This window comes from Onychomys torridus, chromosome 19 (genome assembly GCF_903995425.1).
Source record: "Onychomys torridus chromosome 19, mOncTor1.1, whole genome shotgun sequence".
Classification (NCBI taxonomy): Eukaryota; Metazoa; Chordata; class Mammalia; order Rodentia; family Cricetidae; genus Onychomys; species Onychomys torridus.
Genome location: NC_050461.1, coordinates 30228822 through 30360730, shown reverse-complemented (window position 1 = coordinate 30360730; position 131909 = coordinate 30228822). Strand labels below are relative to the sequence as shown.

Here is a 131909-nt window from a genome sequence, read left to right as displayed (position 1 = left end):
GACTGATTTCTGTTGTCTGGGGGCTCTGGCATCTTTGGGGTAACCTGAGAAAATTCAGGATGCTGGTTAAGTCTTGGCTGGAGTATTCTGTGAGACTGGATCATCTCAGCCAGCAGTATTGAAGTTGCTCTGGACGCAGAACTCTTAGGAATGCAACAGAGACATTTTGAGATGTTCATCACCTGAGCCACTCTTTATTGGTGTCTTGTCCCCTTGTTCTAAAAATACATGACGTTTTCATTGTAGCATGCACATCTGCATTAATACAAGTATTAACTGTGCATTGTACACAAGTCAGTCAAAAATAATTTTTTGTTTTATGTTTGAGAAGGTAAAATATACATCATGTGTCTTGTAGTTCTTCTAGGTTTATTTCTTTATGTCTGTAGTCAGGATTTTCAGGGAGTCTTCCTTGATCAAACCTGATCATCTTTAACCTTGAAGCAATCCACAGTTTTTTGGTTCTGTGGGAACAAAAACAGATCCTCTTCCCCAAAGTAACACATCTTTTGACTTCCATTTGGAATTCAAGAAATTTTAAAACTGTATAGGTTGGTTTAATCCAGCATGTCTCAGCAGCTATCACTTGTTCATCAGCAACCAAAAAATTTAAAGACATCACAATAACATACAGGATCCAGACCCCCTGAATATTTCCCATCTTTACGTGGTTTGTTATTTTTTATTCTTTTTTAAGGACTTTATTATTTTTAAGCTGTTTTTTAATCTATAACTGTGTATACCCTTTTTCTTTTTTCTTCCAAGCCTACGTATATTTTTAAACATACTGTAACCTGTTTAGAGGTTTCTTTTGTTTGGATCTGTCTTTATTGAGTATCTGTATTGTTTTTTGATCCCATTAAATGAATCTGAAACTGCTATGTCAGCTGCTGGCACTGCTCAGGTTAGCACATGGCAGCTGGTGGCTGGTTCCATCCCATAGGCAGCTGCTGGGAGACACATCTCTGTTCTGTGGCAGGTATGAGACTGTGAGACTAGGAAGCCATGCTTGGCTACATTTTTTGTGTGTTTGGAACCTTTTTTTCTTTTTTTAAGCTTTCTCAGGTTTCATGTGGAAGTAGGTGCTGAATGTTTGGGTGACATTTATCAAAAGAAGTTTCTGTGTCTGCTAATTAGCTCTGTCCTGACAGATGCTCCCAATAAACCATACAGAGACTTAGTATTGATTATAAATGATTGGACAATAGCTTAGGCTTGTTTTTAGCCAGCTGTTATAACTTAAACTAACCCATTTCTATTAATCTACGTGCTGGTCTAAGGCTCATTTATCTAATCTATAAACTGCCCATGCTGCTTCTTCAATATCTCATGGTGTCTCCTCAGACTCTTACTTTCTTCTTCCCAGTGTCTTCCTAGTCTGGCTCTCCCACCCACTCTCTTCCTGCCTAGCTATAGGCCAGTAAGTTCTTTATTAACCAATGAGAGAAATACATATTTATAGTGTACAAAGATTGTTTTATGGCAATTTTGAAAAATCTTAGTTGGTATAACTTTGTTGGTGATCCAATCTTTTTCAATACCCAGAATTCTAGAGATAACTATTACTGCAGAGGTCACTATATCCAAGAAATGAAGGGACTTTGAAGGCTTTTATGTCATTGATGGTAATGAATAATAAATGTGAACCACCAAGCCACAAACTTTGTGCTGGGACTTAGCAGGTGTAAGAATGTTAAGCTTCTTAATTTACTTTAAAGAGCTTTAATATGAAGAAACAAACAGTGTAGGCTATAGTATAGTGTGGTGTGTGCTGTGCAAGTGGTGTTGATGTACCAAGGGAACAAAGGAAGAAGTACATTTTTCTAAGAAAAGGAATTCATAGAAATAATTGTGTTCCTTTTCAATCTGCCAATATAAAAAAATCAGTATCTGTCTTTCTGCCTATGTATGTATGTATGTATGTATGTATGTATGTATCTATCTATCTATCTATCTATCTATCTATCTATCTATCCTTCTATCTTTGTATCCGTCTGTGTAGCTGGAGAGCTTCTCTCCCGGTGCCACAAAGCCCCCATGGTCCCACCTCCCACATATAAAATAATCACTCAGATGCTTATATTACTTATAAACTGTATGGCCATGGCAGGCTTCTTGTTATCTACTCCTTCTATTTTAAATTAACCCATTTCTATTACTCTATAACTTGCCACGTGGCTTACCTGTACCTTATATCTCGCTTGTCATAGAGGTGGCTGGCAGCTCTCTCTGCCTCCGCCTTCCACTTCCTAGAATTCTCTTCTCTGCTTATCCCACCTATACTTCCTGCCTGGCTATTGGCCAATCAGTGTTTTATTTTAACCAATCAGAGCAACACACTTGACATACTTAAACATCTCACAGCACATCTGCTTGAATATATACATATATAATACATATAAATAGGGTGATAGAAACTCTGCACACATTGAAAGCTGAAAACACAGACCTATTGCTCTATTTGGAAGCAAAGATTTGACAGCCTTCAGAATGTTATACACCTACTCACACTCTTACACTGAAGGTGTCTGTTCTGCTTACTCAGACTTGCCAAAGAAGGAAGCCTAGAATGCTCAACCTTGGGAATTTCCCAAGACAGCATGCCTCAAGCCACCCCATATTGGTGTTTAAAGTCAGTCCAACTATCACCTCAGAGTTTCTGAGTAGCTCTTTCTGTCTCTACATTCAATCATGAACACAAAGGAAGAATTTCTAGGCAGCTGAAGAAAGATAATAACAATCAAGTTAAGGTAACAAGGAATATACAAGGAATGGAGGGAATTAAAAACTATCACTAAAGTGATATATACCTGTAATCCCAGCACTATGGAAGATGAGGCAGGAGGATCCCAAGTTAGAGGCCAGCTTAAGTTACATAGTAAGATATATATTAGTAAAATAAAATACAGTCTAAAATTGCACTAATGGCTGCAGAATTCAGTGAACATATGAAGAGTCAATGAATTCTAGGCTGGGAATGTAACTTAGCTGATAGAGTGCTGGCCTAGCACTTAGCTTACCATGCACTTAGCCCTGAGTTCAATGCTCAATACCACATAAACAGGGCGTGGTACTGCAAACCACAATCTATCACCAGGAATGTAAAGGCAAAACAACCAAGAGTTCAAGATAATCTTCAGCTACAAGTTGAATTTGAGGCCAAGTTTGGCTGTGTGATACCCTGTCAGGAAGAAAGCAAGGAAGGAAGGGAGGAAAGAAGGAAGGAAGGAAGGAAGGAACAAAGGAACGAAGGAACGAAGGAAGGAACGAAGGAAGGAAGGGAGGGAGGGAGGGAGGAAGGAAAAAACAGAAGGAAGAAAAAGAAAGAAAGAGACTATAAAACAAGTACAAGGAGAACTTTGAGAGAAAAACAAATTTACTACATTTTAGATACTTGGTGCACTAAATTACTTTTTTTTTTTCTGCTGTGATAAAACACTGACCAGGAGCAACTCAAACAAGAGCTTGAAGCAGAAACAGTAGAGCATCACTGCTTATTGGGTTGTTCTTCACAGCTCGCTCAGCTTGCTTTCTTATACAACCCAGGCCCACTTGCTCAGGGATGGCACTGCCCACAGTGGGCTGGGCTTTCCTACATCAATTGTTAAGCAAGAAAACGCCCCCACTGACATGTAGAGGGCAACCTGGTGGAGGTGACTCTTCAATTGAGTGTCCCTCTTCCTTGGTGACTCAAGTTTGTGTCCAGTTGATAAAAACTAACCAGCACATATGGTGACAGATACCGAAATTTTAACGTAGAGAATTTTGCCTCTATCAAATAATAAAAGTTGAAGTGAGACAGAAGTGAAAAGGAGAAGGGAAAATCACCCACAAAATAGTTGAGGAAATTTTGCTAGAACCAAAAGAAATGTGTTTTATGGCTTAGAGGGCCACTGCATGACTAGTGAATGAATAAAATACAGACATCTATCAAAAATCTCTGTAGTGATGGTTGGATCTCCTAAGCTTCAGGCAAGAGAAAAGTAGGTACCTGTAATGTCTCTAGAATCAAAACAGTTTAAGATTTCCCAATAGCCATGATAAAGAGAGAGGACAGTAGAGTAATGCCTTCTAAAAAACAATCTTCAACCTATAGTTCCACATACAGCCCACACTCACATTCAAGAGGAAAATACAAGAAGAACATTTTAAGACAAGCATTTTTTTTTTTGCTCCACACCCTTGTTTTCACCAAAACAAGATAGTACACTATAGAACAAGGAGACCCCAATTACAGGAAGCTGGTGGTCTGACATTAGATCAAAGCAGAACAGCCCAGAACTTAAACAGAAGGAAAACAAGGAGAAATACAGCACAACAGATGTGCAGGGACAAAGGAAGAAACCAGTTCAGACTGGTAGAGAGTGACCCAAGAGTCTGGTGGTGTGGCCAGCTGTCCATGGAGAGTGGACTTTTTGCTTTGAGTAACCCTGCTTTGCCAGGTTCTTAGGAAACTCTCCCTTATCTCTGGCAGTCTCACTCTTTAAGTAAGAGAAGGACAGACATTGCATTTCATGGCACAGGAAAATTGTCTCTGAGATCTAGAGATAGCTGTGTAAGATTAGAAACTGGGAAACACATCATTGCTCACTCTAATGCCTGTATTCACACTAACTATCCAATAGGCAGTGTGGGACACCCAGAGTGCTATGTACTCTGTGTTGCCCAAGTCTCTCTCTCTCTCTCTCTCTCTCTCTCTCTCTCTCTCTCTCTCTCTCTCTCTCTCTCTCTCTCCTGACTTTTCCCAGAAGGGAAACCACCATGACAAACCTCTGAGAAACTAAAGTCAGGCTGTGGCTGAGACACTCTGCCCAGCTTATGTTTTCCTGGGAGATTTTATTAGCAATAGTCACATAGTCCTTACTTTGTACCTCACTTTCCCCCTTGCTACTCACCTTTGGCAAATGAAGATACATATATTAGAGAAGGAAAATATAAAGACAGTGGAGGGAATGACCAGCCTCTAAAAGTCAGGACAGTGTTGCCTCTGGGAGGAGGAAGGAGATGCTACTAAAAAGTGGCACACTAGGGTGTTGACAATGTTCCTCTTTTCATCCAGTGAAGGCACACTAGATATTTCCCCCAAATATTTTCTTTATTGTTACTACTGCTATTATTACTTTATTTGAAAGAGACAGGCTAGCCTCAAATTCCTTATGCACCTGAGGATGACTGAACTTTTTGGTCCTTCTGTTCACACCTCCTGACACAGTATTACAGGAGTGTACCACCATGTGCAGGTTCTGCAGGGCTGGGGAATTGAGCCCAGGGCTTTGTGCATGCTAAACAAACACTCTCCCAGCTGAACTCTATCTCCCACCCTCCATTAAAGAATGTTAATAGGCCTTAGATCTGGTTAAATTATTTTTAATTGTGCATATGTCTCATATTTTCTTCCTTATGGATGACTGATTTCATTGTTGAAAATATAATAATCCTAAAAGATAATGTTCGTCCCTGAAGCTAAGACATAAAATAACCAATTTGAGTCCTTAAAAAGTGTCCCTGACAAGAGCTACCTCTGCCCACCACCAGCTGCAACATTCAAGAGAGCAGGCCCTGTACCTCACCTGGGCAGCACAATAGAACCAATCCTGTTGGCAGAGATGTGGGTGAGCCAGCCCTGACACTGTGAGCATGGGAGAGCTGTCTCCATTGCTTGTTATGCCCACATCATGAACCCCCAAGAGACCACCAGGAGTCTGAGGTCATGCAAAAGCAAAGAGCGCTTATTGCAAGCTCGAGCTTGGGCATCCCGTCCGTTCCAACACAGCAGCTGGATCAGGGAAGGCCTCGAGCTCCGTGGAGGCAGGGTTTTTTAAGGAGTAAAGGATGGGGGGTGGGGGAATTCCGGATTCAGATGGGGGTTGAACTCCTGATTGGGCAGAAGTCTTATCAAACAGGGATTGGTACAGGCATTGCTGCAAGGAAATTGGCAACTTATATACAAGTGATGTAAGCTATCCTTTATGTTCTAGAGCATCTAGTACTTATTTGTCTCAATTCTGATTGGCCTCCCACAGGGTACAGTTTGTAGTTTTTCCTGGTTATTGTAGTGGTGAGGGCCAGCCCCAGCATTGTTAGTCTGCAGCCTGTCATGGCTGCACTAATATTAAGGAAGGCCTCTTCATTCCTGCCTCTACAAGTAACTAGAGAGGACACAATCATGGGTCCTGTGTGTCCAGGGGGTCTTGGGGATGATATTGAGACCGGAGGACCATGAGTTGGACTGTGTTGACTATTTCCCACACAAAGGCTGTCAGTCTGTCAATCAAGCAGGGTCCTAAGGCCAGTAAGAGGATGAAGATTAGAAGTGGTCTGCCTAGTGCTAAGAGTAGGTTGGTTAGCCAAGGGGACCAATTAAAAAGACCCTCATACCATCTGGACTGTTTCTGGATCTCCCATTCTCTGTCTTTAATTTTTTTCTTAGTTTAGCCATTGAGTCATGTATGATCCCTGAGAGACTGACATAAAAACAACATTCTTCCCTAAGTGCAGTACAGAGCCCTCTTTGCTATATAAAAAAGAAATCCAGGCCCTGTCTGTTCTGTAGGGCTATTTCATCTAGAGACCTTTCTAGTTTGCCAATTGAGTCCTCAATATGAGCCAAGTCTGAATTTATGGCTGATTGTAAAGTCTTGTAATTTTGTCTTGTAATATCAATGATAAGGTCCCTGTACCTGTGGCCCCTGCTAACCCAAGTCTGACCAAACTGGAGAGCATTATTGCAGCTACCCTTATGACTCTCTTAGGTTTGAAGTATGGAGACAGGGCTAATTTCATCTGAGTCTCTTCATAGTATTTTATGTTGGGGAAGAGCTGGATCATCATACAGTATCCCCTTTCTGCATTTAGGACCATATCATGAATGTATGGGGTCAACCCAGTGTTGTAGGCCCATCATCCAGATGGGGCACCATAATGAGTTTTATTCTACATGGTCAAGGTTTTACTTTTGCTCGACTATCCCAGAATTATTGACATATAAGCAACAGGTTTGCTTATATGTCAAAGGGAATTTGCCTTTGACTTAGCATTTTCATCCTGTTAAGGGGACAGGGATGATGTACTCTCTTCTCTAGCTGCTTCCAGCTAAAATTGGGGTGTCAGATTTCAGGGCCCAGGAAAGCTGAAAGGATAGTCAAAGGCTGGGCAATGGGGCATTTATCAGGAGCATCTGATTAGCTGTTCCAGGTGAAGGGACAGGGAACAATCACATCAGCTGGATTTGTTTACATCAGCTTTCAACAAGTCCAGAGCTCAGCAGTTTGCAGTCCATAGATGCTCCCTGGATGGTTTCTGTCAAATATGCTGAGACAAATAGACTAAGACAAAAGTTAAAACCTAGGAAGTTAAAAAAAAAAAAAGCTTATATTTGGAATTTTTACTTATCTAGAGTTCATTTGACCTGTGACAGGTGGATTTAAGCTTTACAGCTGTTTTTGACTCTGCAACAAGTGTCTGTAAAACAGCTGGAACAGATTTACATCTTGGAGACACAGCAAAAACTATGGCTTTGGGTTAGCCTGATGAAAAACATCTTTAATTCTATAAAGGAAATTTAAAATCTGGAGCTTATGGCTGAATGGTGAGTACCCAGTGCTCTATCTGTCTTTCTGAACTCCTTTTATTAATGTTAAAACTCTAAACCTTTGACATCTCAGTGTAACGATTTACTTTTAGTCAAGTTTACAAGACATACAGGGTGTATAAGATTAATGTCCAAGACCAATTGTCCTGTCAGGCTTGCATGGTTTTTTTGACTATTAAGGGAACACATAGAGAAATATAATATGGCACTTGTAAGAAAGGCAAACTTGTTTGCCTTTTTAAAGTAGGAGACCTAATATCTTTAATTAATTAATGAACTGGCTAATGAACAAACAAGATAGTAGCAGCCTTGAGGGAAGGAGCTGATCTCCTGCTGTTGTCTAGATGACAAAGCTACAGTTAGCTTAGCTGTCGGTGTCAGAGATCTGAGAAGGATTAGCCAAAATGACAGAGGCTGGTTTATAGTCTTTACCTAGACAGATATCCCAGGCCCCTACCAACTCTTTGGCAAAGAGGGCAGAGTTAGCAGGACAGCCATCTTGGCTGCCAGGCCTAGAGGATGAGAGGCTTTCCTGTGGAGGAGGAATACGGGGTGATTGGCCTCACCTTGTCTAGGCAAAGTGGAGCATCAACTCTCTAGTGTCCCACTTGTCCACAGTTTGGACTGAGCCTTGGCAGAAGGTGAGCCATTGTCTGTCTTCTTGGAGCCTTTGGGAGTCACTGCTAAGATCTGCGAGTCTCTGTCTGTCATGTAAGTTTAAACACCTTAAATGCCATCTTCAGCAAATCTCTGGCAGTTTGATGTCTTGAGCCAAATAACCCCTGTCTGTTTTTAGCTATTTGGTTTAGGCTATACCTTGAAAATATAAAAGAGGCTAGATAAAATTTTCTTGTACTTGATTGCATTAGTCCTTAGCATGACTTATAAGTGCTGTGGATATCACTCTGTATAAATAAAGTGCTGATTGGCTAGTAGCCAGGCAGGAAGGATAGGGTAGGCAGGACAAGGAAGACACTGGTAAGCCACAAGCCACATGGCAAAGTATATATTAATAGAAAAAGGTTCATTTAAGATAGAAGAAGTAGATAACAAGAAGCTTGCCACAGCCATACAGTTTGTAAGTAATATAAGTTTCTGTGTGTTTACTTGGTTGGCTCTGAGCATCTATGGGTCTGGTGGGTGAGAGAGATTTGTACTGACTGTGGGCCAGGCAGGAAAAATCTAACTACAAATGGCGCCCAACATGTTGGCAAGAGTTTCCCCCTAAAACCTGAGAAAAAAGATTCTAAAACGGAGCTAAAAACAGCTTCCTAGTTGTCTCTCTCAAGTTAGCGGCAGCCTGCCGGTTTGAGCTACTATGGCGGGTTCCTGGCGTGTCTGTCTGACCTGCAGTGCAGCAGGAATGAGGAATCTACAAGCAGCATGTTACTCTTTGCTAGTTTAAAAAAAAAAAAAAAAGTTTCTGGGCTATGCACTGCTTTGATAGAACTGCTTCTGATAGTTGATGGTACACATGGCTCCAGACCCAGAGCTGGCGGTAAACTGTACCACGGCCATGTTGAGAAGCTAAGGTAGGTGGAGCCAGCAGCCACAGCGGCATTTCAGTCTTACAAAGATGGATATTACACAGAGAATCTGGGTTATGTTGTGTTTGGGATTTTTAACTGCAAAAAAAGATTTGATTGTAAAAGCTGTTGAGTTAAACAAATATATAAATTTTAAAGGTACCTTGACTTCAAAATTTGGATATAAGGATATGTTGTTTTGGAAAAGAGTCTCTGCTTTTGTTTCCACAGAAAGCCAGAGGCTATGGATTTGTTCCAGATTAAGATACATCAGGTTTGATCAGCCAAGACCACCTGAAAGGTCTCTGATGACATCATGGCTCAGATGATCCAACATCCAGAATGGTTTCAAGGCAACTGGCTCAGAGGTTTATACTCACTGACTACTTCATAATCCTAAAATTTTCTTTATGTCCCCATAAGATACAGCGCCCCCCTCCAGCAGGAAGTAGTAAGAGAAACTATGCCCAATTTCCCAAAATTATTTAGCTGGCTTTGGAGATGGAATTAGCTCACTCCTTCTCTAAATCCAGACATATTGCTAAAAGAAAAGGTTAAGATATTCTTGTGTCCCAAATCAGAAGAGCCCTCTGGTGTGGGACAGAAAAAAAAAAAACAATATTTTTATTTAAAACAGGTTGATTATAAATATGATCTCTTTCTAAAAAAAAGGGCATATGATATACATATAATAGGATGAAAGGGTAAATTAATGAACTTACTTTTAAAGAACAACAACTTGTTTAAAATGTTTTACATTGGTATAAATTTTAGTCTATTGATATAGTTAATTTTGTTATACTGTGTGTATATTTCTACTCTTGTTTAAGGTATTATGTTTGTACAGCTCATTTAAAATTGTAATGGATATTAAAAATATATTAATAACTGGTCATCTATGATAATCATACTCATAGCTATGTTAGTTAAGTCTTCTAGGTATACACAGAGATATCAGATAGACAGGTAATCTTCAAACACTTCAAAGGTCTACAGAATATGACATTTAAAATACTTTTAAAATTTAGACTTTCTGGACAGTGAGACATGTCTGATCCTGGCAGCACCAATTTACTTCAGAGAGGAGGATGGGCATTAAAGATGCTTCATATGGAGTTTATCTTCACCTTGGCAAAAATAGCCATTTGGGCAAGAAACTGTTCTTGCCTGGACTGCTTGATCGACTGGATGTGCAGGACCCATAGAAAGGTGACCACTGAACTTTACTTGACAAAATGGTCCTTCAGGTTCCTGCTTCACAGAGGAAATTGCCAGACATTCTACAGGACACTAAAAAAAGTGACCAAGAGACTCTAGCCCTGTGGGCTGAAGACAAATGCCCCAACTTTACACAGGAACATTAGGTGACAGTCCAGGCTGCCAGCTGTCTCTGTCTACCCTGTAAGATTCCCAAAAGTTGCTTGCATCCTTCTCCTGGTTCTCAGGTAATATTATATCCTTCTGAAGCCTTTGATATGGTTGAAGACTAGATAGTTATAATTTCCTCAGTTATGATACAAGATAAGTTAGATATAAAACTTTAGACTCACAAATATAAGATAGATAGGATATCTTCTTTAATATTGTAACTATAATCCTTGCTTGATAATTGTTTTGTTATCTGTAATTTTACTATGTAAAAGTAAACCCTCCTTTTTTAACAAAAAAGAAAAGGGGAAGTGCTGTGGATATCACTCTGTATAAATAAAGTGCTGATTGGCTAGTAGCTAGGCAGGAAGGATAGGATAGGTGGGACAAGGAAGAGGAGAAGGCTGGGAACAGGAAGGCTGGGAGGAGACACTGCCAGCCGCTGCCAGGAGAAGCAACATGTAAAGACACTGGTAAGCCACAAGCCATGTGGCAGTGTAGACTAACAGAAATGGGCTAAATATAAGAGTAAGAGCTAGACAATGGTAGGCCTGAGCTAATGGCCAAGCAGTTTAAATAATATAAGTGTCTGTATGATTATTTTATACGTGAGTTGTGGGACCACAGGGGCTTGGTGGAACCTGGAGAAAAGCTTTCCAACTACATATAAGTATAGTTCTGAACATCTTAAGGCTTAATCATCTCCAACAGTTTATAATAAAAATAACAATTTTTTAATTAAAGCTCTTTTTAGTATCAAGACAAGACTTTTAATTTGTAAACATAAGCTACAAACAGACTGGGAACCTTACATAGTGTACCATTATAGAAAAGTAACAGTTTCTTATATGACTCAATTTACCAAAATAGCCATAACCTAACAATGTCAGCAAAAACAAAGAGGTTAGACATATATCTTTAAACCAGTTTTTGTAAACTTGAATAACTCTTAAGAGAGGCATTCTTTAAGTCAGTGGTTTTTAACTTTTTGTGGGTCACTGTTATGCAAACGTTTTATATGCAGTTGACCCTAGGCTACTCCTGTAAAAAGGTCTTTTGCCTCCCAGGGTCTTGATGTTAAAAAATTGTTCCAAGTTCTTTGTCAGATAATTTAAGGTCATTGTCTTATTGCATCACAAGATAGAAATATCCCAATTTTTGGTGCTCAGTAGTTGTGGCCCTAACTTTAGTTGGCCAGTGACATATATTGGGTGTATGGGATTTCAGTGTAGTATTGAGCCTTTCTCAGGGTAAGCCTTTAAACATAAAAACCATGTTCTGGGGTTGACACATTTCAGTTGACAAAACCAGTTAGTCAGAAGCAGAACTAAAGGGGTTAAAAAGCAAGGTTAGCACATTTGAATATTTGCCCAGAACTATAGACATTGATGGATTAGATCTTTGTTTTAAGGCTACCTATGTAGCCTTCTGATTATTAACTCTGTGTTAACGTTTTTTTTTTTTTTTTTTTTTTTTTTTTATTCCCGAGACTGGGTTTCCCTGTGCAGCTTTGCACCTTTCCTGGAACTCACTTGGTAGCCCAGGCTGGCCTCAAACTCACAGAGATCCGCCTGGCTCTGCCTCCCAAATGCTGGGATTACAGGCATGCGCCACCACCGCCTGGTGTTAAAGTTTTGAGTTAACTTTTTGTTATAAATATCATAGATTTTAACTCTGTCTAATACATTTATAAACCAATACTTTTTTGGTTGTTCTGCTCTGGTGTTTTGTCTGCCAATTTTTGACCTCAGACATAGGGACTTTAAAAGCAAATCTGTGTCTGAAAAATAGGAGGCCATAACCCAATTTCGGATCCAGCTTTTTAATAAAACAGAACAATACAAAACAATTTTTATACAGAGTGTAGTTCTAGTGGCCAGAATGCCCAGAGATAAATTCTGAGCCCAGGTGGCTGGCTGTAACACTAACAGCTGAGCTGCAACCAAGACATACAGAACATAGTAAACACACACATCTAGCATCAATAGTGTAGCAGAAATCAGAGGCCTTGAACCATACCAATGACTCTTTGTAAGGAATACTTGCAAGTAAATCTATAAGGATAAAAAGGTTTACTGTGTGACTCACTGTGTCACACTACAGCTTCCATGACAAGATTGAGTTTTTCCTTCTTTTTTTCCGCCCTCTCTTTCTTCTTTTTTTTTTGTAAATTGTATTTTATTTTTATTTTGGAGGGGGAGGTTGCAAGGGCAGAGGGTGAATATGAAGGGACGGGGAAATGAATGGGATGGAGATATATGATGTAAAAGACATAAGGAAAAAAAAGTAAGTTTTTTAAAATGTTCCCTTAGGCCGGGCAGTAGGGGCACACGCCTGTAATCCCAGCACTCGGGAGGCAGAGCCAGGCAGATCTCTGAGTTTGAGGCCAGCCTGGTCTACAGAGCAAGATTCAGTACAGGCACCAAAACTACACAGAAAAACCCTGTCTCAAAACTAATAAACAAGTTCATTGACAGAAGTCATACCCTGCCTTTAGCTGTACACGACAGATTTCACTACCTTGTTTTTGTGCAATTGTGTGTTAAGATACCGTCTGACTGTGTAGCCCCAGCTAGCCTGGAGTTTGCCATCTTACTATCTCTACCTCCTGAGGGCCAGAATTATAGACGTGTACTGCTGTGCCCAGCTTGCTGCCGTGAGCTGTTTTTCACATAAAAATGTCTGCCTGAAGGATGGTAGATGGGAGAATCCTGCTGTCTGGTCTCTTTGAGTGTAACAGAGAGGGTGCCGTTATCACTAAACAATCTACATTTGACTCTCAGGGGACTCAGTGGAAATGGTGAGCGGTAAGTGGACTCCTAAATAAAACATATGGCAAATTGTAGTTTCCTAGGCAAAGTCAACATTCTTTTACACACATTGTAATTAATAAAAACTAAAACTAAAAAAGAATATAGCTGATTTCTAGAAGTCTAATGTCTATGGATCCAGTAAAATCTCAGAATATTTAAGTAGGACATGGCACTGAAACATGAAGTATGCGATTTTATATTAAAGAGAAATTTTCAGTGACGCCAATGAATCTTTGCCACAAAAGGCAATAGAGATTTAAATGCAATTGGATTCTAGCACAGTTTCAAATAAAGTTATGGCCATAACACCTGTGACAGTGCATAGTATGTATTAAACACACACACACACACACACACACACACACACACACACACACACAGAGAGAGAGAGCGGGGGGGAGAATACAAATAACATGTTGAGTAGATTTGACTGAATGCTCGAATGCTTTCTGGTGTCCATTGAAGAGACTAGAACGGGGCAATGAATCAACTCAGAATGAGAACACTAACATATTCTGAAAAACCACCAGAGAGAACATTATACGTGATGTTTTGCCCAACTTTCCTTAAAGTACATGTTTGTAGGTAAAATAAAATTATACAGCTTTTACCATTTAAATGACTGTAAGGAAATATACTAGTAACCCTCACAAATTCATAGGAAGTTCCAAACTGCTTTTATGGGGAAAGAAAGAAAGGAAGAAATAGACATAAAAGGAAGGGGGAATGAGAAAAGGAAGGAAAGAAAGCAGGGAGGGGAGAGAAAAGTAAGATGCATAGTTCAACAAAGGCTTTCTTTTTTATAGATAAAGGAAGGAGGAGAGAGGGGATGAAGAAGGAGGGAGGAAGGGCCTAAGGGAGAAAGAGTAGGGTGAAGGAGGGGGGAGCAAGAGGAAGAGAAAAAATGTAAACACAAACATTAAGCCAACCAAGCTCCAACCCTGACCTTCTGAGTTGTCCCCCCTCCCCCCAACTCAGAACCCATATGGCAGAAAGAGAGAACTGGCTCCTGCCAAGTGTCCTACACCACTACATGTGTACTGTGGCGTGTATGCAAACACACAGACACGCACTAAACAACGTCAGAATTTATTGAATAACAATATGTTCACAAGGTGTAGTGGTTTTAATGGAAGCACTTTTTCCAAAGGTCCTACCTACCTTGATAATCTGACCAGGGTCAATGAAGCTGCTTTTATGCTAATCTTAATTAGTAATATTAACTCTTATAACACATACCACTCAGGAAATATAGATATATGGATGGGTAGGAATTAATTAATGTGAGTTACACAATGAATACAAGCTAAAGAAGTTGCAACAGAATTCGAGAGGGATGGGTACATTTTCTGTATTGATAAGATAATGAACCCAAATCTGCTGGAGGAAGGAGCGTGCTGCAGAGACAGAAGGGCAGAACTGGGTTCAGAGCAGGAACTGTAGGTCCAGGTCCAAATGGGTGAGCAGATAAGCCGCAGACAGACTTCTAGTCTGTCAAAAGAGGGACAGAGCTGAGCTGAAACATCAGCATAATTAAGAGTTCTATTAGTCCCTGACACACACTTACCTGGTATCAGATGGGTGTGAGGCCATTGATAACCTTGCTAGTTGTTCACCAGTTTATGGAGCCCAGATGAAGAAGTTACACCCTTTCCTTGGTCCAGCATGTCAGATAAGTTTTGGGGCCTGGTATCTCTGATATGATTGTAATATGCCCATATGCCCCTACAATCTCAGTTCAATATGAGAAATTTATAGGGTGGCACCCTTTCTACTTACAAGAACAAGTCATTTATCAGCCGATGATATGTGGATGGTGCTGGATTGATTGTGTTGTTTCCGCAACAACCCTGATGTACAATCATCCTTCAACGTCAAAATGGAGTTCAATGCTGCCTGTAAAGTGGAGTCCCTTGGGGCAAGGCACAGTCTGAAAAGTCATTGTTTTATAGAAGGTAGAAAAACTTAGCATATAGCATAGCCTAAGCTCAATGAAGACAAGGAATTTTCTGCTACTGATATTGCAAATGGCCATGGATCAAAGCAACACAAATTTATTACTTTATAGTTCTGATTATTATAAGTCCAGTATTAATCACTCTAGGCAAAAGTCCAGTTATCAAGATGCCTGGAGCCCTTTGTGGACTTACTAGGGAAGAGTTTGTATTATGACCTTTCTGGCTTTATTGGAAGCACACACTCTTTAACTAATAGTTTCCTTTCTCCACCTTCAAGTCTAGAAACTTCCCAGATTTTTTTTAAACGCCCCCACACACACCCTTAAGGAACTTCAGTAGCATATGACTTCAACCAGTGATTTTCCTCATGAATTAAAGAAAGTTGATCCTCCAAAAGACCTAAGAGATAAAAAGGAAAGCATTTTACAAATCTCCACATCTATTAACAATAAATTCTCAGTAATAAACTCAGGGGTGGCGATGCAAGTCTGTAATCTCAGCATTCAGAAGGCTGAGGCAGGAGGATTAAGAGTTTGGGACTAGCTTGGGCTACCATGTCTGTCAAAGCAGAGCAGCTTCAGCTGCCAGCATGAACCCCACATGTGGGCTGGGGGTATGTCTTGGTTGGTAGACTATGTATCTAGCAAGCAGGAAGCCCTGAGTTCAATCCTTAGCACCACATAAACCAGGTGCAGCAGCACAAATTTATAATCTCAGCATTCAGGAGGCAGAGACAGTGTGGTAAGTGCATTCTTTTAACTAAGGGCTGGCAATGTGGCATAATTAATACCTATGAGGGTGTTCATGATTCTGCCATAACCCTGTATGTTTCCCAGGAGACAAAGGGGGATAGAATGCCAAGGGGAACTAAGGAAGCCTGTATAAAGCTATACACTGCTGCTGTGTTAGGGGCTCAACCTTTGGATGTAAATCCTCTGAGCTAGTGCTGGCACAAACAAAACACTGCTTCCTGGCAGCAAGTCTCAGCGGTCTCCCATCTCTCTGCATGAGAATCCCACAATAATAGAAGGATTAAACCTTCAAGACGGTTCTCTCCTACATGGTGAGTTCATGGTCATCTTGGACTAAAAATACTCTGTCTCAAAACTATAAAATAAAATAAAGACCCCCCCACAGAAACTCTAGGCAGTCTTTACAAGATCCCCAGAAATACCCTCTATTCCCCCAACATGGTATTATAAGTAAGTAATTTATTGGGGGGTACTCTCTAGTGGTACCTCTTTTTATAAGTCATCCATGCTTGAAGTAGGAGTTCCCAGTGATGAAGCTGCCCAAGTCGCCATTCTGCCATAAATAACTATAATAAACTCAGCAGTTCACCAAGCTAGGCTTAAATGGAATTCTTTCTTCAATCTGCCAATGCCCTCTGTTTAAAGTTTGTAAACATTTATTTACATGTCCCCCAGGAAAAAAATCACGTGATAATTTATCACCAGCCAGGGAAGATAATTAAAAAAAAAAAAAAAACATGGACTTAAATATCAATGCTAAAACGATAAAGTTTCTGGAAGAAAACATTGACGGATAGCATCATGGCCTTAGAAAAGATGAAAATTTCTTGATACTAAGATAACAACAACAACAACACATTTAAAGTATTCATTAAAATTAATCTACAGTGAAAGAAACTTTTATAAAATAAGAAAACATTCTAGCACTCAGGTGATTGGGGCAGGATTGTGAGTGAGTTCAAGGCCAACCTAGGGTGTATAGTGATCTCCAGGTTGAAAAGCAGGAGAGGAGGAGACAGGAGGAAAGAAGGTGAAAAAGGAGGGGAGGGGACGGGAGTGGGGAAGAGAGAAAAAGAGGAGGGGAGAGAAGTGGGGGTGGGAGAGAGCAAGCTAAGGCAAGGAAAATTGTTGGCTATATAAGATGAAAAACTTGAATACAGAATGTGTTAGAACCACAAATAGGCTTATGAAAAACTGTCTGGTTGATTGTACACAGAAGATGTAAACAATCCTATCATAAATATCAAGGACATGAAAAACTAATAGTAGTAAAAATAAAGAGCCAGTGCTTTCTGGTTGTAGGGCAGTGTGGCTGAGCAGCTGGCTGCATAGGATGTCAGAAATTTTTCAGGGCAATGAAAAATAGTCTGTTTTTAAATCATATGCTTAACACCGCCACTCAGTTGCAAATTAAAAAAAAATAAAGCTTTTAGCCAGGCGGTGGTGGTGCACGCCTTTAATCCCAGCACTCGGGAGGCAGAGCCAGGCAGATTTCTGTGAGTTAGAGGACAGCCTGGTGTATAGAGTGAGATCCAGGACAGGCATCAAAACTACACAGAGAAACCCTGTCTTCAAAACAAAACAAAACAAAAAGCGTTTGCCTTCTTCTTCTTCTCCTCCTCCTCCTCCTCCTCCTCCTCCTCTCCTCTCCTCCTCCTCCTCCCCTCCCCTCCCCTCCTCCTCCCCCTCCTCCTCCCTCCTCCTCCTCCTCCTCCTGTTTTAAAGGTGGTGACGTGCCCGCGTACCAGCAACTGAGGCTACCATAGAGAAGATATAGTCCATGTGGGCAAGAATAAAGTGATGTCAGCTGTTTCAGAAGATCAGTCCTTGACAGACACCCACTTGGTTGGGCTGTAAGCGAACCCCAGACGTGACGCAGCTCCGGCTCCAGCCAGGAGGTGGTGACCTGCAGTCTAAGGCGACAACTCCCGTATCACCCGGCGGCGCTTATCAGCTTGCCGGCCACCTCAGCGCGCGGAACCATCGGCCAGGGCTACAGACATCTGGGGGGTTGGGGGGGAGTTGTAACGAGAAAGCACCGGGCCCTTCCGAACTTCCGGGCGGGCTCTGTTTCGTAGCGGACCTCTGCAGGAAGCGGCAGAGAGAGCAGGTTCCTGTGGTTCCACCCCTTGGCTCCGTTCTTCCCGGACCTAGGGGCTTCCCCGCGCCTTGCCGGGCACCCCGGGAGCCCGGGACTCGATGGTACCGATGGAGACGCAACTGCAGAGCATTTTCGAGGAGGTGGTGGTGAGTGCAACTGTCCGTAACTCAGGCGGAGGGAGCGGGGAGGAGAAGACGGCGGGCCCCGGCTCTGGGCCTGACCAGGCCCCTTTCCCGCCCCCTTTGTTTTGACATAGGAATCTATACTAGTGTTGGCGGTCCCCAGTCGGCTGTCAGATTCAAAGAAGGCATTGCTAGTTCCCGCGCGTTCCCGATAAAAGTGACGTGACCTATATTGCCATAGAATATTTCTTTAGGGGATACCTCCCACCCCCTCTTTATTATTCAGATCCTTTACTTTTTTTTTTTTTTCCTTTGCTTGTTTGCAGAAAACAGAAATTATAGAAGAGGCTTTCCCAGGGTGAGTATGTGTTAGGGTTTTCTGGGTGGGGTGGGGTGGAGTTGGAGATTTATCTTTGTAAGGTTTTACTTATGTTGGTTTGGGGGGGAGTTACAAGATCTGCCTTGCTGTCTGTGTATCCTTTTAAAACTAGTAGCAAGTAATGTGATGTTTTTTGTTTTTCAGCATGTTTATGGATACCCCTGAGGATGAAAAAACAAAATTAATCAGCTGTTTGGCAGCCTTTCGACAGTTTTGGAATGGGCTTTCTCAGGTGAAACATTTCACGTGTAACATCCAGTTGATAACTTTTGCTTCCTTCTTTTTACTTTTTATATCTACATTGATCTTTTGCTTAAGGTCGTTTAGGAAAGGGAAAAATAAAATTGCCATCATTTTACATTCATATGTAAACTGGAGAACCTGCCTTGAAAGTTCAGTGTAATAAGATCGCAGTGGGAGATGGTTTTAAAATTTTCATCCATGTTAGATTATATAAGGTTATTTTGTCCTATTTTGCTATATTTTGTTTCCACATGGAAGCAGATAATGTTAAACATTTCTTGTAAAAGAGAAATGTCACTATTCAAAAAATTTCCCAGTGTTTATGAGTATGTACCCTCATAAAGGTACTATTATAGAATCCCTGTTAGAATAGTACATTATTTTCTCCTGGTGCACTATTGTAGGGAAATGAGCTACTGAGCTCCCTTTGCCTGTGAGCCAGTGATAATATTGCCCCCCAAGTGTGGGTCCTAAAGACAATATGTGCTTTTTTTTTTTTTTTTTTTTAAATACTTAAGGTAATACTTCAGTGTGAATCAGAAATACATAAGGCAGAAGAGCAGCTCCAAAGGCTAGCCTTCTTCCTTTCCTACCTTAGCCACCCACCCTCTGGTCTGAAGCCAGAGTCCCGGTTGGTGTTCCCTGAACTGTTTATCTACAAGACTGGGTCTCTCTGTATCACCCTGCCTTTGTCTCCTGAGTTCTGGGATTACAAAGTCATCTGCCATCATCTTGTTTTTCTCTTTTAACAGTGCTGGGGCTTGAGCACAGGACTTCTTCACACATGCTAGGAGCACATTCACCTCTGAACTATGTCCCACGTGAGGCACACACTCATTGCCGAACTGTATACCCAGCCTCAGAATTTTTTTTTTTTTTTTTTGGTTTTTCGAGACAGGGTTTCTCTGTAGCTTTGGAGCCTGTCCTGGACTGCTCTGTAGACCAGGCTGGCCTTGAACTCCCGGAGATCCACCTGCCACTGCCTCCTGAGTGCTGGGATTACAGGCGTGTGCCACCGCCCGGCCAGAATTATATTTTTATTTTTATTGAATCACCATATACCATTTGTTGTGTTCAGCACTTAGCTCCTTACTTTTCTCTCCCTTTGTAGTCAATTGGGAAGGTAATGTCAGGTAATTTTAAGAGTTTCTTTTCCTTTCTTATGTCTTACAGCAGTGTAATATATGGTTTTATGGCTCTTCCGCCTTTATTAATTAACCACATACTTTCAAATTTTTCTGGTTTGCTCCCCGCTCCCCTAGAGTTTTGCTATATAGCCGAGGCTAGCCTTGAACTTTCAGTTGTACCCCTTCCTCTGCTTCCTGGGGTTATAGGCATGGACAACCAGGCTTAGCTAGATGTTTCTCTTACCATTTCTACCCTAAACAGTGTGATAGTGAATAATACTTTTGATCGGACATAGGATCAGTTACTGGACATAATATTGCTGAGTCAAAAGATAGACTTTTTTCCCCTTAGTTATGGAGGGGGTGTTGTATAACACATATGATATAGTCTCTATATAATCCAGACTTGCTTGGAACTGGAACTAGATATGTGGTCCAGATTGGCCTTGATCTAGAGACCCTCCTGTCTCTACCTCCTAAGTACTGGGATATAAGCATGCATAGCCATCCCCAGCAATATTTATAATTTTATGGAAATTACCTAATGATTTCTTATGTGTTATCTAGTTTACACTCCCAAAACCAACACATGAGAGTTTATTCCTTAAAGGTATACAATAGAAAGCTAATAATTTCTTACCCTGTGTATCAAGCACTGAGAAATTTCATCTTGATAAAACTTTACTTTTTCTTTCAATAATTAGCATCTTTCATGCATTCTTAATTTTTAAATTTTTGTTGCACTTTTTTTTTTTTTAATTTTGCTTGTGTATGTGTCACAGAACTTGTGTAGAGGACAGAGGACAAATTACAAGAGTGAGTTCTCTCTATGCCACGTGGGTACTGGGGATTGAACTCAAGAGGCTAGCCTTGGCAGCAAAGCAGCAAACACCTTTGCCTGGTGGGCAGCTCACCAGGCAGTTTTTAAAGTGATAACCTAGGCATTCAGGTAGTTAAGATGCGACCCTTCAAGAAGTTTATAAACTAAGAGGGAAAGCTAAAAATAAAACGAGCAGTTCTGGATCCCAGGAGGGTCAGTGATGGTGTGGAAGAGCAAGGCATAGAGAACCTTCTGGGGTGTCCTGGAAGGCAGACTTTGTATGAGCATGACTTTTAATGTTAGGTTTAAAAAACCTAGACGTTTGATTTGTCATTGGAATCATGGCGGGCTCTGATTTGTGTTTATGGGGATTGGATTCATTCAAATTTTGATGAGACTGAGGTGCCCACCCACATTAGGATTTTTCCTCCAGCAAATGGACTATTCCTATCACCCTATAAAGATACTGCTTACAGTAACTTAAGTGAATTTTCCATTGGCCATGAATTTGTTAATATATTCGTAACTACTTTTGGAGGTCTCATGGTAGGAGTTTAATCTATTTAATTGAAAGATTTAAAAATTAATATAACAAACACTAAATTTTATTTATTTATTTATTTGTTTGTTTGGGGGGCAAGGTCTTGCTAGATACAGCTCAGGCTGACATAGAACTTGATATGCAACCCAGAATGGCTTCATACATGCCTTATCCCCTCAAGTACTAGGTTTACAGGCATTTACTACCATGCCCATGGTTGACTCTGACTTGAATCTTGCTCTTTTAGGGATTATTTTAATTTGCTGATATTCACAGTGAAATATTTCATTTACAGTACTGACACATTCCCAAGTATGATATTAGCCATTTGGGTTAGTTAGAAGATGTAACTTCAGGCCTAAAATAAAAGCATTTTCTAATTTTTAGGATTCTCATGAACAGTGCATCCAGTGGATTGTTAAATTTATTCATGGCCAACACAGCCCCAAAAGAATTTCTTTCCTCTACGACTGTTTAGCAATGGCAGTTGAGACCGGTCTCCTTCCACCCAGGTATGTTTGGGTGGGGATGAGCGATACAAAGACCTTTTATTGTAGAGAGGCAGAGTTGATTTGAGGTTGTTATAGAAAGATAAAGGATGGAAAAGGGGAATGGGCTCATAAGAGGCAGGTATTTTGGGTTTTAAATTGATTTTGTTTTTTTTATGTATCTGCATCTTGTGTTAGTAATTGCCACATATATACATCGGTATCCCTGAGGATGCTGAAGAGGGTGTCGGATCCCTTGGAGCTAAAGTTAACAGGTGATAGGAGCCACCTGGCATGGGTTCTGGGAACAGGACTCGGGGCTTCTGCAGGAGCAGTGTGAGCTCTGAACTGCCGAATCGTCTCTCCAGCCATTTTTGTTTAATTTTCATAGTGCTTCATAATTACAGCCCAGTGTAGCGAGGGGCGAAGTCCTAAAAAAAGCTTTCTACACTCATTCATTTACTGGGATCTGTATTGGGGCTATCATTCAGGGACTACAGGTATCGTCTGTTGTGAGCTGGGCTTTCTCATAGCTTGGCAGAGTTCAAAGTTTGCAAAAGAATACAGTCAAGAAGTAGCCTGGCATCCTTGCTGTCTCTCTAAACCTGCCCAGACAACACAGACCATCCCTCTAGTTCTCCCAGAGGTGTGTATCAGTGTCATATTTCATAGACACATAAGGAAATGAAAATGTAATGTGGTCACCTTGAAAAAAATAATTTGCCACCACCTGGTAGATGACAAATATTTAACCAAAAGCTGTTGACAGTTTTTTTTTTTCTTCTCTAGTGAAAATATAGCATAGTGAATATCATTTAGTTCTACTTAATGCTTTCTTCTAAGTAACAACTGGGAAGTGTTACATATACCTGGAACACTTTAACAGAGTAGTTTTAGAAAGCATGCTTGGCATGCACATACGATACCCAGCATCACAGACCATAGCCATTAGAGATTTTTTTAGGGTTCTGTCTTATAACTGGAATATTCTTTTTTCCTTAGGATGGTTTGTGAATCTTTGATAAACTCTGACACTCTTGAATGGGAAAGAACACAGCTTTGGGCCTTAACATTTAAGCTGGTTCGGAAAATTATTGGAGGAGTGGATTACAAGGTATTATTTCCTCGTGGTAAAGAGTGATGCTTTAAGACATGATTATTTTTTACAGTATGTGTATCTTATTTCATGTGAGAAACAAAGTAGAGAATATTCATAACTTGACTTTTGTGCATCTGTGCTGAATGGATTTAAAATTACTCTGTTTACAGTTTCTTTCCTCCCAACATTTTAAAGCATACACAGGACTAGTATGTTTTTATGACAAAATGGGAAGTCTCAAGGCAGAATCCATATTTGATGCCAGAAGTCTTTTATTGCTTGATGAAAAGAAGAACACAGAGGAGGGATTTGGGGACCGAAAACGCTACCCTGATCCGTTTAGAATTGTGTCCTTCCTTACCACGTGCCTTCAGGGTTCTGCTCCTGACCAGAAGCAGCAGCGTTGTCTCTGTCTTTCACCGTCCAGCTCAGGAGCCTCAGCTGCAGCAATCATTCAACTTCTCCGGCTTTTGTTACTGTCCTTTGTCAAGGAGCTGCCGGGCATGGCCTTGTGCTTCATGTCTGTGTGTTCTTCACTCTGAAACGATCCAGTAACGGCCAAGTGGATAGTTACTGTGAAACTAGAGCGTACCCTAAATACCCTAAGATTAACCACAGATGACTTCTCAGATTCTTTTCTCTTTACTCAACTGAGTATTGCTACCCAGGTTTCCAGAGTGTTGTTCACATGCATCTCTGTTCATAGCAAAGCTGTGCTTTTTTTTTTTTTTTTTGGTTTTTCGAGACAGGGTTTCTCTGTGTAGCTTTGTACCTTTCCTGGAACTCACTTTGGAGACCAGGCTGGCCTTGAACTCACAGAAATCTGCCTGCCTCTGCCTCCCAAGTGCTGGGATTAAAGGCGTTCGCCACCACCGCCCAGCTAACTGTGCTTTTTTTTTTTTAACCTTTTAACAGTAGGAACCCTTCAGGTGTGCTGAGGGCCAGAAAAGATTGGCAGGGTATAGAAAGTCCCATTTTTATTAAGTGATTTTCATTTTCCATTACAAGATGTTCTGTGGAATTCTGTCCTATTATGGAGCATTATTCTGTTCTTCTCAGGTCCGTGTTAGGATTGTGCTACCTCTGATTTGAGAAATTTTAAAGTGTGACCTTGAACATACTCCTAAAACTTGGTTGTTTATCTCACACGGAGGACTTTTATTTACTGTTTGTTTGAACCCATGTCATCTTCTCTCTCACATTAGGGTGTTCGAGACCTCCTAAAAGTGATCTTGGAGAAAATCCTGACAATTCCGAATACAGTAAGCTCTGCTGTGGTCCAGCAGCTTCTGGCAGCCCGAGAGGTAATTGAAATGTCAAAAGGCCTGAAATCCCTTGGCATAGCCTCCCCTGTCTAGGTTTGCTTAGATGTGTGCTTTTCAAACCTGGCTGGAGCTGGGGAGACAGCTCAGTGGGAAATAAAGTTCAGATACCCAGTACCTCTATGTAAAGATGCCAGCCATGTGCCCCGTCCCCCATGTCTACAGCCCCATTGTTGTGGGACAGAGGTGGGCAGATCCCCAGAGCTTGCTGGTCTGCAAGCCTAGCAGAAAACAGCAGGGAGACACTGCTCATCTCTGGCCTCTGCATGCACAGGCGTAGGCAGGGGCAATTGTGCACTCGTGCACACAACTCACACAGCACTCACACAAGGAATGCAGTAGTTGTAGAACCTTCTCTTCCTTCTTCTGAAATGAAATCAGTTCTGCTTTTTTTTTTGTTTTGTTTTGTTTTGTTTTTTTTCGAGACAGGGTTTCTCTGTGTGGCTTTGCGCCTTTCCTGGAACTCACTTTGTAGACCAGGCTGGCCTCGAACTCACAGAGATCCGCCTGGCTCTGCCTCCCAAGTGCTGGGATTAAAGGCGTGTGCCACCATCTCAGTTCTGCTTTTGATCAGGTGCTCTGCCACACTGAGCTCCATCTTAGCCCACGTCAGTTTTGTTTTTGAAGATGCTGTTGTTTCATTGCTACTGCATTTCAAAGGGAAATTTAAAATTCCCATTTCTGCTACCTAGATATGATAGGAGTGCGGATGCTAAAGTATTTTAAACCATTATAAGACAGACAGTGGCCACTTGTATCTTTTATTTTTTTTAATTTTTAAAATTTATTTAACTTTATGTGCTTTGGTATGAATGTGTCAGATCCCCTGGAACTGGAGTTAGAGACAGTTGTGAGCTGCCATGTGGGTGCTGGGAATTGAACCCGGGTCCTCTGGGAGAGCAGCTAGTGCTCTTAACCGCTGAGCCACCTCTCCAGCCTCCTGCTTGTATCTTTTTAAACTACTCATAATACTTAAGGATTATTCTTCTGTTACTGCCTTGAATCTATGAATATTTAAAGCATTTTAAAGGTATTACTACCAACAATCCATTCTATTGTGAATTACCCTTCATTTTTATACGTGCTTTAAAGGAATTCCTCTGTTAATATTAAATTTTGAAATAATACTTCTGCTTTTTAAATTGAGTCTGTGTACATGTGTATACACATATACCTATGGAATGGTTAAGTCAAATAGTTTAGCAGATTTCACCTTCCAGTCTTTTGCCTTATTTTGTGAGGTACGGTATCCTGTAACCTGGACTGGCTCTGAACAAGTTTGCAGCTGAGGTGAAGATAGGCTTGAACTCCTGATTCTCCTGTCTCCACTTCCCAAGGGTCGGAATTTTAGACGTGCTTCCCTTACATTCTCTTTTCCTGATCAAGCATTTATGATCTACCTAGCGATTTCAAGGAGATGATACGTGTCCTTGACTAACACGTGACTAGCTGAAGTCAGGCTGTCTGGCAGACCTCTTGAGTTTGTCCGCCTGTCCAGTTACCAGAAGTGCCTTTGCATCAGCATTCTGCAGGTGCACGCAGACGGGGGTGCTTTACCAGCTGAGCTGTCTTCCCAGCGCTGTGTGCTAACCTTCAAAGGCTTTTTTGTTGTTGCTGGTGTCGTATTAAAGGTCTTACGTGTGAGGCTAGTCAAGAATAATGTCACCTTTTTATATCTTTCAGGTTATAGCTTATATCTTGGAACGAAATGCCTGCCTATTACCAGCCTATTTTGCAGTCACGGAGATCAGGAAACTTTATCCTGAGGGAAAACTTCCACACTGGGTAAATTCTGTATTTTCTAAAACTTTAAATTCTTACCAAAATTTTATCAAATCTATATTAATTGTATTATTTGTATGTATATATGTACTCGTGTGTGTGTGTGTGTGTGTGTGTGTGTGTGTGTGTGTGTGTGTGTGTGTGTGTATGTATGTATGTATTAGTGTCTTAGTTAGGGTTCCTATTGGTGTGATGAAACACCATGATCAAAGCAACTTGGGAGGAAAGGGTTTATTAGGCTTACACTTTAGCATTGCTGTTCATCACTGAAGGAAGCCAGGACAGGAACTCAAACAAGGCAGGAACCTGGAGCAGGAGCTGATACAGAGGCCATGGAGAGGTGCTGCCTACTGTTTTCCTTGCCCATGGCTTGCTCAGCCTGCTTTCTTTTAGAACCCCAGTCCACCAGCCTAGGGATGGCCCCGCCACAACCTAATCTTATGGAGGCATTGTCTCAATTGGGGTTCCCTCCTCTCAGACAACTCTAGTCTGTGTTAAGTTGACATAAAATTAGCAGGTGTAATTGTACGTCTGCGCACGTGCTGCACCATGAGTGTGGAGTCAGGACAGCTTTGGGAGTTGGTTTCCTCCTCTGTCAGGGGATCCAGTATTCAAACTTAGGTTGTCAGGTGTGCACAGCAGGTAGTTTGCCTGCTGAGCTAGCTGTCTCACCTCACTGGCCCCTTTGAAAGATAATGATTTATGTCTCCGAGCGAACACAGAAAGCAAGGACAACCCCAGAGTGGGAGGGCTCCAAAGGAGGAATAGTGCCGCATGCACATCTTCAGATGCTTGCTCTATCCTCAGACAGTTCGTGTTTCTAAACACTTACTACGTGTGTGTGTGTGTGTGTGTGTGTGTGTGTGTGTGTGTGTGTGTGTGGACTGTGTACGCCTTGCACGTGGCTAACTTGCACAAGTCACTTTTCTACCTGTGTGTCCCGGGGTCATACCCATGCCATCAGCCTTGATGTTAAGCATCTTGACTTGTTGAGCCATATCACTGGTCCAATAAATGTATTTTTAGCATAATATATTTGTTTCATATCTCTATTAACCCATTGAGACAGTTTATGTGCTTAAAACATACACAGCTTCCTCGACTAGGTAGGGAGGTAGTGGCTTGGCTTGGTTTAACTTGGGGACACACGGAGTGACACGTGTCTGGAGGAAAAACTGAACTAGTCTTTGCGTAATTATGCTGTACCAAGCTTGTACTAATTCTTTATTCTTCAATAGATAATCACTCTGTGCTGGGCAATCATAGTATTTTTATATTGATTTGTTTTCTTTTAGATACTAGGAAACTTGGTATCAGACTTTGTGGACACCTTCAGGCCCACAGCAAGGATAAACTCCATTTGCGGTAAGATTACAATTTAAAGTACACTTAGTATGTTAATGATACCTGATCTTTAGTGACTGTGAGTCTGTTGGACAGAGCTGAAGGATGGCCTCCTGTGAATGGCTTGCCACTTGGTCACACTCACAGGAACCGGTGATAATATTTGTTTTCAGGTGCTTCGGATAAGACAAAAGACAGAAATCATAGAATGCTGTAACTTTCACATAAGACCATTCTAGAAGTTTGTTACCTCGTAAATAGGAACACTTTCTGTTTTGTGTATTTTAATTAGCTTGACGTAAGTTTTATTGTATTTTATTTTTGGATTTTTAAGACAAGGTCTATATAACCCACACTGGCCTCAAACTATGTAGGCAAGGATGGCCTTGAACATCTGATTCTCCTGTTTCCACCTCAATGCTAGGATTACAGACATGCTGCCATACAGTTTATGTGGTTGTGGGGATGGAGCCCAGGGTTTCATTTCTGCTGAACAGTCACTACCTGGGCTATTTCTCTAGCCCCGGAAGTGCTTCTTAAGCTCTAGACAACTGGAAATGGCGGCAGGCTTGTTCTGCTGTGGCCATAAATAACATTGGGAATACCAGACTCTTCCAGCCTGTTGTGATTCACACCTCAGCTCTTCGTTGGATATTTTATCGATCATCTTTGCAATGCCCACATATATTGCCAAATTTTTTCTAGAAATTATGGTAACCACATAACTGTCTGGGAAACAGACTTTTTTTTTTTTAATGATCAGATATTGAGCATTTCTTACAAGTCAGTGCAGTGTTAGTCACTGGGAATATAAAAATAAACTATGGGGTTGGGGATTTAGCTCAGTGGTAGAGTGCTTGCCTAGCAAGTGCAAGGCCCTGGGTTCGATCCTCAGCTCAAAAAAAAATGGTAAAAATAAACTAGATAAATTCTAGACAGAAAATTCTGAACTCTAGTTTTTATAACTGATTGAATATTAATATCATTAAATGAATTGCAGAAGTGAAACAGATCTTAAGAAAGGTGATGTTGAGTTCACTTCAGATAGTTTGAGCTTGGAGTGTCTCTGGTATCTACGTGACAGTGTTGTTTAGCGTTAGCCCTAGAGAAGAGATCTCAAGCTCTATCCGTACAGTTCCATCTCATGAGCATCGGAAGCTTTGTGCTGCGTTCATTCGGTAGCAGCTTTGCTGCCCGACTGCAGAGGTGGCTGTGCACCATTACAGCTTTGCAAGAGCAGATGGCCAGCTCTCTTTGGCTCTGCACTTTGCTGGTCTCTGCCTTAGACTCTTAAACAAAATGCAACAGTTGTGAACTTGGAAGCCTTGTACAAATGGATTGTCCAGTCATCTGAAAGTATTAAGGAGGTGTGAAGAACCTGGCATTGCCTCGGTCAGATTTACATAGAAATACTCTTGTAACGCACACAGGCCGATGCAGTCTTCTGCCCGTTGTGAACAACTCAGGAGCCATCTGTAACTCCTGGAAACTGGACCCTGCAACTCTTCGCTTTCCTTTGAAAGGACTTTTGCCGTATGATAAGGTGTGTATTAAATCCAGTGTGACCTTTGGCCACTTAGAGTGGCCATCCCATATTGTCAGTGTCAGATGCCAGATGCCTTGTAACAGTCCGGGAAAGTCAATCTTTTAAAGAAAGATAGCTTCTGGCTCACTCTAGTCTAGTGTGTGTTTTGGTGTTGTCTTTGGTTTCAGGTTTGCTAAGCTCTTGCTGTGTAGCCTTGGCTGGCCTGGGACTCTGTGCAGTAGTCTGGCCTTAAACTTGCAACGGCCCCCTTGCCTTTGCCTGCCAGTGCTGCGATGGCAGCTGTGTGGTGCCACATCTGGCTGTGGGTGTTATGTCATTCTATGACCCGGATATACTCTGTGGTTTGTCAATTTGCCCTAGTGGTACTTAGGATACAGAAAACTCTCCTTAAGTAGGGTTCTTGTCCAAGGCTCTACGTTTAAAGAAATCAAAGACTCAGTATTTGAACTTAGGACCTGTACACATTACTATTGGTCTTTTGGCATCTACCCTTTTCAAATTTGGCAGTGGTTGACTTGAGATTGTTTGATAACTGTATCCATCGTCTTTGGTCAGATTTCTAAGCAGAAGATTCTTTTCTACAGCGATTTTTATGACAAATATGACTGTCTGAAGTCATGTTTCCAAGTTTAATACCAAAGCAAAGCAGGTGTGTTTTTGGAATCACTGGGGTTTTCCTGTTAAGAAAGAGCAGTCCCCCTAACTGCATTAATGAGCAGTCTTGCAGATTTCCCTGGCTCTGTAGTCAAGTTGTCCTTAGAACTATATCCACAAAGCCGGCTGTTGTGGCTCAAGTCTGTGACACCAGAACTTGTAAGGATGAGGCAAGAGGACACTATGAGGTCTGGCCATGCTGGACTTCATAGTAAGTTCCAGACCAGAGTGATACCCTGAGTTCCAGACCAGAGTTCATAAACAAAGCAAAACCAAGTAAACAAAAATGACCTGTGTCTACAAACCAACCCTTACTGTAAACGTTTCTGTGTAAAACTGACTGGTTATTCTGTTTTAAAATGACCCGGAGAATCCTTTTTTTTTTTTTTTTTTTTTTTGAGATTTTTATTTTATGTATATGAGTGTACATGTATGTCCATATGCCACATGAGTGCAGTGCCTGTGGAGGTCCTAAGAGGGCATCAGAACTGGAGTTACAGGTGGTTGTGAGCTGCACTTTGGGCGCTAGGAATCAAACCCTGGTCCTCTGGAAGAGCAGCCATGCTCTTCAGCCAAGCTATCCCTCCAGCCTCACAAGGAAGCCTTTACAATGACTACTTGAGGGATGTGGATGTCTCCTATCACTTTGGCAGGTAAAGCATTAGTGAAGAAGGGAGAGCAAGCCAGTATGGAGATGCAGTGCACTGAGGGACGGGGACCATTTGCAGGGAAAAAATACTCATTAAATAGGCAATAACGGTTCTTCAGTTTTACCTCAAAATTCCACTAGTACAGTTTTTAAAAGCATATCTTAAAAATCAGTTCATAAATTGCCCCCCAATTCATTTCAGAATTCCATCTAAGAGATCTATAAAAAATACAGTCAAGCAACGATTATGCAGATAGTATTTGAAGTAAACTTCGCAGTGACTGTCAGAGTGGTGGCCGGAAGTAAAGATGATGCATGGCTGGACGACAGAGCCTTCTTATGTGTGTTTAATGAGTACTGCTGTAGCAGAGCTCGTGTATAAGTGCAGCTTCACCACCCAGGCATCAGCCTGCTCCTTTCCCAGAACTGTGGGTTTAAGTGCTAAGGTGTGACGGTCTTGCTAGAGACACAGGACCCAGCAGCTTATAGTGGACATACTCAAGCTGCCAGCTGATCATTTAGAAAAAGCCTAAACTCAGAAAAAGGTTCTGTTTTGGGGTGTACCTTCATACTAGTAATTGTATAGCCTGGATTTAGTTATAAAAAGTTGTATGCTTAGGTACACAGAAACTTCTGCAGAATTGTCAGTTTTGCACAGAAAGGAAGCAAAAATCTTAGTGATGCTTCATTATGTCTAAGAAATACCACCAAGGACAAAGCCTATCTAAATTGACAATATGAAATTGATGTTTTAAGTAGAGACTCTAAAACAGAAAACTGTAAATGTTTCTTTTTACAGGAAAAGGGGGAAATGAAAAGATCTGAATCTAGACTTTTAACCCTTAAAAAGCCTCACACAAGGCTTTCACCCTGGTTTTCAAATGAGAGGTGGGAACACATAACTAAATATAATTTTTTTCCCCTCTAGATTTCATATACTGGAAAGGTAACAAGTGCCTTAGAAGGTTTTACTTTTAATTCCAAATCATTTGAATTCACATTTGTTAATCTTGAAGCAGTAATTTCTTTTTTATTTCCCTTTAAAGGATCTGTTTGAACCACAGACTGCTTTGTTGAGATATGTATTGGAGCAGCCTTATTCCAGGGATATGGTCTGCAATATGCTAGGTTTAAATAAGCAGGTACTGTACTATGCTGGAAGCCAATCCCACCTGTAGATCTGCACTGTTCTTTTCTATTTTCTTTGCTGTAGTTAACTGAGCAAAACAGTTAAGAACTCTTTGATGATCTTTTCAGTAGATAGTTTATTCAACAGTGTTTTCTTCTGTCATTTATATATTGCATTAAGAATGTTTAAATTTGAAGGGAGGTATTTTTAAAATTGGTTTGTTTTGCATTGCTTTTTTTCTATAAGGCCAGTTTCAAGTTACCTTTTGCCAGAGAAACCTACACATGACTTAACCATATTTTTTTTTTTACCTTTTTGTTGTTGTTGGGGTGTCTTTTTATAACCCTTGATATCTTCAGAGTGGCCGCCTTGCTGACTTTTTTTCTTTCTTTCTCTTTTTTTTCTTTTCTTTTTTTTTTTTTTTTTGATGTGTGTTTGTTTGGTTTTGGTGGTTTGACATGTGGGCGGGTTTGTGCTGACTCTGGGTTTCTTGAGGCTGGCCTCATAGTCACTGTTTTGTCTTTTCTTTTTTCCTTCCTTTATTTTTGTTCTGTCCTGTCTTGTCCTGCCCATCCTCCAATGCTCTAGACCTTGAACATTGCTCAGGTATGTTCACAACCTTACTGTTGTATTGTGACTAACGATACGCTGGCCGCTTTGTAGCCACTGATTCATTTAGACAATACGTGTATGGTCGGGGCTTGAAATTGGCGGGACCATGCTGAGACCAAGGCCACTGAAAAACCTTCTTGGGATGTGAGAGTTCTTTTTGGTGGATGGTTTTTGTTTTTGTTTTTGGTGTTTTTTGTTTTTTTTAAATATATATTTTTTTGGTTTCTTGTTTTTTAAGAAAGAGACAACACTTGGCACTCAGTAAAACCTGTCACTTTTTGATGGGATTTTCCCCCCACTCCACTTTACTGTTTTCATTTGAGGGCTAAAGCTAGCCTGATGGAATTTTCAGAGTTGGAAAGATTGGTGGTAGCCTCATATCTTTCCAGACTTAAGAAAAACAAATAACAACAACAAAAATACTTGTGTTGATTTGCCTTAAAACCAAAACAATTTTAAAAAGGAAAGAAAAAAATTTTAATAGAGATATGTTGCTTTTAAAAGTTGGAGTGGTGAGCTTTAAACAAGGAAGGCTTTTTTGGAAATCTGGGGATTGACTAAGAAACGTCACACTCTTAGGTGGCCCCACACCTCTTGACAGACACCCTTCTTTGTCAGCCCTTCTCTTAGAGCGGGCTCCTCAGTTGAAGCCCACATGTGGCAGGAGAACACCGCAATGGCTGCAATTGACAAGCCGAACTTTTATGCAGTCCCAAGTCTATTCCAGGACTTTGTACCTTTGAGATTTTAAAAAATAGTGGTTCCAATTATTTTTGTTAATAATTTTTGAGCCCAGCATATTAAAATAGAGCAACTTTTTGGTTGTCAAAGGACGCTCTTGCCTAGGCTCTGTAAAGTAGCGTTGCTGTTTGCAATACCATAGTGAAGGTTGTATCAGTGCTTCCATTGATAAAGCCCTATTTTTACGGACATACGGCTTGGCCATGAAACTTGCTCAGTGTTGAAACTGCATGCCAAACTCACGCCAGTAGTAGCTCCTTCTTTATTATTTTCAGTTGGTTTTTCTTCAAAACAATTTACCAAGTTTCCTTGTTTGGAAGAGCCTTTGTACATGTGAAACTGAAACTCCTTGACCACTAAAGTAGCTGACAGTCACCTCCTATAATCTGTCACATTAACATTTTAAATACCAAGTCATTAACTCCAATCCACTTTCACCTGTGCTAGAGGTAAGTATTAGCTAACTTTGCAAGAATGCTTCACACTTTGTCTTAAAACTAATTTTTCAGTGAAAGTTAAGTCATACTTGACTCAATTTTTTTATAATACGGTGGCTAAATGTCATTCAAGCTGCAAATACATCCCCCATATATCTTCGGCTATCTGTGGCTTCCCTGCCTCCTTTGGGGAAAGGAGGCAGCTGGCCTCCAAATAGAAATTGACAGAATAATTCCAAGAAGAGTATTTACGATCTGATCATTTTAATAAAAAGTTTCAACCTATAAAAAGTTTATGACTAAGACATAAATCCATAAAAAATAAAGTTTATAATGGAAATGCTGACAGAACATTATTAGTTTTGGTCCCACCATAGTGTAAACATTGTCAAAAATTCACAAATCATCAGTAATTGTTGTCATAGGCAGCTCTGTAGTGAGAGGGTCTACAGATGCAAGATAATATGCTGAAGTACCTTGGCATATTATTTTACATATGGAAAGTAGGGTATAAAAGAGAACATGCAGGATAAATCCATATGAATAAAAATGATCAAGTCATCTAATTGCATCTTTTATCATTACAGAACTATATACCCTGTGCTGTACTTTCTTGTCCTTTCTCTAACAATGCAATAATTAAAGCTTGAAGACTTTATGGCCTGTCCATATTGCATTTTCCAGTAGGAATTGGGCTATGGTTAATCCTAAAATTGGTCACAGACAGGTCATAAATAGCCCAGTTCCACAGCCACAGCAAGGTAGAATGTTGAGCTCAAACACTGGAAAAAAGAAATGTTGTGTTCTGTGTTTTCAGCAGAGTTTCTAATTTCTTACAATTAAAAGCATCACAAATCACTTAGACTTCTTAAGCTTTTGTATGCTGTGTATAGGCTCTGGCTACCATCTCTCTGAAATGCCTCTGGAAGCTATTTACTAACATAGGGATCTCGTTCTGATTGGCAGCCTCCTTGGTTAAAGTAGGGGATTAATAGACAAGAGAGATTTACTCCTCCCAACTTGCTCTGAATAGACAGTATTAAAATTGATACAAATTTCTATTAGCTTGAGCCCTTATAAGTAAAATTTCTGAAATTTTTAATGCAAAGGGGAGCTGTTATGTAAAAAGCGTCACCTGCCTCTCAGTAGTGAGTGTGAGTGAATGCTGAAAAGCAGTATCATTTACCAGTTGTCCTAGTGGTGGGAAGGAAGCAGGGCAGGCTAGGGTTAAGGGTTAAAGTGGGGTCTAGTACAGTTTGAATTATTGTGTAGAAAATTAATTTTAAAATGCCAAATTTGGATATTCTCATTGCTAAAAACAGGTTTAAAATAAATATACATACAGATACACCATAAACTAAAAATTCAACATTTATGCCAGTCTAGCGATTTATAGATAAAATTGTTAAAGCTTTGAAGTGTTCACTTAGTCCATTTTAGGGGACAATCTGAAGTGTGATGAAGACTTTGTTTGAATGTACCTGTTCTATAGTGACTGAAAACTAAACAAACTACTTGTGGTGTCACACCTCTAATCCCAATGCTCAGGAGGCAGAGGCAGGAAGATTGACTCAAGTCTGAGTCAGCCTGGCCTTCATAGTGAGTGCCAGGTCAGCTAGAGCTGTAGCAACACCTTGGCTTACACACACACACACACACACACACACACACACACACACACACACACAGAGCAGAAATAAAGCATATATGCTTAGGTACCTTAGGCTGACCTGGAACCCTCTGATACAGCGGGCTGCCTTTACAACATGCATGTAGCCCTGCCCTGGTGTCAGCCGGACTGCTCTGCCTCCTGAGTGCTAGCCTGTCACAGAGGTTACTGAAAAGTAGAAGGACAGGTCATTTTATATCTCAGGCCTTTGGTACTGCCAAACTGGTAAATAAAGCAATGTGCTCAATTCACCTTTATGTTTAGTTTTAAGGAAAGTACCTGGCTTTATCTAAAATAATTAATCCAATACATAGTTTGCTTCCATCAGATGCCAAGGCCTGAGGTAGCAGAGTGATCCCTGGTGTATTCGATTCTTACTGAAAAGCTGGGGTGTGAACAAGAGACATGGCATATGCCGAAAGACATCAGCTTTAACAGAATTTCCAGTTGCTTTTAGTTTGTCCAAATTCTAATATTTTTGGCATCTCTCTTTAAACCATTAACCATGTGACCATCACAACATGGCCAAAAACTTGTAGGTAAACATCTAGTCTTTAAACAAAAACAAATAGCTAATACAAGGAAGGGGAACTCCAAAGTGGCTCAGGTGCTGAACGATAATTTTATTTAGTTTGTTCTTTTTTCCTGAAGTAGACTGATGGAAGACCATGGATGGAGGAATAGTTGAAAAATTGGCTAGTCTCCAAAGTAGAAGCAAATTCTCATCACTAGTAAAAAAAATTCCTACTGGAAATCCTGGCTTTCCTTCTTTTCACAAATTTTTCTGACTCTTGTATACTTCGAATGACTCGTTCTAAACTGTGTTGTCTGGCACATCTCCTAGGTTGTCGGTGGTTGGCAGAACTAGTGAATTTCAAGCCCTGTACACAGTAGTTGCATGCTGACTTGAGAACTAGTCTGTAGTGATGTCTGTTGCACTTTGCTCTGCTTCATACTGATAACTACATTTGGAGGAGGAGTACTGGAGTCTCAATTGGTGGTGTTTCTATTGCTCTCTGTCAACCTGTAACGTGGTGGAACTGTGATCATGGCCTTGTGTTTCTGGAAAAACATAAGACGAACCGACCATTGGCGCTTACTGTTCTGGGTAGATGTTTGCTTTATCTGCATGCATCGAGAAAGTGCAGCTGTATTGGAGCTTTACAAATGTGGAGCTGGCAAAGCATGCAAAGGGGTGCAGTGGATTGTTCTGTCTCTCCAAATTTGTCCCCATTTTGCATTTTTCTATAAATTCAAGAAATCATATCCCTTTTTCATGGCAAAAGACATCGATAATTAAATCTAAAGTATAGGGAAAATCATCTATGTTTTAGTAATTGTGTTCATTAGAAAGGCTTCCAACTGCCTGCCACTACATAATACAGCATTTAAAACGGAAAAAAAAATGAAGAAAAATGAAGTTGCTTCTAAAACATGACTTCATTCTGGTAAAAGTACATTTTAAATCACTCTTAAAAGCACAAATCTTTTTGCCTCTAGAAAGGGAAGTTGCATTTTCATTGTTAGTGTTTAAATCAACTCTTTTTCTTGTTTTAGATTTTAAAATGATCTAATTGAAAATTAAAGCTGCATTATGTTTGGCCTTCAAAGAAGGGAAGAGCAGAGGGTAACTCAGAGATCAGTTTCTTTTTGGTTATGGAAGTTTCCATTCCAAAATCAGGATTATTGCTACACATAGAAGAACAGACATTCTGATTGCTGGTTTACGTTTGTAAGAGATGGAACTGTGAACATGGAGCGGTCACTTTAAAACCCACAGGTTTACATGTTGCTTCATTTGCTTTTTCTAAATATTTCCTCTCTGGAAATTTAGGCCTTTCATTTTTCGAGTTAGATTGCAAAAATGATGGCATCTCCCTGTCATGTCCACTGTAACTGCTTTGATTGCCTTTTGTCAGATTGAAACAATTCTGTAGTCAAAATCAAAATTAATTGGCAGCAGGAGACATGGAAGTGTTTTTCATGAAACTCATCGTGTGGTAACATGACATGATGCAGCTTTAATAGACTAGATCTAGCCTTAACTTCAACTCCATCCCATGCTTCTCAGCCTCTTGTCACAATTAATGCCCATTAACTAGTGACGTCGGAACTAACCAGGAGGCTTTTGGAATACTGTATTCAATCTCTGCCCTACAGCACAAGCAGCGCTGCCCTGTGCTGGAGGACCAGTTGGTGGACCTGGTGGTGTATGCCATGGAGAGGTCTGAGACCGAGGAGAAGTTTGACGATGGGGGAACAAGCCAGCTCCTGTGGCAGCATCTCTCCAGTCAGCTCATTTTCTTTGTGCTTTTCCAGTTTGCCAGTTTCCCACACATGGTCCTTTCTCTTCATCAGAAGGTATGTACCAAAGTGCACTTTGCTCAGAGCCACGCTGCCTGCTGCTGATGGGCATGGCTTAGACTGCTTTGAGCACTGCCACTATCCTGGGTTCAGAGGGCACAGAAGTCAGGGCCCTCATTTTCGTTTTGTTTAGCTTGTCCCCCCCCCCCTTTTTTAAAGGTGGGGTTTTTTTACATGTTGCCTGACTGGTCTGGAACTCATTGTGTAGACCAGATTGCTCTGAAACTCACCTGCCTCTGGCTCCCACATGCTTTGATAAAGGCGTGTATTTCTATGCCTGGTTTCTGTTTAGAACTTTGATGGTTTCTTTTCAGTTTTCTTTCTAATTATAAAAACTGAATGAATTTGTCATTCATTCTATGTAGTCACAATGCCAGGACCACATAATACAAAATGAAAAGACACTGCAGTACCATCTAGGAGTCTTACAATAGAGGAGAATATATATATATATATATGAGCAACTTTATTATAGTAGTTGTTACCATGTGTCCTAATTAGGTGCCTGTTGCTGTGATAAAACACCATGACGAAAAGCAACTCAGGAAGGAGAGGGTTCTTTCATCTTACAGTTATTTCATCTAACACAAAGAGGGGAACTCAAGTCAGGAAACTGGAGCTAGAAACTGATGCAGAGGCCATGGATGTATAAAACTTGCAGGTTTGCTTCCCATGGCTTTCTCGGCCTGTTTTCTTACACAACTGAGGACCATTTGCCCAGGGTTCTGCCTCCATATCAATCATTAATCAAGACAATGTCGCACAGTTAGCTACAGGCATTTTATCAAATGATAGAGGCACTTTGTCAGTTGAAAGTCTCCCTTCCCAGATGACCCTGGCTTGTGTCAAATTGACAACAACAACAACAACAACAACAACAACAAACCAGCCAGTGCACTATGGAAGCATGTTTCCCTACAGTGTGAGTGCAAGTCCCTAAATGAAGAGCTCAGAACTAGCTTTATCAGAGATTTTTAAGCTAATACTTCAAAGATGAATACAAGTTTCCCAAGAGAAAAACAAAGTACTTTCCTTACCCACACTATTTGGAAAGATAGGAAGTTGTATGAAGACTGGAAAGAAACTATGTTCAGGATGATGGGAGGAGGAGGGCGGGGAAGCAGACAGGCACAGACAGCTTCATGTGGCCACACAGCTTAGGTTTTCTTTTGGCAGCCGTGAAGAGTGAGCGCGATGGCAGAATCACGTTGGAATAAGGACTGCTAATGGCAGTCTGGAGTAAGTTTAGAGTGTAGAGCCAGGTATGACCAAAACAGTAAGAGATACCGCAGTGCGTTGGGTGGAGGGTGTTGAAGGTCTGCACCAGTGTAGAGGAAGAACCAGAGCCTAGATAAGATAAGCTGAGTAGTGTAGAGCTGGGGTACTGGCAGGTACCCCAGGGTTTAACAGGGAGCTAGCACTGATCGCTTGCTCACCGCTTTCTACCTGGTCATGAGCAGAAGGACAGGACAGTGAGTTCAGAACGGGAAGACGTGGAAAAGTAAGTGTAGGACAAGTGGTTGTCGCTGTAAGATTTTAGGTGCATTGAGTGCAAATAAAGACTCAGTACACCCATAGCATCACTATAGTGTGAGTTCTTTTATACACACGCACATACACACACTGTTTAAATTTGTCCTTTGATTTTATATATACATATAGTACGTTCTGTTTCTTCTCCACCCCACCCTCTTGTATTGCCCTCCTACTTGAGGTAAGCCAGAGTCAGTGCAGTGTGTGTGTGTGTGTGTGTGTGTGTGTGTGTGTGTGTGTGTGTCCTCTGATCTTCAGAGCTGGGTTTCATAAGGTATGGCAGTGTGCAGTGAAGCTGGGGATTCCAGGAACCCTAACTTAACAAGCTAGGGTGTGTTGGTGGATCACGTCCTCTAGCTTCCCTGGTCTGGAAGATCATGTAGCAGTAGAAGTGTGTGTGTGTCGGTGGGGGGAGTCATTCATTTCTGTCTTTGTTAGCCAAGGTATACTCAGGAGAAAGGAAGTTAAAGCATAGCACACAGCATACATACAGACAGACAGACAGCATAGCACACAGCATACATACATACAGACAGACAGCATAGCACACAGCATACAGACAGACAGACAGACAGCATAGCACACAGCATACAGACAGACAGACAGACAGCATAGCACACAGTGTGCATAGATACAGCAAAGCACCTAAGATGCACACAAACAGCTTAAGAGGTCCAGAGACTTCTTTCTACCTTTCGTGGTTGCAGTGAGTACCCTGAGCATCAGTTTTTCTCTGGAGACAGGAGGTAGGGATCTCTTATCTGTCTGGGCCTCATAGCAGTAGTGTGCACGTGGGTGGGAGGTCCAGCGGCCTCCTACTCGCCAGGGTCCGTTGTTGGCAGGGCTGAGGAAGTGTGCAGCAGTAGAAGGTCCAGGGGCACAGGAGGATGGTCCTGAGTCCTTACCTGTCTGTGTTAGGTACTGATGGGGGGGGGGGGGCATACGCATCAGAACAGAGTGTCTGCAGACCCTTCACCCACATGATCTGAGCACTGGCTGGATGATAGAGGTGTGCACCAGGGCAGCATGGACTATTCGCTAGAGAATAGAGAATTCTAACAGAAAGTTGAAATTCTTTGAGCTGCTATACCCCTTTACAACCCCAGAAGTTTCTATTAGAATCTACTGTAAATGAGGAGACTTGTTTTAACTAGCTCTTAAGGGATTTTAAGTTAAAAGTCATTTTGGTAAAGTATTTGTGTTTTGATGAGGTTTTTTTTTTTTAAATAAAAATTACATAATATTGATCTTTATTCTCATGTATACATGATCAACTTAATTATGTCCTAAAACTGGTTTTTTTTTAAATGTGTGGTTTAAAGGAGCAGGAAGAAACACATGTAATTTAGCAGGCTGTGCATTTATGTCCTGAATTGAGACTAAGTCATTAGTAGGCACCAAAGTTAGATAGTGACTTTCTGAGAACAGAAACCAGGTTGGTCACCTTTGCACATCAGTGAGTGTGACTGTCCTTTCAATAAGGAACTTAGAGGGAAGGGAGGTTTGTTTGACCTCACAATTTTCGAGGTTTCTATCCATGGTAGTTTAGCCAAGATGCTTTTGGGCTGTGGTGAGACAGTGCATCCTGGTGAGGGAACGTGTGACTGAAGACATGTGTTTACCTCAGAACAGCCAGGAAGCAAAGAGAGAAGAAGGGACCATTGTCCAAATAGCCCTACAGTGATGTGCCCCCAGTGATACAACTTCTCCCCTAGCCCTGCTTCCTAAGCACGCCACAGCAGCTGCGAGCCAGCCTTCAGAGTATGTGTGCCTTTGGGGGTCACGTGAGATCTAGATTGTGACATCCAGGTGCTCTGTTAAAAACAAGCCACAGCTTTCTACATCCACATCTTTAGTAGCTGTGTGTACATTTGTACTTTAACATTTTTTTTACAGTTAGCAGGGCGAGGACTGATTAAAGGCAGAGACCATCTGATGTGGGTTCTGCTCCAGTTCATCTCCGGAAGTATTCAGAAAAACGCACTTGCTGATTTTCTTCCTGTCATGAAGCTCTTTGACCTGCTGTATCCAGAAAAGGAAGTAAGTTTAACAGAGAGGTCAAGCTTATCTGATTTATGTGCATTTTGTGGAAGAGGACCAAATCACAGAGACTTTATTTCCTAGGCTGAGGCTAGGCTTGTTGGTAGTCTGGGCAGTCTCTTAACATTTCTTTTCTTGTATGTAAAATAAAGAAGCTTAACAAGGTTATTTCTAACATCTGTCCTAAATCACAATTGATATCTAGTGTAGAAAATTCTTCCTACACATTCTAAGTAGCTGTATTGTTTTAAAGTGCCATAATGTTCTTTTAATTTGATAGTAAGTGTGTGTTAGTATCTAGTTTTTGTTTGTCAGCTAGGTCTCAGGGTTCCCTGACCTAGTTTTCTGTTAAAGTGCTTGAGGAAGGCATGATTTATTTTGATGGTTGTCATTTTCTAGAAGCACTTAATGGAAACTTTAGAATAAACAGAGCAGTAACGTTCATGAACCTATCTAGGGAAGCTGCTGTTTCATCCTGCCTCTTTATTTTATCATTTTTGTTGTTGTTAATGCTGGGTAATTTTAGTTTTAAAGCAGATTCCAGCTGTCTATATTATTTTCAATATCCAGCATATTTTTGTTTTCTTTGGTTTTTGGTTTGTTTGTTGAGTTAGAGTCTCACTATATAATCTGGATCTTGCTGTGTTCTCCAGGCAGTCCTCAACTTCAGGATTCTCATATTTTCCTAGTGTTTCATTGTTTTCAAGATTTTATTTTATTTTTTTAATTACGTGTTTCTGGGGGCCAGGGGAGTTGTGTACATAAGAATGCAGGTAACTGCAGAAGCCCTAAGAAAGGTTTCTTTCTTCACATTCAGATCCCCTGGAGCTGAATCTAGGTGGTTTTGAGCTGCCAGTGTGGGTGCTAGGAACCCAACTTAACAGGCCCTCTTCGTGAGCAGAAAGCACCCAGTCTCTGAACCATCTCTTCTGTCCTTACCCCCTCTTTTAATCTTCAAAAAGATTACATTTCTATCTTTGTTGGGGGAGAGGGGCACACTGCATGCCACACTCACATGTGGAAGTTTGGGACAGTCTGTTTGAATCAGTTCTCTCCTACTGTGCGGATCTCAGGGATCAGCTCAGGTTTGCAGGTCTGGTGGCTGGTGTCTACTGACGGAGCCATCTTTTTGATGGTTGTTGACATTGTGTATTTGTTTGTCGTATTGTGAGCTAGTGTCTTCGTGTAGCTCAGGCTACATGTAGTCAAACACTTGCTCTGCCTGCTCATCCATGTGAGTGCTGGGATTGCAGGATTTTGTGACTATGTTCATCTTTTTTTATATCTTGGAAAATATTCTGTGTGGAGATTAAGAGATTGAGTAATGGGGTCCAAATTTTTCCATAAAGAAGTAATCAGTGTTGGAGGAGTAAGTGCTTTACCTGACTGTACAATGTGTACATTATGTGATACCACATTAATATGTACAGTTGTGTGTTTTTATGTGTGTTAAAAATTAAAACATTTGCGAAATTTTATTTTTGATATATTTATATAATTTGTTATGATTTGGGTGTTTTAATACTTCAAAATTAAACTTTAAGTGATTTTTGTTTAGTAGTTCTGTGATAGGGAAAGCTTGGCTAAGCATCTTTTATTTTTTGTTGACTAGTAGAAACATGCCAACTAGACCATCCTTTTAAAAATCTTACGCTGTAAGGTCTCCTTGTAACGGTGACTAGTCAGAGAGCCATTGGGGCTGAGCTGAGACAGGCGCTTTGAAGAGTTACACGGTAAGGGTTTCTAAGACGCATGCGAACGTTTAATTCTCACTCATATGGAAGCTAATCACCATTTTCCAGTGTATTCCAGTTCCTGACATTAACAAGCCCCAGTCAACGCATGCCTTTGCAATGACTTGCATTTGGATTCATCTTAATAGGAAAGCTCAAAACGACAACTCCAAGCTCCAGATCCCCATACCCCACTCCCTGAAGCTTCACCACGAGTAAGTCGTCTGTGCCTTGGACTTAATTTCCTTTGTTCACTGATAATGGCTTGGAGACCGCACTGATTTCAGTATTTCATAGGAGCCTGTACCGTACTCTGACCCAGGCTTCATTGGCTATTATTTTATGAAATACCCATGTCAATTTTCTCATAGTGAAACCAATAATAAAGGTGTATGCTATATTGAAGCACATAATAATTCTATTTTAATTTGTGAGTTATTTCTTCATCCTCTGAAACAGCCTAATATAGTGCATTATGCATAGTGTCTTGACAAATATCCATTAATTGTTAGCTTAGGATGAAGTTTCATCTGCAATAGTACCCAAACTTTAATCTGCAAAATCACTCTGTATCTCACTAGAAACTGTAGTGTCTGTAAGAATAAAGATAGGATTAATAACTGCATGTGACTGAAAATTTTAAAATGCAAAATAACTTCATGGATGTTATTTGTTTTTTCTATTTAATAAATGTGATATTTTAGGTTCCTACAGCAAAGTCTGAGAAATAAAAGTTTACAGATGAATGATTATAAGATTGCCCTGTTATGCAATGCATATTCCACAAATTCAGAGTGTTTTACACTCCCTATGGGAGCATTAGTAGAAACTATCTACGGCAATGGAATTATGAGAGTACCTCTCCCTGGAACAAGCTGCCTGGCTTCAGCGTCTATAACCCCCTTACCTATGAACCTCCTTGATTCGCTGACAGTTCATGCCAAGATGAGGTGTGTTCATTTTATTTATTTGATTCCATATTTGGGAGTTGATAAAAATCTGGTATTAACTTTTTTTTGTAATTGTAGATGTATATATGTACATATATGTGTATTGTCAATTCATTTAAGAAATAATTTCTTCACAAAAATGAGTGTTGTTAGCTACAGAAATTAGAGACTATACAGAGGAGCATGGAGCAGATAATGACCTTATGCTTTTCATAAGAGATGAGTGTGGAAAAACATTTTTCATCTTTTTTTCAATAAGTAAAATTATGAATTTATTATATGTGGTGTTCTCAAAAAATGTACTATTTATCTTATTTTTCCTACAATAAACACCTTTTCACATGATTTTTCCCCAAAACATTGGATTGCTACATTCAAGTTTCTTGCCACTCTATGTTGCTAGGTATTGAGGTTTTGGTAATGTCTTCTTATCAAGGAGATGTTGATGGATGTTGCCTTAATAACAATTGTACCATCTATAAGTACATTTGCTTTCAATTTTTTCTTAAACAATTTTCTGAAAGGAGAGTTGCTGAGTCCTGGAATTTAAAATGTTCAGTTTTTACCTTAAGTTATACACAGAGACACTTATAGAATTGTGTTTGTTTCTTGGAAACAAAAACGGAACAGAGACAGAAAAGCTTCTGTTGGCACTAGAGTTCAAGTACCCAGAGTACCCAGGCTGGGACTGTAGGGAAACCTGGCACAGCCTGGTCAGAAGCGGGTGTTAGTGCACACAGAAACGGGGTGTGTGGGGTCGAGCAAGACAGCTGTGGGGTTCATTTGAGCTGGCAGTCTAGCTGACATGGGTAGCAGAGTGGTTTTCAGTTGTTTTGTTTTTTTTTAAGACTAGACAATCTAGAAATTTCTGTTCTCTCAATTTTTAAGTATTGCTGTAAACCTAAGACAACACTGTATAGGCCAAAGAAAGCATGTCTGTATGTCAGCTCTACAGAAGCCTTGCTTTTTTCTCTGAAATGGTAAACATTGTGACAGACCGTATATTACTTTACTTACATATGTGACAAATTTGAGCAACGCCTTGCTAGAACCGAGCATTTAGGTCTTAGCAATAATTTTTAAATAATTTTGTGATAAATGTTTTTTTTATTCCTCACGATACTTAGTTACCTGTTTGATAGGAGAAACAGGCTAAAAGCACTCAAGCACATTCTTACGTCTTGTACGGGACAGTTGCTCTTCCCAGAGCAGAAGGGTCCCTGTGTGTATTGAAACTACTGCACCCCAATCCTTAAGCACATAGAGGAAACAGTTCATTTTCAGTAGTTCAGACCATCGTTACCAAGTGCCCTACACAGCTTAAACATGTTAAGTGAGCCAAGTCCATTAGAGCCATTTCATTTCAGATTTGTAAGTAAGTTGCCGCTGAGTAGAATACCTCCTATATTTATATAGACACAATTTTTCATTTTGTTCTTTTTTTCCTCCTCAGCCTTATTCACAGCATTGCAACCAGAGTGATAAAACTTGCTCATGCAAAATCCAGTGTCGCATTAGCTCCAGCTCTGGTGGAGACTTACAGTCGTTTACTGGTCTATATGGAAATAGAGTCTTTGGGCATCAAAGGATTTATCAGTAAGACAAACTTCGTTGCTGTTTCTAAAGGATGAACACATTCATTCATTCAAGGGGTTCTCTTCCAAGTGCTGAGGATGCAGCAGTGAGCAAGTCATTGACTCGAGGCCAGCCTGCTGAGGCAGGGGATAGACAGGGAGGAAAGATGTGCTGTGACGGGTGATGGGGGCCAGAGAGGAGAGCGGAAGGTGCCCAGCAGGCAAACTTCTTAATGTCTGTCAGCACGGCAGCTTGTTCTTACATAGCATGGCAGGAGATGGTAGTACGCTAGGTGCTGGGATGCACTGAGCAGGATAGGGTCCTCTCCTGTGCAGTGAATTCCTAGAGGCCATAGTGTTGGGGTGAGGTGAGTGCTAAGTCTGGCAGTGGGGAAGGAGAGTTTCCTAACTCTGCAGAAGACAGTGTTAGTGTTTAGCAATTCTAAGTAAGACATACTTTGTAACTGGAAACACTGATTCATTTCACAGATAGTATGAATTTTAACCATAGTAGCTCTTTCTTCCTTAGAAGTGAATCTAGTGTTCTTTGGATGGAAAAGAATGAACAGGGAAGGATGCTGGCTTTGTTGTTTGGGTCTAGTTTTTGGCTTTTTTGAGACAGTGTCTCCTACATAGTCCAGTCCAGGCTATGTAGGTGAGCCTGGCTCTGAACTCTTGATTCTTGCCTCTACCTCCCAAAGGCTAGAATTGCAGGGGCATGCAACCACACCTGGCCGGGTTTTTTGTTTTGTTTTGTTTAATATTAAAAATTGAATCTGGCCAGGCAGTGGTGGCACACACCTTTAATCCTAGCACTGGAGGCAGAGGCTGATGGATCTCTAGGTTCAGGGTCAGCCTGGTCTACACAGTGAGTTCTAGGATAGCCTGGGCTACAGAAACTGGGGCTCTGTTTGAGGTGTGCGAGTTGCAGTGGTATATACCTGTAGCCTCAGCTAAGGATGTTGAGGTGGGAGAATTACTTGGATGTAAGAGTTTGCCAGCCTAGGTAATGAAGCCCTTGGGTTTAATTGCCAGCACTATAAAAAGAGGAGAGAGGAATGAATTCATACTCAAAAAGTTGGAAACCATGACTGTAAAATACTGTAAAAGATAACTGAGAAGTGAGGCACTTGATGGACATCTGTGTTTTTGTTTGTTTGTCTCGTTGGTTGGTTTTGTTTTTTGTTTTGTTTTTGTTTTTGTTTTGTTTTGTTTTCGAGACAGGGTTTCTCTGTGTAGCTTTGAGCCTTTCCTGGAACTCACTCTGTAGCCCAGGCTGGCCTCGAACTCAAAGAGATTCACTTGCCTCTGCCTCCCGAGTACTGGGATTAAAGGTGTGCGCCACCACCGCCTGACTGTTTTGTTTTTTGTATGTGATTGTTTTCACTTTATTTTTCCATATTAACTTGAGCCTGACTTGTCAAACTCTAGAAAGGAAAGATAAATTCAATGTGTATTTAGGCTCTGGATTTTTTTACCTCTACGAGTAGCACTATGTATGTACTTCTGTGTATTGGTTTCTATAGTCATATTTTTGCATACATCCCGAGTGTGACATTCTTCAGATATACCCATGTATGTCTCTTTTAGTAACTGGTGCCTGGCATTCTTGTTCCTCTAGGTCAGCTCTTGCCTACTGTCTTCAAGTCCCACGCCTGGGGCATTCTGCACACCCTTCTGGAGATGTTCAGCTACCGCATGCACCACATCCAGCCTCACTACCGAGTTCAGCTCCTGAGCCATCTCCACACGCTGGCTGCGGTCGCGCAGACCAACCAGAACCAGCTCCACCTGTGGTGAGTGCTGCAGCCCGCCCTTCCTTGGCCTTAGTATGCTGAGGGTTGAACGGGAGATTTGGTCCTTCACCTTCCTTTTCTTAGTTGCTGTCAAATTAAAATTCTGTTTCTAAGATACTATAGTTCTGGCACAGGAGTGGAATGCAAGTCTTTAATAGAAATTGGATTTAATGTGCTTTAAGTCATGGTTAAAGTGCTATTTAATTTGTCTAGGAGGTTTTCATCTAGTATAAGCTATCTCTTGTCAAATGTGTAAAGAGGTCAGCTGCTTCTCATTGTTTTTACGTTTTAAATAACTCTAAAGTTGGCTCTAAGGGCACAAATCTGAACTGTGCTTTTCTGCTCAGTGTGGAGAGCACAGCGCTGAGGCTCATCACAGCACTGGGGAGCTCGGAGGTCCAGCCGCAGTTTACACGTTTCCTCAGTGATCCCAAAACGGTGCTGTCCGCAGAGTCTGAAGAACTGAATCGAGCCTTGATCCTGACCTTGGCCAGAGCGACCCATGTCACAGGTAAAGACCGTGTGAGCACCGTAGGGAGTGTGTGCTCAGGAGGCTCCAGTCCTGCTGGCTCCGTAAGAGCAGTTCCTAACAGAAGGAAGCTCATGGCACCATCATTCCAACGAACGGGTTTTTGTCTCATAACTGCTTTAAAAATAATTTGAAATTCCCAAAGATTTTCTTTTTATGGATTTCTATCTCTATATAAAGTCTATTAGTAATTAAAATGGAGAGATTTTAAAAAATTATGATTCATTTAAAAATAATGCAGCATGTGACATTAACATAAGTAACATTTATAAAAAAAAGTACTTTCTACAAAACTTAAGCGAGAAGTGGTGCTCTTGTTTTGGTTTTTCCTTGCCCTTCAGTGCCCTGTGTAAAGGAACAGAGGTGTCTTCTCCAGTCTGCTTCTGGTAGGATTTGTCTCCTGTAATGGCGATGGTGCTTGGTTAAAGTGAATTACAGAAGTATGGCCTCTGGCCAGCATGAGATTAGGGGGAAAGGGATATCTCAGTAGGCTTTCCAGATAATTGTGCATGCCATTTGTCTAGAGTTGGAAAGTTGCCTAAAGATGAGGCATAGTGTGAAATCTCAGTCCTGTCAGTGGACTTTTCTACTTCAATACACCATGATCCACTGACCTGTCTTTTACATTGAATGCATTTTTAATGTATGTGTGCGGTGTGCCTTTATGAATTGGTCATTTGGAAAATATTCCCTGATTTAAGTAGTTCAGGCAAATGTCACCACATCTCATTATAGTTTTATAAAATTGTATTTGTTGGTATCACTATAAATTTCATAAGAAAATCTTTACATCTTCAAAAATAATCACACTCGTGGTGGAGATGAATTTTTCCAGTGTCTACTTTTCACCTGAAACATCAACTTTATCATTCCTAAAAGATCCCATCACTCTTTTCACCTAAATCAACAGGCTGACTTTTAATTTCGAGAAAGTACCTGCTAAATGTTTATCTCTCCATAATTATGGGCTTTCGTCAGATGCTCTTTTACTTCAAGTTGAAATTCCACTAAAAAAGCAGCTGTTGTACCTCAGGCACACGAGCACTTTCCCCTCAGACTCCTGTACTTGGGAACCCTTTCTGAGAGTCCTTTCTGAAAACGTTCATATTTTTAACTTAGAGTACATTAACAGTAATCGTAACCGAGACTGGCACCTTTTGTCCTTGATGAAATCAGTTGGTATAGAAGAGTGTAGTCTGGTGCCACCTTTGACTTGTGCAGAGAGCCGAACATTTCACCACCAAACCTGAGAAAATGCCGGGGATGTCTTGGTGTTCCTATTTCAATAGCTTCAAATACATCAAATCCTTGAAAGGACAACAGGGCCAGGTACAGCAGCACAAGCCTGTAATCCTAGCACTTGGAGACCTGAGGCAGGAGGATTGCAAAATTGAGGTCAGCCTAGACTCTGTTTCAAGGAAGGAAGGATGACGGACAGGCGGACACTGATGACTGCTGATCAGCAGACCACACTTGGAGAGCTGCTGTTTAAAAAGGAGACAAAGGGATACCAAATTTATCCATTTCAGCTACATTTGTAAACTGTTATTTGTGTAAGTAAACACCTCAAACTTAGACATTTATACTTGTGACATTCAGAGCAGAGTTGTTTCCACTCGCCAAAACCAGACATCTACTTTCTGAGTTCCATTCTCTTAGTCCAGTAAAGATCATATTGAAAGTAGAAAAGAATCGAAAGTCCTTTGTTGTCCCTTCAGTAATTGTTCATTTTTGTTATTGTTGTTTTTGTTTGTTTGTTTTGTTTTGTTTTGTTTTGTTTTGTTTTTCAAGACAGGGTTTCTCTGTGTAGCTTTGAAGCCTGTCCTGGACTAGCTCTGTAGACCAGGCTGGCCTCGAACTTACAGAGATCCACCTGCCTCTGCCTCCTGAGTGCTGGATTACAGGCGTGCGCTGCCACCACCCAGCTTTGTTCATATTTTTCTATAAAAAAATCTCAGTCACTCCGAGTGACTTTCAGAGTGAGGAGGTGTAACTGGTCCTGAGTTAAACACAGGTGAATAGTATTGAGTGCCGCACTGAAACCCTTCAGTGCACACAGTTGCTTTTTCTTTCTGCTGTTGTGTATTGTGTTCCTGGAGGTCTGACTCCCATCTGTCTGTTTAGACTTTTTTACAGGATCGGACTCAATACAGGGAACTTGGTGTAAAGATATCCTTCAGACCATCATGAATTTCACTCCTCACAACTGGGCTTCACACACTCTTAGCTGTTTCCCAGCCCCTCTGCAGGTAATTCGGTTCTGGGCCACATAGAACTCCACATGACTCCTTCTTCCAGTCACAGGCGTTCCAGGGACTTCAGTCTTGGTGACAGCTGAAGGGAATTGGCTTTTATTTCCCTTCTGAAAATACTTGCTTTTACTCAAAATCTCTCGAGTTGCTTCTCATCCTACTGAAGACTAAATGTATTTCTGAAAAAGTAATTATTATAGTTTCATTTTAAAAATGGAGCAGTTTTAGAATCTCACAAAGTTAACACATGACCTGAAAAAAATTCTTTCCTATCACTAAAATGGAGAAAAATATACTTTAATGAAACTTCATAAAGTATATAGATATTCAACCCTTGTAACAAAATTATAGCTGTGGCTTTATAATAAAGAGAAAGGCAATCCTCATGCATCTTGTGCTTCTCCGAAAAAATGTATGACATGGTGGGCAGTGATGTTTCCATGACTCCTACTGAAGCTCCAGCGGTGGTTCTCACCTGTCGGATTGCCCTGGCAAGCTTTTCAAGCCTTAGAGTGTCTGGTTGAGTAGATCTGGGACAGGGCCTGAGGACTGGCTGAGACTGCTGGTCTGGGGACCATAATCAGAACCACTGGTCTATTGTAATTGATTTTCCCTATGGAGACACTAAAATGGTAACCCGAGAAGTAGACACATTTCTTTTTCTTCCCTCTCTCTCTTCTCAAAGATTAGCAAAATATAATTGAAGAGACTTTGAGTTCAAGCTTGTTTGGAGTTTCTGTTGAGGAAGTACAGAAAAAGAAACTGAGTTGCTAGCAGGCCAGCCTGTCCATTTCCTAGTGTAGACACTCAGGCCTCCATTACTGACTTACTCAAGGTATTTAGTTTTGTAATGCCAGAACCAAATGCAGAACAGGTTTTTCTCACCACTATACATCCACTGTTCCTTTTACTATATCCAGTTATGTGAACTTCCGCTCTTCCTTTTAGGCATTCTTCAAGCAAAATAATGTACCCCAGGAAAGTCGCTTTAATCTGAAAAAAAATGTGGAAGAAGAGTATAGGAAGTGGAAGTCAATGACTGATGAAAATGAAATTATTACCCAGTTCTCTGTGCAAGGCTTCCCCCCTCTGTTCCTCTGTCTGCTCTGGAAGATGCTCCTGGAAACAGATCACATAAGTCAGATTGGCTATAGGTAAGCTGGCAGCCTCGGTCTCTTTCCAGTCTGTTTACGAACAGTGTTATCCATATTAGAAGAGAGTTTAACTCTCACTCTTTGTCTTGTAGAGTGTTGGAGAGAATTGGGGCCAGGGCCTTGGTAGCCCACGTGAGAACGTTTGCAGATTTCTTGGTGTATGAGTTCTCTACATCAGCAGGAGGCCAGCAGCTCAATAAGTGCATTGAAATTCTTAATGACATGGTATGGAAGTATAACATTGTGACGTTGGACAGATTAATTCTATGCCTGGTAAGAATAAATAAGTTCCTAAGCCTTCTTATCATCCTTTGATCAAACTGTGAGTTTGAGACCTCATGCTGATTTCCTCAATTTGACTTCAAAGAATTTTATGGCTTTATACTGTATTCTGGCTTCCTTAAAGAAAAAGAAATTTCTGAATTCTTCGCTCAGTATATATTCAATATTTAGTATTATATTCACAAAGGTACAAAAGTGAATAAAATAGATTTTTTCTGGCCTGTGATGCTTTGAAATACAAATGGTTGATTCTCAGAGGTTCCCACTAGAGTCAGGAAATAGTAAAAAGCCATTGCATTTCTTTGTAGCATGCTAGCTAATGTAACCATTCCCTTCAGTAGCCAGAATTCTGACTGTTTCCCATTTATACCCAGTGTCCTCCAGTGCTCCTTTGCTTCTGCCTGCTAATGTGTTTCAAGCAAAGTTTTTTAAGTTTTTTTTTTTTTTAAACTGGAGCTGAGGACCGAACCCAGGCTTGCTAGGCAAGCGCTCTACCACTGAGCTAAATCCCCAACCCCTTAAGTTTTATTTTTATTTTTTATTTGTATGAGTGTTTTGCCTACATTTGTGCCTGGGCACCACATGTGTGCAATACCCATGGAGCCCTGAAGAGGGTATCAGATCCCCTGGAACTTGAGTTACCAAAAGTTGTAAGGAGCCATGTAGGTGCTGGATATGAACCTGCATCCTCTGGAAGAGCAGCCAGTGTTCCTAACTTCTGAGCCATCTCTCCAGTCCTTCTTAAGAAAAGACTGAATTAGACTGGAAAATTACACACTTTTAAGAATACAGTAGTAACTGAGTACATTGGCACATGCCTATAATACCAGCAGATGCAGGGGGATTGTCACAAGTTCAAGGCCAGGTTAGTCTACATTGAGACCTCGAGGCCAGCTGGAGCATCATGGTAATATTTGCAGTGGTTTAGTTCATTAACATTGACCTCTTTCTGTGTAGCATAAACACACAGGTAGTTGTAGTGTAGTAGGGAGACTGAGGCAAGTTTATCAATCGAAGGTTGATGGAGGGAAACTATTGTCAGAAAGCAGTGGGCATCACACTACCTCAGTGACAGCACATTATCAAAGAAAGGTTTACTTTAAGGTGAGCATTCCTAGCAAAAGGCAGAGTGAACCATAAACAGGCCAGAAAGGCACAGATAATCTTTAGGAATACTGAAGAATTGGTTTGGGGTAGACTAGACACTTAAGAAAATTCTAATAATATTGAGATTTTGCTGTCTTAAAATTTAGCCTCCCAAGTGGCAGGACCATGCTTTGGGACAGATAGCACAATTTCACTTCATTTTTCTGTTTATTTCCAAAGGCCATGCGTAGTCATGAAGGAAACGAAGCCCAGGTTTGTTACTTCATAATTCAGTTGCTGCTGCTCAAACCGAATGACTTCAGGAACCGAGTGAGTGATTTCGTGAAGGAGAACTCCCCCGAGCACTGGCTCCAGAACGACTGGCACACCAAGCACATGAGCTACCATAAGGTGCTGCTCTCACTCCCTAAGCTGTTGTCGTGGGCTCTGCAGAGCAGCTGGGCAGGGCTCGGCCGCTCAGTTAGGCAGGTTTCCTTGTGGTTCTCTTGTTTCCTTTATGGTCAGTATGGAGGCCAGTTAGCTGTAAAGTTATGCTAATGAATGGGAAGAAAGTGTAACTGCACTTTTCACAGACATAGTGATATGTGTATATATATATAAATAATGGAGAAAGCTATAGTAAAATTAATATAGCGTGTCTCTTGGGGAAATCGCTGATTTGGGGAGCATATGCTTAGCATATACCAGTTCCCAGCACCAAAAAAAAAAAAAAAAAAAAAAAAATCAAAGATTGCTATATATTTTTTTTAAGTACTATTTATAGCCGAGTGGTGGTGACACACGCCTTTAATCCCAGCACTCAAGAGTCAGAAGCAGGTAGATCTCTGGAGTTCAAGGTCAGCCTGGTTTACAAAGCCAGATCCAGGACAGCCAGGACTACACAGAAATCCTGTCTTGAAAAACAAAAAGATTAGTATTTCAGTTTTTATGTAGCTATTTAAGCAAGCTTTTCCAAGATACTCTAAATGTCTGTTTCCTCGCCCACAGAAGTATCCAGAGAAGCTGTATTTTGAAGGCCTGGCAGAACAGGTTGACCCTCCTGTACCAATCCAGTCCCCCTATCTGCCCATCTACTTTGGAAACGTGTGTCTCCGGTTCCTTCCGGTGTTTGATATAGTAATCCACAGATTTTTAGAGTTACTTCCAGTATCCAAATCACTGGAGACCCTCCTGGATCACCTCGGGGGCTTATATAAATTCCATGGTGAGTTTGTTTCTGTTTTAATTCCATCTGATCCCTTCCTGAACAGCTAGGCTGGGCTCTGCCATGAGCTATCTGGTTCTGCAGGTTCTAAAGCGGCCAAAGAGGAGTGTTGTGAAGTGACGGCATAGAGATGCCATAGATAGACAGAGTAAAAATGAAATGCAGGGCGCGGTGACTACGGGAAACAAAATGAACTTCTGATTGTCAGTGATTTGTTTGAGTGGGGGGATGAAGAACTATGAGAGTCAGAAGGGGCTTTTGGGGGAACCCTGGTAGTAGGAGAAAAGGGGGCATATTTGAAGGAAAATTGCTTCATTGGACTGAGTTAAGAATGTTTAACTATGGGGCTGGAGAGATGGCTCAGTGGTTAAGAGTGTTTAACTAGGAGCTTCAGAATAAGGCTGGAAAAGGAAATGTACCTGAGTGCATGGTCACATTAAATGGCAGTTTGGGTGATCATGGGAAGTCACTGAATGAGATAGAAGCCTGGGAAGCAGTATTTTAGAAAGGTGAGGTCAGGTGTGGTGCACAGTGTATCCCAGGAGGATGCCCTTCCAAGGCTGTCTTAAAGAGCTGGTGTGTATTAACCTCTCAGAAAGCCACAGACTGAAAACAAAAGAGCCAGGAACACGGCTCACTTGGCTGGTGCTTGCTTAGGAGACCAGTGAAACTCTGGCCTTAAGACTGGAAACTGGAGCATGATTCAGTGTAAAAGGCTCGGGGTAGCCACTGTGAGAAAGGTTTCCAGTGGTAGTTGTTACTCCTTGATCTACGGAATCTTCCCTGAAAGCAGATGTCTGTCACTATACAGAGGAAGTGTCAGGTTCAAGGAAGAATGTCTGTCAGAACAGTGCTCTTTGGGCATGGGAATACGGTGTCTATCTTTGGACATGGGAATATGGTGTCTAATGCGTAAACAGTAAAAGGCCCACTGTGCCTCCAGAGCTGCCTGCAGTCCGAACAAGCAGTAGTGCAGCTGCTTAGGTGCCTTCCTCAGATGCTGCTCCGGTTTCTTGCTCTTTGCCTTCTTTGTTGTTGGATTACATATGCAGTGCAGAATTCTGTACCGTGTTCTTTCTCCCATTTCCTGCATTGAGGTTGACTCTTGTTTTGTTTTGGTTTTGTTTTTTTGAGACAGGGTTTCTCCGTGTAGCTGCGGAGCCTGTCCTGGATCTCACTGTGGAGCCCAGGCAAGGTTGACTCTTAGTGTCAGTACATAACGACCTGCCTCTTACTGTGATCATTTTTCCCGGTCCTTTGTTTATGACTGTCTTAACAGTTTCTAACCTTTTGCAATGGGAACAGGACCATAGATGACATTTTTGCTTTCTGTCATTTTTACACAATAAATTTACAGAGGTGAAATTGTTCACTCAGAATAATGACCCTTCTTAAATACTGTGTATATTATTAGGAATCTTTGGGCTGACTTGGGATTAAAGTACTCAGTGTATGCAGTTGTCCAGCATGTGAAGCAATGTCATAATCTTTTTAGTTGTTTGTATGTAGTGTTGAAAGCACCCGGTTCACTTTTTACACTTGTCAATAATCTGATAAACATGGTGACCTGTTTCCTTCTTGGCAGACCGACCAGTGACTTATCTGTATAATACTTTGCACTATTATGAAATGTGCCTGAGAAACCGTGACCATCTCAAACGAAAACTTGTCCATGCAATCATTGGCTCCCTCAAAGATAACCGGCCACAGGGCTGGTGTCTCAGTGACACTTACTTGAAGCATGCTATGAATGCACGTGAGGACAACCCTTGGGTTCCAGAGGATTCCTACTATTGCAAGCTGATTGGCCGGCTGGTAGACAATATCCTTTCTTCTGTCATATTTCTTCCTGAAATAGCAGTGTTTTAGCTTGTAAGAACTGTTTTTAAGGTAATGCTTTTATGTATTTCAAAACCTCATTTTTTATTTTTTTTTTCCTTTGAAACAGAGCCTCTATGTTACTCAGGCTGATCTCAAACTCAGTGCCTTGAGCAATCTTCTTAACTCAGCTTCCCCAGGAACTAAGACTGAGTGGACACCACTGCACCCACCTTCAGTTCTTCTGGAATGTGTGTGTGTGTGTGTGTGTGTGTGTGTGTGTGTGTGTGTGTGTGTGTGTGTGTGTGTGTGTTTTGAGACAGAGTCTAATTAGTCATGGCTGGCCTGGAACTTGCTGTGTGGACCAGGTTGGCCTTGGACTCACGGATCTGCCTCCCAAATGCTGAGTTTAAAAGTGGTCTTGATGATTATGTTATCTCTGTAAAAATTTTGAAATCTTAAATTGTATCATCATACTAGATAGGAGGCAATTTTCTCTGTTGCTACTCATACTTAAGAACAGACTTTATAGACATTATTTCAAAGTAGGAAACTCTACTTCTATACTGTTGCTCTAAGTGAATCCCTTAGACTCAGGTGTAGTGGTACATACCCCTAATCCTGACACTTGGGAGGCAGAGACAGGAAGATTTCTAAAAGATCAAGGCCAGCCTGGGCTATATAGCAAGACCATGCCTCAATTAACGAATTAAATAAATATTAAATCCTTGAGTACTTTCAAAGCATACTGATGCTAATAGACAGTAGTTAAACTGTGAACTACATAGCTGTTGTGTTGATGTTTTTCTTTCTTCAGTTTGATGTCATTGTTCTCAGCAAATCCATATAAAGTGTCTATATACTATACCAGTGTTGTTTTCGTAAACAAGGGGATATATTCCCTAAGGTAGAAGGAGTACACATTTTAAAATAATTTTCATGTGAAATTGGCCTATAGCTATAAAAGAAATAGGCTGAGGAAGCCTGGGGGCACCCTGATCCTGTCTCCTGCTGGTGTAGAGTCTGTTGTAAGAGTCACTTGTCAGAGTGACCTCTTGTGTTTTGTGGGTATTGCTCAGTGTGCCTCAGTCATGCTGTACTTATCTTGTGTTTAATTTGTGTTGTTTATCCTTTTATATGTTAATTGCAATTAAATCACTTCTTGACAGCTCATAATCAGATAAGTTGTTAATCAAATGAGATGCTTACATTTGAAGCATTATGAAATTTGTGGACATTATAGAAATGTGTCATTAATCTCAGAATGGTCAACTTGTTTTTGCCTTAATCGTTTGCACCCATGGCCGGCAAGTCTCCTGGACCCTTCCCAAACTGTGACTGGAGATTCAATGAGTTCCCCAACCCTGCTGCCCATGCTCTGCATGTCACTTGTGTGGAACTCATGGCCTTGGCAGTTCCAGGCAAAGATGTTGGGAATGCCCTTCTAAATGTCGTCCTGAAAAGGTCTGTGTCCTCTTTTTGTTTTTTTAGGTTTTTTTTTGTTTTGTTTTGTTTGTTTGTTTGTTTGTTTGTTTGTTTGAGACAGGGTTTCTCTGTGTAACTTTGGAGCCTGTCCTGGAACTCACAGAGATCCGCCTGGCTCTGCCTCCCGAGTGCTGGGATTACAGGCGTGTGCCACCACTGCCTGGCTGTGTCCTCTTTCATGTAGTAAGAATCAGTTGATTTCTGAAACTGTTACTGTCAGACAGACCTGTGCTCCAAGTTGAACACTGTGCATAATACCCATCTTTTGGTTCCCTGTCTCATCTTCGTGGTGTACATGTAAGAGAATGAATGCTGGTCACGTTTAGTAGAGCGAGGTTTGTTCACATTGATGCCTCTCATCACCTGCTTGAGAATTCATTTAGGACTGATGGTAACTTGTCACTAGTATGTCTCCATGCATCAGGAACAGCGGATAGAGCTTGGGTTAGATCCCCAGCTACACCCCCAACCCCCACAAAAATAAAGTCTTCAAAGATCAGCAAAGAGTAAGGAATAATGACTGGGGGAAAGTGTGAGTGAGTTCAGATAGTCTCTCGTCAAACACAACTGTTGTTAAAGGACACACACACAGAGAACTTATTTTGTATGTATTCATTTTTCTCTCTTTTTTTTTTTTTTTAGCTGAGGATCAAACCCAGGGCCTTGTGCTTGCTAGGCAAGCAGTCTACTACTGAGCTAAATCCTCAGCCCCTCATTTTTCAATTAAATGGCCATTGTTGTCTACAGTTGATCAGTTGTGAATCTTCTTAATCACATTTGTTTGCAAAACAAGGTCCTTGGGTAGTCATCACAGAATGTTTTAATAATTTACATTTTTTTCTGTCTGCTTGCAGTCAGCCCTTGGTGCCAAGAGAAAACATTACAGCATGGATGAACGCAATTGGTTTGATCATCACTGCCCTCCCAGTAAGTTCCTGGCTATGGTTCGTACCTAGTGATACAGTGGAACTCACTGTTGTCACGGTTGTCATCCAGACAAACAGATGTATACAGGCTGAGCCTACACTGGGCTGTCAGGCGAGTCAGTGAACCGGTTTGTTCTTCAGTCTTTCATACCTTTGTAGCTCAGTGGCAGAGTGTCTGCCCAACATGCATGAAGCCCTGAGTTTGAGAACCAGCAGCACAGGAACTTGGTGCTTGGTAGAGGGAAGGAGATTGAAGTTTCTGAGTCATCCTCAGCAACAGCATCAGTTTGAGGCTAGCCTGGGCTACCTGAGCCCCTGTCTCAACACACACACAGTTACAATGACTGTTACTATTCTTTTGCCATTCTACTTCAGTTCTGAATGTATCTACTAGACTTAGCAATCTCTGCCAGTACCAACCCCCTATCCAGCCTTTATTTCTGTCTCACACTCCGATCTGTTTGGGGCCAGTTAACGTGTTATGTATTCAGCCATTCCTCCTGCACACTGTGCTCACTGAGAAATGTTTTAGGTCTAGTATGTAAGTAAGTAAGACACGGTGCCAAAGGTCCTCCTCTTCCATCATCTGCTAGCTTCTCCAGCACGTGTGAAGTCTCCCTTCTCCAACCGCCTCATTGTCTCTTGAGCTTTGAATAGTGTTGATTAGCAGCATCATGCTCTCTACTTTGGGGTAGCTCTGTGAATCCGTATTTTGTTTACATGCTTTCAGAATATAAATACAGGTGTTTATTTCTGTCTTTACATGAGTACCAGACTTGTCTGTATAGTAAATATTGGTAAAGTCAGTTTACTGCATAGTAAATATCAGACACTAAATAAAGGTACAAGTCAACCTTGTTCGCAGGTCAGGCTGATTAGTGCAAACCACTCAGTCTGTCTCACAATATCCATTCACAGACACAAGCCAGAGAAATGGAAAGCTTTAGTGGATGTGAAAGCTTAGTAGCATATAAACTTTGAGGTCAAATGCTGGATACGTGCTATTTTTTTTTTTTTTAACCAGACTTGCCTCTGCTTTTAAAGGAGCCATACTGGATTGTCCTTCATGACCGAATCGTGAGTGTCATCAGCAGCCCCAGCCTGACGACAGAGACAGAGTGGGCTGGCTATCCGTTCCGCCTCTTCGACTTCACCGCCTGTCATCAGTCCTACTCTGAGATGAGCTGCAGCTACACGCTGGCGCTCGCTCACGCTGTGTGGCACCACTCCAGCATTGGGCAGCTCTCGCTCATTCCAAAGTAAGAGCTGGCATTTCTTAGAGAAATGTGGCAGCTTTGTTTTCCTAAGTCTGCAGTGCAGGTGGAGTGTGTTTCTCGTTCCATGAGAACTGCAGAGTAAAGGTGTCTCAGATAGTGGAGGCCCTGGTTAATCAGAAAGCCTCTTTCATTTCAGAATTGTTTGTTTTCATTTCTTCTATGTGAGTAGGAACATCTGTCTCATTTTCCACGGTGGTTTCAAGAGGCTTAGTCAGATCTATGCCTTCCCCAGAGTGTAACACAAAAATTGCCTTTGGAACTGGAAACTGGCCTCTGTCTATTTTCAGAGTCTTTTTGTTGATTATAAAATGCTGTCAATTAGATCTAAACTTCATGAGAATGGCATTTTCATAAATTCTCTTTACCTTTTAGATTATTCACCTGTCATTTAATGCCTGCATTTTAAGGATTACCTTTCAATCTGAAGTAATTTCTTTCAGTGATCAATCAACTGAAAATAAGAGCCAGTGAGATTAATTAGAAGTATTGTTACCACGATAGGGAGATGGCTCAGACTGTAAGAGTGTGTGCTGTGCAGACACGAAGACCTGAGTTCAAGTCTCCAGAGCACAAACACAAAAACAGACATGGCTCCACATTAGCCTGCCAGCCCAGCTCGAGCTTCAGTGACAGACCCATCTACCGGAATACGGGGTGTGACTGACATCCTCTGGTCTCTGCACACTCAGGCCTGTGTAGCCACAGACATCACATACCACACTCACGTACATGTACACAAAAAGCAGCGATATTGTTACCAAAATTAAATGGAACGTTTAAGAAAAATGATAAAAGATATGCTTTTCATTCTTCTTAAATTCTTTTATAACTAGTATATTAGCATAATTCAGAGTTCAGTTGACTTAACTTCACAAGACGTTTTTATTTTTAACTTCCTCCTTCAGGTTTCTCACTGAGGTGCTTCTCCCTGTAGTGAAGACTGAATTCCAGTTGCTTTATGTGTATCATCTTGTAGGGCCATTTTTACAAAGATTCCAGCAGGAGAGAACCCGGTGCATGATCGAGGTAAAGTTTCATCTGGCTTAGTGTAAGTCTGAAAGATGTGTTTCTGGACCAGTGTTTTTCACAGTGGAGATCAGGCATGAGTAGTGACATCAGTTTCATAATCTGAGGGTTTAATGTCCCTGTAGAAGTTTGGTATCAAGTGCATTGAGCTGGAGATGGCAGGGGGCGGTCAGCTGTCATCAAGGAGGAAGTCTCACAGTTCAAGTGAAAGGCACAGAAATGCATTTGAGAATTTACAGCGTCGCTATTTGAAGCAGTGAGAGTGGATGAAGTCAAGCATTTCTAAGAAAATGAGCAAGAGGAGAACTTTTAAAATCTCTAGCTATCACAGGGGCTGGAGAGATAGTTCACTGGTTAAGAGTACTTACTGCTCCTGCTGAGGACCTAGATTCGATCCCCAAAACCTCCATGGCTGCTCACAGCCACCTGTAGTTCCAGTTTCAGGGTATCGGACTTCCTCCTCTGGTGTCTTGAGTACATAAAATCGACAAATCTTGTTTTAATTGGCTAACAAATGGAACTAGGAGATACACTAGAAAGCTAAGCATCCCTGGAGTGCATTTATTCCAGAGATATTATCTAGAAAGGAGATCCTGCCGGACAGTGGTGGCACACCCCTGTAATCCCAGCACTTGGGAGGCAGAGGCAGGTGGATCTCTGTGAGTTCAAGGCCAGCCTGGGCTACAGAGCTAGTCTAGGACAGGCACCAAAACTACAGAGAAACCCTGTCTCAAACAAACAAAAGAAAGGAAATCCTATTTCTTCTTCTCTTTTTTTTTTTTTTTTTTTTTTTTGAGCTGAGGATCAAACCCAGGGCCTTGTGCTTGCTAGGCAAGCGCTTTACCACTGAGCTAAATCTCCAACCCGGAAATCCTGTTTCTTAATTCTAAGAGATACTGAATTGTAAAGAGGACTTCTTGGTAGGCCATTCTGTAGCACTGGGATTCCACCCTGAATGCAGGCTTTCTGTAGCTCCTAGGTGCATAGAGATGCATGACCCCGGACTGTTCTCTGCACATGTGCCATCTTGTGTACCAGTGTGGGAGACCAGATGTGTTCTGTTGAATAATTTGATCATTTTAGTCATTTAAATAACCTGACATTATTTTTTATATAGATTGGTGTGGCATTTTATGACATGCTGTTGAATGTAGACCAGTGCAGCACACACTTAAATTACATGGACCCCATCTGTGACTTCCTGTATCATATGAAGTATATGTTTACTGGTGACAGTGTAAAAGAGCAAGTAAGTTTTTTTTTTTTTTTTTTACTTTTTAATGATGTTTGACCTATCAAACTTGAATACACAGTGATAAACATTTTTGTTTGAGTGAATATTTTAGTTTGCATTTATTTTTGTGAGGTACCTCTTAAGGCCAGAAGGTAACATTATTCTAGATACAGTGATAAAAAAAAAAACTGATCTCTTTGACTTTTCACCGTGATGTTTGAAACAAAACCTCTGAAAAAACCCTAAGGCATCAGTGGGCAGTAGTCTCATTCAGTGGTCATCTCATGTGGGAAAGAGTGTGGTGTGGCCAGGAAGACCCCAGAGGGCGTGTGTTCTTAGTGAAGGACGCTCCCTTCTCCCACTGACTTGGGTGGACTATGGGACCTGAACACAGTGGCACAGCTGTCAGTCAAGTCAGGCTGGTCAAGAGATTGGCGTCTGGAGAGTTTCTGAAGAACATGAGGATTCTTAACCTGAAGAACGAAGTCCCAGGGAAATGTTCCCCACCATTTGGAAGGTTTCCATCTGGAGTGTTAGATTTGTTCAGTATCACATGGTACAGCAGAAGGTTTATAGATAATGATATGGCTATGGAATCGGAAGGGATACACACAAACTCATATGAAGAGGCACTTCCTACTAGAGGTAGCTGAAAGTGGGAAAGACCTCCTTGGTCATGCATATGTTTCCCATGTGTAAGAAACCGTCTGAGCAGTTTTGGGGGTGGCAGTATGGCAGATAGGTGATGTACACCCCTTTCTTCTCAATTCTTGACTGCTGTTCCCCTCCCTTTCGTGCTGTTGGATTTGTCCTGTAATTAGCTCTGTGAACACACAGTACAGAGAAATGGGTTTTGTTGTAGCATTTCCATGCTTGCATATATGTTCTTGAGCATATCTATCAGAGAGAAAAGTAATTGCTGTGTCAGCGTGTGCATGCCGGTCTACAGTTCTCGCTTGGAGCTGAGACCAGGATGACATGGGCTACTGTATGCCTTCGCGGCATTGCTGGAGTTAATAATCTGCCAAGGAGGGAGGGAGGATTTTTTTTTTAGTGTCTGCTTCTGTTAAGACACAAAAAAGTAGGAGAACTGATTAGTGCTTTTTAAAACCAAAATGTATTCTTTATATTTGGGTTTAAACTTTGACAAGGGAATAAAACCAAAAGAAACATTGCTGGTAACCTGAACCTTCTTCCTCCTAAGATCAAAGAACAGTAAAGCTAAGAAGCTGGGACACTGGTGCATTTGTCTCCTTAAAATACTTTCGGCATGTATCTGGTGCTTCCATCTAATGTGTGTGATGAATCCAAGTATAAAATCAAGAAAATAGCTTTGGAGATTAATGTTACAAATGTTAGTTATCCAAAAAGCTTTAAAATCTAAGTATTCTTCCTGCTTCTGCTAGCATAACATTTGGGAAGGATAACCAAGTTGTTCAATGTGGACAGCTTTCTAATGGGAACAATTCTAGTTGTGGATAGCAGGATGGGTAACTGGGCAGGTAGAGGATGGTAAGGTCTTGCAGTACATGCATAGACAGATAGGCATATACACACCTCATGTATAGATAGGTTGAGTGTGGCTGGGGGACTACACATGCTTGCTTGTGTAAGAAAAAATTGTAGCTGTTTTTGTAAAACTTCCTGAAGGGACTCTGGCCAGCTCAAGGGTGGCAAGCATGGCTCTGGCAGGCCTTGCCCTCCCGCTTTCCCTCTGCCTTGCTAAGAGCCATTAGGTTACATCGCTAAAGCTGGCCGCCAAGGTCTGCTCCCTATCTGGCCACTTCCTCCCCCTGAGGCTGACTACCAAGGTCCAGCTATCACTGTTAAAGTCCAGCAATCAGAAGCCCCCTTCGGCTCACCAAATTAACATGCCCAGTTAAAATTAAACAGCACATCCTAATGCAGGGTTTCCCCTTGTATCTTTATAAACGGACATTTTCCTGTGTGCCCTGTCTGTCTCCTCTCTATCCAGAGGCTGTCCTTTGTCCCTGTGGGACAATATCCCTACCCACCTTCCCTTGCTCCCTTCCCTTTCTCCCTCGTCCTCTATTTCCTGTCTTTGTCTCTTATTCCATGTCCTTCATCCTTCTGAGGATGTGCTGAGAACTTGGCCTTGGGGGCTAATACTTCCTTTTTCGTCCTGTCTGCCAGCCCCTCTGTATGTAATGTACTGCTGAAAGCTGGAAGTCACTTCTGTAAATGTGAATCTATTTGTTTTTTTCTTAACTATATTCTCATTTCTTAGGTAGAGAAGATTATCTGTAATTTAAAGCCAGCTTTAAAGCTTCGTCTCCGATTCATCACACATATTAGCAAGATGGAGCCAGCAGTGCCTCCCCAGTCCCTAAACAGCGGCTCTCCAGCGCCTCAGTCCAATCAGGTGCCAACATCTCTACCAGTAACTCAGTGAAAGCAGAGACGCCTGGTGAAGACTGCATCTGCCTGCGAAAGTGGACTCACATCTTGTAAATCTGAACACAGTGCTCTGTGCTGATGCGTGTTCAGATTGGTTTATTCTGATTCAAATACTGGATCTCTCAACACCCTCGGAGTTCCTTCTCCCTGTCTGTATCTCGTCTCTAAGAGATTAAGTAAGCTACGTGTTGTTCATATCCATAAGTGTATTCGAGTCCCTCGGAACAGGGGGTTTCTCTTACTAAGTGGCTATTACCAGGCACTCTCAGATTTCTTATTTCAGCCATTTTTTAAAATTATTGTAAGGGACATCTTCACATTTCATACATGTTATCTTAAAGACATAGCACATGTCAAATGGTCATTACAAACCCTTTTATAAAAATGTCCTTTGTTACATCTTTAGAGCCTTTTTATTAATGAAAAGGCCTATGTTTACAGGAACAAACGAGGTTTTATACTCTTTTTTAACTGGCTGTAAAATTTAACTGTAAATTTTAAGTTTGCAAATATTTCCAAATAAAAGATGTAAAGTTTCTACCAAAGTAGATGAGGAGGGTTTTGCCTTTGCACTGAACTTTCTGTATAAAATGAGTTAGAAACCTTGTAAGAAAATAACATGAGATGTATACATTTAAATAAAGCCATGCTCAAATGTTTAAGTCCCTGATCTATTTTTGAAATACATTGTGTGCTTTTCCAGATTCATACTCACCTGGCAAATGATAAGATTCTTCAAATTTTCTGAATTTTTATAACTTCCCAAATTTTAAATGTAGTGCACACTTTAGTTCTTTGAGGTTTGTTTGATTTTTGAGGTGCTAATTTAAAGGGAAATGGCATTTTGAAAACCTTGAAAGCCAGTAAAGTAGGATAAATTACATGATATCTTTAATGACCTAATATGAGCACCCACTGCTTGGAAACTAAGGCTACTCTTTGTCTGTACTATAGATGTTAGCATCATCTCCTGGGAATCTTGAGTACTTCTTTGTAAAAAATTATGATGATAAATTTAATTGGCTACATGTAATATTCTTACTATGAAGTATTGTAGTGAGTAGCCATTCCACCATTGGCCTGGAAGTTCCAACACCCACTGAGGCTTCAGTAATGGTCACACCCACCAGGCGGGGCCGAGAGAGGATGCTGAAGACCCAGGATCCAAAAGAGAAGGATCTCTTGGTGCCTAGACCCTGGACGCTGGAGGTAGACCAAGCAGAGTTCTCCAAAGAACACCACCGGACTGCGCCATACCTTTGCCAGACCCTACAATCTACCTATCCCTTCATTTGTAAGTTACACCACAAAATAAACCTCCCTTTTAACTACATGGAGTGGCCTTAATAATTTCACCAATAAAGTATGTTCCGCTTAGACCTTTATTTTTGTAGTTCATGTCCTTGCAATCACTAAATCTTTGCCATTGTGTGACTATCTTAAAACATTAATGGTATCATTCATGTTTCTAGGCTAATAAATATTCTTCTCCAGAAATTTTATAGTAGGAATGATTCCAAATGTTATTCTTATTGTTTTAATTTCTTACACATTTTTATTTGACTAATAGTCTCAATGGGAAAAAAAAGGTCTTGTATCTCCATTGTAATCTACAACTAACTGGATTTCAATATAATACTAATCAAATTATTATTGTTGTTATGAGATGTAAGAAGTCTTAGATTTCTGGCAAACTTTTGTTATATTGCTTTACTTCTTATACCTTGTTGGAACTAGACTAATCTTTTCAAATAATCCAAAAGTAGAAATTCTGTTTTTCTCAGGAAAGCTATAAAACTACAGTGATGCTGATGAAGATTCTGCAGGGCTATAAAGGCACATAGGACAAAGTTGTCCTAGTGTATTCCCTTGTACAGCAACCAGCTGTACAGAATCTGGGGTGGTTTGTCAGTCACACTTATTCTGTGGAAATAGGTACTGAACCAAAACAGATTGTGTTGAATTTGAGTTCTTGGACAGGGAGCTACAATCGTTTCTTCATCACCAAATGTTATTCTTTTTTTTTTTTTTAAGATTTATTTATTTATTATATATACAGAAGAGGGTGCCACATCTCATTACAGATGGTTGTGAGCCACCGTGTGGTTGCTGGGAATTGAACTCAGGACCTCTGGAAGAGCAGTTGGTGCTCTTAACCACTGAGCCATCTCTCCAGCCCACCAAATGTTATTCTTTTTTTTTTTTTTTTTTTTTTTGGTTTTTTGAGACAGGGTTTCTCTGTACAGCTTTGCACGTTTCCTGGATCTCGCTCTGTAGACCAGGCTGGCCTTGAACTCACAAAGATCCGCCTGCCTCTGCCTCCAGAGTGCTGGGATTAAAGGCGTGTACCACCACCGCCTGGCTCCAAATGTTATTCTTAATATAGTCTTAGTAAGTTCTTTGTACCTCAGTGACTAGTTTACTGTGCTTTAAGGTGGGAATACTTGACCCTGGAATTTATATTATATGTATTTGATATATTTATTATATAATTTATATACTATATATAATTCTTATATATTTGATACTGAACAAGAGAATGAAATGCAGTCTTACCACTTTCTCAAAGGCATATGCATACTAATCAATTTGTTAAAGATTCAGTTTTCCCTCTCTAGCTTAAAAAACAGAAATAGGACTTTTTCTCTGAATGGCATTTTAGAGTAATCAGAGACATTAATAGAAGACAGAAACTTTGGATTCATAGCTGGGGGAAGAAAATCACTACATTATTGTATCTTAAAATATGGGCCTGGGTGCTTCTTTTCAGTGACTAACTGTGACTCTGCCCAGCATGACCCCAGTGATAAACACACTGCCTCTGCTGTGTGGTACAGTAGTTTATAGCTGTGTGTGGCTAGCAAGCATTCAACACCGGGAGCTGAATTGTGCATTTTTCTTCAGCTTTAATGTAAATAGCTACATGTGGTCACTCTATCATACACGGTATTTTAAAGGTCTAAAATTAATTCAATAAAATTTACTTCAGAGGCTATAGAGGCAGAAATGAGGCTTAAACTCTAGGAGTCCATAGGAAAAATCAGACGATCAAGCCTTACTTACATGCAGCTGCTAAAACAATAAAGTCCCCTTGCGGAGCCAGCTTCATTACAGCCTCCCTGTAGTTGCTACAGAAGTTTAGGTGAGGGCACGCGCACAGCTGCTCTTGTTCTGACAATTACACTTCATTTCCATTCGTCTTTCCTCTTCCCTCTGCTTATTTCAGCGCCGAGGTGAGTTTTCAGAACACTTAAGAGTTTTAGCTAATCAACTTGCTACAGCAGCAGTGATGGGAGGCTGGGCTTCCCGAAGCCTAGGGGACATTAGGTGGACTCCTAAGATGTATTAGTAGCTCTGGGAAAAACAAAGAAACCAGTGGTTTCTCTGGTCCCTGCATAGATATTTGTGAATCCCTTCTTCATGGGTACCTGCACAACAGTCATGCTTAAAATACCAATGTTATGTTTGCTTAGAAAAAGAAATGGTCATCTACTATCAGTGAACTTAGAGAGTGTCTAAGCCTGTGATTATCCATTTTACAGGTAAGACAAACCAACTTTTTTTTTGAGTTGAGGATCAAACCCAGGGCCTAGCTCTTCTACCACTGAGCTAAATCCCCAACCCGACAAACCAACTTTTAATGGCTTCAGAATTTTACATTGTTTTAGGGATGAGTGTTTCTATGCCTTGTAGGAATCTTTACAGTGATTCTAAGAAGAGTGTGTGTGTGAGGTATGTATGTATGTGGTGTGGTACACACATGATATGGTGCATGTATTTGAAAAGATGCAGACAACAGAATTTTATAATGAGTTTATTACAAAAATCACATCTTTGAACAACGTGGACACGGCTACCTCCCTTTGGACACCTTGTGTCTCCAACTACCATAAGGCCCACTTTAGTGAGTTGGCACTTACAGGGATGTGCATTTTAAATGATGGAGCATTTTTAATTGGAAATCAATTTATACTGCTTTTTAAAGATAACTTATGCAAAAATTAGGAATACATACCTCCTAATTTCATAGTTGTTTGAATTTCCACACCCTGAGTTTAATACCATAAAAGAAGTGGTGGAATACTTACTGGGAGAAGAAATCCCAAAGGAATGAATGAACTCTTAGGAGAACTATTGCTTAGGTCTATTCTATTTGCTATCATGGATCAGCTGATTTTCATGTGATGTGTCCACATTTACTTAGGTGGGTTAAGGTAGTCAATCCCTGGTTTATGATTACCCTCCCGAGCAGTCCCAAAGCAAGACAAGGTCAATGCTACTGCCGTGTTCACTGTACGAGTCACATCTTCTGGTGACTTCCCCAGAGTTGGGTTTACTTCCATGATATCTAGTCCTGAGAGGAGTCCTACAGCAAAAAAGAAAAAAAGAAAAAGAAAAAAAATAGTATTGATATCGTTGATAAAAGTAACCGACATTTTAAAATCTGTGACAAACTGATTTTAAAGCTCTGGGAGAATCAACGAGCTTGCTTTTAAATTAGAGAGGGCTGGGAGCAGTGGCGCACGCCTTTAATCCCAGCACTCGGGAGGCAGAGCCAGGTAGATCTTTGAGTTTAAGGCCAGCCTGGTCTACAGTGTGAGATCCAGGACAGGCACCAAAACTACACAGAGAAACCTTGTCTCAAAGAAAAAAAAGGAAAAAAAAAATCAGAGAGGCCCACTTACACACTAGCCAAGTATTGAGCTGTTTCTTTATTGCCTCTTTTACCTACCTGTCTTGTAAATTTCTTCTGTGATGTAGATACCTTCTCTGTAGGATAGGCCTCCCACAACAGGTGTGCCTGTAGATGGTGTGAACGCTGGGTCCAGTCCATCAACATCAAAACTCAGGTGAATGGGCCTTTTCTTTCTTTTAAGAGATAAGAAAGGCCTTCTATTAAAGTGGTGGTTTAGCAATCAGTAATCAAATAAATATAGGGCTTATCCTCCTTTATAAAAATAACCTATGAAAATCCCATGATTTTACCTAAACTTTATTAACAGCCTTTGTTGATAAGAATGTCAGTAGAAAACCTTGGTTACACACAGAAGCATCATACCTTCCCAGAAGATAGCTGAATGTCTCTTCCATCACCTTGCCGATTCCCAGTTTATCCACTTCAGTCATTGAGAAGTACTTAATTCCCAGAGTTTTTATAATATAGCTATAAAAGAACAGATTTAAGTTCATTTACAGTTAATAAGGTTGATTTTTCTTATGTTGCCTTTGGTGGAAAGATTACTATAATAAGATACATTAAAAATAAGTCCTGGGAATGGTGTTAGATATGCACATAGTTGTGTTTTAAGAGTAAATCATTATAAATTGCCTGAATAATACCTATGTAAGTGAATATAAGTGCATGTGCTTATGTAGTTGTATACACACATACGTAGTATACATAGTGACAATTTAAAATAACCTTCTCTTACAGACTGACCAGTAAAGCATACCTAGAATATAAAAGAACATGGAATAAACTTACTGTTCCCCGGGGTCTACATCTCGCAAGCCAATGTACACGATATCCTTGGCAGATATACAGGGAGTCACCCAGGAGAATCCTGGTACTTCAGGGAACTAAAAACAACAGGGTTTCCATTTAGAACAGATCTGCATTTAATGTTGAGCACACTGGATCGCATATATCTAACAGTATAAATTTAGGAGTGATTTTAAAACAGTGTGAGATGAGGAATGATACCTGCCTCCCCTTGTATACTCTTGATGGCTTTGACCTCAACAGCTTTCTTTGCCCTGTGGCCTAACCCTACCCTGGGCTCTTGTTGGTAGTTCCATGCTCCATTCCCCATTTCTGCAATGCTCAGATTCCTCCCAGGAACACTAATACTGAGAAATGTGTGCCTCCATGACTTGAAAAGCTTCCATCTTTACTTCCCTTTCTCAAAAGGACTTAATCCAGAACATTAAAGAAGTTTCTCAGGAATGGAACGGAGTCTTCCTCTTGTTCAGGTAAGTGCTTCTCAAGATCTGAAGCCATTGGAAGCCATGGTGGCCCAAGGCTTGGTGCGGCACACTCCTGTCTTAGCACTCAGAAGGCAGGCAGAAAGTTCCAGGCCAGCCTCAACCACCTAGCAAGACTCTATTGAAAAAAAGAAAATTATTGTAATCTGCGTGGCAACGCTGCTCTTTTGTGTAGGCTCTGATATGGAGGGGTTACTTGGTAAAAGGAAGAATCTGTGATGTAGTTAGAAGAGGTAGGAGCCAGGAGACCTGCTTGCCCTTGCCTCACAATAACTTGGCATGACTCTGGGCAAGTTGTTTGCCCTCTGAATCTCTACAGACCTGTTTAGAAAGGGTTGGTCTGTTGATCTACCTCAAAAGGGTAATTTAAGAATCCAAAGGGGCCAGGTGTGGTGGCACACACTTTTAATCCCAGCACTGGGGAGGCAGAGGCAGGTAGATCTCTGAGTTTGAAGCCAGCCTGGTCTACAAAACAAGTTCTGGTGTTACACAGAGAAACTCGGCCTCACCCCCCACCCCCTGCAAAAAAAAAAAAAAAAAAAAAAAGAATCCAAAGAGAAAGCAGTCAACCCTCTCCACCCATGTTTTCACCAGCCACGGATTGAAGATGTGGTTAAACCGGTACTAGTTTTGGTCTTCATTGAACATATACAAACTTTCCCCCTAGACAGTGCAATTGGAACTCTTTTTTTTTTTTTTAAAGATTCATTTATTTATTATGTATACAGTGTTCTGTCTGCACATATCCCTGCAGGTCAGAAGAGGGCACCAGATCTCATTACAGATGGTTGTGAGCCATTATGTGGTTGCTGGGAATTGAACTCAGGACCCTTGGAAGACCAAGCAGTGCTCTTAACCTCTGAGCCATCTTTCCAGCCCATAATTGGAACTCTTCATAGCATTTATATTGTGTTTGGCATTATAAGTGATCTGGAGCTGGTCTAAAGTATGTGGTCTTTATCGATGAGGTCATGGGGCCAATCCCTCATGGACACCAAGGGACAGCTCCGGATAGAATCAGTCTGCAAAGTGTCCAGTAGGAGCCTTACTACCTTTACCAACTTGCTTTTTGCTTATTTACTACAGAGAAGACCAAGAATAAAAGTCAGGGAAGACTCTCCTGTTTGCTTCTGCCTCCCCAGCTACTACAGAGTTCTTTTGTATCAGCTAAGGAGCCTCTTACCTTTCCCTTTAGTTCCTTCAGGAGGAAGGACACAGGTTGTCCATGCAAATTCCCAGAGCTGGTTGTCAGCGGAGTGTTGATATCAGTGTGCGCATCCACCCAGATGACACATAGGTCAGGGTGGACCCTGGCATGGCCAGAGATGCTTCCAACTGCCATACTTGGGGGAGGAGGGAGAGTTTGTGTGAACATCAAGTTTACAATGTCATCACATGCATCATATTGTTAGCTCTCATACTGTGCCTACTGGAGTATTCTTTAAGTCTATTTAGCTTCTGCATAGACCATAAGGGTGCTGGTTAACCCACTGTAACAATAGAGAAGGGGTAGCTGTCGCCGGCTAGTTACCTTGGTAACATCACTAAGAAAGATATGGACACTCTTTAGTTCTCAGGATTGAACTGGCTCCTTTTCTGGACTCTCTCTTGTTAAGTACTTGATTCTGTGTTCAATTATAGCAATCTTTCATTTTTTTTTCTCAAAAGCGAGCACTTTTATAATCAGGGAGAATCACTAGGAAGTACCTCTGTCCCCTACAGCCAGTGTCTGTCTGTCCAGTCAGTCCTCAGCTACTTTAGCTGCCTACTCTCTTCATGCAGAGCCCCGTTCTCATCGGGTCCCGAGACATAAAAGCCCATCCCAGAATCCTCCTGGCTCCTCATGAGGCCAGAATGGGAGAGCTAAGGGATACTTGCACAGAAGTATTAACACTAGGCCAGACATAGGATGCCTGTGTCATCACACCTGTAAGCATGTAAATACCACTCCGATTCATGAGCATCCATAGTCTCAAAGTGGAAAATTCCGTTCCTTCATGTCCAGGTATTGCTTATTTCATGTGGCTTGATGCCTCCTGTTGCTTTTAAGTCTCATGCCTTTAGACCATCTGCATTGTTAACGTTTCCACTTCCAATGTTCCCACTTAGAAAGGAAAGGGAAGCAAGCCCTGTCTAAACTGCAGCCTTGCCGTAGGAGCCCTGCTTGCAGGTGCCAGCAGGGAACTGGGGGGCAGCAAAGGAGGCTGCTCTTGCTTCAAGAGCAGCAGGAATGTTCTCATTCCTCAACCTGTCAGGCCTCCCCAGGACCTGATCCCTGAGTGAAGACGGCAAACTGGCTCTAGGCACAAAACTGATATGTTTCAGTGAAAATGTAAAACTACGTATCTGACAATATGGTAGATAGATAGATAGATAGATAGATAGATATATAGATAGATAGATAGATAGATGATATATATATATATATAGATACAGATGATAGATGATTGATTGATAGATAGATAGACAGATAGATAGATAGACATATGATAGATAGATATAGATGTAGACATAGATGTAGATATACACACACACACTCACAGTCAGAGTGGTGTCATTCCAAGGTGAAAAATTACTCAAGAGGCAAAAATAATACTTTTGTGCATACTAAGTAGAAACATAAGGAGATTCAGACTGTTGATTTAGAACAGAACGTGAGAAGTGACACAAAAATAATTGTTAAACTGATCACGAACTCACATGTGTCCTTTGAAAACTCTTATAGTACTTTTATAATGCAAAGCATGTATTTCTAAGTTGTTCACCTAAATAAAGTGTGTCTATTCATCAATAATCAAGTCAAATAAACTATGACTTTCCCCAGTAGCTAATCACTATAAAATTTCAGGCTATGCTGAAATGCACAATTGACATTATTTCCTGTTGTAATGGATAAAGATATTTTAAGCTTTCAAATAGAGCCCGGTCTATGTTTCCATAATAAATGAACCTGTACAATGTCCCTAAAGGCGAAAACTCCAAACTATACTTCAGTGCTTTCTTGTCTGTATTTTCCCATCGTGGGTCCCCTTATGCCACCTGCGCCCAACCCCCAGGAATATAGCCAGTTCACAAGACCTGTGGTCTCCACCCAGCACCACACTGACTCTTCCGTTCTTCTGGGCCTCTGCCACCACACCAGCCAGCTGCTCGTTGGCCTTTCCCACAGATCTTGGGTTCTTCACAATTTGAAAGGAGCTGTCATTAGGGACATCACCAAAGGCCAGGTCCCCATAGTCTTTCACGTCACACTCTGCAATTAAAAGTCGAGTGTTACTGAATGGAAACAGATTGCAAACCAGCCCTCCAGCCATTATCTCACTGCGATGGCTGCCGTGTACCAGGGCCTCCCTGTTTCCTGAATCAGTCCGCGGGGACTGGATGCTGGGAAAATGACAACAATCACTTTGTGGTCTTGATCCAATAGGGAACATCATCTTGTTCTGTGCCCCAGCCCCCACCCCCTACTCCCCACATGCATGTGTGTATGTATACATGTGTGTTAAGTGCTGTCTAGCTTTCTGTGCTAAGCACATTTAATTTTTAAATATGTCCCAGATAAAATATGTCAGAAGTAGTTAACATATAGTAGTAATATACAGTAGCATTTTCTATGTTTCTGACCCTGCTTCAAGGATCCTGGTCTCCTACCCATGCTGTCACCCACTGAAACCCCCAGCCAGCTTCTTCCCCTACCTCACCTGCCTATGTGCTGAAAATGTAAATGTTGTGTGTGTTCAGCACCAAACGTCCCAGATCAGAGGGTTCAGAAAGTACAGACTTTGTTGTTATACTTTTTCACATTAAAGAAGAAAAAGAAGAAGAAGAAGAAGAAGAAGAAGAAGAAGAAGAAGAAGAAGAAGAAGAAGAAGAAGAAGAAGAAGAAGAAGCAAGGAATCCAGTGTTCCTAAGGACCTGGCTGTGCTTTCAGTCATAAAAGCCCTGACATGAGTTTCTAAGCTGGAGAGCATCCTGTGCACTGTGGTGTGGAATCTGATTAGTGTTCTGAACCAGTCGTTGCTGAAGTATTATTACATCTCTGTATATATCTAAATCTAAAATTATCAACAGATTCGAGGAATTTCACCTGATATAATATGTGGTCAGTTTATTCTACTTAACTAAGGACAAGCAATCTATTTGGGCTTTCTGTTCTCCAATGAGTGACTTACCTCCCCTCCCTCTCTCTCTCCTTCCCTCCCTCCCTCCCTCCTTCCCTCTCTCCCTCCCTCTATACTCCTTCATGCTCTATCTTCATTCACATCCTCACGTTCATTTCCAGCTTTATGAAATGCCTATCCACTACAACTCAATCATTCTAAGTGTATAGCCAATGGTACCTGTAATCCTGTAATCACCATCATGCTAACACTTCCCGTTCCTCTGTAGGCCGTGTCTGCCCCAACTCCCAACGATCACTGATTACTTTCTTTAGCTATCTTTCTGTCTTCCTAGAGCCTCACCCCAATGGGGTCTTGTGGTCACTCATGTCCAGCCTCTCTCATGTAACCTACTGTTGCCGGGACCCATCCATGCCCTTGTCTGTCTAGCAGTCTGAGCCTTTCTTTAGCTGAATACCGTCTCGTTCCCTGGATATACCACTTTATTTTACCCATTATCCAGTTGCAGTACTTTATCTTTTCATTTTTTTATTATTACCCTGCTGTTACTCATTCAAGCTCCAGTCTTACATGCTGACAAAACCGTCAAGCTGCTTTCTAGATGGCCTGTGTCGTTTTACATTTTCACTGGACATACATACAGGTTCCAGTCTCTGCCCCTCACCAGCACTTCACCACATGTATGCCCACACACATGCACACTAGACGCTGTTACTGCTTCTGTTATTATTGGTGTTTCATTTTGTTTTCACAAGGTAGGGATTCTCTTGCAATAGTAAGGTGTATTTCTTGCAGCTTTTTTTTTTTCTTTTTGGTTTTTCAAGACAGGGTTTCTCTGTGTAGTTTTGCGCCTTTCCTGGAACTCACTCAGTAGCCCATGCTGGCCTTGAACTCACAGAGATCCACTTGGCTCTGCCTCCCGAGTGCTGGAATTAAAGGCGTGCGCCACCACCGCCCAGCTTTTGCAGCTTTTATTTTTTCATTTTCAGTTCCCCCCCAACCCCCTATCATCCACCCAAACGATCTTTCTTATACATTCTTTTGTGCAACAGTTTGGCCAGAAAGACCAAACCAAGTAAGGAAATGAGAATATTCCACCAGCCATGTCTACTGGGCATCCTTCCCAGGCCCTGCTTCTTTCGGAGGACATGGTTCTAATGATTTTAAAAAATACCTCGATTCAGTAATATAAGTACCACTGCGGACACACCCACCCTTCTTAGAAGCCTGTCCTTCCTTCAGGGTGATGAGGACATTACCCGATCATCTTTCAACTTTAAGATTACCTGTCTCTTTAAGCTTCTCCACCAGACCAGCGTTCCTCAATGCCGCGGGGCCTTTTTCTACCCCTCCTCGAGGCTGAACAGAGCAAAAAGTACAGTGCTTCAGTCATGACCGCGACTCTCCAGTGCCCACAAGAAAAACTTCCCCCTTACTTCATCGATTGAATCATTAACCAGCAAGTTTTGAGCTCCCAAGGATCCACACGACCTTACATTTTCTCACCTAATCTTCACAGTAATGTGGGGTGAATTGCACCTACACCAAAAAGAAGAGACTAGAACCACAAAGTCGTGGTCGCCCTGGCAAATACAGACAGACAAGTGGCAGAACTAGCTTGGCAAGTTGGTCTTAGAATTCCAAAGCACGCTTTCCTCTTGCCAGCGCATAAAACCACTAAGTTTGGACATTCAGACGCAACTTTTGCACACGCGTGGTTCTTTCAGTACTGATACAAAAACAGGATGCTTCTAATTGAGTCTGGAACAGGGTGTGCCATGAATGCTGCCTGTCACAGGTGATCTTTGGGCTCGGTCTTGCAACACTGGTAGATGGTCAGGAAAGGTGACAGGGTGATGGAGAAACTTTGCTACCTAGGGGAAATCTAGGGCAAAGGCATAAGCAGGGGAAGAGTATGGCCCCAAAAGACCTACATGCGGGTTGGGGATTTAGCTCAGTGGTAGAGAGCTTGCCTAGCAAGTGCAAGGCCCTGGGTTCGGTCCTCAGCTCTGGAAAAAAAAAAAAAAAACAAACAAAACCTACATGCAAGTCAATATACAAGACCTGTACCTAAATGAATAACAGCAGTACTAATAATAACAATTATAAAAACAATAAAGTACCCCAACTGATAAGTGGAGGTTAATTTAGGACTCTTGGAGGAGAAACCAGGCAAAAATTGCCACCCAAGACCTGAAACCACAAAGGCCAGCATAGGAATTCAAATTCTGACCTGTTTAAACCTGAGATGAGAAATCCTACCTTGCTGAGTTAACATCCAGAAAGCTAACTATCTTTCTCTTTGGAAAATTTCCCCCCTAGTCTCATGGCTGATGAAAGTCTAAAGAAATAAATCCTTTCTGTATCTTTCTGATCTTTGTTTCAAATGCTTTAAGATACATTTTTTTTTTTTTTTAATTTGAAGACACACAAAAAGTGATCTTGGCCAGGAGATTGGTGTCAAAAGTCACATGTGTTTATCCTAAGGATTGGAACTGTAACCCTAAACTAAGCAAATACTTCGTCTCTGGTCAAATGACAGATGATCTTCCCCAGGTGCTAGGGAAATCCTGGTGTCAAATTTCCATGGCTGGCCACCAGGGACCCCGAATTCTCTTCCTAACATGGTTGTGCTCCTTTATAACTCATTTGTTAACTGAGTTATAATATGTGTATATATATTTGTGAAGTTTAACATGAGGTTCGTATCCATGTAGACACTGGTAATATCAACTTAGGTTAACAGATCCAGTACCTTAAACTTTGATCATTTCTCTGTAATAAGAGTATTTAAAATCTTCTCCGTTTGGGGGCTGCATAGTGCAGTATTCTTTATGTGTATATGTGTGCGTGTGCGTGTTTGTGTTTGTGTGCGTGTGCGTGTGTGTGTGTGTGTGTGTGTACATGCACACATGAATGTACATGTGTTTGTGCATTGTTTGTGTGTGTGCACACTGGAAGACAAACTTGAGATGCCATTCCACCAGATGTAATGGTGCATGTCTTTAATCTCACATCTTGGGAGAATGAGACAGGGGTGATCTAGACCACCCTGCTTTAGCTCCATAGTTTTATGTGTTATGTGTGTGTGTACTTATATGAATACATATGTGAGTGTATGCGTGTGTACATAGAAAGAGAGAGAGTTAGCTCCATGTGCTAGCTAATGCTACATAGTGAAACCCCATCTCAAAAAATTTTTTTCAATTGGGCAGACTCTGTCCAGCTTTGTAATAAATGCCTCTCTCTCTCTCTCTCTCTCTCTCTCTCTCTCTCTCTCTCTCTGTGTGTGTGTGTGTGTGTGTGTGTGTGTGTGTGTGTGTGTGTGTGTGTAGGGGAGGTGTTGTCACTCACTAGCCTAGAACACACAAGTAGGCTGGACTGGCTAGCTAGTGAGCCAAAGTTCCAACTCTCTCTACCTCCCCAGCCCTGGGATTATAGATATATACCACCATTTCCAGGTGTTTTGTTGTTTTGTGGTTTTTTTGTTTGTTTGTTGGTTGGTTGGTTTTTGTTTTGGTTTTGGTTTTGGTTTTTTTGAGACAGGGTGTCTCTGTGTAGCTTTGCACCTTTCCTGGAACTCACTTTGTAGACCAAGCTGGCCTTGAACTCACAGAGAGCTGCCTGCCTCTGCCTCCGAAGTCCTGGGATTAAAAGCGTGCACCACCACCATCCGGCCTTGTTTTGTTTTTAAGACAAACTCAAGTTCTCATGCTTATACAGCAAGGTTGGCTGTCTTCCCAGCCCTGGAGGATTATTCCTAACTATACTCATCTTGGGTTCTATTAACTTATAGTTTCATGCTCTTGGCTCTTCTTGTCAGATTTCAACCTAGATGTTTTTATCCAAGGGGTTCTGTGTGTTGCAGTGGAGATCTGACATATAGGTGGTACCCAAACTGCAACTTAATATGGCTCCCCGTTTTTACCTTCTCCTTTTCAGGCATCAGAACAAACCCTGTAGAGACCACTCAGTGGACACTGAATTTGCTATGACTGTCAGTGGGTCTATCCGTAGGAATAGTAGGAATGACTGGAGTTTGTTTTGTCTTGTTAATACTTGTTCTCATGTAGCCCAGGCTAGCTTCAAACTCACTACATAGCTAAGGATAACCTTGAACTTCAAATCCGCATGCCTCCACCTCCTGGGTTTGGGGATTACAAAGGTGTATCACTATACTGTTTATGTGGTGTTGGGGGCTTTGGTCTTGTGAGCTTGCATACCCTCTATCAACCACATCCCTAGCCTCTCACAATGACATTTCCTAGCATTCCATTTTATTTATTTGATTAAAACTACTTGTCATGATTACTGTATGCTCATTGCTTGGCTTCTTTGCCCACTGTGAAAATCGCTTTGACTGTTGAAAGTGTTGCACCCAGCCCCTAACTGGCCACAAGCAAAGATTTGCTACAGAGCTGAGCCTTCGAAATCAGCATCAGTGTAGACCAGGGCACAAGCTTTGGAAGCAAACAATCCTGTCTGGAAGCACACACTGAAGATTCCATGTCTACGAATAAACCAGCAGATCGCTCTAAGCCAGCGGTTGTCAACAGTTGGATCTCTTTGATATATCTTAACGCATATCAGATATTTACTTTATAACTCATAACACTGGCAAAATTAAAATTATGAAGTAGCAATGGAATAATTTTGTGGTTGGGGGTCATCACAACATGAGGAACCGCATTAAAGGGTCACATCATTAGGAAGGCTGAGAACCACGGCAAACCTTAATTAACTCAGTCATACGATGAAAATAATACCTACCTACCTCATTCTTTGTTCACTGTCTTGGAATGAGGTGAGGCACATAATGAGGCTCTTTCTCAGGCTCAAACTTCTAACCATCTTCCTTCTAACCTCCTTTTTGCCAGTGAGTCAAACTTCTGCTGCATTTAGGCAGGCCAACTGCACGTATATGCTGGCAGCTTTGCCCTCTGATACATGGCTTACTTCAGGAAAATCTGTCTCTGTCCTTACAATCTCGAGACAATGAGCTGCCGAATCACACTCATGATTAAGGAGAATCTCTGACAGAGGAGAGTTACTGAGGCTTGGACTGTGCAGCAGATGGTGTTTTAACATATTGTCTCCTAGAACGGCCTTGACCATGATGGTCAGCTCTCTGCCTAAGCCCAGAGGCCAAGGTATGTCTTCCTTCCTTCCTTCCTTCCTCCCTCCCTCCCTCCCTCCCTCCCTCCCTCCATCCCTTCCTTCCTCCCTCCCTCCCTTCCTTCCTCCTTCCCTCCCTTCCTCCCCCTCTCTCTCCTTCCTTCCTCCCTCCCTTCCTTCCTTCCTTCCTCCCTTCCTTCTTTCCTTCCTTCCTCCCTTCCTCCCTTCTTCCTTCCTTCCTCTGATGTTTGACTCCCTCCCTCCCTTTTATTTCTTTGTCATTTTCAAGTCTATTTTATAAAACCATTCCAAAAGTAGATGTAGGACTGGAGAGATGGCCCAGTGATTAAGAATGCATACTGCTCTTACAGAGATGAACTAATATACACACAATTTTTTTTAAAAAAAGTAAAATCCTTAAAAACAAAAGAACAGATGAGCATACTATGGAGTTTTTAAAGGTTTTCTTCATTATTTGTGTATGGTGTGTGTGTGTGTGGTGGGGGGGGCTAGCAGTAGTTCTCACAGAGGCCAGAAGAGGGTATTGATTGGATACCCTGGAGCTTGAGTTACAGGCAACTGTGAGCCACCTGATATGGGTGCTGGGAACTGAACTCTGGTCTTCCCAAAGAGTAGCAAGTACTCTTAACCCCTGAGCCATTTTCCTGGATCCATATTGTGCCCTTTAAAGGGAACATGTGTCAGTGTGTCAATAAATACTCCCATGTTCTGGTGTTCTGGGAGAGCTCTTTGGCGGGGGTTTCCAGGGACAGTGAAGGGCTGTTTACTGATACCAAATACAATCTGGGCCTCCAACCTCTGACCTCTCACAATTTGTATTGGTTAAAAGAAGAAGAAGAAGAAGAAAGGCCAGCATGTACCTTGAGGCTTTACAATTAAAAAGGCTACAGGTGGTCTAGATTCTAAAAGCCAGGAGGACCCATTTAAAAACAAAGGAGTTACAATCCACTGACTCTCTTGTGTGACATGGACTTCCCCCTACTCCTTTTTAAACACAGACCATGTTGGAGTCTAAGGCATTCTGTTATCTCATTATAATGAGCCGAACGAGTGTATCCAAGTGGGGAGGGGAAGGAGCGTGGGGGACGGAGGAGCAATGCCCATTTAGGCATTCCTGACGTCTGTGATTCACACTTAGGTGGTCTGAGCAACTGGAGACTTACGGATCCGTTCGTCCTGACAGGGGTGCCAACTTGAAGTATTTTGTACTTGCTCTCTCCTCAAAGAGAGATGTAAAGGGTTGCCCTTGCCTATGGACTAATAGCCATAAGATCATTCAAGCTCAAAATAACACAAATTCTTCACAAACTCGCAAGAGCTCTGCTATTTATGCCATCCAAATTAAAACAAGTCTGAAGGCTGCCACCAACCCGTTACCTTTTTCTAGGTGTGAATTACACAGCCAGACCGCTGTGTTCTCTCACAATATCTCACTCCATACTCAGAAAACATCATGAGCCACAGCCATCGTGGAGGAAGCCAGAGTGCAGGTTCAGGTGATCTCCACCCAGATGAATTTGCTCAAAACATTGGCACGACACAGATTTAAATGAAACAGACTTTGGCAGGGGCCAAAAGAGGAAGTGGGTTTAAGTCCCCAGGTATGCCATGCCACACAGTGGCGAGAAGACTCGAGTGCACACACCAGGGGGCCAGATGGTGCTGAGAAACTTACAGCCAGATGGCAATGCCTGGCAAGCGTTAAAATGAAACATTTCCCAACCAGTTCCAGTCACTCAAAGCCAGGCTCACACTCACCTGCCCCTTGGAGAACGGCGCTCCGATAATTCCTATGGGCTTCGGCTTGGAGCTCATGCTCTCCCAGGATTCCTTCTGCTGCACCGGTGCTGTCCAGCTGCTTGCCACCAGCTGTAACTCTAAAAGACAGAGGGCACATCTTTTTTTTTTCCCCCTTATAACTGGGCTGGATCTGTTTATCCAGCAACTGGCTCCACCCACTGAGTGGAAGAATGACAGAGTCAACAGAAACTCCCCATCGGTAGAGTCACCCCGTTCCCGCGAGCCTCTCAGGTCTCTAGTTAAGTGAGCATTCATTCTTCATCCTTGTAGTTCACACCCCTTCGGAAAAGCCAGCTGGATGACATTAATCTTTCCTTAGACAATTGACGATTATGTGCGGTTTCATAACTGCATGTGAAGTACTAGGTTCCTAGCCTGTGCAAACTGAGGGCAGGGCACTCACCTTTCCCAGGATTTAAGGCCACTGAGGGCTGGCAAGGTGAGCCTAGAACAGTAATGGGGTCTCTGATCACCCTCCCATGGAGCATCCTGAGTCAAGGCTTCAAGTGCTGCGGAAAACAGCTAATCTGTGAGACACATTTCACGTGCACCAGGTTACGCTGTCTGGGAAAGCATGTGGCTTGCTTTCTTGGGGGTTATTTACAGGAAGACATTTCACCGTTATTTCACGGATGACCCAAAACAGTTCCAGTTTTGAAATACAGTGTTGAGGGAAAACCTCATTTTTGCAATCATGATACGACCAAGCTAGAGGAAGCAAAGCAGCTAACTTGAGTTTTTGTCCTTGGCCAAGTGCTGTTCTAGATAATGGTATTTCATTTCATCTTTAAACCAACTTGAGGCTGAATATCATTCTGATTGTTGCTTTACTGAGGAAGAAACTGCATTGTGGGAGGCTGCCATTCTCACGCAGGTTGCAGAAGAATAGAAATCCAACGTTGGGCAATCTGGATCCACCTAGGTGCTGGCTTCTAATGTAAGCACCCACAGCATCAGCGGGTTCCCCTGAGACGTTGTTTGTCAAGGTGTAAAAATACGGATCTAGGTCAGATGAGATAGCCAGCTGGTGACCCGAGTTTGACCCTCAGATCCCATATGGTGGAAGGAGAGAATCAATTCCTGCAAGCTGACCTCTGACCTCCACATCAGTGATGTAGTACATGCATAACCCACCCCCAAGACTAAATAAATATTTTAAAAAGTGTGAATCCAGAAGAAATACTACCAGCTATAAAATTACATGATTATGATTTTAAAAAGAAAACCCACACAGCAGAAGTATTTTTTAATCTTTATGAAGACAAAAACACCCAAGAGAATTTTAATACCTCAAGGCAAAGATTCTTCACCTTTTACCTTCGATACTTAGAATAGTCCAATATGAGATAAATACTGACTTTATTGGTTGAATAAATGTACTATACTTACTGAATGAATAAATCAAGATGCCAAAGTCTCTCAGAGCCATTTTGATACCTTCTTCCCAAATGTATTTTCTTTATTTCCTGTGTTTTACTAATATAATCTAAATATATACTTACAGATTTTTTAAGTTGATTTGTTTGAGACAGAATCTCCGTGTATACTCCAAGCTTCCCTGGAACTCTTGGCTCTCCTACCTCAGCCCCTTGAATCCTGGTGTTAGCACCACACCCAGATGTCGTCTTCTTTATATAGCCAAGAACGATGCTGACATTGTAAATCACTTTTTTTTTTTTTTTTTTTTTTTTTTTGTCAAGACAAGGTTTCTCTGTGTGACAGCTCTGGCTGTGCTGGAATTCACAGGACTCACTCACTCCTCCAGAATGCTGAGATTAAAAGCCACTTTTCTTAATCTGTTAAGAATCAGATAGCTCTGTGTATACTATCATTCAAATAATTTACAAAGAGGCAGCTGGGTCATTTTGCACAATAAGCTTTGGGAGTTCAAGTTTGACCTGTTCTCTGGATCACAAGTGTCTACCTCTACATTTTCTTCTATTTTATTTAAATTTTATCTTTCTTTAGGCCTCTTGGTGATGGCCTGTAATCTCAGCTATTTGGGAGGATGAAGCAGGGGGATCACAGGTTCAGAGCCTGCCTGGACTATAACTAGGTCAAAGCCAGTATGGCCAATTTAGAACCTTCCCCAAAGTTAAAAGAAAAGGAGAAAAAAAACTGTTCAGGGGTGCATTATGTGCCTATCAGAAAGATGTAAGTTTGACCCTTAGTGTTCGCATTGACTTCTTTTTTAACCACCTCCATTTTTTTTTTCTTGAGCTGAGGATTGAACCCAGGGCCTTGCGCTTGCTAGTCAAGAGCTCAACCACTGAGCTAAATCCCCAACCCTCCATTTTTTTTTTAAGATTGTTTAAATCTTCCAACTACATTACCCCTTAACTCTACCAGTTTTCTCGACAGCATCCAGTAGGCAGCCTCCCCCATGTTACCACTGAACTATGTCTATCATATGTCAAGTTCCCCATCATAAATGATGTGCTGCTCTGTCAGAACACAGTCAAAAGAATTGATTTATGGTACACGAGGCCTTGGGGGAACTGGGAGAAAGGCTCCAGGAAAAAAGGCAGAGGTCCCTTACCTCACATGCATTTTGTTCCCTGGATTGTTCTTGGACATGATTCCTTGCCTCCTGCGTTAAACATTTACTTTCAGTTTATAAGACATGTTTTATTCTTGTTGAGTGTCAGAATATAGCTATAGAAAGCAATCTGGTCAATGTGCCCTGAGTCTGGATATGGCCTGCCTTCCTTGCTTTCACGCTTTGTCAGATATAATCTATAGTATGCCCCAGGCAATTGTGTTCCAATTGGTCTGTCCTGAGAATGTTCTGGGGAAGGGCTGCTCTGTTAATACTTAGTATTATGTGCTTACTAATGTTTATTTACATATTTTTCTAAACTCAAACAACCTTCCTTAGATCATTGCTTTCTTTGATTCATTTGTGTGTGAAAGCACACTGAAATTAAAGTAAGGTTGTCTACAGCATTAGACTGTAGTGCGACCCATTCTTTTAGGTCCTCACATCCCAGGTCCAGCAGACAAGATCTGTGCAGGTTGGCTGAAAAGTTGACACTGTTCCATTGAGTTTCCACTGTACTTCTGGCTTGCTCATCTGTGGCTACACCAATCCATAATGCCTTGTCAGTGTGGTTTCATGGTGGATATTATAGTTGGAAAAAAGGAATACATGCTCTTCCTTTTCAGAATTGGTTGATCTTATGATTAATTATATCTGGTTTTTATAGAAGGAGTTGGTGAGTGTGCTAACTTTATACATTAATTCATGAAGATTTACTGTCAGACCTCACCAGGCTTTTCTTGAAAGTCTTGGCAGATTGAGAGGTTGAAGGTACTTTTTGAATCACCTGATCCATTGATCAACACTAACTCCCTGATAAAGTAAAACTCATGATTTCTTGGCTATCCTGTTTTCCTTGGGTCTTTATCATTTAGGGTATCTCCCTAAACGTCACCAGTTTCACGTATTACATCATCATGATCACTCTTTTCAAACATTCCCTGACCTCCCTGAGTTCTCCTTAAGTAGACCATCCAGAACTCAGTGCACAGGTCCAGTTGTAGATGGAGTCATGCAGCCCATCCAACATAAATTTGGCATTGCTTGCCTTTTCTAGGTTATTGAGGATTCAACGGGCTAGGAAGTCGTCTCTTAAACAAGAGCTGCTTCATTCGACAGGAAACCTCCATGCAAAGTGGCCCAGCTCCCATCAGTCATGTGTCTCTAGATGCTTGTTGACTAATACAGAGTGTCCACACAGCAGCATACGGAAGTCTGGAAATGACTCGTTTCCTAACCACGTCGCCTTGCTATGCTTTGTCAGTCACCTTTTGTTCTCTGATTTCCCTTCCCAAGATGAGCTGACTCTGACAGGGCTTGCTCTAGGTGACCTCATGCGGACATGCAATGGCTTTCTTCCTGTCATAAACACAAACTGGATTGTGTGTGTGTGTGTGTGTGTGTGTGTGTGTGTGTGTGTGTGTGTGTGTGTTGGTAAACACACACCAGGTACCCCTGTGGAGGTTCTGTCCTACCATATGGGTTCTGGGACTGGGACTCAGACTCAGGTTGTCAGGCTGGGCAGCAAGCACCTTTACTTAAGATCCTCTAGCCTCCACCAAGGACTATCTTTTCAATCCCCAAAGCTGTGTTCTCAGAACATCTCAAGCATTGGTTCTCAACATGTGGGTCACGACTCCCTTGGAGGAGAATGACCCTTTCACAGGGGTCACCGAAGGCCATTGGAACACATGAGTACTTACATTACGATTCATAGCCGTAGAAGAATCCCAGTTGTGAAGTACCAATAAAAATCATTTGATGGTTGGGGGTCACCACATCACGAGGAACCAAATTAAAGGGTGGCAGTGTCAGGAAGGTGGAGAACCACTGTCAAGAGGAAGACAGGGTCATCTGCCTATGTCACCCTGTCAGAGCCCTCTTTCCCCAGCCCATGTCCTTCATTAGTGCAGAGAATGTACACTGGGCTTTAAAAGCTCGCTTCCTAAGAACATAGACCTCATGTCCACCCACCTGATCTGTACCACAAATGGGTATTTAAAAATTGTTGATATTTGAAGGCAAAGGCGTATTTCCTGTCCACTAGTAGAGGTCTCTTGCCTATCCCCAGTGTCTGGTGGTTGGTTGGTTTGTTTCCTGGCGATCTTTAGTGCTTTTTGACTTATGGGTGCACAGTTCGAACCCTCTACCTACCCTGGCATTCTCCCTACCTGTTTCTGTCTTTACACCTGATCATCTCATAAGGACCTCAGTCAGAATGCATTTTCAAATAATAAAGAAAACAGCTCTGGGAGTTTGTGATTAGAGTGACCCAAAAGGGAACATTCCTTACAGACTACATGCTTCTCTTTGATGCTCCATGCTGTGGCCCATATCTTCACTTTGTTTTTCTCAACCAGCTGACAGATGAGACCTTTTAAACATAAAGCCCCAAGAGCTGGAAAAATACACCAATGGGGTGATTTCAGAGAAGTGTTCTACTTGGTGTGTGTACTCCTGAAACTCAATCGAGCAAGGATAGGTGGCCCCTGAAACAGTGAGTTTGTGGAAATGTTCAAATCTCATCGTATCTCTGGTAGGAACTCTCCTAATCCTCTGAGGCCCAGCAGCAGCCAGAGCAGAGTGAGTGGCTTGAGAAGGCTCACTCTGGACATCTGACTCATGGTGGTTTCATAACTATGTAATGGCAGACTCCTCTTCCCCTTCTTTCCGGACTCATCCAGATGTGGAGTAAAGTTCACAGCAGTGTGGAGGCTGCAAGACACAGGACACGGAAGATCAACTCCCCAGGTGTCTCTGTGAGCCAAGCTATCCCAGGGAGAGCCACTTGGGACCAGGTGACCGAGATCTGCATGCCCAGCACGACCCCAAAACACAAACTTGGTGTTAGGATGCAATACTTTTCTCACAGGGGAGGTTTCAGCTGCAGATCCTCAGGAGAAATCAGCAACAGGATGATGAAGAAAGGCGACCAAAAGCACTAGACTATGAGTGTACATGACATGGAGTTGCCTCATGGTGTTCCCAGAGATGACAGGCGTACCTGGTGCCTTGCACGTTTGAGTAGGGATTGCAGGGACAGGGTCTCTCGCTGCACCTGGTGCTCTGTGTCCCAGGTAGGCTAGATGGCAGGTGAGCTCTGGGCATCCACCTTTCTCTACTCCCCCCCACAACACACACACAATGCTGGTGTTACAGGCACTCATGGCCATGCTCAACTTTTATGGGGGTGCCAGGGATTTGAACCCAGTCCCTCTTGCTTTCACAGAAAGCATCTTACCCATTGACGCCATCCACCTAGCCTTTTATTTCTTTAAACGTAACAACATGGAAAACACAATACAGTAAACTGTACACTTAGGGCTTGCCTCTATGACCTTTGACATATCTTCAACGTCCTTAACTTACTTTGTGCAAACCCGTCATATTCCTTCAGTCCCTTTTCATCCGGCACAGTTTGCTCATACTATATTTTTGGCTTTGCCTTGTTTTGTGTTTTGTCTTATATGTATTTCAGACTTTTGAGGAATCTCCCAACAAAGGTGCTCCTGATGTTTCCTTTGGTTAAATGTCGCTTTCGCCGTGTTTTAAGGGACACAACAAGAAAAGCAACATGGCGACATCAGTGTAGAGCGTTGAGTGTGAGGTGTTGATTAGGCCAGCTGCTGTTGACTTCAACTTTGATCGCTTGGTTAAAGTAGGACGTGACAAGTTTCTCTACTTCGCATTTCCTATATTTATCTTGGTGATTAATACATGTCAGACCGATGATTTAATGTGTGTGATTATCCAGGTTCTCATCCCTCTTTGACCTCCCAGGCTCAGCATCTGTTGACAATTCTCAACTCTAATGATTATTACTGTGTTTGCCAAATGCTGGCTGTCTGCTTCAGTCGTTTTTTACATAGATTGCTTGGAATTCTCCGCTGAGAAGAGCTTTGGTTTTCCTTCTGTTTGTTTACCTCTTCAATGATTGATCTCACGATGGGCTTGTGCATGCTTGCTTTACCACATGAGTAATAATCACTCCCATCTCTTTGGCTTTTCCTATTGTCCCAGATTTTATCCACTTTTGAAGTGTTCGTGGTTTTTTAATTATGTGTGTGTTCAGTGTGTTGGGAGTGGGGGAAGTGCATGGGAATACAATTGCCCTCAAAGGCAGGAAATGTCATTTCCCCGCCGAAGCTGGAATTACAGGGGTGTATTCATTGTGATGAGGGTGCTGGGAACTGAACTTGGGTCGCAAGAGCAGTGTTGGCTCTTAATGGCTGAACAATCTCCCCAGGACCCTCATATTTTAAGCTGACTCCCTTTTTACATGATTTATGTATATTTGGTAATTCCTTGCTTTCCAGTACTATGAGGAAGTCCAGATTTATCTATCTACTGTGTCCCTCCTCCAGATGTTTGCCCAAGCATCCATTTGTCCAAGGAAGGCTGATTCCTCTCTTTCATTTGAAAAGGATATGCAGAAGCCAGATCTGTGGGCCAGAGTACCCAGAAAATCACTATTTCTGGCCTCTTTCAGCAGACAAGGCTAAGAAATATATGTATGTACACTTCCATGCCCCCCCCCACACACACATCCTGTTCCTATTTCTGTATCTGTTCATCTGCAAATATATTAAATCTGTGAATTCACACTAATCTCACAGCCAACATCAGAGAATTTTGCTTCTCCTTACTTTAACTCCCTTCCTGGCCATCAGAAGTCTGACTTTTGTTATTAATAATTTATTTGGCGTGTGCATTCCTTTTTCAAATTTTTCATCTAGCATTTTGTTCCCCTGAATTTTTAATTAACTATTTAAAAGCTCCTTGAGGGGCTCAGTGGGTAAAGTATTTGTGGTGCCGCCATGGTGTTTACATTCCCAGAACTCATATGAAAGCCAAAGGCAGAAGTGCACATGTCCGTGATCTAGGAGTGCCCTTCCCTCTAGGAAACCGTAAACTGAGTCAAAAGAACTTCCAGACTTTTTGAGCCAGCTAGTCTGGCTAATGAAGCAGGGACCAAGAGAGGCACTGTCTTAAATAAAGTGGAAAGTGAGGACTGTTACCCAAGGATGTCTTTTGACTTCCTAACTCATGAAGTGGTATGTGCCCACTTTTTCACACATATGAGCACACACCTGCACATAGGAAAATAATAGTAGTAGCCACTCTTTCACACACATGAACACAAACATACACACAGGAAAATAATAGTAGTAATTAAATAAAACTTCCTTTCACATTAAAGCTACACACATTTTGTTGCTTGAATATGTTGCAAACATTTTTTCTTTGTTTTTGTGTTTGCTTGACAGCAGTTAAAAATATTCTTCTCTCTGCAAGAGTGATAGACATGTGTATTCATGGTGCTGGGGATCCAGCCCAGGTTCCTGTACATGCTAAGCAGGTGCTCTACCACTGAGCTATATCCGGAGCCTTCTTTATGCTCCTGATTGTGGTGATGTCACAGATCCAAGCATATGCTCAAACTCATCTAAATGTATATGCTAAATATGTGCATTGTATATATATAATACCATGTTGACAAAACTTCCATTTTTCTTAATTTTGCCTATAAAATTGAACTCACCAAAGTTTTCAACTTACTGCATTCCTTAAAATAAGTATAAACCATGGAAAGAGGTGTCTGTGCACACTGAAAAGTTGCACCTGCGTCTCAATCAGAGTTCGTCATTGACTTTAACTGCATTCCCCTGTTCCTGTGAGCCCAATGTCTCTCTTCAATGAGGAGGAAGGGCCCTCTCACAACTGGAGAAAGTTTACTGAGAGAAAGCTCACTAATTGACACTAACTTAGAGGAAGGATCGTCTGAATGAGATATCTGAACCATGAACCCACTCAAGAAAATGCTGCTTTATGTTCTTCAAATAAAGTAGCAGCTGATGGGCGCAGACTTAGAAAACAGTAGATTCCATCATACCAAATATAAGCAAAATGATGCTGCAGCAGTATACAGCTTACATCACCTTAACCGGGCTAAGCCATCTTCATAAGCATCATGCTAGCTAGAGGTCTGCTGTGTAAATGCAGGTTCTCGGGGTGACATAAAAAAAATGTCTTCTAAATGGGAGGGTGCCAACAGCTCCCAAAAGGGCCCCAGCAGATTCAGGCGCCCAGTGAGTGAGTTTTAAGTGGGTTCCTTACAGAGCAGTGTGACATCAGGACACCACCCCACCAAAAACCCACCATCCCTTGATTGTTTCTACGTGTTTGTTTGCTACACAGCAGTAGACAGCAGGGAGAGGGTGTTTCTAATCTCCTCCAGAATCGCTTGTTTCTAGCCACGCCTCTTTAGGAGTAAAAGATCTTAATAAGCTCCGTATCCAGAGCTTATCACTTACACATGGTTTACGTTCTGGCCTTGCCTATGGGCCCTGGTCTCTTGTTGGTTATGATGATGGCTTTGGCATCCAAATGGTGACAGACGTGTCAAACCCGAAAGGCCAGTTTCCTCCATGCCACCCTGTCACAGAACTCTTATCATCGTTGGAGTTTGTGTGTGCAGTTTTTTTTGTTGTCCTTGTTGTTTGTTTTTTGCCTTTTAAGAGGTATTATATGAGGACTTTATAGGGTTTTGTTTTGTTTTGTTTTGTTTTGTTTTTCAAGACAGGGTTTCTCTGTGTAGCTTTGCACCTTTCCTGTATCTCACTCTGTAGCCCAGGCTGGCCTCGAACTCATAGAGATCCGCCTGCCTCTGCCTCCTGAGTGCTGGGACTAAAGGCGTGCTCCACCACCGCCTGGCGAGTCATTTGATCTTATAGCACTACCTTTTAAAAAAACCTGTATGGTCTTTTGGCTTAATAGAAATATACTATTTTAATACAGAAATATACAGTAACGCACATATTGTATGTGTCTGGTTTAGGGAGTTGTCAATAAAGCTGACCTGGGCTTTGCGTTAGTGTATCTAGAGCTCTCACTTGGGAACAGAATGAAATAAATGTGTGTTCCTCCCAGGACGGGCTTCTTGGAAATGGCTCTTAGATGATGAGAGATAATGGGGATCTGGCTGGTAGTATGGAAAAATTCATGACAAGGCAGCCGGGAGTGCATCTTCTAGTACAGCCATGTAGAAGGCACAGGCATAATGAGTTCCCTATGATCAAGCTGCCATGTGGGGAGATAGAAAACCAGTATGAAAAATAAATATTCTGTTTGCCTATGCATTACTCCATACCTGTAACACTCCATTGTAGAGATTTTGGGGGTAGCCACCACATACACCCGTGTAATGTGATGCTTGCTTCATTCTCCCTATGTGGGCACAGTGGGGCATAATCATATAAATGTCTAAGTTTAACCATCCAAGTTAATCCATTCCAAACAGCGGTATATATGGGCTACATGTTTGTCTATAGGTACGGCTTCTGACCTAGGATGCTCCAAGTATGTCCTGAGACGTTGAGGTTGGGGTGATGGAGGTGTGGCCTCTGACCTGGGGAGCAAGCAGGCAATGCACAAGGGTCATAAGATTGAGTGCCTGTTCAGGTGTCAAATATTTCAGAAGTGTGGTTTTCCCAGAGAGATGTTAAAGAAGGCCCTTCTTGTAGATGAGCATGGCCCAGCTGCCCAGAGAATGACTCCATCAACTCCAGCTTGCTCCATGTGTGAGTTTTATTCAGGGTTTATAGACCAGTGGTGGGTGACACTGGACAGATGTTCTGCCTGAGTCCCATCATTGCTTGCTTATATATTTTTTTCTACCTATTGGCAGCAGATAAAAAAGGAGCATCGAGCAAACCAAACTAACTAAAGATTAACATCTGTCCAGGAAGGCCCTTGTGTATAGTGAGCATGCTGCTGTTCCCAGAGGAAGTGTTAAGTCTCGGTGTCTATTATCCATCAGCTTGATGCACAACTTTACTCACATTCCCGTCTTGGCTATGGGCCAGGATGGCTTGTTGGTCATCCCGACAGCTTCTAACCTGAAGGGTGATAGTCATGTCCAATGTAGACCACTTTTCCCACAACTTCTAAATTTCTGATAGCAACATTTTTTTTCACTACCAATTGTTCAGTTGTTAATAAACACAGGAAAAAATGTGTTAAATGAGAAATATATTTAATAAGCATTTATTGATTATATGTACTTATTGATGATCAGTGTATTTAGTCCTGCTTAGAATTTTTGAAGTACCTTCCTGGCCATCAGTTTTATTTTAGTTACTCATATCCTGTCATAAGTGTGCTTTTTTATATATAAAAACTTACTATAATTATCATCTAGCCTTTGTTAGTTAAGAGTTTTAGTCTCTCAGTGTTGTTCAGGAAAAGCTTGTTAGAAAGTAAGAGTGTAAAACCATTGCCTTCAGTCAGACTCTGATATAATTCTAACATCTCAAGTGATGCTCATGATTTAATGGCTAATTGTGACACACATAAATCAACATTAAGCAACTCACACTTAATCAGCATTAAATCGTTTTACAATTAGTATCATAAACTACTGGTTCAAGTAGCCCTGTGCATTAGCAGGATGACAGATATCAATGTTCTGCAGTGGAGAATGGGAAAGACCAAGGGATGCTTAAAATAACCTATGCTGTGCAGGATCATTTTAGCAAACATCTGAAAAGATCACCCTGGAACAGTGTGGAGCATCCGGACTCAGGTTCACCACTTTCGACTTTTTTTGATAGAACAAAAAGATTGATAGAACAAACCAGAAAGTCTCTGAAAAATTAAGCACAGGTGAGGGAAAGTCACCTTTTGAGGTACTGTATTTTTCTCTTTTCATTTCCTCACACAGTGAGAATCAGAGGGATGTAGATGCTCAGAGAACTGGACATATTTTAAAACCTTTCTGGTGTTCATTTTCTAAAACCCTGGAGGGAAGTGTAGGTTTAGGGAGTTTGTAGTTGAAATAAGGATTTGAGTCAAGACAAAGAGTTTGGGCCCGGAAATGGAAGATGAAAATTTTTTTTCAAGAAAACAACAACAACAAAAACCTAGAAACTACATGGAGACCAGGAGAATAGCATTCTGCAACGTGGGATGGAGGTGGGGATGTCATGTTTCTTGGGCAACCAGTTCTTTTCTCTTCCTGACTTCTCCTGGAAAAATCCCAGAGATGAGGCGGGGACAGGTGTTTTGGCACAGATGATGGCAGAAAAATTTCTTCGCAGCACAGGTTGGCAACAGATGGAAACTTCTGGGCCCGCAGCAATTCTAACATTGATTCAGACAGCTCGGTGATTACCACTGTGGTCCAACAGCCAGGTAGGTGACTACTCTCAATGACAACTGGCCTGGAGCAAGCTTTGGGTAGGGAATGGGGCTGCCAACAAAAACTATAAACGGTTCAGAATCTTTCTTGGCTGGCAGGTAAACCATTGTGACATAGAATTGTAGGAGGTTTTAATAAAACAAATCCTATCTTTTTAATAAACTAGATAGAGATGAACTGTAATACTGATGATGGCATTTATTTGTGTTTTTAAAAATAAAACAGTTTACTAAAATGCCTTGATTTTTACAAAAATGCAATCAGGCTATCAAAGAAGAGAGTCACCATTACTATTCTTGGAAATTCCACTAAGTTTGGAAGATTTACCGGGCAACTACTGAAGCTCTTAGATGTTGTATCTCTCAAAAATCACAGCTGTGATTAAGGGTGGGGGACAGGGAAATTCTGTCTGCAGAGGCCACAAGGAGATACCGCAGAGGATGGACTATTATGTGAGGGGTTGCACATGTCAGTGAAGATGTATGTGTATGGTGCATGTGGAGATCAGAAAATTACCTCTGGTATTGCTCATCAGGAGCCTTCCATCTTCTGAGGCAGAGTCTCTCACTGGCCTGGAACTCTGGCCACATTAGTCAGGCTAGCTGGCCCATGAGCTTCCAGTGATCCACCTGTCTTTACCTTCTCTCTCACCTCCCATTTTTGCCATCCCTGGGGATACAAGCGCACACCACCACACCCAGCTTTGTGCATGTTTTCTGGGAATCGGAACTCAGGACTTTCTGCTTGTGAGGCAAGCCTATTACTGTCTGAACCATCTTCCCAGCCAGGAGTAAACTTTACAAACAAAAACATGCAAATGTTCCATAGGAGGGGCTTTTAAGACTTTTTTGGTGGGCCTGTGGAGATAGCTCAGTGAGTAACAGCTGCTACACAAGCATGAGGCCCTGAATTCAAAACCCACCTCAAAGCTAGGCCATGACCACAAGTACCTGGTATCCCTGCTCTCGGGAACTTGCTGGCCAGCCAGCCTAACCAAAAGGGTCAACTCAGAGTTCAGGGAGAGGTCCTGTCTCAAGGGCATATGGGGGAAAGTAATAGGGACCCCAAGCATCCTCCTCTAGACTCCGCACAAGTACTTGCACATGTACACACACACACACACACACACACACACACACACACACACACACACACACATATATCTGAAGAGATAGTTCAGCAGTTACGAACATCGACTACTCTTCCAGAGGACTCTGATTCCATTCCCAGCATCCACATGCTTGTTCACAACTACCCATAACTCTAGTTCCAGAGAATCCAGCTGCCTTTTCTGGCCTCTGTGGACACCAGGCACACATGTGGTGCACAAACATGCATGCATGCCAAACACCCATATACATAAAGTAAGATAAATAAATCTTTAAAAACCTTCCAATAATTACCATTATTTTGAAGTCAATAGATAGTATTTTCTGACTGAATTTTAAAATGTCTACTCAAGCAACTATGTTTATTTTTCTTTTTAGTATCTCTGCTTTCTTTTGACATTTCTTACATCATATAATATTCTCTATAAATATAGGAATTTGCTGGGCAGTGGTGGCACATGCCTTTAATCCCAGCACTCAGGAGGCAGAGGCAGTCAGATCTCTGTGAGTTTGAGGCCAGTCTGTTCTACAGAGCGAGATCCAGGACAGCCATGGCTACACGAAAAAAACCTCTCTTGAAAAACCAAATAAAGAAATAAGTAAATAAATAAATAATCTAACATTGATGACAATTGTTATCTATCCTGATTTCTGTGGCAAACTCTCTAAACCCCTGGTTCACAACCGTCCTAAATGTTGCAGCCCTTTAATACAGTTCCTCATGTTGTGGTGACCCCCCCACACACCATAAAATTATTTTCATTGCTGCTTCATAACTGGAATTTTGCTATTGTAATGAACCTTAATGTAAATATCTGTGTTTTCTGATCATTTTAAGCAGCCCCTGTGAAAGGATCATTAGACGCCCCCAAAGGGGTCATGACCCACAGATTGAGAAGCACTCTTCTAGAGGTTGCATCCTACCTGTTCTGTATCAAAGAATCAATTTTTCCTTTCTTTTGGCTTACTGAAAATATTTGGTAGTTTACCCAATGATATCAAAATGAATGTATGAATTACTCAGAATTTTCTAGTAAAACCAGACCAATAGTGTGTGAGTGTGTGTGTGTGTGTGTGTGTGTGTGTGTGTGTGTGTCTGTGTCTGTGTCTGTGTCTGTGTCTATGTATATATACTCATAATCACATATATATGGAAAAATATTTATTACAAAGATTGGATCATGAGATTAGATACTGAGGAGATCAGTGCTTCTCTACCTGCAAGCTGAGAAAATCAGCATAGTTGTCAGCCAAATTCAAAATCTGAGGATGAAGGAAGTGATAGTTTAAGACCCAGTCCAAGCCTGAAGGCTTGAGACTCAGAAACACAAAGTCCAAGGGCAGAGAGGATGGACTAGGGAAGAAACGTGACATCTCCATCTTTTCAGCTCTGCTCTTGCCCACAAGTGACCAAATGATGCCCACCCACATTGGTGAGGTCATTCTTCACCCACTCCAAGGCCCATCTCTTCCTTAACACACTCTGGTTTTGTCAGTCAAGCTGACACAGAAATTACTCATCACTATAGGCAGACAAAGTTCTATGGTCATCTTGAAAAACATTAACAAACATGATCACAATCTCTGGTGCTTGCTTAGTGTTTTGTGGTATTAAAATGCCCTTCAAGTTATGGGTGTCATTTGATATCCAATCACATATTATTTTCTAAGCTCAATGACACTAGTTAACTCTCCCACATCTGATTTTAATCGATAAAATGCAGTTTGAATAGAGTTATTTTTAGTTCAAATGTTATTCTACTGGATATTTTAAAAATATCTTGTCCCATTCAGTTGTAGGTAACCTCGTATAACCATGAAAGGGACAAATTGACCCTTGGAGAAATTCATCAAAACCAAGTCAGTCAACTGTAGTTCTACACTTTCCTTGAGCAAAACCTAGTATTACGTTTAAGATAGGCTAAGTAAAACATGTCAAACCCACTACTTGACTGATTTTATGGTATTCATCTGGAATCTCCTTTCAAAAAACCATTTTATTGCTGCATCTATTGTTAGATGAATAATCAACAATGAAACATTCTATCTTTCTATTGTTTAATGCAGTCATGGTTTGTGGCAAAATCTAAAAACTTACACCCTTGGATTTTTGGTTCAATGGAGACTGATATCCCTGGGTTACTTTTCAATTTCATGGAATTGACTTGTTTGGAAGGATTCAAGAAGCAGTCATGTGCAAACTATATCTCCATCCTCTGAGACTATCACTGAGGCCATACATACCCATCATCCATACTCCCTGACTGGAGTCCACTGAGTGATGTCAGTCAGGAGTGCAGGTTTTGGAGACTCTTTACCTTTTCTTTTTTGAACAGTGAAGGCTATGGAATCAACTGTTCTTTTGGCCATATTTTTCAGGAAACTCAAAGTTTGTGTTAATTTTCACCTGTAGCCAATTAGACAATAGACAACACTGCTTGTATATTTGTTGGATTGGCGTGTGTGTGTGTGTGTGTGTGTGTGTGTGTGTGTGTGTGTAGGTGTTTGTGAGTGTAAAGGGTGTTATATGTATATATTTACATGGGTGCACATGTGTGTGCATTTTGCTTTGAGTTTTAAACTGGTTCTGGTTTTATTATATTTACATTTGTCCAAAATTAGCCTCAAATTCTTCTTAGCCTAAAAGCATTAAAAAAAATAAACAATAAGTTTTACGTATTTAAAGGATACTTTTTATCTTGAGATACCATAAACTAATCACCTTGCATCTGCTGAAAAGGGCAAACTTTCCAGGGGAGAAAGAGATTTGGGGAAAGTAGCTAACATCATCTGAACCAAATGGAGAAAGCTGTAACTACTGTGAAAGACAAAGAGGTGGTTCTCCAAGTGGGTGGACTTAGTCACCTTTCTTTTTCTAGATTTAAGAGGATCCATTGCTTAACATTTCACTGAGATCTAGCCTCTGAGCATGGAACCTCAAGAGCTTCAAACATTTTGCCAAGAAGGTAGTTGGAGGCAAAATTCTGAGCATTGTTTATTGTGTAATGTCCATAAATTTGGCTGGCAAGCTATGACAAATAATTAGCAGGGAAGGCTTGTATTTGGAGAAGAGACTCTGTTTTTTATGTTTCCAAACAATTGTGTGCAACCTCAAGATGTGATAATTTCTATTGACTAAAGAAAAGTAAGTCAACACTGTCATTAATTTTTAATAATAGTGGATTCATATTTGTGGTCTTAAGCTTTTGGGGCTATCTTCTGAGAGAATGCTTAGAGAAAAGATGGCTAAATATTTGCAATTTCTTTTTTTCTTCTTTTTTATTATTAAGAAATTTTCTATTCATTTTACATACCAACCACAGATCCCCCTCCTCCCTCTTCCTGCCCAAATATTTGCAATTTCAATCAAAAAATGTTTAGTAGCTTATGCAATACTGAATGGATTAAAGTTCTGATTTTCTAAAAAGACACCTTGAGATATTTATTTGTGGATGAAAAGCAACACTCCTAACAATGATAAAATCACCCCTTTCCAAGCATTTGGCATTTCCCAGCCAGGTTTGAGGTGTAAGTTAAAAGGATCACAGGCAGGTGTGGTGGCGCATGCCTTAATCCCATCACTTGGGAGGCAGAGGCAGAAGGTTCTCTCTGAGTTTGAGGCCAGCCTGGGCCCCACAGTAAGACCTTGTTTCAGGAGAGTAGGAAAGGGAGAAGGGAAAAGGAAGAGGGGAGGAAGAGGAAGAAAGAAGGAAGGTCCTGGATCAAAATTATGTTATCATTTTTGCTTGGTACTTTTCTTATCCCAGAAATTGGTCACTTAATTACATTCTATATTTTTCCTGTCTAATTAAATACTATAGAGTTGAAAGTTTAGAAATTACCATTCATGAGATAAATTTCCAGTTTCTAAATCATTAGGAAGTAAAACTGCCTCATAGCTATATTGTGAAGACATACCACATTCATCAGACCATAATGAGTAGTTTCTTTATAAATCTGATTAACGATTAACTTTTCTTCAACTTGCCAAGCGAAGCGTAGAACCCTTAAGCCAGCCTTATGTTACTTGAATCCAGTAATATATCACACTTGCATGCATCAGTCCACTCTACAACTGGTGTTCCATAAGAGTACATTGCCAGCTTAAAAGAGAGGTGGCTCTTACAGGCGCCAGAGAAAGAGAGAAAAGGAAGATTTTGCTCACTTGCAAGAGTACCAAGTTCTGCCACATGACTCTTCACCCATAGCAATTCACAGGAGTGGAATATTAATCTCAGGACTCTGAGCACCGTCATAGGGTAGAGGGCTTTATAATGTAGTGAAAGGTCATACTTTGAATGTGAGATATGCAACTTGGGACTGTTACCTATAAAATGAGGGGAATAACAATAACTTGATTCTCATGAAGGATATACTGGTTAATATGTACCATCCAGTTATCCATCTATGATGAATGCTCAATAAAGTGATGACTGTTATCTTGAAGTATATATATGTGTGTGTATGTGTGTTTGTACAAGGCAAGGCAGGGTAAGGCTTAGAGGCCCCATGCAGGTAGATATTCCAGAAGGCAGTGACTTGCAAAAACTGCTTCTTCTGTGAATTTGAAGCCCAGAGACCCTTCAGAGCAAAGATTTCTCTACTAGTTGTGAAATAAATGTGTCTCAAAGAAATTGTTAGCAGAGTGGCTGATTAGTAACAAAAATTGATCTATCTCCACTCAGGGCAGCAATTGGAAGTTAGAAGACGCCACCCCCAAAATGGATTTCCTATCCTCTAGTTTCATAAGAAGCATTCAGAGATCGTGTTTTAATGTTTTCCACTAAAAATCCCACAACTAGAAAGGAGAAATCAACAAAAACAACAAAACAACTTTGAAAGCCCTTCTATTATTCAGTAAATTAATTGGAGGAAATGGCCTGGAACCCATTTCCAAAATACCCTAGTGATTGAGGTGAAGTTGCCATCTGTATTGCACACACTTAAAGCCACTATTCTAGTGCATCATGCATGCTGGGAGCTGTAGACACGTAAGTGCAAATAAAAGAATTTCCCCTTTGTAAGACTGGAAATGTTTATCCAAAATCACACACCATATACCATACACCTCCTGTCTTCAAACCACAGGATCTCTACTATGCCACCTTTAAGAATTTCCAAGAAAAGTTTGCAGTGCAGCTCATCTTTGAACTTCCAAATCTGATGAGATAAATTAGAACTGCTGGGGCCAGAGGCTGAGTGTGGCACTTTTTTTTTTTTTTTAAATTTAAGCCAGTGTGTTGTTCAACCGATGCATGCATCAGAATTGCCTTGGGGGTTGACTGAAACACGCAAGTGTGTTCTAACACAGAGCTTTTGGGCAGGGTAGGTGCTCTAAAAATATTTGTTGAGTAAATATTGCCACATCTGCATTTGACAAGAACAAACTTCTAGAACAAGGTTAATTTTCTGATGGCCACTGATGCAGTTGGTGGGCCAGGAGCTCCTGAAACCTCCAATTCACTGGCAGGTGCCCCCAAAGGACTCTCCTCACCTTCATCAGCTTCCTAAGCAGAACCTATGACTAAGAAAGGTCACCTATGTGGAATTAGATTGTCATTTTCCTCCTGGTTTCATCTACACTAAATAAATGAAGTGGAGGGAACACTTTTTTGCTGTCAATCCCCTCTTAAAAAATTCAGTAATGACAATCACTCACAGAGAACATTTCATTTTGTGTTTTGGTTTGGTTTGTGTTTCTGAGATAGGATCTCATATAGCCTAGGCTGGCCTCAAACTCACCATGTGGTTGAGGCTAGTTTGGGCTTTGAACTCCTGATTCTTCTGCATGTACTTCCAAAGTGCTGGATTGACAGGCATATACCACCACTCCAAGACTTCATTTTTGCCAATAATAAATGGTTCAAGGGTAGTGGTGCACACCTCTGACTCAAGGTTGTTCTCAGCTACACAGTAAGTTTGAGACCAGTCTGGGATACATGAGATGCTGTCCCCCAAACAAATGATGATAGTGATGATGATGATGATGATGATGATGATGATGATACTGATGATGAATGAGCTTCAACCAACACCAGCCTTGTCATCTCAGAACCTCTTTTCAAATGAAGTCCCACAGTTTGAGAAGGGCTTCTAGGCTTGTTTTAGTTTGAACAGAACTGATTGCCATTTGAAAAGGAGAGGATATCTGCCAGTGTCCCCTGGCTGGAGACCTCACTTTCTTATCTTTTACCTCTATGACTTACCCAGGACAGGTACACAATGCTTGGTTGAAAGTTGAAAGTTACCTATTTTTGACAAATCATACAGTAAATATTAATAAGATTCAACATCATGGTGCATGGTAGTGATCAGTTAGAAATGTTTTTTGCATTGTTCTTGTTACTTCCTTCTACTCTGAATCCTGTTGCAAGATTCAAAGATTTAACTTCTAGGAGACAAAATTCTTTTCTCTAAATGTATCATACCTCAAGGATGCAGAACAGCTGGGCGGTGGTGGCGCACGCCTTTTAATCCCAGCACTCGGGAGGCAGAGCCAGGCGGATCTCTGTGAGTTTTAGGCCAGCCTGGTCTCCAAAGTGAGTTCCAGGAAAGGTGCAAAGCTACACACAGAGAAACCCTGTCTCAAAAAACTAAAAAAAAAAAAAAAAAAAAAAAGAATGTAGAACAATTATCATTTTAAATTACACTTTTTTATAACATGAAACTATATGTAATAAACTCATATATTTTATTATATTTTATGTTTATATTACATAATATGAAACTCATATAAACTAATACCTTTACTATACTACTGTTAGATATATACATGAAATGGGATATAATAAGCAGTACAATTATAGATAAGACAGAATTGGGGTGTTCACAAACATTGAGAGATTTTCTTTCTTTTTCGATATCAGTTATGTCTCAAATTCATATACAGTTTGGTTTAGAGACATCATCTTCTAGATTTTATGTCCTATTTAGGATCCAGTGAAGGTTCTACTGAAGGCTCTTAGTTCAAAGGTACTTATTCACAACAGTACCAAAGAAAACAGCAAATAGCAATAACCTCCATTCTCTCCTTCCATCCTGCTTTTGTTTTTCCTCCCCTTCCCCTCTCTGTATCTCATTCTAGTCCTTTTTTTTTTTTTTTTTTTCCTCTCTTGGTGCCAATAAAACAAAACAAAACAAAAAACCATAATGACCCTTCAGAACTTCCTACTGCTTGGCGGGCACTCTGTTTCTTCTTTAATCAGGACCCTGTGGATGAACATATTCGGGTGAGTGTCCTCAGTTTTTCTGCATGATAAGGACAGCCATTAATGTCCCCGGACAACTTTAGGCCCCTGTCTCTCAGGGCATTTGTGTACTTACTATTATAGGTTCCCTCCTTTCAGCAGGAACGTTCAAAATCCTTGTGTTCCATTTGTGTTTCTCATCCAGCAGATGTAGGAACTTGAGGGAAGTTAAGCGCTCTCTCTGTCTCTGTCTGTCTCTCTTGGCATGGAATGTCCATCACCCCCTTGCCACTCACACACAGTTGCTACAGAGAGACAACACAAGTGAAGGTGCTTTGAAAACAACCCAATGCTGAACAAATGCAAGACGGGATTAGCGTTAGTGTTTGCATTCTTGTCTACTGCCCTGCTGACACTGTTGTTGCTCATGGTGTCACTGGGCACTCAGTGATGCTCACTGAATGGAACACTGTGACTGTAGCCCACCAGGGGATCTCACAATCCGGCTTATGGACAACCCGTCACAAATTGCCAGATGTGCTGGTTTAAAAGGCAGATTCCCAGGACCTTCATCTCCCCTACCCAGTGAATCTTCTTTACCCAAAAAGACTTGATTATGTGATTTCCAACACTTCCCAATGGTTTTGGCACAGATGGAAACTGAGAATCACTAGATTGGGCCAGCACCGTCATGGCCCATCCTCATTCAAAGCTCTTTTGTGCAAAAAGGTACCATTTCCAACTTGACTAAAAGATAAGCAAGTGTAAGACAAGGAAGTGTGCCCTGCACATTTTCCTGATTTGAATCACATCACAGGCTCCTCAGAGAGTCCTTTCTGGATGTCAGGCTTCCCAAACAGATGGTTCATTTCTGACAAATCAGTTCCCAAGAGCCTTCTACTTTCTCACTAAATTATGGTTGTGTGGGTTTGGCTGAAAAATCCTACCTGCCATAGCTGCTAAGAGTCAAAGGGCATATGAACTGTGCAGACTGTCCCTGTGGAAGAGAGGAACTAGGCCAGCTCTTCCTGGGTGATGGAACCTGTGAATAATGCATAGAGAGTTCACCTACTTCTCATGCGGGTCTTACTGCATTTGTATTTCCAATTGTGGTAGAATGTAAGAACTGCAGGGAAAACAGAAGGGAACATATCAAAAATCCTAGTCATGTCATGTTTAACAATTTCTGTTTTCTCTAATAGAGCAGGATAGGACTATGTCAAGAAACAAGTAATAGAATGCCCTCTCCTAAGATCAGACAATAAGACACGTTCATACAGAGTTCCTGCCTGGCATCAAATGCATGTTATTGTGTATGAATATTGTATACGCCTTACCACTTCAATCAATGCAAAGTCTGTCGTGAAATGAAGTGTAGGAGGAAGACGAGAGGATGTGAACAGGTATTCTAGAATCTTCGGCCTAATAGATGAAGTCAGAGACCCTGGTTTGTCCTAACGGTTATTAACTTCAGCTCTAGAATGTCCCTTGCCAGAAAACATTGTTGGATCAGCTTATGATTTGCTGAACCACTCAGTGAAACGGCCCAGGGAAGTGCAAGGTGATTCTCTTGGGAAAGCAAAACAAACAGATTTGGAACATCTAGTGCTATTTGACTTTTCCACCTGTGACGCTGAGAACAGAGTATGAGAGGCCTAGGCGTCAGACAGATAACATTTAAAGAGGATCCATTGATGTAATATGTAATATAAGGTGCGTCATAAGTGGTGGATTCCCCATCTCCTGAGACCTACAATCCCTCGTGAGGAGTACAAGTTCCCAGTCATTGTTATTTATTTACAAAAATGTATGTTGATTCCAAAAAGTGGTTCAATATCTACCAACTAGTGATAAGAATTGAGAAATGAAAACTCAGAGTTGAGGCTCAAGGTGCTAACCAGAGGACCCCATATTTGTGGATCTCTAAGGGGAGAGTCAGCGGATAGAGAGTAGAACCATTAGCAAGCATCCTAGATCACCCGTATAATATAGGAAAGGAACAACGTGGGTGTTTATATAAAACCCTGGTGTTTATCCTTGTTGAGGTTATAACAGACTTTACCCAGATCTGAACCTGGAGTTCAGAAATGTCTGATCTCTCTGTACCACAAGCCTTATGGGCCTTGTTATTGTTCTCTCTTCTTGAATGTATCCAGGCTAGCAAGAACTCCTCAGTATCAGAGACTATTGGAGTCACTAGTAGGGTATGGAGTTATTGGTCCCCAGGATCCAAGTTCTACTTCATTTCAAGCTCTGCCCCTCCCAAGACATCTGAATTAGTCCAGGACACTGCTTTGCCTTGATGCTATCTGACGATTTAGTGACTGGTCTTTCCAGAAGCCTAATTAGGTAAGAACTTAATTTCAGCGCTGGCCAAGGCTTGGTCCTGACTTTTCATAATAATGATGGTAACAATGACAAAGAAGGAAAGTGTCACAAAGCGCTGTTAATCCAGGAAGGGGCCGAGTGAACCATGACAAACACGGTGGATCCGGAGCAGCTCCCCTTTCTCTTCAGTCTCTTGAGGATTGTTTCTGTTCTGGCCTTGGGCATCCAGGCGGACAAAGTTCTCCTCTGTCCTTCCACACATCTGAAGACAGCCAGGCAACCAGCACACCAGCTATGTCTGCTTTGGAAGTGAGAGGAAAACCCAACCCCTTCTTATAGCATCCTCCAGTCTTCACAGCATCTTAGCTGAGTATAACTGATGAGTCCGAGAGTTCTCCCAGCTCTGCTTCAGACTTTTAAGTATGAAATTAGCCAGGTAAATTTCTTGGTATCCTCAATTATCTAGCTTAGGGCCCCCAAAGCCTTGTTTTAAAGACTGAATTGTCAGTTACTGAAGATTTATGACTTTCCTAGGAACCTAACTCAAGAACACAACTCTTCTCTGCCTCTGCACACATCCTCTCCTGAGAGCAGTACCGTGCAAGGCCATCTCTGCTGCTCAACAGGGGAGGCACATGGGACCTGATCGATGCACACACACTCAGGCAGAGACTCAAAGCTCTTCTTATATCTACACCTACCATCCTCATGCACAGAAGCGAATTGTGGAATTCAAACCCTTGGTGTTTGGGGGATTTGTTTTGTTGTTGTTATTGTTTTGTTCTTAAAGCCGAAGAATGAGGACAAAAGAAATGTCTAGCAAAGACCAAGTGTGGGTCAAAGTTAATTTATTACCAAGGAAGTAAGGACCGGTGCTCCACTCCCTTCCCCCCCGTCTCCAGTTTTAGTATTGTTGAGCCATTACTTTATCATACAGAGTATTTAGGCCAGAGTACTATGCATAGTCAAGCAGGAAAAAGAATTTACTAGAGAGACCACAGGAAGCTCAGAGAAAATCAAGTTCAGGGTCCAAAATGTCACTCCTGAAGTTTGAATAGGAGGCTCTCTCTTCAATCACTGCCCACAGAAGACCAGATGCTACTGTTTACTTTGTTTCCAGGAAGTAGACTCGATCACATCAAAAGACAAACACCCTGCTGCCACCAACAACAAAAAGCAGAATCAGGCAGAGCCTTCTGACCCAAGTACTCACTTTCGGCTGATATCATTTGGATGAACCAAAGAAATAAATGTTGCTCTCACCTTGCATATCTTCAGGATCTGCATCTCCAGATGCAGCCTGCTGTAAAGGAAAAATATTTAGGAAAAATTGACATCTATCACGAACATCCATCCACAGACCTTTGTTGTTGTTATTGTTGCCCAAACAACACAGTGTACCCACCACTGACATCGCATTGTGTTAGGTACTTCAAGTAATCAAGAGGTGATTTAAAGTATCCATGATAATGTGTCCAACTCATATGTAAATACCATGCCATTTGATATGAGAGACTTGAGCGTCAGTAGAGTCAGTAGATTTCATACACGTGGAGGTCTAGGAACCTTATGGGGACCGAAGGACTGCTGTGTGCCAGTGTTGCAAGGGGCAGCGTGAGAACCCAGTTTTCTGGATTCTGTCTTTCTGAATCATGCGCTTCCTAAACACAGCAAGAGTGCTGAGAAGCGGTTGTGTGAGGCAACCTAGTGCAGAGCTGCTTGCAGTCCTGAAAGAATAGGTAAACCGCCAAGGAGAGGTGGCCAGGATGTGAGCAAGGGAAAACAGCAATAAATAAGTAGCCAATAAATACATAAGATGCCATCCTTGTGGCAGAAAGAAAGGGAAATACGAACAAAAAGGAACATAAGCAGGGTAGAGAGGAAAGTGTTAGACGTGGTCTCTTTGTTAGGGTGTCGTGAGATAGGGGAGTGAGAAGTAGAAGACAGTCTTTCAATCTGAGTTCTCTTGCTATGTCATTGTCCAATTTAATGTAAATCTTGGTTACTAAAATGAAAGCCAAGCCAAGCAAATGAACCTGATTATAATAATAAATTGTTAGGGGGAACTTCAAGTAACTTTAAAATCAGATATCTTTAGTATGTATTGTCAATGACATGAATTCTAAGGGAAAAAAGTGTATCATGTGCATGCCTGCGTGTGTGCATGTATGTGGACGTGCTTGTGTGCTTGAACCTGTGTGTGTGTGTGTGTGTGTGTGTGTGTGTGTGTGTGTGTTTGTATGTACACACGTACTCCTGTGTGAATCCCGGAATAATGTGGCTACATAGATAAGAGGACAATCTGGAATGTCATTCCTACTTTCCACTTTGTTGGGAGACTGGGTCTCTTGTTGTCCACTGCTGGGGCGACCTGACCCCACAAGCTTCTGGAAAATGTTCTGTCCCTGACTCTCATACCTGTGTAGAAGCATGGGTGTGACAGACAGGTGTGTTATTACATCTGTCTTTTCTGTAGCTTTCAGGGATGTAGGGTGAGCACTTTCACGAATGTGCCATTTCCCTAGGCCTGGATAGATTTTTAAATGAGTTTTCTTTATATTTTAGGCAATTATTCAAGGAGTAAATGATAACTGTATAAAATTAAGAAATTAAAAACATCAGATGTGGTGCTACACACTTTTAGTCCTAGCACTCAAGAGGCAGAGGCAAGAGGATCTCTGTGAATTCAAGGCCAACCTGGTCTGTAGAGTGAGCTCCAAGTCATCCAAGGCTGCATGACACTCTGTCTTAAAAACAACACTGTAATGGTAAATGTGAATTGGAAGTTATATAGATCCGGAACTCATATTTTTACAACATACATGTATTTTTCTAATTCTGTGCATCAAAACATCTAAGATATAATGTCACCATGTTAACAATTACTTCCCTTAGCTTTTGGATTTTAGACTTTTGTAGCATTCCTTGTGAAAGATATCTAGAGCGTGTGCACCAAAAGAAAACTTCCAAACATTAACAGAAGTATATAGAAAGGGTTTAAGAAGGAGCCAGTTCAACGAGTCTCCCACTGGAGACAATTTAAACAAATACTCATAGCCTGTGGCTGTACTTTCTTGAAATCCATTGAATTTATTTTGTACATGTTTGTGCAAGTTTGTGTGTATGCATGTGTGTATATGTATGCATGCAAGTCGAGGTCAGAGGTCATTGCTCGGGAGCCATCTGACTTGTCTATCACTGGTTTGGGGCTAATGTATCCTGGATTAGGCTAGGCTGGCTGGCAGACCATCAAGCCTCAGAGACTCTCTAATTTTCGTATCCCCAGAACTACATAGAGCCTTTTCATTTTTTCCCACAGGGGTATGTGGAATAGAATACAGTGACTTGTGCTTGTGGGGCAAGGACTTTACTAACTGGCCTATTTCCCTAGCTTCTGAAATTCACAGAATGTGTGCTAAGAACTCATGAGTCCACTATGATAGCAATGAGAAGGGATGATGTAGGAGTGGGGAAGACCTCACTCTTCGCCATTTGAAGTAGTTACTGAACTAAGGCCTAGCCTTGGAGTAAGGAGCCAAGATAAACCTTCAATCTGCCTTTGAGAAAGACTGTACCTCAGGGCAACCCAAGGAGTCCAGCTAATAAGGCTTGGCCACCCGGTCAGCACCATCTTACCAACACTTTGTACTTGCCTAAATTATAGACCACTAATGAACTCATAGTGACACGTGGATAAGTAACTACTGGGGAACTGAGCATCCATTTGGGGCCACAGTAACGCCAGAGACTGGTTTCTGGTAGCAATGAAGGGAATGACATGTTGCCCCACCCAAGTGGCTTCTCTCAGCATCTCCAGGTAGGTGCCAGCCGGGTCCATGAGTCTCAATGAACAGATGCAAGGTATAGTCTCAAAACAGATCATCTTCTGAACAAGTCAAATATCCTGGATTCGGAAGAAACTGAGAGAATTTTTTAAATGGACTGATTATTAATACTAACCCCTTTAAAATTTGAGGAAAATATTGCTTTACCTACATATACGTAGGAAAAACACTTTCATTTTAAAAAGAAATAACCAAAACATTAAAGCTTAAATGTATTAGTGGCTAGAGTTCCTTCAAAACAAGGTAATACACATGTCAATTTTGGAAATCTAGTAGGCAATTAGAAAAAGTATTTTCTCAGTGAGTTTTTGATTTGTTTTGTTTTGTTTTATTAACAGAACATTGTAGTCTTTGCATCGTGTTGGAAAGCTCTCGTGCTGATGAGAAATTGAGATAAGAACTGGTCAGGCAGGGCAGGGATCCCAGAGCAACAGTTCCCACTGAGAACATCCTTGCTGGAGGCCAGGAATGTCAGTGCATTGTTTGGGTTCCAGTTTCTCTGTCAAGTCCTAAACAAAAGGAGCACCTCTGCCTGGAGGCTGTGAGTGAGGACAACGTGACTGAAACTGAGCAAGTCATCTGGACACCTCAGGGTTGGGCCAGCTGGACAGACCAGCTCATCTCCTTTCCTGGGCCTCTGCCCGATTTCTACCGTCAGTCTTTTAAGAAGCCCCCAGGCCAGCTTCTCAATGGTATCCTATTTCCCGACCCACTTTGTGCGGGGTAGAGGATGGGGGGAGTTCACTCTGTTCTGTTCACTCTCCGCTTGCTCCGCAAATTTTGCTTTTTAAATTCAAGAGCTAAGAACTCACAAGCTTGGGGTGGCTTTCGACACTGTCAAGTTTTCTGGGACCCCAGTCCCCCAAGCAAAACACACCAAGAGCCAAGAAAGTCTCTGTCATTCTTGAAGACACCCCAGTATTTCTGCGTCTGTATCTATGGGGACTTTCCATTGCTCGCCCTAACTCTAGCTCCTGGTTGGCTGTTCTCTTCCACCTAGCAGTGAGGAAACACTTTAGCACGAATGGCAAAGTGATGTATTTGTTTAACTAAGTGCTGTTAGGGTGTTCCTGCACCAGTGAATCACTCCAAGCACTCAGAGATTAATAAAGGAAAAACTCCCACAATAGCGTACCACAGGCCCAGGCTAATGCACGGAAGGGAACCCACATGGGACAGAAATCCCTGTCAACATAGGTAGTTTCACAGCTCCAAGTTACACTTGGAGCAATCAAAGATGTTTTACAGAGACAGTAATTCCACAGCTTGGTTGTTTGGACAAATGGGGGGATTTATGATGTAAAAATACTGCCATCATTATCTATCTCTGAGACAGTCCATGGCTGCTTTTCCAAGGGCAGCCATTAGCCAGGGTCACCCTGTCCTCCTGGCTGAACTATGCTCTCCCCGATAAGAGGCTGCAGGGTTAACCAGTGGCCGTCAGCCAGAGTTGACTTCTCTAAATTGCCTGGACAGAGACAATGCTCCTTTAGCTGAAGTTCCCTTTGTGTAACTTAATGTTTTCTAAGGGAGGTTATTGGTGAACCCTTCATAACACCTCTTCATTACTTTCATTTCCCCTCAGTGCCCCACTGAAGACCTGGAACAGCAGAGATGCACCCTCTCACAGTTCTGCAGGCCTGAGTTCAAAAGCAGGTGTTGGCAGAGACGATTCTTTCGGCAGGTGCTAGAGATCATTCAGTGCCTCTCTCCAGCTTCTGGGAGCGCGTGCTGGGGACTTTGGGGTCCCTGAGTTTATGGATGCATCCATCACACCAATCCTGCCTTCTTCTTCATAGCTGCCTCTGTATTAGCCAGGGTTCTCTAGAGAAACAGCTGAAAGAGAGAGGGAGGGAGAGAGAGAGAAAGAGTGGATGTGTGTGATTTATTAGAGAGGCTTACAGGCTATGGTTCAGCTAGGCTAACAATAGCTGTGTCCCAATGGAAAGTTGGAGAATTCAGTAGTTATTTAGTCCGCGTGGCTAGATGGCTCAGCTGTGCTTCAGTATACGTCAGAATTCCAAAGAAGTGGGCACTAATACCATTGGAGAAATGAACTTGCCAGTGAGAGCAAAGGCCAGCAGGCAAAGAGCAAAAGCGTCCTTCTTCCACGACCTTTATACCGGCTGTCCGCAGAAGGTGTGGCCCAGATTTAAGGTGGATCTTCTGCCCTCAAATGATCCAGTCAAGAAAAATCCCTCACAGGGCTGTCCAGTCACTTAGGTTTTCGTTAACTCCAGAGGTAGTCAAGCTGACAACCAAGAACAGCAGTCACATTTCCCAGTCCTTTGTGTGGGGGCAGGTGTAACAGGAACCCAGACCATAGCACAACTAACTCCATGATGGAAGTACCATTCAGGCTGTGAAACTCAGCCTGTAGACAGCACCACCTGCCAAAATATAAACAAAGGCTTCATCCATCAAAGTCCATAGTATGGGAAAGTCTCTAACCATACTGACCTTGTGTTTTGTTTTGTTTTGTTTTGTTTTGTTTTGTTTTGTTTTGTTTTGTTTGGCTGCTGTAGTTCTGCTTCTGGCTAACTGCTCTTGCTAACTGAAGTATGTCAACCTAGAACATGTTTTGTGTTTTGTTTTGTTTTGTTTTGTTTTGTTTTGTTTTGTTTGGCTGCTGTAGTTCTGCTTCTGGCTAACTGCTCTTGCTAACTGAAGTATGTCAACCTAGAACATGTTTTGTTTTTTGTTTTGTTTGGTTTTTTTGTGCTTAGAAGTTCATCTTGTCAAAGGCTCAGGGCTACACTGGGATCCTGAACACCCAGTGTAGTCACTGGCCAGCTAATAAAAACTTTCTATTGCCTTAAACCTATGTCCGAGCAGTGTTCTCTGATGAATGCCCCACAACACAGGGTCTCTTAGAAATGCAGGCTGACCTTGAAGGACGATCTTGAACTCTTGCTCTTTCTACCTCCACCCACAAATGCTGGGATTACAGGCATGCTCGGCCACACTCGGGTCAGAGTTCCCCTTTTTATAAATGTTATTGGACTGAAGGCCGTCTAAATGACCTCATTTTAACTTAACTATACCCATAAAGACCATCTCCACAGAAGGCCACACTCTGCTGGCTGTGGTGGCCATTGGCTACAATTCTAGGAAGCTAAGGCAGAATGACAATGAGTTTGAGGTAGCTTGGGTTAGATAGTATGACCTTGTCTCAAAACAAAATGAAATGGAGGGTCACACTCCATTAGGATCAGGACATCAACGTATGCAACCCATGGTAGTATGGGGAGAAAACTAAAGTTGTTCCATATGGAGAAGTCCCAGGGTTCATGAACTTCCCAGTCCTCGGTCACTACCCAGAGGAGGGTGCTGCACACAGGAGTCCACTCTGTCTTTGATTATGGCCATGCCACTTCTTCTATTGCTTATCACATTTCCTGAAACTGGCACACTGGTTAGGCACTATGCCCTAGGAAGCAGGAAGCACAAACAAGTCGATGTAGCTGGGGCTAGCCCCACCCAGTGACTGAACACAGAACAGACAAGTGCCAATCTTTTGTGCCTCTCACCGGAGCAACACATTTTCATTTTGCTCTGAAATCCCAAGAATCCACCAGAACTAATTATATTGTACCATTAAAAAAAAAAAAATCTCCTCCCTTTTTTCTCTTGAGAAAGAGTTTGATTTTCTTAGGAAATGTCTTGGTGCATTCCTCGGGAGTTGGCTCTGCAACTCTGCCTTTTTATTAGTTGTGGTTTTTCTGTAATGGTCTCTGCCTGTTGCAAAGACAAGTTTCCTTGAAGGGTGAGGCCAGGCATAGGAGAGGGGTTAGAGAGCAGAACGGGAAGGAAAAACTGATGTAATTATATTATAATATCCAAAAAAGAAATAACTTTTAAAAAGAGGAATGTTGCCGGACGGTGGTGGTGCACGCCTTTAATTCCAGCACTTGGGAGGCAGAGCCAGGTGGATCTCTGTGAGTTCAAGGCCAGCCAGGTCTACAGAGTGAGTTCCAGGAAAGGCGCAAAGCTACACAGAGAAACCCTGTCTCAAAAAACCAAAAAAATAAAAATAAAAATAAAAAGAGAGAGAGAAATGTCTTGATTCTGAAAAGTGGCTTTTGCACTTAATTCATGGAAGGTGACTTGGCAAACTTTGGTCTTATCTCACTTTTGTATTTTCATTATGATAATGTTGAAAATAAAAAAAAAAGATAAAACAACATTATCTAATGACTACGTTCCTCTCGTAACTGGACATGGAAACACAGTATATAACTTTTCAAACTTTGTTATTAAAACCTATCGCACAAGAGGGCGCCAGATTAACATATAATAAGACATCCCCCACAAAAAGACCAATGCACAAATTAAGATTAGCCCCAAATACATTTTAGTCATTGTTTGCTTCACAGCTGAGAATTGCAAATATTTACTTGCTGGAGAATCTTTCGCAAATTCCTCATATAACTTCTTCACATCTGAAAACCCCAGTGTTTTTGAATAAACCCCCAACACATACACGATTTGGAAATGCATTGGCAGAGATGCTTTCTTTGAAGTTTGTGGAGACTCTTCAATGCTTCTCTTCAGCTTCTGCAGGTGTGCTAGTGACTTTGGGGCACCTTAGTTTATAGCAGCATCAATCACACCAATCCGGTCCTTATCTTCACAGATGACCCCTGTATCAGTAAAAATTCTCTAGAGAAACAACTGGTAGAATGTATGTATGTGATTTTTATTGAAGTTTGTTGAAATCCATTGAATTTATTTCATATGGTATTTTTCATGTTTGCATAGATGCCTGTGCATGTGTGTATGCATGCAAGTGGAGGCTGGAGGTCATTACACACACACACATACACACACACACACACACACAGCAATCCATAAATGCCTGGCAAATACACGCCTATCACTTCATCTGAATAGGGTCTCAAGTTATTAAGCTTTTTATTACCCATGTAATGTGTGCTATTAAGCAATTAGAGGCAGTTGTCAAAATAAATTAAGTAAACGGTGGTGCAGCACGTCCTTACAAAGGTGGTGCAGCACGTCCTTAAAAAGGTTATTAATTTTCATGGTAGCTCAGTTTAAATCTGGATGGGAATTGTGGGTAACACACACTGCCTCTTAGAAGGCTCATCCTAACACCTCATCCTACCAAGATATTTATAGATACTTTGAGGCAAAAGAAATCAGCAAAAATTTTAGGAATAAAAACAAATGTGTGGAAACATCCATGGCATCATTTCAAATTTGCCTAGTTTAAGCACTCAAAATATAAAGATTTGCATTTGTGTAAAGGAAAAGATTCATAAACTGTAGGTAAAGCGTAAGAGGAAAATGTGGCCCACAGCATTAAATCCCATTACTGTAGTTGAGTCTTCCACTGGGTAATGAATGAACAACTTCTCAAAGATAACACAATTTTTTAAATTAGATGTGAGTGTGGGGTGTGAATGTGTGTATGATATGTATGTTGTGTGTTGTTGAATGTGTATGATGTGATGTGGTGTGTGTGCTGTGTGTGTGTATATGGTATGTGTCAGTATATGTGTGTGTATATAGGGTGTTTGTGTGAGTGTGTGCATGTGTATGTTTATGGTGCATGTGTGTGGTGTGTGTGTGTGGGGGTGTGTATGTGTGTGTGTGTGGGGGGTGTGTATGGTGCATGTGTGTGTGGGGTGTGTGTGTGTGGGGTGTGTGTGTGTGTGTGTGTGTGTGTGTGTGTATGGTGCATGTGTGTGTGGGGGTGTGTGTATGTGTGCGTGTGTGAGCACGTGTGCCACAGCATGTGATGTCAGACAGCAAGTTGTGGGACTCAGTCCTCTCCTTCCACGATGTGGTTCCTGGGGTTTGAACTCAGGTCACCAGACTTAGCACCTAACGCCTCTCACAGACGAGCTGTCTTATCAAGCCCAATAATCACGATTTTTACTAACTCTTTCCCTTCATTACACTCTGTGGATTGTAGGCTAGGTGGACTAAGTCTAAATTCTAAAACTTGGAGTCCAAGTTTCTCACTTCTAAAGTAGGATCAGTATTCCTATTTGATGAGACAATGTTTGTACTTTACACAGATCAAACAATATTATAGAATGTTAACTATTGCCTCTGTTTTTTTCAGTCTTTCTTCTTCTTCTTCTTTTTAGCTTCTCTCCATCACTTTACTTTCTCTTTAATTGGCCTTTTAAAGTACCTGCTTCCAGTCCCGCTTACTATTTAGTTCTTTTCACTCTGCCAATTCCTCCTGATGTCTTCCTTAACCACCCCACTCCCGGCACTTATTTCACCAACCCTTGTGAGCTGCACTATAGCACTAGTATGTGGAGTGATTAAACACAGGGTCTGATGCTCAGTGGGTACACTGACCATTCTTTGTTTTGTTTTTTGTTTTTGTTTTGGAGCTGAGGATCGAACTCCGGGCCTTGTGCTTGCTAGGCAAGCGCTCTACCACTGAGCTAAATCCCCAACCCCACACTGACCATTCTTAAGGGTGGCTTTCAAAGACATATTTGTTTTCTGTTCATGTTCATTTTAGCTCTGCTGAGGGTGTGATGTTATACCATACTCTGTTGTACATCTCTACAGAGGGTGCAGTGTTAAGCTGTAATCTGTTGTTTTAGGGGGAGTTGTCTTGTTGTTGTGTGTATGTGTCTATGTGTAGGTATTTGGATGTATGTATGTCTGTGCACCACTGCACTCCTGGTTGATTTAGAGGTCAGAAGAGGGCATTGGATCCCTTGGAACTGAAGGTACAGACAGTTGTGAGCCTCCATGAAGGTGCTGGGAATTGAACTCGGGTCCTCTGGAAGGGCAGCCAGTGCTTATTAACTGCTGAGCCATGACCTCAGGCCCCTGAGGTAATTTTTTAATAAGCCTTCCAGAGAATCTCTACCTTTTTTTCCTGTTTGATTTATTTTGATGTGCTCATTAGAAGCCCCATATACACAGCTTAACAATGCTGGTCAGGAAGGAGGACCATGCAGTGGTCTAACAGAGTGACCCCACATTAAAGTCTATTTGAAACGGGCTATTATGACTGTTTTTAAAACTATGAATTTGACTATTGCAAAACCATTTTCTCTCCATTTTGAAACTATGTGTCTTGAATACTTCTGCAAATGACCACATTCAATAATATGCTATTATTTCTCTGAACTGGATTCTATATTGCACTTTTTTGTCAATTAAAAGCAGAATTTTAAACAGTAAGGGACCATTTCATGGTCATTATCTTCATCTAGCTCCTTCCCCAGAGAGCTTTGGCTCCTGAAACAGAACTAATAAATCAGTGTCTGGTACTTTGGACTTGAAAATCTGCAGGGAATTCTTCTATGAGGTACTGGAAGCAGGAGCATCATCGAATGAATGATTACCTTTGTTTCCTCAAGGGGCTGATGAGCAGGTCTCCTGTTCCTACTTACCCTCTCTCAGGATGCCATGATACTCTCTGGGATCCAGCCCAGGCCTTGTGCATGCCGGGCAAACAGGCAACTGCTAAGCTTCATCCGCAGCCCAGCCCAGGAGGCTTCACAGAGCTCGGGGAAGGCATTTCTGACAAGAGAGATTGCTGTTACAACCAAGACCAACAGTACAGTGCATAGGGCTCCTTTCAGTGCCTTAAATAATTTCCCGTATCTTTGAGGTCCAGATCTGGCTTCTGTGGTGTAATTTCCATCACAATATAACAGATTGGAAGTAATATTGGGTTTGCGGAGCGCAGCAGGCACAGTAGCAAAACAAAACAAAACAAAACAAAAAAACAAAAAAATCTCTACTTCATAAACTCTTTCCTGACCCTCTCATTTTTTCCTTTTAAACAAAATAAATATGACAGAACCTTTATCACACCCCCAAGCATTGTGCGAGGTTCTTATGAATGCTGCATACTTAGTGTGTACTTGGACTCTGCAAGCAACCCAAAATCAAAACAGAACGAACAGTTCTGATACCATCAGAGACAGTAATTATTAGCCCAATCATTTCAATCACTTGCAACAGTGACTAGATGTTCCGCTGAGCACAAAATTCTTGGTTTAAAGCTATGCCCATCCATATCCAGAGTACAGTAGGATGGCATTGATTATTTATATACTTCTGCCTTGGTCAGGTTTCCAAACAAAGTAAAAGCACAAATTAATGGTTTGAGGACAGTGAACTAAAGGAACATTTCACAAAGGTGTGGACTGGGAGTCGAGAATCAATACAAAAGAGAACAGCAGTCAGTCAAAAGCTGGTAACCATGCGTGGGAGGAGAGAGCTGTCACTAGCTCAGGACAAGCGGTGTGATAATGCTTAGCAGTTTCATCAGGCAGCTGTGAGGAGAGGGTTATGGGATGGGAGGTAAGATCTGTGGTAGAAGGATGAAGGCCATCTGCTGTGGTCTGCAAGACAATGACAGGTTATAGTGATATTTTATTTGTATTGAAATGTGATTTTATTTGTATGTCAATAAAGTTGCCTTGAGGTCAGAGCAAGCCAGAGCAGAAGCTGAGCAGTAGTGGGGCACGCCTTTAATCCCAGCACTTGGGAGGCAGAGCTAGGAGGATCTCTGTGTGTTCAAGGACACAGCCAGCATGGCAGACACACACCTTTAATCTCAATACCAACCATAGAAGACCTGGAGGTCTGTACAAACAGGCAGTGACGAGGAGGTCATGTGGCTGGGTTTACAACCAATGAGAAAACTGAACAGAAAGTCTTTAAATAGATGGGGATGCACAGAAGTAGGTCTCTGGCGGAGAGGAAGGACAGCAGAAGCAGTGAAGGGTAAGGTTTTCCACTCTTGCTCTGACCTCGTGGTTTTTAACTCTGCAATCGGTTCTGTGTTTCTTATTTAACAAGCCGGTTACATCTACAACAGGTTTTGATGGTTAATAGTCACAGTCAACCTACTGTATTTAGAATCGACTATGACACACACCTCGGAGCATGTCTCAGACAGTCATTGTGAGAGGTTTTACTGAGGAGGGAAGGCTTACCCTGAGTGTGGGTGATAGTACCGTACACTACAAAAAAGGGGAAGAGGATAAAGAGAGCTCAGCACTCATCTTTCTCTTCTCGCTGACTGTGTGTGCACTGTGACCCTCCATCTCCCATCCCTGACACCTCACCATGATGGACTACATCCCTTCAAGCTGTGGGCCACAATAAATGTTTCCTTGCTGTGTTTTTGTCAAGTATTTCTGTCCCTGCATTGAGAAATGTAAGGCATCGGGGGAATGAATAGTCTAGCTCCACCCTCTTTAGGGGAGTGACCTGTGTTCCACTCTTCTGTGAAGACACAATATTAATAACCATTGCTCCCCCCACCCCAGCATAGGAGGAGGTGATGGAAGAGTCACACCAGATGAACTGGAACTTCTGAGCCTCCTAAACCACAGCAGATAAGTTTCTGTTCCTCACAAATTACACAGCCTGTGGCGTTTTGTTACAATATCACAAAAAGGACTGAGATGTGATTTTTTTCATCTGTAGATATTTATGTTTGTTTACATAGTAACCCTGAGAAAAATCTACTAGTAACTCGTGAGATCTTAGTAGACAAAGGTTCACTGAGTTTGCTAACTCAAGTTTCATATATGCTAGCTACAGAGAGCAGAAAGATGTACATGTTCACATTTGGGTTATTAAAACATAACTCCTCTTAGTTAATCCTAAAGTTCATGATAATTTTAGTAAGAATGTCAGTCATGTTTGGTAGAAACTGAAAGTCTACCTTAAAACACACATTAAAGAAACAGCCAAGCACTACACAGTAAGGAGGATATGAGAGAGAGGAAGCCGTGATCAGAATGTAGTGAATGAAAAAATATATTCAACAAAAACTATCTAACAACAATAAAAGAAACGTGGTTCAAATGCATTTTTGCATGGTTTGTCATAAGAAAAACCTACAGAGTACCGAATTAGATGAAGACATACACAACCTGATATCAAGACTTATTATAAAACTATAATTAAGCCAAAGTGACAAGAAATAAGACAAATAGAAGAAGAGGTAGTCTAGATGCAGATCCCCATATATCTTATTGCTGATTATACGGCTGAGGTGGCGATAATCAGTAGGATTGGAGGGGAATGATGACAACTAATTATATGGAAAATAGGAAATTACATCCTTACCTTCTATCATATAAAACTACCATCTCTAAGGGGAGGTAGGTGCTCATTGTCTACAGTAAAGCCATGTTCATGCTTCAAAACACTGCTTGTTTTGCTTTATTCTCCAACTAGAAATACCCTCTACTTTTACAGAGTTCACCTGACTAGCTATTGTACACTTAGGTGAACAATTACTTGATCCTTCTCACTGTTAAACTGTGTCTTAATTTTCTCTTGCTGGGATGAGACACCATGATCAATGCAACTTATGAAAGAAAACATGTAACTGAGGGCTTGCTTACAGTTTCAGAGGGGTGCTCTCTGGATGAGTCCCCTGTTATGACTGGGGGTGCGATGCAGCATGAAACCGGAGCAGTAACCAAGAATGTACATCTGCAAAGAGGAGGCAGATAAAAGCTGCCTGGGAGTTGGGGTGGGTTTTTGAAAGCTCAAAGCCCAGCCCCAGTGACACACCTTCTCCCATAAGGCTACATCTCCTTATCCTTCCCAACTAGGGACTAAGTATTCCAATAGGAGCCTACTGGGGCCATTCTCTTTTAAGCTACCACAGACTAAGTTGTGTGAAAGCAGAGTGGTCAGCGTGATTTGGGCACTATTATTGCTCAGTGCTGTGTCCCTCCAGACCTTGTAGATTCCCTGGCACCTTCCATACATTTTGGTTGAATCAGTGAACAACAATCAACGGGAGACTTAATATTGTTATTTTATCATTTGATGAAGGCTGCATAGTCAGTCAGTGAATGGACTAAAAGTCAATCTACCTGAAGGAAGGGAAGAGACAACTGGACTGCCACTGTAAAGCAAGGTTTCCTAAGTAGGGTCAGCTGAGGTAAGACTCGGTAGGTTTTCCGCTGGAGGTGATTTCTGACATGGAGGGGATATTTGACAGCGTCCCAGGGGAATTTGGGAGTGTCGTGGCTACAGAAAGGAGCATGCCCCTGGTATCTAGTGGAGCAAACCCAGGGACACTAGGAGAGAGCTCGGTTGGTAAAGCGCTTGCCTTGAAAGCATGAGGACTCAAGTTAGATCTTTGGGACCCATGTAGTAAAGTGCTTAGGAGGTGAGAAGATTCACCCTGGTGCTCAGGGGCAGCCAGTCTAGCCAAGTGGGCAAATTCTAGGTTCGGTGAGAGAACTCAAGGTGGATGGTGTTTGTTAGGAATGATACCCAAGGTTGATCCCTAACCTCCACATTCATGAGCAAACATATATACATATGTACATACACACACACACACACACACACACACACACACATATATGCAAAAATAGGAACACACACACCCCAAAAGTTATTTGGCCAAAGTATCATTGGACCATGGTTGAGAAATCCTGGTTTAGGCTGTATAGCTATGTGTTGGAGTGAGCATCAATTTTAATCACCCCTGGAACATAAGGGTGATGCTGCACAGCCTGCTCTCTGCCCTCCCAGCATCCTCATAGGTCAGGATACTTGGCCTTCTCTCTAGCCAAGCACTGACCTTCCCAATGGTCAACCTAGTCACTCTCCAGTGGTCAGGACTCTGGCAGTTCACCATTCACTTTGAAATCCTAAAGACCTCTACTCTTGAATTTTTTAAACCTTTAACTGATTTTTTTCTTCTTTCCTTATGTACAGAGTTCTGAGTGAGACTTGTTTCTTTCCATTAGCTGTCAGGTTAGATTTGGGGTTGTTTTATTTGGATTTTAACATTAAGAAGTGTTCCATAGTCATGGAAAGTTGAGAATAGAGTATTTTAATGAGCTTTCTACGGTGGGGGGTCTCTAAGGGAGTATTAAAGGTGCCTTTTAGAGTTATATTCTTGATTCTTTCCATTGCCTTCATGTACAGGGAGCATCTTGATTTAACCCCAAACTGAGAGTTGTTTCTGCATCCACCACAGCAGCATTGACTGCTAAGGGGCTCCTTAAGCAAAGCTCATTGCATTACTGCTGCTGGGAGCTGTTTAGCACGCACTGTGAGATGTACAGAGCACGGACCCAGGGAACCTGAACCGAGACATAGCAATGACCTCTGGCCCAGCCATTTTGGTTCTGTGGAATGAGAGGAAGCAGGTTTTACTCATGCCAAGATACAAGCAAATAATCCAAGACATCCAACAAAGGGTTCAAAATGTCTTTGTTTAAACCTTTTTCTTTTTAACCTATAAACCTTTTTCTAGAAATGGTCTGGATCTTGAAACTGAATTAAAAAAGGGGGGGGGCTTTTAAATCAACAAAGACAAGTATCAGTAAGTGCAGAATTTCCTGTTTCACCTCTTCACTTAGGGACCTGACAAGTGACTGGGTCTTTTTCAGCTCCGGGTTCCTCACTGTCAAGATGAGTTGGGTGGCGATGCATTCCTCAGTAGACTATTACAAGGATTAATGAGTCAACAGGCAGGTAATCATGCCCAACGCATGCCAATTTATCAAGAATAATTCTCCACTTCTACCCAGCTCTCACCTTTGATATTCCTAGAAAAATCAGAAAGATGATAATCAATACTAAATAGAAGATATAATTAAATAATACAGATTTTCTTTGTGCTCTTAAGACTTTCCTACAGGCTGGAGAGATGGCTCAAAGTTAAGAAGACACACTGTTTTTGCAGAAGACCACAGTTTAGTTCCCAGCATCCACATTGGGTGATTCATAAGTACTCCAGTTCCAGGGCATTTGATGCCCTGTATCCTCATGTGCACAAATCCAATATATATACACATCCATACACGTAATGAAAATTAAAAATAAATCTCACAAACACTCTCCTGGAGAACATCTCATTAAATAAATAAAGACACTTCCTTATCAAATTTATTTTTGAAATGTGACAGTAAGACAATCTGCTGGTTAGAATTAATGTGCTTGTGGTGTTTTGAAAGAAAATGGTCCCCAAAAGGAGTGTTACTACTAGGAGGTGTGGCTTTGTTGGAGTAGGTGTGGCTTTGTTGGAGTAGGTGTGGCCTTGTTGGAGGAAGTTCATCACTGTGGAGGTGGGATTTGAGGTTTCCTGTGTTCAAGCTACTCCCAGTGTCACAGTTTACTTCCTGTTGCCTGTGTAGCCAACACCATGTGTGCCTGCATGCCACTGTGCCCTCTGCCATGATGATAATGGACTGAATCTCTGAAACTGTAAGCCATCCCCAATTAAATGTTTTTTTCTTGATAAGAGCTGCTGTGGTCATGGTGTCTCTTCACAGCAATAGAAGTCCTAAGATAGTGCTCTTCCCACCTAATTTGGCCAGCTTGTCATTTGATACATTACACATTCTTCTCTGTTGTGACAGGCTGAGATTCTCTGAGTGAGAATCTGAAACAAACCACAAATGTACAGAGATGTTGATAATTGCCTGTGTGAGCATTATAGGGGATGACTGTGATGCTACATGACCACACGATCTCTACTTTTAAGTTGACAGATTCACACTCCATCCATAGGAACATAGGCTTGTGTGTTGTCAGTATCCAGGGACTAGAAGGCATTTGTGCTTATCTTCTTGGTTTTGACACATAAATTTTCTCTTAATTGATAATGGGTTATTTACTATTCATTAAGGGACCAAGAAAAGTTTTAAATGTGAAATAATCTCCCTCCAAGACTCAGGAACATTGTGTAAGAGGGGACAGAAAAAATGTAAGAGCCAGAACATGGAGAAGGGTGCTGCGAAATATCAGGACATGAAGTGGCAACTGTGTATGTGGATTCATAGAAGCCACGGTTACCTGCAGGAAACCTGCCAAAGACTGAGGCCAGCAGCATTCCACCGTGGGACAGGAAGGGGCTTATGAGGCCATACCTCTCCCAGAAGAGCTATTGCTGGTTAAAGGATGCTGGGAGGCATTTTCTTCTGTAGGATAGCCACTGGCAAGTCACCTCTGTCCCACTAAATAAAATTTCACTCAAAATCATGCAAGTAACTGCAATCAAACTCAGTGGGACACCAAAAGAAATTAATGAAAGTAGGAGGGAACATGTTGAGAAGGGATTTAGCAGGAGGCAGGGGTGGGGGATAAAAGAAGATAAGGAATAGTAAATGCAATCAAAACACATTATATAGATGTTTGAAATTGTTAAGGAAAAATATGAGTAATTATGTATGCCTCTTGTGGCTATGTTACTTATTAAATAAGAACTTCATGAAATTCATGACTTTTGAAGCAAAAAGCTAATATGCCATTTATTATTTCTCTTATTATAATAAAAGTAAAGACACAATTGGCTAGTATGAGACTGAATATTCTATTTATAACATATGCCTAATGGTCTGAATGGGACTAAGGACAGTGTGTTGTCATGGTGACAATATCCAGGGTTATTATGCACAAAGCCAATGACAGTGTATTAGAGATTATTTGGAGAAATATCCTGTTCCTCTCCTTTTGTACACAGGTTCTAATAACCATCATCTCAGGATGAACATGTTGAACTGGCTTAGGATTTAAATATGGGTCTGTATGTTGCGGCTCTACAGTAGAACTGAGGAGGACTTAGTTACCCCCTCAATAAGTACTTGATGAATGCCCATTCAAGCTAACACTGTATACATTTGGGACTAAATAGCTAGGCTAGGCTACTAAATATAAAGTTCAGGTAGTTGTAGGCTAAGAGTTAACACTGGAATGGTATCTGGCTTCTTTGACCCTTACTCTCTCATCTGTCACATAATTAAATTATACCTACAACAGAACACGTATTAAGAAGGAACACATGGTAAGAATTCATAAGTACTCATGGCTTCATGAATATGATTCTGAATACTCAAATGTACAAAACCAGCTAAATGAAAGGCAGGCATGAGCAATCAGAGTCTAGGGACAATAGCAGTCTGATAGGGTCGTGGCCAGATATTACAGACATTTACTTTGACTTAGCTACTCCCTAGCATTTATCATCTATTTTATTTTGGAAGCACTTTCTTTTACTTTTTGTCCTTTGTTATTTATTATATGTGAGCATCTGAGTTACTGGAAAATTATATGCAGCTTTTTCCACTTTGAATTTAACCTAATTTGATGGTTTATGAATGTGTTCTGAAGTCACAGTCTGTTACTAATATTGGCATTGGTTTAAACTTAGATGCAACACTCCCCCTATAGCCTTCAAAATGCAAGGACTGCCAAGTGATGATGGCAAATGCCTTTAATCCTACCACTCAGGAGGCAGAGGCAGGTAGATCTCTGAAAGCTCGAGGCCAGCCTGGTCTACAGAGTGAGTTCTAGGTCAGCCAGGGCAACACAGAGAGAAACCCTGACTCATAAAACAAACAGAAAAGGTCAAGGACAGCCCACTGCACATCATATTTATGATGCAGCTATTGAGTGCAATGTAGTTTTTTTTCCTCTTTTTTCTCTTTTGGCTCTTACTTTTTGAGGCGGGGAGGGAGCTGCTACCCAGCTCCCAAATAAATACACAAATACACAGATGCTTATTCTTTCTTATGAATGCCCTTCCTTAGCTTGGCTTGTTTCTTGCCAGCTTTTCTTAACTTAAATTATCCTGTCTACATTTTGCCTCTGGGCTTTTATCTTTCCCTATTTCTGTATACCTTTCTTTACTTCTTACTCCGTTCTTTCTGTGTAGCTGGGTGACTGGACCCTGGAGTCTTCCTCTCATCCTCTTTCATGCTCCTTAATCTTCTTTTTTCTCCTATTTATTCTCTCTGCCTGCCAGCCCCACCTATCCTTTCTCCTGCCTTGCTATTGGCCATTCAACTCTTTATTAGACCAATCGGGTGTTTTAGACAGACACAGTAACACAGCTTCACAGAGTTAAAAGAATGCGGCACATCTTTGCATCATTAAACAAATGTTCCACAGCATCAACAAATGTAACACATCTTAAAATAACATTCCACAACAGTGCAAGAATCAGGAATAGCACCCGGATGTTTATTTAGCTCCCACAACAGGAGGATGGTTTTCTGTGTTAGTTAATACCACATATCAGAGATACCAAACAGGACGCAGGTCGCTCCTATGCCACCTATGATGTCTGCCTTATTCCAGGGTTGGTTACAATCATTTTCAGACTACGAGGACCTTCAGTAGCGTGAACTTCCCTCCTACAGTCTGTGAACTTTCTACATTTCAAGAGCACTGGTAGCCCTTTTTCCTTGACCAGAATACTCGAAGCCTGACCTCTGTTCAGCCTTTATTGCTAGGGAAGAGTGTAGCTGTTGGGTCAGATGGACCCTATGAGATGCATGGGAGTGAACAGATGGCAATACTGCAGCAGTGGGAGATCTGGAAATTTGCATTCAATTTCTTCCCTTGTATTTGGTTTCATTTTATGAATCAGCTCATGCTGTGGATATCGCTCTGTATACATAAAATGATGATTGGCCAGTAGCCAAGCAGGAAGCATAGGCTGGACAAGCAGAGAGGAGAATTCTGGGAAGGCTGAGTCAGGAGATGCTGCCAGCCGCCGCCATGAGTACCAACATGTAAGATACTGGTAAGCCATGAGCCATTGGCAAGGTACAGATTTATAGACATGGGTTAATTTAAGATAGAAGAACTAGAGGGCTGGAGAGATGGCTCAGAGGTTAAGAGCACTGGCTGCTCTTCCAGAGGTCCTGAGTTCAATTCCCAGCAACCACATGGTGGCTCACAACTGTCTACAATGGGATCTGGTGCCCTCTTCTGGTGTGCAGACAGAACACTGTATCCATAATACATAAATAAATATTTTTTTTAAAGATAGAAGAACTAGATAACAAGAAGCCTGTCTATGGCCATACAGTTTGTAAGCAATATAAGTCTCTGTGTGTTTACTTGGTTGAGCAGCTGCAGGACTGGGGGGTGAGAGAGGTTTGTGCTGAATGTGGACCAGGCAGGACTGGAGAAAACTTCAGTTACAGGCTCAGATCCTCAACGTTTTTCAATACTGAAGGAAATATTTTACCAACCATTGTGATTCTATGGAAAAACAATTACAAAGCATTCTTACATGTATCTGCATCGTTTCTTCACTGCAGACACACATAAACAAATGGTGATTGAATGACACCATGGCCATGGGGACTCTATTATATCTACACTCTCTAGTGATCTTATATAATCTTAAAACTTTAAATATTAGAGCTGGAGAAATGGCTCAGCAGCACTTCCTACTCTTCCAGAGGACCCAAGTTCAGATCTCAGCACCCATAGGAGACCTCACAACTGCCTATAACTCAAGATCCATGGGATCTGACATCTTCTAACTTCTGGGGATATTCATATGTACATCACACACACATGCACATACATGCACGTAAATAGAAATAAAGGGACTGGAGAGATGGCTCAGTGGTTAAAAGCACTTGCTGTTCTCACAGAGGGCTGAAGTTTGGTTCCAAGCACCCATGTGGAAGCTCACAACCATATGTATCTCCAATTTCAGGGTCCCCAATGCTCACTTCTAGACTTCATGGAAACTGCTTACATGTGGTATACATATATGCATACTGGCAAAACATTCATACATATAAAATTAAAAACAGTAAAAATAAATAAATATGAAAAGAAACTTTTATGATGGCCACTGAATCTTTAGCTCTAGCTTCTATCTTTCCTGACAGCATACTTTTTAAATTTCAAATTGAAGCATAATAATTATATGTATATATGGTTTACAGGATATTAATTAATATATGTACATTGTATTCAACAAACAAATCAAGATTCTAAACACTTCCAGCTCTTCATACATTTCATTGTAATGAGAAACTTTTAATCATCTTATTAATTAGAAATATTGAATATTTTTTCAAGCATTCATGTTCTCAGATCTCAAGAGCTTATGCCTAGTCTGTGTTTGAGTACCCACTATCTAATAATCAATCTCTCTATTCCTTTTCCCTTCACCCTTCTCACCTTATACTGGCCACTATCCCATTCCTTACCTTATGAGATCAAGGTTTTTGTTTTGTTTTGTTTGTTTTTAGCTTCTACTTATAAATACCGATACATAGTGTTTGTCTTTCTTTGCCTAGCTTATTTTACTTAACATAATTTCCTCTGTCCCATGTATGTTGCTTCAAGTGATGACAGTGACAAAATTTCCTTCATTTTTACGACTGAATACTGCATGGAAAATACATACCATGTCTTTTTTTTTTTTTAACCCATTCAGCCTCCTTTGAGCACCTAGGATGATTCCGGCCCCCTGTGAGCACCTAGGATGATTCCGGCCCACTGTGAGCACCTAGGATGATTCCGGCCCCCTGTGAGCACTTAGGATGATTCCGGCCCCTGTGAGCACCTAGGATGGATGATTCTGTCCCCTGTGAGCACCTAGGATGATTCTGGCCACTGTGAGCACCTAGGATGATTCTGGCCCCTGTGAGCACCTAGGATGATTCCGGCCACTGTGACTAGTGCTGCGACCAATCTGAGAGTGCAGACACCTCTTTGACATGTGGATTTTATTCTGTTTTTAAATCTACCCAAGTGACAAGAGATACAGTGTCTACTCTTACTCTTCTGCTTATTAATATTCAGTTTCCTAAACACTTATCTATTGGAGAACTGTCCTTTCTCCAATACATATTTTTGATGCCTTTATCAAAAGTCAGTTGATTCTAAGTCTGCGGGTTTATTTCTAGGTCTCTATTCTGTTCTATTTCTCTGTTTGTTGGCTTTTAGTATCATGCTGTGATGCTTGTTATAGCTTTGCAGTATGTTTTAAAATAAAATATTATTATGCCTCTTGCTTTATTCTTTTCCCATTAATTTAAAAAATAATTTTTTTTATTTCATTTGAATTTTTACTACTTCTTTTGCTTTTGAGATTAAAAGGTAATTACATCACTTCTCCCTTCCTTTTCCCTCCTTCAAGTCCACCCACATACCCTCCTTGATCTCTTTCAAATCCATCTCCTCTTCTTTCATTAATTGTTGTAACATGCCTGTATGTATGTGTACTTACATATATTTTCCTAAATATAGCCTCTTCAGTCTGTAAAATGTTACTTGTATGTATGTGTCAGGGCTGATTATTTGGAATTAGATGGACAATTGGTGTGCTCTTCCCTGGAGGAAACTTTTTCTGCCACTCTCAGAATTCTTTGGCTGCCTGTAGTTCCTTGTATAGAGGTGAAGCCTTGTGGCCTCTCCTCAGTTCTCTTTTGCCGGTTGTCTTTGTTCAGCTTGCTTTTAGACAGTCATGCTGATGAGACTTTATGGGTGTAGCTTCTGACATTACCAAGAGACACGATCTCATTGCAAACTCCCTGATCTTACACTCTTTCTGCTCCCTCTTCCGTCATGTTTCCTGAGCCTCAGGTTCAGGAATTGTATTGTAGATGTATCCTTTGGGACTGGGCTCCACAATTCTGCAATTTTGATCGGTTGCGGTTTTCTGTAATGATCTCTATCTGTGGTAAAGAGAAGTTTCCTTGACGAGGGGTGAGAACTATATGTATATATGAAGAGCTAGAGCTAGGAACCTCTGATGAGAGAGCGTATATGAAGTTTGTCTTTATGGGTCTGGATAATCTCACTCAATATGATCTTTTCTGGTTTCATCTATTCATCCTGGACTAGACCCTGGAAAAAGAGATGCTAAATCTGTCACAGTGGGTGTGTTGGATGAGGTATAACGGAGACTTTCATTTAAATTTTATAACTTTATTTTCTGCATTCAATCTATAGATTGCTCGGGTATTATTGGGTATATCACTTCTGCTAGTCTATGGACATTGGCTGTCTTCCCATTGTGTGCTTGTCCACTAAAATTATTTTCATCACAGCTTTATGATTTTCTTTGTAGAGGTCTTGAATTTACTTGATGAAATTTAGTTGTAGGTGTGTTTTGTAGGCAAGTATTCCTGTCCTGGCAGCCACTTCCAAAATAACCACAAGAGAGTCTTATTAAATATAAATGATCAGCTGATAGCTCAGGCTTATTACTAACTAGCTCTTACAACTTAAATTCACCCATTTCTATTAATCTATATACTGCCATGTGACTCATGTCTTACCTGTCCTCCAGCATTCCTTGCTCCCTCTGTGTCTCCACTGACTTTTCCCTTCTTCAGGTGAAGCCTTAACTAATTATTCTTTATCAATAATAAAATCGGGGGTCAGATATTGGGGTAAGACCCTGAAAGATCACAGAAGCAGGAGAGCAGCCACTAGTGACTTCCTACCTCTTCCATTCCTTCCTCCAAAAATGATCTGAGATCCTCTCTCAGCCTTGCCTTACTACTTCCTGTCTCCTATCTGTTTACAGTCCTCCTCCGAACCTCTATGGTTAATTTTGGTCAGCTAGTGGGTAGCTCCATCCTCTGACTCCAAGCAAGCTTTATTTGTCAGAACACAATCAAAATATCACACAACAGTTCTTAGCTGTCATGAGTGAAATTTGTAGCTGTGTTTTTAAATTTCTGTTTCAACAAGTCTATTGTTGGTACAGAAGTGAAATGCTTATTTATGTGTTTTGTAGGTGAGATAATTTATTGACCCAACATTCTTTGTTCTAATGTTTCTTGTTTAGCACAATCCGGGAAGTACAGGTGCTAAGCTGTGGGAACAGCTCCTGTGGGGACCCAGTTCTCATCCTAAAGAGCAGGGTCCCCATTCAGAGACTTTCAGCTCTCTGGACTTTTTGAGGAAGGCTACCAGAGCTGGAATGAACGCCTGCTGCTTTATGTCTTGCACAGTAACTGTAGGCATCCCGGGGTCTCTGTGCTGCCAGCAAGGGGAAAGGACCAGCAATACTTTCTTATAAGTGGGCTTATGTTCTAACAGTTTAGTGAATTCATTATCAAATCTAACAGTTGTCCACTGGAGTCTAAGCTTCTCTAAGTACAAATCATTCATTTGTAAACAGGAACAATTTGACTTCCTTCCTTCATATCTGGGTGGTATTTATTGTTTGTTCATTTGTTTTTATTTAGGACAAGTTCTCACTAAGTAGAGATGGATGGCCTGACACTTACTGTGTAAAACAGACTTGATCTTAAACCTGGGATAGTTTTGTCTCTGGAATCCTGAATTAGAAGCTTGTGCCTCACAGTCAACTGATATTTGATTGATTGATTGATTGATTGATTGCTCTTTCTGAATTACTATGGCTAGGGAGTCCAGGATTCTCTTCAATAACTGTGAAAGAAGACAGCAGCTCCAAATTTTAAAGAAAATGCTTTCAGAGTTCCTTATTGATTATAATGGTGGTTGTGCTTTTGAATATGCCTCCTTTATCATGTTGAAGTATATCACTTCTGTAGCTACTTTATTGAGAGTTTTCATCATGGAAATGCGTTGACTTCTGTTGAATACCTTCTGCGTCTGTTGAGATGGTCATAACTTTTGTCCTTCACTCTGCTCATGTAATATGTCACATTTATTGTTTTGCATAGTTTGAACCATCCTTGTACCCATAGGATAAATCTCAGTCAATCGTGGTATATTGCGTTTTTGATTTGATACTGGATTAGATTGGGTTGTTTCTTATTGAGAAGTTTGTTTGTTTGAATCTATCTTAATAGGGAACACGAGGAAGCAATCTCCCCCACCTCCTCCTCTTTTTTGTTCTGTCGTTTTCAGCTTTGATTATTTGGATAATGTGGGCCTCATAGGATAAATGTGGAAGAAGTCTTTTCTTTAATTTTTGAATGGTAGTTTGGGAATAGGGGGGGAGTTGGTATTCTTTAAAAGTTGGTTAAAATCCAGCAGTGACACCACCTTGCCCTAGGATTTTCTTTTTGGGAGAAACAATTCTGATATAACCTATTTACTCATTATTGGCCAGTAAAGTTTTTATATTTTCTTAATAGTTCAAGTTTGATAGGTTATATGTGCTCAGAAACCTATCCATTCATCAAGGGTTTCCAATTCATTGGAAAATAGTTGCTCCTAATGATCCCAAATGATCCGTTCTGTTTCTGTGTGATCCACTGTAACGACTCAGTTTGCACCTCTGATATTCTTTGCTTGGGTTTTCTCCTTTTCTTGGTCTAGGAAAAAGTCTGTTTGCTTTGTTTTCCAAAGGACAAGTTATTATTTCATTGATCTTTTGTCAATCTTTTGAGTTTCAACTTCACTTATTTCTGCTTTGATATTGATACTTTCTTCTCCAAACAGAAAGTGTGATATGTAGATGATCTTGTATCTCTTTGCATTACATTAAGTTATTTGAAATTTGAAATCTTCCTAATATTAAAGTGTAATCTATTATTGCTATAACTACCTTCTAAGCACTGATTTGCTATATGCCATAAGTTTTGTATGATTCAATTTTTTTTCTATTTGTTTCAGGACACCTTAAATTTTTTCTTCTTCTTTTTTTTTTTTCTCATTGACCCACTTGGTTTTTTATGTGCATGTTGTTTAATTTACATGTAATTGTGCAATTTTGTTTGCAAAAATTTTTAAATTACATTTATTTGTTATTTATTTATTGTGGATTGTGAGTGTATGGAGGTCAGAGGTAAACTTACAGTAGTCAGTTCTCCCTTTCCACTATCTGTGATCCAGGGATTGAGTTCAGGTTTACCTAATGAACCATCTTGCTGGCCCTAATTATACAATTTCCAAAGTTCTTTTTCATATTGATCTTGAATGTTTCTCTATTGTCATTTGAAATGATCTATTATATGATTTCAATTTTTGAGGACTTCTGTTGAGACTTTTGGTGGCCTAACATTCGGTCCATATTAAAGAATGGCACTGGGGTACTTTCCCCAGTCTGCTTCAGGATCAATGAAAAGCCCAGAGGAGTTCTTTGCAGACAAGAAATTCTGACCAGAAAGAGCCCCGACCCCTACTGCCTAAAGGGAGCTCAATGTTCCACAGAAACTTGTAAGCCTTTCCTCACTACAGGTTCATGGTGCCATACCTCTTTGTGTCTCTTAGAACAGAACACACAGAATTCCTTGCAGATGCTGAGGTGTGCTCCCAGGAAAGGAAGAAAGAGACTGCTTGGAGCCACTTCTGAAGACAAGGAAGAGGGTGTGTTGGTCCAACTGAAGAAACATGCTGCAGGGCCAGACACATCAAGCAGGATGTGCGGTTTCTGTGCCTGTGTCTACAAGCCCCTTCTTAGAAAACCACAGAAGGCTGACCTCAAGTCCAGTGTGAGGAATGTAACAGTGGCTGAGTAAGACCTGAGCAGGAGGTGTCATGAATGAGGTAGCCAGCCATGCATCACAGAAAGGTGTATGACGGAGGTCATTGCTGTGAAGCAGGGAAAGGTATGGAGCTAAGCCACGCTGCTTCCAGAAGAGTCAGGAGTTCAAAGTCTGTCACGGCAGGAAGAAGCAAACAGCCTCAGCAGAGTACTGAGTGGAGCTGTGAGAAAATATATGTGCTATGTAAGCACCCCGTTAACCCCCACCCCCACCCCATCTCCGGTTCTTTATTAAGGCAATCTAAGCACAAACAACCTTAACATGAAGAGCCATGTGGAGGATGTGAAGTCTGCTGATGTCTAACATACTCTCTGAATCCTAGTTGTTCTGTTTTTAGTCAGAGATGGTAAGGCCTAGAGAGGGCAAAACTGGGGCTGCCCAGGAAGTGGGTTGTCTCCTGAGAAATTCATTGACAAAGGGGCAAAGAATAATATGAATAAATTCAAGACTGCCGAGGTTGATGGGACCAGGGGATTATTGCTTGTGGTTAAGATGTAAGCAGAATGGATTGGCATAACAGAGAGCCATACCCGCTAATGAATCATTATCTGTCTTACGTGAAATACCAGAAAAGTTTTATTTTGTCTGAGTCCATATTCAGACAGATGTTATGATCCCAGAGGAATCTGAAACCAAGAAAACATTGGAGGCCTGAGACAGAACTCTAGGCATCTAAATTCAACCCCACTTATTTTCCCTAAATTGTAAACACAATTGCAGACTAGTGGCTTCGGCAGGGACAATAACCTCCTTTCTGCCCATCAGGAATCTGCCTCTGTTTCAGGCCAAAGGAGATTGCATTTCACAAAGCAGAAGTTCAGAGTACTGGGATCACTGCATAACAAGATACTTCACAAACTTGACTTTTAAGATCCTATCTTCTGTGTAATTTTTTTCCCTAGAAGTCAGAAAGCTCAAAATCGCTTTCAAGCAATTTGTCCAGTAGTCAGGGCAGGTCCTGTCAGCCTAGGAGACATTAAAGTGTGTTCATTTTAGCCTCCCTGTCCTTCACATCTGACCTACTTTAAGCATCATTAAATTATTCATCACACTGTAGAGGAATCACTCAGAGTGGCTAGCACTTTACCAACCAAGGGAAAATTGCTGATTTTCTGGGAAATAGGAATTTTTTAAAAATCAACTCCAGTAGAAAAGCTGAATAGGACAGTTATCACCGAAGAAACATTTGAGGAAACTATTCAAGTTCCACTCCTAACAATTTTGCCATGCCCAGTGATTTTACACACAGGCAGCTTCTGTTTCACCTCCAAAAGCCCGATGATTCCTGGGAGATGATTGCTGAACCTGAGAGAGGGAAGTATTTTCCATTCATTTTTTTCTCACACCTTCAATTCATTTTTGAAAATTTCTTATGTCAAAACAGATACAGCTAGCATAAAAGAAATAAAACATAGATTTCATCAATGAGTTTGATGATCCCTTAGGCCGTGAAACAGAATTACCATGCCAAATAATCCCAGACTCCTTGGTCTGTCCTCAAAAGTTCCCTATTCCCGTGCTGGAGTGTGAAGCAAAGTCAAAAGACCAGAAAATGGATTTGGAACTTCACTTCAAATTACTGTTGGATGGGAGGGTAAGGCAAAGATAAAATGCAGCTGTAGATGAGTTCTGGAATGTTAACAAACAAGGCACAGTTAACCACAGCCACGCCTTAAATACCATGGTGCTCGGTGACATGTTAGCTCCCTCACAGTCAACCCAGATGATTCAGCAGTTCATATACAGTGTGTTATCTGGAGACTTGGCTATTTGGAACTGTTCACTGGAGGTCATTTACGGTTTTCACTCTGTGGACAGTTCTGTCTCAGGGCCAGCGTGACACAGTGGTCAAGTCAGTGATTGCGCTGTAGTCCTGATGCAATCTGTTTGCAACCATTTTCCAAAAATGTGACTTACATAAGCTCAGATGCAACTCATCAAAATTGCTTCAAATGT

The 131909-nt window shown here is 41.4% G+C and overlaps 2 protein-coding genes and 1 long non-coding RNA gene across 7 annotated transcripts; 1 reads left to right on the top strand and 2 right to left on the bottom strand.

Moving 5' to 3' along the window:
- Window positions 1-14371: 14371 nt before the first annotated feature.
- On the bottom strand, window positions 14372-17974 carry LOC118570203. 2 transcript variants are annotated; one of them, XR_004943162.1, is made up of 3 exons: window positions 17754-17974; window positions 15078-15655; window positions 14372-14789 (listed from the first exon to the last, which is right to left on the bottom strand). It is a non-coding gene; the product is annotated as an uncharacterized LOC118570203 (long non-coding RNA). The 2 variants fall into 2 exon arrangements; XR_004943161.1 differs by having other exon boundaries at window positions 14372-15655.
- Window positions 17975-18099: 125 nt separating this feature from the next.
- Med23 (mediator complex subunit 23) lies at window positions 18100-64177 on the top strand. Of its 2 annotated transcripts, XM_036168753.1 has the most exons (30): window positions 18100-18255; window positions 18558-18589; window positions 18755-18842; window positions 21729-21853; window positions 22832-22943; window positions 24134-24232; window positions 25934-26035; window positions 27328-27397; window positions 28807-28919; window positions 31272-31367; window positions 31943-31960; window positions 36974-37174; window positions 40607-40750; window positions 42553-42698; window positions 43188-43433; window positions 44887-45029; window positions 46629-46803; window positions 47151-47314; window positions 49457-49581; window positions 50533-50738; window positions 50831-51011; window positions 52347-52517; window positions 53115-53331; window positions 54917-55153; window positions 56448-56613; window positions 57489-57561; window positions 58605-58819; window positions 59743-59863; window positions 60981-61112; window positions 63346-64177. In XM_036168753.1, exons 1-30 carry the CDS (start codon window positions 18208-18210, stop codon window positions 63508-63510), a joined length of 4131 nt encoding a protein of 1376 aa, XP_036024646.1. In that variant the 5' UTR covers window positions 18100-18207; the 3' UTR covers window positions 63511-64177. The 2 variants fall into 2 exon arrangements, with proteins under 2 accessions (XP_036024646.1, XP_036024647.1); XM_036168754.1 differs by lacking the exon at window positions 31943-31960.
- A 3490-nt stretch (window positions 64178-67667) lies between these two features.
- On the bottom strand, window positions 67668-80654 carry Arg1 (arginase 1). Of its 3 annotated transcripts, XM_036169180.1 has the most exons (9): window positions 80516-80572; window positions 74908-74980; window positions 74329-74335; window positions 72579-72776; window positions 70684-70843; window positions 69001-69095; window positions 68575-68679; window positions 68248-68384; window positions 67668-67881 (listed from the first exon to the last, which is right to left on the bottom strand). In XM_036169180.1, the coding sequence occupies exons 1-9, from the start codon at window positions 80570-80572 to the stop codon at window positions 67712-67714; spliced, it is 1002 nt and encodes a 333-aa protein (XP_036025073.1). In that variant the 3' UTR covers window positions 67668-67711. The 3 variants fall into 3 exon arrangements, with proteins under 3 accessions (XP_036025073.1, XP_036025071.1, XP_036025074.1); XM_036169178.1 differs by lacking the exon at window positions 74329-74335 and having other exon boundaries at window positions 72579-72753; window positions 80516-80654; XM_036169181.1 differs by lacking the exons at window positions 69001-69095; window positions 70684-70843; window positions 74329-74335 and having other exon boundaries at window positions 72579-72753.
- Window positions 80655-131909: the final 51255 nt, after the last annotated feature.

What these genes read in the sequence shown, in the direction of transcription:
- Med23 (XM_036168753.1), top strand. Translation starts at nt 18,208, where the DNA reads ATGGTACCGATGGAGACGCAACTGCAGAGCATTTTCGAGGAGGTGGTG. An exon ending in ACCGGTCTCCTTCCACCCAG is followed by an intron (nt 21,854 to 22,831) that starts GTATGTTTGGGT and finishes TTTTTTCCTTAG; the next exon opens with GATGGTTTGTGAATCTTTGA. An exon ending in TCCTTTCTCTTCATCAGAAG is followed by an intron (nt 37,175 to 40,606) that starts GTATGTACCAAA and finishes TTTTTTTTACAG; the next exon opens with TTAGCAGGGCGAGGACTGAT.
- Arg1 (XM_036169180.1), bottom strand. Translation starts at nt 80,572, where the DNA reads ATGAGCTCCAAGCCGAAGCCCATAGGAATTATCGGAGCGCCGTTCTCC. An exon ending in CGCCGTTCTCCAAGGGGCAG is followed by an intron (nt 74,981 to 80,515) that starts GTGAGTGTGAGC and finishes TGCTCTGTTCAG; the next exon opens with CCTCGAGGAGGGGTAGAAAA. An exon ending in AGAAGAAATTTACAAGACAG is followed by an intron (nt 67,882 to 68,247) that starts GTAGGTAAAAGA and finishes TTTTTGCTGTAG; the next exon opens with GACTCCTCTCAGGACTAGAT.